Source organism: Eretmochelys imbricata, chromosome 4 (assembly GCF_965152235.1).
Source record: "Eretmochelys imbricata isolate rEreImb1 chromosome 4, rEreImb1.hap1, whole genome shotgun sequence".
Classification (NCBI taxonomy): domain Eukaryota; kingdom Metazoa; phylum Chordata; order Testudines; family Cheloniidae; genus Eretmochelys; species Eretmochelys imbricata.
Genome location: NC_135575.1, coordinates 100,470,769 through 100,594,035, shown reverse-complemented (window position 1 = coordinate 100,594,035; position 123,267 = coordinate 100,470,769). Strand labels below are relative to the sequence as shown.

The 123,267-nt window shown below is 42.6% G+C and overlaps 2 protein-coding genes across 8 annotated transcripts in view; both read left to right on the top strand.

The window, feature by feature from the left end:
• Window positions 1-2,534: 2,534 nt before the first annotated feature.
• N4BP2 (NEDD4 binding protein 2) lies at window positions 2,535-78,007 on the top strand. Of its 6 annotated transcripts, XM_077815728.1 has the most exons (19): window positions 2,535-2,777; window positions 12,814-12,966; window positions 32,889-32,926; window positions 33,014-33,243; window positions 37,288-38,560; window positions 40,768-40,892; window positions 42,062-42,150; window positions 46,446-46,522; window positions 47,951-48,106; window positions 51,662-54,054; window positions 55,936-56,021; window positions 57,080-57,125; window positions 58,231-58,451; window positions 60,093-60,211; window positions 62,073-62,211; window positions 64,414-64,602; window positions 68,904-69,072; window positions 71,062-71,185; window positions 74,461-78,007. In XM_077815728.1, the coding sequence occupies exons 4-19, from the start codon at window positions 33,015-33,017 to the stop codon at window positions 74,504-74,506; spliced, it is 5,481 nt and encodes a 1,826-aa protein (XP_077671854.1). In that variant the 5' UTR covers window positions 2,535-2,777; window positions 12,814-12,966; window positions 32,889-32,926; window position 33,014; the 3' UTR covers window positions 74,507-78,007. The 6 variants fall into 6 exon arrangements, with proteins under 6 accessions (XP_077671854.1, XP_077671850.1, XP_077671852.1 ...); XM_077815724.1 differs by having other exon boundaries at window positions 32,889-33,243; XM_077815725.1 differs by lacking the exon at window positions 2,535-2,777 and adding an exon at window positions 8,787-9,011 and having other exon boundaries at window positions 32,889-33,243.
• Window positions 78,008-104,327: 26,320 nt separating this feature from the next.
• RHOH (ras homolog family member H) overlaps window positions 104,328-123,267 on the top strand; it is a 20,564-nt gene continuing 1,624 nt past the window's right edge. Inside the window, exons 1-3 of one of the 2 annotated variants that reach the window (XM_077815722.1) lie at window positions 104,328-104,445; window positions 105,943-106,047; window positions 120,935-123,267. The exon at window positions 120,935-123,267 is cut by the window's right edge and continues 1,624 nt beyond it. In XM_077815722.1, the coding sequence (XP_077671848.1) occupies window positions 121,167-121,742 (576 nt within the window). In that variant the 5' untranslated portion in view covers window positions 104,328-104,445; window positions 105,943-106,047; window positions 120,935-121,166 and the 3' untranslated portion in view covers window positions 121,743-123,267. The remainder of the gene's footprint in view (window positions 104,446-105,942; window positions 106,048-120,934) is intronic. The other variant, XM_077815723.1, reaches the window with a different exon arrangement.

Here is a 123,267-nt window from a genome sequence, read left to right as displayed (position 1 = left end):
CATGGGGCAGCCCAGGGCACTGTGAGTGCACGGGAGGTTGGCAGTGGCCTACAACCCCCTCTGGTGCTAGGGGGTGGGGAGAGGGGTGGGCTGGAGGGGCTGGCAGGCTCCTTACCCAGCTCCGCGCAGCTCCCAGAAGCGGCTGGCATATCCCTGCGGCCCCGAGGTGGAGGCATGGCCAGGGGGACTCCGTGTGCTGTCCCTGCCCTGAGTGCTTGCTCCATGGCTCCCACTGGCCAGGAACTGCGGCCAATGGGAGCTGCGGGGGCGGCGCCTCTGGGCAGAGGCAGTGTATGGAGCTGGACTTGCTGGCCATTTCCAGGGAGCCCCCTCCCCCGAGGTAAGCGCTGCCCGAAGCCTTCACCTCCTCCCGCTCCCCAACCCCCTGCCTCAGCCCTGATCCCCCTCTCACACTCAAACTCCTGCTGCTGCTGGGGGTGGGGGGTGCAGTGACCCAAGACTGCCCCTGCAGCAGCTGGTGTGGCTGGCCCGGGGGCTGCCCGAACTGCTCAGGCAGCCCACAGGCCAGGCACTGCAGAAGTCACAGAGGTCCCGAAAAGTCACAGAATCTGTGACTTCCGAGACCTCCATGACAGACTCACGGCCTTAATTATACTGTACACATACCCTATAAAGGACTGTCTTCATTGAGCCCAACACAACAGGGCCCTAATTGTGAGTGGGAACTCAGGGCGCTGCAAAAATACAGATAACACTAATGTCGTTCATCTCCCTGCTAATGCTTGGTTGAATATTTGTACAGCATTTTAAAAATGTGAATTACTATTTAAGTTTGGGTTGCCACCTCTAAGGTACAAAAAACTGGGATACCCACAATGATCGAACCCATAAAACTGGACAGCTGGTAGTGTGCATTGAGCACCCTTACAGATTTTTGGGGATAGCTACCTCAAAAAAGGAACAGCTGGCAGTGTTTACTGAAAACCCTTATAGATTTCCTGAGACAGCTACCTCAGAAAAGGGACAGCTGGCAGTGTGTACTGAACACCCTTACAAAGAAAAAGAGTACTTGTGGCACCTTAGAGACTAACCAATTTATTTGAGCATGAGCTTTCGTGAGCTACAGCTCACTTCATCGGATGCAATTTTCATGCAGTTGATAGATTTCCACTCCATACAGCTAAATGCAGGGCCTTGCATAATGACAGGTTTCAGAGTAACAGCCGTGTTAGTCTGTATTCGCAAAAAGGAGAAAAAAAAAGAAAAGGATCACCCCTTTTTTGAGGTAGCTGTCCTGGGAAATCTTTGTAAGGGTTCAGAGTAACAGCCGTGTTAGTCTGTATTCGCAAAAAGAAAAGGAGTACTTGTGGAACCTTAGAGACTAACCAATTTATTTGAGCATAAGCTTTCATGAGCGACAGCTCACTTCATCGGATGCATACTGTGGAAAATACAGAAGATGTTTTTATACACACAAACCATGAAAAAATGGGTGTTTATCACTACAAAAAGTTTTCTCTCCCCCACCCTACTCTCCTGCTGGTAATAGTTTATCTAAAGTAATCACTCTCTTTACAATGTGTATGATAATCAAGGTGGGCCACTTCCAGCACAAATCCAGGTTTCCTTCCCCCCCCTACCCCAAAACAAACCCACTCTCCTCTTGGTAATAGCTTATCTAAAGTGATCACTCTCCTTACAATGTGCATGATAATCCAGGTGGGCCATTTCCAGCACAAATCCTGTTGTTTATGCATACTGTAATGTGTTACCGTTCCCACCCCCCTCCTAAATAAGTGCTACAGAACAATCAGGGAGACACAGAACCACAGACTCTTATGATTCTAAAGCCCAAGTCTGGGACCCCCAGATCAGCGATCATGGTGTTTCCTTCTGCCTCATTCTGTTCATGTTGCAGAAGGGTCTTTTGAGTCAGGACACTTCCCTCCAGTCTCACTACAACCCGGAAAAGGCCAGACAACTGCAAAGCTCCACCACGCTGGGGTCTGGACTCTGTGCGGCTGGCAGGGGGAGACTAAGCGAATGACAGTGAGGCTCAGACAGTCAGAGCCTGGCTGGGAAGGGGCTGGGCTCGTCCATCCCGCGGCCAGTACTCCCACGTCCCCACATACAAAGGCTCCAGCCTGGATCCTGCCTGTCTGTGGCAGGTACCGCCGCTTGCCCGGGTTCCCCCTGCGCTACGACTGAACCCCGTAGTTGCCAGGTGTCCAGTTTTCAACCAACACCCCCCAGTGGAAAAAGAACCCTCCCCAGGCGGGTGAAAATGAGCCAGTGAGCCAGGGTGGCGGACAGCGAGCGACAGAGGGAGGGGGAAGGTGGAGTGAGCGGGGCAAGGCTGGGGCAAAGGTGTTGGGTTTTCTTCAGTCAGATGAAGTGAGCTGTAGCTCACGAAAGCTCATGCTCAAATAAATTGGTTAGTCTCTAAGGTGCCACAAGTCCTCCTTTTCTTCAGTCAGAAAGTTGGCGACCCTGTGGCTTCCTCTCCGCAGACGAGCGGGGCGCGGGTTCTGCCGCCAGCGCCAGGCTGGGGCGGGGGGTTTCCTGGCGGGCGGCGCTGCTAGGCCAAGCCCCGGGGGGCGGGGGAGAAGAGTAGCGCGGAGCCTCCTCCTGGGCTGTTCTTCCCCGGCCGGGCGGAGAGCGGCACTGTGTCCCCGCGGCGCGGCGCACGCTCCGCCTGAGCCGGGGCCCTCTCACCCCCGCTCCTGCCGCCGCCGAGCAGCCTCCTCTGCCCGGGCACCTATTGGAAAACCCGGGAGGTGGGCGGGCGCACCGCGACGCGCCCGGAGCTGTGTGAGGTAAGGGCGGCCCCGGGGGGTCGCTGCAGGGAGCGCGGCGCGGGTTGGGTGAGGGGGCCGCGGCTGCCGGGGAGGAGCCTGCGGGTGGTTGTTCCTCTTGCTCCCAACAGGGGCGAGCTGCCTGGCTTCCGGGGCCGGCCGATCCGGGCTCTGCTGCAGAGCGAGGCCTTGTCCCACCCGCACTGGCCAGTGCGTCGCGGCCCCCGTCCCCTCCCACCGCTGCCGGCCGCCCCGCCTCATCCCCCGGCCATAGGGGCACTGGGAGCTGCCCTCGACCCGTCCTATGTCCTCCGCCTTCCAACACAAGGCTGCCCCGGGGGTTCTCCTCTGGCCCCTGCACATCACCCCTGTGGACTCACCAGCCTGCTGGGAGATGAGCCGCCTGCAGCTGGGGGTATCGCCCAGGCAGCGCTTCCTGTGTGGTGGGAGATTTCCCATCTTTTCGAGCCAGTATGGGAAATGCTGAGCGGAGTGGTGGAAGCGTGGCGGGGCTGCGTTGGCAGGACTTTGCAGGCTAATTGACTTAGGGCTTGACTACACTGGGAAATTGACTGGACTAGCTCTCTCCGAGCACTGTCGTGGAAGTTTTAGGGCATTTCCAAAGCAGAGTGATTATTCTGGAATAAAACAACTTGTAGCAGAGCAACTGCACCACCTGCGCTTTTAGTTGAAGCTAGCACTGTAGTGGTGCAGAAGGACCCTATGCAGGATACAAGTTCTTGGCTGTACACACAGGAAAGCTGCACAAAGAGTAGGACCCTCCTTAACTAGTTAGTAACTGCCTTGCTGCCACGCATGAATGATTTCCCATCAAAGGCTCTTTTGTCTTAATTCAGTAAAAGTTACTCTAGTTCAAAACTGTAACTGTATCCATGGGAGTTAAATTGATTTAGGGGCAGTGTGGACATATGCGTCCCACTCTAATGTAATGAAATCAGTGCAAGAAGGCCATAATCTTTCATTGCAAAAATGGCCTTCCTGTTTACCTTTCTACACTCACTTCCTTTGTGGTTAGGCAAACCAGAAATCAAATAACACTGGCAAGTGATAGGATTCCATTTGTGAACTTTCAAGCAAATCTAGATATTACAATAATGCTGGCAGTACTTTTGTGCCCTTCGAATCACTTTGATGTGTGGTCATGTGGTATATTACAAGTATGGAAGCCACTTGTAATACCAAAATTCCTGACAAGATTCACTCTCTTCTTGCTAATCTAGAAGTATGTGTAGATGCTATTGTTCCTCCAAACTTACATACTCTAAGTTACCTCACACTATAACAGCAGCCATGTCAGGATAGTGTATTACAGCTCATCTCCAAACACTTAGTTTGGCTATAGCAAGATTCAGATCTACTCAAATTCACCCCAAAATATAGATTTTTGTAAAAGATTCTGCACACGTGGAAATGTTTAATTAATTTGTTTTTAAATTTTACGGAGTATAAGAAATAGCTGTTTGCCGTGTTCTCAATTCAAAAAGTGAATGCGTGAGAACCTTAAAGCGAAACTAACAATGCACAGAATGATGCAATTTACTTTAAAATAAATTAGTATTTTTAGACATTTTTGTTTTTTAATAGTCTCGTGATTGTTTACAATGTGATTTTTATGTTTTGTCAATTTTAAACATAATTTTAATCTATACTTTAGACGTTGGTTATGGGAATAACCAGAGTGTAATCACGTGCTGTAACATGGCTGATGTTGGTAGAGATGTGATTTAAAATATTGGACAGGAATATTGCACTCTTGTTTTCAATACTCTTCATATTTTTCCCTTGACCCCTTCCTTTAAACAACTTTAAACTTGTTCTAACTAATGTAAACAACCTGAGTGCTAAGTTTTTAAACATTTACAGTTCCTCCTCTGTGATATATTTTTCAGCATGCTCATTAAGACTTGTGGTTGACTTGTGCCCCATTTGCTGAAGTCAGGGGTGGCAACTCTGCTAAAAATAAAACAAAAACCTAAATACAAATCCTACTGGGAGTTAGCCTCCAGTTAAACAAAATAGCAGTTGCGAAGAAGTCAGTTGGTTCCTTCTGCATATATTTCATCTCACTGACATGTTAATTTCAAGAGGGCTGTTTAAATAAAAGCATTATTTAACATGACAGTCTGAGGGTTTGTCTACACTACTGGCTGTAGCTGTGCTAGTGTAGTGTCATAGTGTAGATGTTTCCTACACAGATGGAAGGGGTTTTTCTGTCTCTGTAGGGAATACACCTCCCTGAATAGCAGTAGCTTGGTCAGTGGAAGCTTTCTTCCCTCAACTAGGGATGTAAATATTGTTTAAAAAATTAATCAGTTAAATGATTGAAATGATATCATTTAACTGATTAACCCATTAAAGGGAGAGGGGCTGGGGCTGATGCTTGGGTTGGTTGGCTGGCTGGGGAGCTGCTCCTGCCGGCCCGGGGCTGGGGATTAACGGTTAAACTGGTAAACTGGTAAAACTAATGCTTACCGGTTAAGCGTTTAGCTGTTTACTATTTTACATCCCTACAATCAGTTTACTCTTTTACATCCTTAGCCACATCTACACTGGGGGTTAGGTTGGCATACCTACATCATTCAGGGATGTGAATTTTTTCCACACCTGAGAAACAAACTCAGCTAGGAGCAAAGAACTTCTTAAAAACACTTACAGTATTCTTTATGGTCTTTCCCCCTTCTTTCTATGTTCTTCCCTCACAGAATGTATTTATTTTCCCAGGTTTTTTTTTGTTTGCTGGCCTCGTCAACACTTTCATTTTTGATAAAACTTTCTCATCGTGGCAGTAGTAGTGGTGCATTATAACCAATGGGCGCAATAATGGAAGCAGTAATGTAGGCTGGTGGCCAGTCTACACTAGTGTTGCAACTGCATTGGTGGAAGATTTTAACAAAAATACAAATGTAGGCAAGGCTTTAGGGCCCATCAACACCACATTTTAAACTGTCAGGGACCCAGTTACAACACAGTTCTGTTTTGTACTGTAGGTGGGATGTTAACTGTGTTACAAAATAGAACCATGTTGTAACTGAAACACTGGATAATGGTAATATATTAATAGGGTTTTGTGGCATTTGTAATTGTCTTGCAATTGGGCCTTATTTTCCTGGCCCTCTGCCCTTGGCTTCAGTTCACCTTAGTTTTCATGAGTTGATATATCCTCTATACCAAATCAAAATATATTTGATGAAAAGGGACCCGCTTAAAGGAACATCTGTGAATGGAATTAACCTGTTTAAAAATACAGTCCAAGAGGATTACTTTTATGTGGGAATTTAGTGCTAGTGAAAGCTGCTAAATAGTTAGCTCTGAGTCTTGTCTACACTGGGGAAGTGTTTGAAAGAATTCTCTATGGTTGAAGTCCTACTATAGAGAAGTCTTCAGCACTATGTTAGTTAATTCTCCTGAAACTGCGGAAGTGCTGACGTAGACCAGGCCATAGGGCTTAACTACACATGGAAGTGTTATTCCTGATGGCTTATCTGCACTTGAAACGCTACACCACTGCTGTAACACTTCACTGTAGATGCTACCCACAGTGATGGGAGGGGTTCTCCTGTTGGTGTAGGTAATCCACTTCCACAAGAGGCCGTAGCTAGGTCAATGGAAGAATTCGTCCTTTGACCTACTGCTGTTTACATGGGGGCCGGGGTAGATCAGTTGAACTGTGCCATTCAGGAATGTGGAATTTTCACACACCTGAGCTCTATAGCTGCGTCAACCTAACTTTAGTGTAGGCCAGGCCTGAAAAACTCCATGGGCTTGTCTGTATTGAGTCTTGGGGTACATCTACATTACGGAGACTATAGATCAGCCTAACTATGTTGGTGTAGCTGTGTTGGCATAACTCTATAGTGTAGATCTGCCTACACTGACTGAAAAGGGTATTTCCTTCAGTGTATTAATACTAAGGTGACTAGATGTCGTGATAATAGTGGGACTGTCCCGATAGTTAGGTGTTTGTCCCACATCCCGACCTATGTATGGTCGGGATGCCGTTTGCCATGGGGCTGGACTGGTCACCCTAGCTGGCTGACTCCCTACCTGGCTCTGTGCAGCTCCCGGGAAGCTGTGGGGGCAGGGCCTGCGGACACGAGAAACACACAGAGCCCCATGGCTGCTCCTGAGCCTAGGAACTAGAGGGACCTGCTGTCCGCTTCTGCCACCTGGACCCCGTCCCTGCCCCAGTCCTCAAGTGAGAAGGTGGGCAGAGAGGCTGGCTGGTGCAATGGGGCATGCATGGTATGGCCAGATGCACATTGGTCCACCTGGCCCTGTGCTGCCAGCATGCCCCTTCCTGTTGGGGGTGGGCCCATGCTGTGCCACACAGCTTCCCGACCCAGCGCCCCCTGGGCCAGCTATGCCCAGCTCCCCCCAAACCCTCCCACCACAAATGCACAGTGCCCTGCACATCACCACCCCTGCCCAGCGTCCAGCCCCCCACAGCCCCACCACAACTGCCCAGCAACCCATACAGAACCCCCCACTCCCTAGTTCCCCAATACATACAGATCTCCCCCTCCCCCACCACCAGTGCCGTTCCCCATAATCCCACCACCACAACAGTGCCCCGCACAGACCCCCACTGCCCAGCGCCCTGACACACACAACTCCCCCAGTGCCCCCCCAACAGGCCTCCCAGTGCCTAGCACCCCAAAGCACACAAACCTCCCCCAAAGCCCAGCACCCTCCACCCCCTCACAGCCCAGCAGTCCCTCAGAAACCTCCCAGACACTCACTCCCACATGCTCTGCCGACTCCCCTGGCTGCACTCACTGGCCCTGCTGAGAGGTGAGGTAACTGGCAGCTGGGCTGAGCCAGCAGCGCGACCCAGGCTGGAACTGGGATCATGCACCCCTGCCCCGTGGCTTCAGCCAGGGCTGGAGCCAGGGTCCTGTGCCCCTGCCCTTCGGATTGTGGCAGGGGCTGCAGCAGGGACTGTATGCCCCCTCACAGCTTCCTAGGGCTGTGTGCCCCTCTCCCTCATTGCTCTGGTCGGGGCTGTGCACTTGTGACTGGCCCCTCCCCGTCCCCCATGTGTCCTCATATTTTACGCTTGCAATCTTGTCACCCTAATTAATACCACCTCCCTGAATGACAGTAGCTATATAGACAGAAGCATTCTTCTGTCGACAAAGCTGTGTCTGCACTGGGGGTTAGATCAGCATAGCTGTGTCAGTCAAGGTTGTGTGTTTTTCACACCTCTGACTGACATAGCTTTGACAACCTAACTTCTAAGTTAGAGCAAGCCTTAGCATGCATCATGCTGGGGTGTGAATGTAAAATACACTAGTCTGCTGTGCACTTAAGGACATGGCTACACTTGTGAGTTAGAACACATTAAAGCAGCCCAGTGTGCTCTAACTCACGACCCGTCCACACTGGCAAGGCACGTAGAGCTCTCTGACTCCGCGGCTAGAGCACTCCTGGTACTCCACCTCGGTGAGTGGAATAACGTTTGATGGACCACCTCTGGAGCGCTGCGGCACCAGTGTGGACAGCCTGGTCTGTTAATGCGCTCTGATCGGCCTCCAGAAGTGTCCCACAATGCCTGTTCTAGCCTCTCTGATCATCAGTTTGAACTCTACTGCCCTGCCCTCAGGTGACCAACCGTCAGACCCGCCATTTAAATTCTCTGGGAATTTTGAAAAATCCCTTCCTGTTTGCTCAGCCAGGCGTGGAGTGCTCTCAGCAAATATTTCCAGGTGACCAGGCCTCCACACGCCAGGCGAGCCCCAGTATGGAGCAATGGCGAGGTGCTGGACCTCATCAGTGTTTGGGGGGAGGAAGCTGACCAGTCCCAGCTGCACTCCAGCTATAGGAATTACGATACCTTCGGGCAGATATCAAGGGACATGATGGAAAGAGGCCATGACTGGGACGCACTGCAGTGCAGGGTTAAAGTGAAGGAGCTGTGGAATGCCTACCGCAAAGCCTGCGAGGCAAACAGCCACTCCGGTGTTGCCCTTGCAACCTGCTGTTTCTACAAAGAGCTGGATGTAATACTTGCGGGCAACCCCACCTCTACTCAGAGTACCACCATGGACATTTCAAAGCCCAGTTCAACAAGGCAGGAGGAGGAGGAGCAAAACGGGAGCGAGGGTGCTAAGGCGGAGGAAGACACCCTGGAATCCCTAGATGCATACAGCCAAGAGCTTTTCTCAAGCCAGGAGGAAGGTAGCCTGTCGCGGCGGCCAGTGCTTGGGGAAGGATAAACACCAGAGGAGGTGCCCGGTAAGTGGCTTTTATTTTGGAAAGGAAATTGTTCAGTGCGGGCTCTTGGGGCGAGGAGGGTTAGGGCTGCATGCATGCCTAGATGCGGAATAGGGTGTTGATGTGCTCTCTCACATTGTGGTAGTCGGCCTCAGTGATCTCTTCAAAGGTCTCATCCAGAACTTGGGCAATGCGCTTGCTCAGGTTTCTCAGGAGAGCCACAGTGGTCCTTGTCCCAGTCAGGCTAACGTGTCCGTGCCACTGTGCCAGGAGGGGTGGAGGGACCATTGCTGCACATAGGCAAGCTGCATATGGGCGAGGGCGGAAGCTGCATTGTAATAGAAGACCCTCCCTTTTTTTGGCTTTGAAAACATTCTTTATTATTGCATAAAGTAAAAGATACCTTAGCCCAGGAAAGCGACAGGCACTGCAAGTCAGCGTAGCAACACAGATTCCTACTAACAGTGGAACCACTGCACTTCACTCCTGTGCAGGGAACCAGACGTTACTGCTGGCTTTCAGCCTCAGATTGCTCCCTCAAGGCATCCCTAATCGTTGTAGCCCCGCGCTGAGCTCCTCTGATAGCTCTCTCTCTGGCTGTTCAAATTCAGCCTCCAGGTGTTGAACCTCCAAGATCCATGCCTGAGTGAAGCTTTCACGCTTCCCTTCACAAATGTTATGGAGGGTACAGCATGCGGATATAACCTTGGGGATGCTGTCATCGGCCAGGTCCAGCTTCCCATACAGAGAACGTTAGCGGCCCTTTAAACGGCCAAAAGCACACTCCACAGTCATTCTGCACCGGCTCAGCCTGTTGTTGAACCACTCCTTGCTGCTGTCAAGGCTCCCTGTGTAGGGTTTCATGAGCCACGGCATTAAAGGATAAGCGGGGTCTCCAAGAATCACAATGGGCATTTCGACTTCCCCTACAGTGATCTTCTGGTCTGGGAAAAAAGTCACAGCTTGCAGCTTCCTGAACAGGCCAGTGTTCCGAAAGATGCGTGTGTCATGTACCTTTCCAGGCCAGCCTGTGTTAATGTTAATGAAACGCCCACGGTGATCCACAAGCTCCTGGAGAACCATAGAGAAATACCCCTTCTGATTAATGTACTCAGAGGCTAGGTGGGCTGGTGCCAGAATTGGAATATGTGTGCCATCTGTTGCCCCTCCGCAGTTAGGAAAACCCATTTGTGCAAAGCCAGCCACAATGTCATGAACATTACCCAGAGTCACGGTTCTTCTGGGCAGGATAGGATTAATGGCCCTGCAAACTTGCATCAACACGATTCCAACGGTCGACTTCCCTACTCCAAACTGGTTAACAACCGATCGGTAGCTGTCTGGAGTTGCCAGCTTCCAGACTGCAATAGCCACCCGCTTCTCCGCTGTCAGGGCAGCTCTCAATCTCGTGTCCTTGCGCCACAGGGTGGGGGCGAGCTCCTCACACAGTCTCATGAAAGTGGCTTTTCTCATCCAAAAGTTCTGCAGCCACTGCTCATCATCGCAGACTTGCATGACCATGTGATCCCACCACTCAGTGCTTGTTTGCCAAGCCCAAAAGCGGCGTTCCACAGTGGTGAGCATGTCTGTGAATGCCACAAGCAATCTTTTGTCGTATGCATTACCTTAGTGGATATCGTCAGAGTCCTCACTGTCAGTTTGGATCTTGAGGAGTAACTCGACCGCCAAATGTGACGTGCTGGCGAGACTTGTCAGCATATTTCTCAGCAGTTCGGGCTCCATTCCCACAGACCAAAAGGGAAGACAGAGCGCACAGCACAGAAAACCTTGAAAGATGGTGCCAAATGTGCACGGAAGCAGAGGGGTTGCTGGGATGCGAACCGATGCATTACTGGGCGTTGGGACAGGACCCAGAATGCCCGCACCCTCTGCCCCCTTCCCACAAGCCACAGCGCCAGAATGGGAAGAAGTGCTCTGTGGGATAGCTGCCCATAATGCACCGCTCCCAATGCCGCTGCAAGTGCTGCAAATGTGGCCACGCCAGTGTGCTTGCAGCTGTCATTGTGGACAGACTGCAGCGCTTTCCTTACTGTACTCTCCGAAGGCTGGTTTAACTCAAAGCACTCTACATCTGCAAGTGTAGCCATGCACTAAGTCACCATGTGGACCCTGCTACAGTGCACTAAAAGTTCCATGTAGATAAGCCCTATCTGTGGACAGTCCTATTCCAGAATAAGAGTGCCTTGTTCCTGTTAATTTAACCCGCTTTCAAAATGCATTAATTTAAATAGGAACCAAGGCACTCTTTTTCTGGAATAAGAGTGTCAACACATGGAGTTATTCTGGAATAGTTGTTGCTGAATAACTGTATGTGTAGACAAGCCCTTACTTGCTTGTTTAGCACTTACCCTATTAGAAAGTTTTGACAAAACAAATTGTAAAACATGGTTGACTGAGCTGGCTGCACCAGGATGTTAAGGTCTTTTAAGGTCACTAGTCTTCAGTGATTTTACTTTATTTTCTACCACAGTGAAGCATCTGTGACAGTTCGTTTCACAAACATATATTTGGGTTAGAAAGTGGGATCATCAAATTTAAGTGCTAAAAGAAAAAAACTCGGGATTTTGTCCATAAGCCATACTCCAACCTCTTCATCCTGTTCTGGACACAACCTATGATTTTTATATTTGGGATGAATCTTGTTGGCTAAAATAGTAGAAATATTTCAGAAATCTTCCAGATGCTACTTTGAAACTACGTTTTCAATAAGATTGGGATGGTAATGTCAGGAGCTTGTAATCTGTCAAGTCGTTCATCACTTTTGTAAATTATTTCCTCTTTGTTAAGGACGGTGTTCTGTAAAATATGCTCTGTGTTTTGATCAAAGTTCTCCTTATGCTTAAAAAAAATTCCAACATACTTTGGTGCAGATGTGTAGACAATCTTCTTAAGAGTTCCATGAAGTGTCTTTAGGAAATTGGGGCGTCAGTCCTCCTTTTTGAACCAACCAACCATAACAGTGGTTGTGGAAGAATGTTTAAACTTCCACAATGTGCTTTAGTCCATAGTTGTGGTCCACTAATTTAACAAGATTGAAAACGCCATATAGCACCAGTGTAAACATGATTTAACACCTTTAGCTCAGTCTAGGAGGTCCAATTTTAGCATTAGGCCAAAATGTCTCTATTAGTGTTAAATGGGGTTTTCAGTGAGTTAAGTTAGCTATATTGAGCTAATTTAACTCAATTGAAAACCTCACTTAACACTAATGTAGACATATTAGGGCTGTTGAGCTAACTTGCCTGAAAAAAGCACTATTTTCCTCATCTAGACAAAGCCTAAAAAAGCTTGATCGCTCTGGCTGCAAGGGATGTATTCTGATTTCTGTGTGCCACAGTTTTCCTGTGTGCCACAGTTTTCCTGTGTGCTTAACTCCCCACATCGTGAGCTGAATCTTTTCCTGACTGTCTCAGGTGTAGTGGAGAATTCTTTCATGACAGCATAAGAACTACTATGAGGACATAAGAACCAAATGAAAAAATGTATTTCTAGTTTGAACTCTATTCTGTTTTTCCAGTTATGGTTGGTGAGTTATGGCTATGTCTGATGCAATTCAGTTTTTTCTAAATTAGTAACTAGAGAACTTTGATTTCGACTAAGGATATCTTTGTCCTTTAGAAAAGTGAGTTAAATCTGACTGAGCTCATTGCACATGTGCCAGGGTAATTGTCATTAAATGTTAGAATATGTGGCTGTAAAATAAATTATATTATCCGGACTTTAAATTTGCTCCATGTTATTAGGTTGTTTAAAAATTATGTACGATATTTTATTTCGTATTTGATGATTTCTTTTTATAAAGAAAGTGCACCCGCACCAACTGATGCCTGATTCGTACGTTCAACAATATGGTTTCCTGACAACAAGAAAGCAGCATACCAGATATCTACAAACTCTTTGATGAATGTAAACATCGGTGCTGGTTTCTGCAAGATGTGAAGGGACTCACTGCTAGGTAACCTAATACGATGCATCCGATGAAGTGAGCTGTAGCTCACGAAAGCTTATGCTCAAATAAGTTTGTTAGTCTCTAAGGTGCCACAAGTACTCCTTTTCTTTTTGCTAATATGGTATAGTCAACAAAGCTCAAAAGGTAAGTTCCTTTAGAATTATTATTTTACTTTGAAGGACATAAATCCACACCGTGTAGAGTTCAAGGAGTTTATTACGTACAGCGCTGACGGAGTGTCACCTTGCTTATTAGGCTCAGAGACACTGTCAATCAATTGATTACAATGGAATATATGGATTTCCCATGGATGGGGAAAGTGGCTGGATAGGCATTCCCACACCCCCGGATAGGTTTAGCTGCAAGACATGATAGCACAGTAGCCAATGGTCAAAATGTTACATAATGTCTCCGCCCATGGTCTCAAGTTGACAAATTAACATTTAGCATTTAATTAGTACTTTATTAAATGTATTAGTATAAAATATACGTTGAATTCTGATTTGGGGTCCATAGGAATGAAGTAGCTCCTTTGGTTGTCCAACAGATACATATCTAGGGGTAAAAGCAAAGAAACAGTGAAAGTATATGGCAATAAAGATTGTCTTTCAAGTTGCTTATTTATGTTTTAAGGCAGGCATTGGTCCCTGGGAAAGGGAGGTGGGAGGAGGTCATATATTATACTGGCATGCTTGAACCTTTCATAAACTCAAGGTTGGTTGTGTGGGAAGAACATCTCCCTACAGAAGAAACTAACACAACAGAAACAGGGCTTCTTTGATCTATTTGCAACTTTGAATAAGACGCAATTATTGCCGCCAACATCTGGCGTTTTGCTGACCAGGCATATCTTAGCAAAAGCAAGGTTATCTTTGGTTATTCTGCTTTCTCTTAGCTAATCCCTATTTGCTAGGCCTCTGACCTCTTGACCAAACTCTGGACTTTTTCTCAGTCTGTAGAGACTCTATAGTCTTTCACAACAACAACAAAAAAGGAACACTGAAATGTTTTGAGGTTTGAAAAATAGAATGTCAAATAGAAATATTGATTCTTTTAAATCTAGTTACTTAAATATCCTCTCTCAAATTTCTCTGAGCAATTTAAAATTAACATAGCAGTCAGATCACCCAAGATTGTATGATAAAAGCTAGGCCGTTTTAAGGGTTATACATGAGCTGGAGGCCTCCACGATAAAAACATGTAAGTGTTTTTTCCCCACTTGTCTTAAGGTCTGTCTTTTTGTTTTTTTCTTGGACTGTTCTGTGCCCCACAGTATTTGTTTGCTCAATACCTACCAATTGTTTAGATGCAAATTCCCACCGCCAATTATTCTTGGGGGGTTGGTTTTTTTTTGACCAATCACGCTTGTTTTGGGTGGGTTTATTGACAACTGTTGGTCCACTTTTTTGTATGAAACATAAAACCAAATTTGGGACCACTTCTACTCATTAATCTCATGCAAAGCTCAAAAACTTACCTGACATGACTAAGTACTAAGACAACTAATGGCTTTGAAAAATTACCTCTACTTGCATTCCCCCCTTGATGCAGTGCCCCCTGTGAATTAAAGATTGCAACTTTCTAATTGCACAAAACTGAACACCCTTGCCCTGCCCCTTTTCTGAGGCTCCACCCCACTCACTCCCTCCCTTGCTCACTCTCCCTTGCTCACTCTCCCTCACCCTCACTCATTCGCTTGTTTTCACTGGGTTGAGAAGGCTCTAACCGTCAGTAGCCAGAACTTTTATTGATTTGGGGGACAATTGGAACATTGAAAGAGGAGAAAAAGGAGACACACTGAGCCACTGTCCTCTGTTAATGCGATCAATTAACATTGGCAGCATAACAACACACCTGCTCATCCTCCCAGTGGAGTGTAATATGCTGACACCTGAATGGCAAATGAGAAATAATTGCTTTCGGTCCTGGGAGCTGTGGTTAGAATACTCAGCCATCAGGGCATAGCCAACCGGAGAGGCAAGAGAAGGCTTCATTCTTTCCTTCCTTCGTCTTTCCTAATGTCCTGTTGTGACAGTCTGTACCCCTATATTTATTCTTTTACAGGATTATAATAAGTTTTGTACAAAGTATGCCTTGTGAGGTGTCATTTGAAAACTCATAATCTGGTGAATATTATTGTCTTTTTAAAATATGTGTGGCAACACTGTGTGTAATGTTGTCAGATTTTATTGCATGATGTTACTGAAGTATGTTGTAATTTTGGGGTGTGCCCACAGACCAATTAGTCAGAGACAGAAAGGCTAGCCAACACCCCAGCCAGGTTTCAGGGAGATCAACTGGTTAAATGGCCATTCTTTAGCAGGAGAAAGGGTGTGAGTGAGAAAATCTACATCTTGAACAAAGGAACAGTTTAAAGTTCCCTCCAAATAGATTTTCTGTCACTCATGGCTCAGCTGGAAACAGGTTTTGTGAAACAGCTGGAGATGCTTCTAGCACAAAAGATTGGATTATAGGAGAGGACAATGCCTTGGGCACACCTCCCTTTCTTTCTGTTCATGGTGTCAACAACTCCTGAAGTACGGGAGAGGGGGAGTCCTGTCTGAAGAGGCGTTCAGCCAGTAAAAGATTGCGAAAAAGCATGTGGTGAGAAAAACCTTTGCTTTTAATTCACTTAGCTTGCTAAATTAGGCCTGTCTACATTGCAACTTTACAGTGCTGCAACTTTCTCACTCAGGGGTGTGAACCCTCCTCACACCCAGAGCGCTGCAAGTTTCAGCACTGTCAAGTAGGCAGTGCACCCAGCGCTGGGGGCTACTTCCTTCGTGGAGGTGGGTTTGTTTTTTTTTATCATGCTGGGAGAGCTCTCTCCTAGCACTGGTGCCACAACTACCCAGCAACATTACAGTGCTGCCGCAGCAACCCTTTAACATTGCTAGTGAAGACATACCCTTAGATGGTAGCTGTGTTTTACCTTTTATTTCCTTTGTAACCTCATTACTTTTAGGCTTGGTGTACACTGGCAAGTTTTTTTTGCTGAAAGTCAGCTTTTGGTGATGAAACAGCAGGGGTGTCCACACTGACAAGCCACTTTTTGCACCAAAACTCCTCAGTTGCAGCGCTGTAATAAAACCACCGCAACAAAACTGATAAGGCTTTTTGCGCTGAGGCTGCCCGTGTGAATGCCTTGATTGCTTTTATCGCTGTAATTGGTCTCATCCAGAAGTGTCCCACAATGCCTGGAGCGACCACTCTGCTCGTTGTTTTGAACTCAGCAACTCTGCAGGCATGCACCCCTCCCCTTTCAAAGCTCTGTTCTGACAGCTGGCATGTTGTGCTGCTCTGCTCCGCTCCGGGACACAAAGCAAATTGTTAATGTGGAATGCCCCTGCTGTCATCCACAATACGAACAGAGGCAGGCAGGCAGGGGTGGATATGTGTGTATGACAGCGAGAGAGACTCTGTGCTGTGCAGAGCCAGAGAGGAAGGCGGGAGATGAGGTCGGGGTCTCCGCCTTCCTCGTCTCAGGACTGGTTCTCCTGAGGACCTCGTCTCGGGAATTCCTGCGGCTATCTGAATTCACGAGACAGCATGCCGACGCATTCTCCCCCAACACACACTGTCTGTTTCCCCCCTCCCCCTCCATACACAGGCTCCCTGTCTCACACACTCCCCTCCACACTTCAGTAGAAAAGCAACTGGCAATGGGATTGAGAAATCTGCATCATGTGATGCTGTACCCGCCCCATGAGGCATTGCAAACCCTTCCCAAAGCACCCTGTGGCCAGTTGCATAGTGGGATAGCTACAACAGTTCACTTCTCTCTTGGTCGTGGCAAGAGCTGCTAGTGTGAGTGTGTCCCAGCGATACAAGGAGCTAGTGTGGACACACAACAGCGCTTTTAATTAAAGTTCTTTAATAAAAGTGCTATAACTTTTGGCGCAAAACTTGTAAGTGTAGACATACCCTTAGTCACTTAAAATCTTTCTTTGTGTAGTTAATAAACTTATTTTATTGTTTTATGTAACCAGTGTGTTTGGATTAAAGTGTGTGGGAAACTACAAGGCTTGTGCGGGTAATTTCCATTGATGAAATGATGGACTTTATATGAGCTTGCGTGGTCTAGTAGGGTGCTGGGCAGTACAAGATGCCTATTTCTGGGGGAAAGTCTGGGTTGGAGAGTTTGCTGGTGTTCTCCTGTGGTGTAATTCATGAGCGGCTGGTTATAGCACTCATTCTGTTACATGCTAGAGACTGTGTGTGAGTAGACCAGGAGTGGTTGTTCCCAGAGTGGAGCACTGTAAGAAGCACCCCAGGTTGGAGAACTGAGAGGACACAGCAGTTCAGTGGTCCAGATTGTACCCTGGGGAATGTCACACCTGCTTCCTCAAAGTCTGCTCCAGTGAGGCAGAAAGGTCACCAGTCATCCACCCCTCTCTTCCAGTCTGGGGGAAAGAAAGGTACTTTGGGGATTGGAAGGGAGAAGAGACCAACAGAACCCTTGGCATGGTGAGAAGAATGGGGGGCCCTGATTGGGGTGAGAGGGGAAGGGAAAGGAACAGAGCTGCTGGGATAGTGGGGAGAATGGGGCACCCTGCTGGGGCATGGGGCTGCACATACAATCCCTGTCAGGAGATTGGGGAGCGTTGCTAGGAGTCCCTGACATAGAGATGGATTGGAGGCTGGCACACAGAGTGCTTGTAGGGTGAAATGGAGGACTGCAAGGAGCTCCTGGTGTGTGCAATAAGCTTGGCCTACAGAACCTAAAAAGCATGCATCCCCCTTGTTTTTTAAAGAATACATCACTTGCAAAATGAAATTGGTTAAATTAAATAATTTTTAGGCAGCATCTGATGTTCTGGGGAGCAAGTGGTGGAGCTGTCTCGGTAGCAATGCTTCCTAAATATTTTGTGGTATTTCTTTTAAATTTTCAAAATCAGTATCATTTAAAAAAAAAAAAGCTGTAAAGTAACTTAATATGCGGTGTGAAGAGAAAAGAAGAGTAGTAGTCCTTTTTCATTGTTATTCTTTTATATAGGGCATATCAGTATGGATTTAACAGTTTTAACCTCAGTTTTATATACTACTTTAACAAAGAAATAGCAGTAATTGAGATGAGAGGGAAAGAGAATGAGCTAACTTTTCTTATATTAGCACAATCAACATACAAAAAATGTATTTGTATACAGATAATTTAGATCTGTGACAACGGTGGTTTGGATCAAAGCAGAACCTGAAATATTCAATGGAGGGTATCCAAGTCTGTTTGTATACCCCCCAATTAAAAAAGGTGTAATAAATAGTGGGAGTGGCAAAAATTTTCTTCCGCCTCCTTTATTTGCTTTTGCCATTACTGTCATTATTACTAGAGACCTGAATCATAGCATTACCAAAGCTCCAAACAAGAGACAGCACGTTGTTATGCTGTTCCTGGAGAAGGCTAGGAAGCAGATTTCAGAATAACAGCCGTGTTAGTCTGTATTCGCAAAAAGAAAAGGAGTACTTGTGGCACCTTAGAGACTAACCAATTTATTTGAGCATAAGCTTTTGTGAGCTACAGCTCACTTCATCGGATGCATATTGTGGAAAGTGTAGAAGATCTTTTTATACACACAAAGCATGAAAAAATACCTCCGTCCACCCCACTCTCCTGCTGGTAATAGATAAGCAGGAGAGTGGGGTGGGGGGAGGAATTTTTCATGCTTTGTGTGTATAAAAAGATCTTCTACACTTTCCAAAGTATGCATCCGATGAAGTGATAAGCTATTACCAGAAGGAGAGTGGGGTGTGGGGAGGTATTTTTTCATGCTTTGTGTGTATAAAAAGATCTTCTACACTTTCCACAGTATGCATCCGATGAAGTGAGCTGTAGCTCACGAAAGCTTATGCTCAAATAAATTGGTTAGTCTCTACGTGCCACAAGTACTCCTTTTCTTTTTAGGAAGCAGATTGTGATTCAGGCAGTTGCAGCCAGCTTCTCAATCTGCCCTTTTCCAAAGTCTCCTTCCCCTGGTGTTGCTATAATAATCACTGCAATGCAGCGCTCACCACTCCTTTCCGATTCGGAGGCAGATAGGCCTATGTATAAAAACTGAATGACACAGTTGCGATTTTTAGAAGGAAAAGACTTTCTTGCTCAACCAAGTTAGTCTAACCTTTCAGCCAGATTTTGTGTGTGCAAGTCAAACTGTTGAGTACCACAATATGAAAGAGGAAATTATAAGCATATGTCTGTAGAAGAGGAACTATTCTATCTACATGGCTGAGAGAATGTCTGATTGGTATTTTTGTATTTTTTTGTTTCAAATATTTTATTAGCCTTGCATTTAAAAAAAATAATGTTGACCTTTGACTTTTGTAGGTTTTGTTGAGATAATGTCTGTAAACTGACCCATGACCTGAAGAGTGTCAAAATATGTATAGACCTGCTGACTAGATATATTTTTGGATCTGTGGGATTTCGGAGCCCAAAATTACTGGAATGGGGAGTTGGGGTTTTTGTTTTTGTTTTGTTTACTTAAATGTGACCCCTGACATCACCCAAAGGGGTAGGATTAGACTTGAGGAGTATCTCATTCTGAATTCATCTAAGAATTTTAAAGGAGGAGGAATCAGGTAAGCCACCATCCTAAAAAAGTGAAGGAAAGAAGAAGCCTTAGCTTTTGGCTAATGGCTTGTTGACCTTTGCTTTTTTGGTTTGCTTGCCTGCAATGGCTGCTCACCTCTGGCCATGTGTTACTTCCATGTCTGACAAAGAGGTCTGTACTTCCTCCATTTTCCCAGCTGGCCACTGAGGTAGGAGTCCAGTAGCGTGCAATGTCAAAATCTACGATCAAGGAAATCCCAGCTGATGGCGGGGAGTGGGTGGGGTGCATAGAACCATAACATTTATTTGAGAATGGCACCTATACAGCAGTTCCTAAACAGCTGTGCTGTCTAAAAACTCACATTCATAAATATAATGAGTTAGGAGTTGTATGTTTAATCCTGAGAGGTCATGTTAATTTCATTTTGTGGGGAGAATGGAGGGAGAGAAACAGGCTATTCCCTAACCACCAATAATTTGGGTAGATGGCCTTAATTGGCATCAGTCTCGATTAGCTTTATTCTCAGAAGGTTTTGACCCTCCATGTATCAAATCAGTTTGGCCGGAATATAAATATGCCAGTTATCATTGTGATTCATAGTTAAGGTTGGAAGGATTAGATTTTATTGATACATGCTGATTTCACCGTACACTCACAAATCTTTGAAAAAATATTTCTACCAATGATAATTGAAATTTACAGACTGGCAAAATAAGAAACTTCTTGAGAACTTATTAGAGTTTGATTTAAGGCAATTTACTTCGTATATGTTAACATATGATATTGACAATTTGTGTTTTAATGGCTATAAAGCTTTAACTTTTGTACTCTCCACATCTGTTGTCATTAAATAATTATTCTCACACACACACTCACACACACACACACCCCAACCAATTTCCCACAACTGAAAATTTAACTGTCCCTTTTTTTAGGGCTGGCATTAAATTAAAAAATTGTCTTCAATGTCTTTCACCAAATTAAAGTCCTTTCATCTGTTGTTTGGATAACTGTGGATTTTTTGATCAATTTCATTGCAGTCTTGAATCATTTTGATCTAAATTTGAAAGATTCCAGTGTCTCTGGGGAGTAATTTATATAACACATTGTAGCTAGCATGAAACAATTTAGTAAGTTGCAGGGTATGGGGGATGTCTGTGAAAGGGAGAGGTTTTGGCTGCATCCTAACTTGAACATCAGTCAAGGTCTCAGCAAATTGTGTTACATCTACATGTGGTAAGTCAGAAAGCTGGATTGACTCTGTGTCCTGTTTCTCATTCTCCAGTTTCTTGACAGATGGCAGATACTTATGTTCAGTCCATCAAGAAATTAGAAAAAGACGTCATTCATCAAACTTGGGAAAAATTCAAGTACCTTCTATCTCCAGTGTGCCCACCAATACCCTGAGTAAGGCAGATATTTTGATACCCATACCTTTATCCACTCACAAAATACTACCAATTTTTCACTATAATTCTTGAGACAGATGTCTCCTGTAGAAATTTCTAGAAATATCAGAGTGAAGGCTATTGCCAAGTATCAAACACATACTCAGAAAATATGAGCCCTGCACATGTCTATAGCATACTACACTTTTGTTATTAAACACAAAATCATTTATATTCTGCATAAATCATGAGTCTAAAATTAAGAGGCAAATGCATACTACTGATAGGACAAAGGGGTTACTCACTTTCAGGTGCACGTCTTGAACCTTTGTAAAGAAACAGTCACCAGATATTCATTTGCTGAATAATTTAAATCTCTTTTTGATGAATTAATGTGTCACGCTGTCTTGCAGTGGCTCATGAACATGAGTACCAACCTTAGGGCAGACTGTTAGGAACCAGGGCACAAGCCCAAATTGGCTGTGATTTCTATACTTCGAAGTCAAGTGAAATCTCCTCAGGTACTATAATAGACTTAACATGGAGTCACAGACAGTTCCCTGGGGTATTCTGATCTGTTTTCCCACACAGTTAAGTCTACCTTTATGATAGATGGTCCCTTACACCAAGGATCACAGCAATATTCAGATTACTCTCAGGACCAGTTACCTACCCCAGGTCAGTTGCACTTTAGATCTCACACCAAAGACAATGCTTGTAGCCAATCCTATAATAAACTATCTAAAGATTTATTGAGAAGGGAAATGAGTTATTTGTAAAGTTAAAGCAGGTAAACATATATACACAAATGAGTTACAATCTTAAGGATAAAAAGGTAATAGAAAGTTCTGTAATAAGCAAGCTCTATATGTCCTTTAGGGCTAACCCAGGCTAAACAGCTAGGTATCGCTTGCTTATGCTAAGGGCATGGCTACACTGGAAACTTCAAAGCGCTGTCGCGGGAGTGCTCCTGTGGCAGCGCTTTGAAGTGCGAGTGTGGTCGCGCGTGAGCGCTGGGAGAGAGCCCTCCCAGCGCTCCTGGTAATCCACCTCCATGAGGGGATTAGCTCCGAGGACTGGGAGCACGGCTCCCAGCGCTCGGAGCCTGTTTACGCTAGCGCTTTAAAGCGCTCTGACTTGCTGCGCTCACGGGGGTGATTTTTCACACCCCTGAGCCAGCAAGTTAGAGCGCTATAAAATGTAAGTGTAGCCAAGCCCTTAGAAAACTTTACCCTCCTTCCCCCCTCACTCCAAGCAGCACAGAGATGCAGTTCGTTCTTGTTAGGGATATTTATTCTCTTCTCCTCTTCTGCTTAGAGCTGCAAACTCAGCTGATGGGTGGAGGGATAGCTCAGTGGTTTGAGCACTGGCCTGCTAAACCCAAGGTTGTGAGTTCAATCCTTGAGGGGGCCATTTAGGGATCTGGGGCAAAAATTGGGGATCAGTCCTGCTTTGAGCAGGGGGTTGGACTAGATGACCTCCTGAGGTCCCTTCCAACCCTGATATTCTGTGATTCTATGAATTCACTTACAAGACCCATCTTCATGGAGGAGGGAGAGTAAATAGTAAGTCTTTTGTCCTCTTTAATGTTCCATGCTAGTCCATCTGGTGTTGATGAGCCTTCCTTGTAAGGCAGGAACACCCTCTGTTAGAGATCAGCATTTCACATGAGTTCATGTCTCTCTCCTGTCTGGTGATTTACACAGTTGCAGAGGCTTACAGTGCAAACACTCAAATACTACTTTACAATAAAGGATACAAATATTATAAGTGAGGGCATGGCTACACTTGCAGTCTTCGGAGAGCGCAGTAGGGAAAGCGCTGCAGTCTGTCCACACTGACAGCTTCAAGCGCACTGGCATGGCCACATTTGCTGCACTTGCAGCAGCATTGGGAGTGGTGCATTATGGGCAGCTATCCCAGCATGCAAGTGACTGCAACGTGCTTTTCAAATGGGGGTGGGGTGGGGTGGAGTGTGACAGGGAGTGTGTTGTGTGTATGTGGGGGGAGAGCATGTCAGCATGCTGTCTTGTAAGTTCAGACAACAGCTGACCTCCCCCTTCCCCCCCCCCCCCACAGCATTCCACACTAATGGTTGCTTTGTCTTGGAGCAGATAAGCAGCGGGCTGTCAGAAATGGAGCTTTCAAAGGGCATATCCGCATTCCTGCAGTGATTCAAAAACAATGACAAGAGTGGTCACTTGACTTAAGGGGATTATGGGAGATTTCCGGAGGCTGATCAGAACGCAGTAATGCAACACCTCGTTCACACTGACGCCGCGGTGCTCCAGTGGGGGTGCAGCAAACGTTATTCCACTCTCCAAGGTGGAGTAGCAGCAGTGCTGTAGCCGTGGAGTCAGAGCGCTTTACATGCCTTGTCAGTGTGGACGGGTAGTGAGCTAGTGCGCCTGAGGCTCCTTTATTGCGCTGTAACTCGCAAGTGTAGCCAAGCCCTGAGATTAATGCATGCAGCAACTCACAAGCATTCAGTAAAGTCTGATACTAACCACATTCTTATCATTCTAATACCTATTTTAACAATATTAACATAGAGGTGAGCCAAACTGATCAGCTGTGTATTTATCAGTATTCAGTTGAGGCATGGGGGAGGACATTGGCATGAGGTGGACCCTGGTCTGCCAGTGTCATGTAGTGGACAAAGAACATAATTTCCAATTGCACTTCAATATACAGACCTGAAGGACAGCCTCAATTGTAGGTTCCAGGTAACATAACATGAATCAATTTGTATTTAGAGCCCTGTACTGAACTTTGGATGGGAGTTCTTTCACCTAGATTAAGATGGAGCAATAGCAGCATGCTGATGTAAATGTAGCGAAGGCTAGAGCTATGTTGAACATGCGGAAATGGATTTCTAATTAGTTAGCCAGAGGCTGTAATATGCTCCATAGTTCATGGTGTAATTCTACAACTCTGTTGTACACATATCCAGTTAGAGTAAGCAGCTGTTTCATTTCAGCATTGATAAAGAACTGTGCGCCTCTGGCACAGTCTCAGCTTCACTGTTTTCACACATATCTCTTCCCTGATAACTGCTTCAAGGACACACATTTCTTGGAATTAAATATTCATCCACAAGATGATTCAAGTACACAAGAGAGTGGATGTGCAGAGTCCACTTTTCTGAAAATTGCTTTCTTAATAACTCTTCTATTCACCAAATCAGCTTATTAAGAAATGGCATTTTCTGCAAACCAAGATGGTTTTTCAAATCACAGTACTTAAGCAGTTATCCTTAGCCTGGATTCTCCAGTGTGGATGAGAGTAAAGAGAGGCAGCTGCTGGGAGCCGGTTGCAGCTCTGTGATCTTCTGCTACTTCCCACTCCAAAGCAAGTTAGAACAGCAGGGCTGATGTGAAGTCCCACGAAAGCTTATGCCCAAATAAATTTGTTAGGCCATGTCTACACTATGAAAGTACTCTGATTTTACAGAAGTCGATTTTTGGGAACAGATTATATAAAGTCGAGTGCATGCGTCCACACTAAGCACATTAATTCGGCGTCCACAGTACCATGGCAAGCATCGACATTCCGAACGGTGCACTGTGGGTAGTTATCCCACAGTTCCTGCAGTCCCCGCTGCCTACTGGAATTCTGGGCTGAGCTCCCAATACCTGACTGGGCCAAAAATTTGTCACGGGTGGTTATGGATAAATGTCATCAGTCAACCCTCCCTCCCTCCATGAAAGCAACAGCAGACAATCATTTTGCGCCCTTTTGCCTGGATTGCCTGAGCAGATGCCATAGCACAGCAAGCATGGAGCCCATTCAGTTCACCGCAGCAGTTATGACCATTGTAAACACCTCGCGCATTATCGTGCAGTTTATGCAGAGCAAGCACCTGAAAAACCAGGCGAGGAGGCGACGGAAGCATGGTGATGGGGACATGAACACAGATTTCTCTAAAACTGTGGTCCCCAGCAATTTGGAGATCATGGTGTTACTGGGGCAGGCTCATGCCGTGGAACGCCGATTCTGGGCCTGGGAAACAAGCACAGAATGGTGAGACCGCATAGTGTTGCAGGTTTGGGATGATTCCCAGTGGCTGTGAAACTTTCGCATGTATAAGGGCACTTCCATGGAACTTTGTGACTTGCTTTCCCCTGCCCTGAAGCGCAAGAATACCAAAATGAGAGCAGCCCTCACAGTTCACAAGCAAGTGGCAATAGCCCTGTGGAAGCTTGCAAGGCCAGACAGCTACCAGTCAGTCAGTAATCAAGTTGGAGTGGGCAAATCCACTGTGGGGGTTGCTGTGATGCAAGTAGTCAACACAATCATTGAGCCGCTGCTATCAAAGGTAGTGACTCTGGGAAATATACAAATCATACTAGATACCTTTGCTGCAATGGGATTCCCTAACTGTGGTAGGGCTATAGACGGAACTCATATCCTTATCTTGGGACCGGACCACCAGGGCAGCCAGTACATAAACGGCAAGGGGTACTTTTCAATGGTGCTGCAAGCACTGGTGGATCACAAGGAACGTTTCACCAACATCAACGTGGGACAGCCGGGAAAGGTTCATGACGCTCGCGTCTTCAGGAATTCTGGTCTGTTTAAACGGCTGCAGGAAGGGATTTACTTCCCAGACCAGAAAATAACTGTTGGGGATGTTGAAATGCCTATAGTTACCTTTGAGGACCCAGCCTACCCCTTAATGCCCTGGCTCATGAAGCCGTACACAGGCACCCTGGACAGTACTAAGAAGCTGTTCAACTATAGGCTGAGCAAGTGCAGAATGGTGGTAGAGTGTGCATTTGGACGTTGAAAGGGTTGCTGGCGCAGTTTATTGACTCGCTCAGACCTCAGCGAAACCAGTATTCCCATTGTTATTGCGGCTTGCTGTGTACTCCACAATCTCTGTGAGAGTAAGGGGGAGACATTTATGTCGGGGTGGAAGGTTGATGCAAATTGCCTGGCCGCTGAATATGTGCAGCCAGACACCAGGGCGGTTAGAAGAGCACTGCAGGAAGCGCTGCGCATCAGAGAAGCTTTGAAAACCAGTTTCATGACTGGCCAGGGTACTGCGTGACACTTCCGTTTGTTCCTCCCCCTTCCTCCTTGATGAAAATCCGCCCCCTTGGTTGCCTCTAAATTCCCTGTAAACCACCCGCCCTCCCCCCTTCGATCACAGCTTGCTTGCAAAGGAAATAAAGTCACTATCATTTAAAAAACATGTATTCTTTATTAATTGATTATAAAAATAGGGAGATAACTCACAAGGTAGCCTGGGTGGGGAGTTGGGAGCAGGGTAGGAGGGAAGGAAAAGGCCACTTTAAAACTTGTTGAATGACAGCCTTCTGTTGCTTGGGCTGTCCACTGGGGTGGAGTGGTTGGGTGCCCGGAGCCTCCCCGCCCCCGTGTTCTTGGGCGTCTGGGTGAGGAGGCTATAACTTGGGGAGGAGGGAGGGCAGTTAAACAGGGGCTACAGCAGCAGTCTGTGATCCTGCTGCCATTCATGAACATCCACCAGACGCCGGAGCATGTCCGTTTGATCCTGCAGTAGCCCCAGCGTTGTCTCATGCCTCCTCTGATCTTCCTGCCGCCACCTCTCCTCACGTTCATCGGCCACTTTCCTGTACTCCGCTATTGTGTCCTTCCACACAGCTCTGTCAGTGCCGGACGACTGCATGAGCTCAGAGAACATGTCATCGCACGTGCTTTTTTTTTTTGCTGCCTTATCTGAGACAGCCTTTGGGACTGAGGAGGGAGGCTTGAAACATTTGCAGCTCCTGGAAGAAAAAAAGGGAGTGAAGTACTTAAAAAGATACATTTTACAGAACAATGGCTAGACTCTTTCACGGTGAACAGCACTATTCACATTACATAGCACGTGTGATTTTGGTACGAGGTCGCATTTTGCATCTTACATTGAGTGCCTGCGGCTTTGGTGTTAGAGATCACACACGCAGGGCCGGGCAACGGAATTCGGCTTGCAGGCTGCCACGGTAAGCCATAGTCTTTCGGCTTCTGCAACCTTCATAACAGCATTACCCTCCGCTCCCATACCAAGCAAAGCACGTTGAGTTGGCCATTTAGTGCTGCAGTTTTCCTATTAACGTGCAGCAGCAGAAACCAAACTAACCCCCCCATCCAGTTCTCTGGGATGATTGCTTTACCCCTCCCCCCACCGCGTGGCTGGTATCAGGGAAGATCCCTGCTAGCCAAAGGCGAACAGCTCAGCGCCAATGCCCCCCTTTCCCCCCACAACCGCGTGGCTAACTGCGGGGAGGATTTCTTTTCAGACACAGGCAGACAGCCCAGTAGGAATGGCCACATCTGAATGTCCCTTTAATTAAATTCCCTTATTTCAACCAGGTTACCATGAACAATATCACTCTCCTGAGGAAAACACAGAGATAAAGAACTGATGTTGCTTGATTGCCAGCAAACACTGAGACCATACGCTGCCAAGCTTTGTCATGCAATGATACCATATTACTTGCTACGAGCATGGCGTGGTAAAGTGTGCTACCATGAATAAGGCTGCTCTCCCCAGAAACGTTCTGCAAAGGCTTTTAGCGTACCTCCAGGAGAGCTTCATGGAGATGTCCCTGGAGGATTTCCGCTCCATCCCCAGACACGTTAACAGACTTTTCCAGTAGCTGTACTGGCCACGAATGCATCCCAAGTCCTCAGGGCTACTTAATCATTAAAAAATGCTTGCTTTTATAACATGTATTATATTTAAAAAGGTACACTCACCAGAGGTCCCTTCTCCAGCTTCGTTGAGTTGGAAGGGTATTTCAATCAGGGTGATAAAAAGATCCTGGCTGTAGGGGAGAACGGTGTGCTGTGTGCTCTCCTCAAGCTCATCCTCCTCCTCCTCATCTTCCCCATCCGCAAAATCCTCAGGCATGGCGGAGAGTACCCCATCATCGGAGTCCACGGACAGGGGTGGGTTAGTGGTGGCGCCTCCCCCCCCAGAATTGCATGCAGCTCAGCGTAGAGTGGCATGTCTGGGGCTCTGTCCCGGAGCGTCCATTTGATTCTTTGGTTTTCTGGTACACTTGTCTGAGCTCCTTAAGTTTCACGCGGCACTGTGTCTCTGCTGTAGTGTCTGTCCCTCATGGCCTTGGAGATTTTTTGAAATGTTTTGGCATTTCGTGTTTTGGAACGTAGTTCTGATAGCACGGATTCCTCTCCCCATACAGCAATCAGATCCAGTACCTCCCGTTCGGTCCATGCTGCAGCTCTTTTTCGATTTTGGACTGCATGGTCACCTATGCTGATGAGCTCGCCTAGCCAAACAGGAAATGAGATTCAAAAGTTCCCAGGGCTTTTCCTGTACACCTGGCCAGTGCATCCGAGTTCAGAGTGCTGTCCAGAGCGGTCACAATGGTGCACTGGGCGATGGCTCCCGGAGGCCAATACCTTCGAATTGCGTCCACGCTAACCCTAATTTGAAACGTGATATCGATTTCAGCACTAATCCCCTCGTTGGGGAGGAGTACAGAAATCGGTTTTAAGAGCCCTTTATGTCGAAAAAAATGGCTTTGTTGTGTGGACGGGTGCAGGGTTAATTCAATTTAACGCTGCTAAATCCAACTTAAACTCATAGTGTAGACGAGGCCTTAGCCTCTAAGGTGCCACAAGTACTCCTCTTTTTTTTTTTTTGCTGATACAGACTAACACGGCTATCACTCTGAGACCTTACCCCAGTTGAAGATGAGTCATAGGGGAGCTGTGATCCATCATGTCTCTCCACCAGAACACTCCTCCTTTCTCTTACACTGGTGGAGGAGGAGCAGCTGGCACAAGAGGAGTTTCCACTGATAGAGAATCTCCTACAGAAGGGAAGTTCTCCAATAGCTATTCCTGGCTGTTCAAGCAGCACACAGCACTCTTAGCGGACTAGAGATGCCAACCCTACCGCTATTTGCAACTTGCAGCTTTTGGGGTTATTCTTAGACTGTAAAAGAGCTACTGGATATAACAAAATATGAACTGCAAGAAAAAGCAGAGGTGTGTTTCAGAGTTCCAAACTGGGTTAGTATAAGCAGAGGGTGGCATAAAAATGCAGCAGATAATATGCTCAATTTGTGCTACTAGAAACCATGTTCTAAGCACAATGCACCACGCTAAGAGTGCACGCTTTTCTAAAGCTGGAACTGCGTTTAAGCTGAATTTATGCATTGTTTCATTAATTCTGTTCCTGGCTCTGTGGTATCAGGGCCTAAATTTGTTGTTTCTTCTTTAAATACTCCATTTTCAAATGATATGCAACCTTTGTGTGCAACTCTGCTTTTTCAGTTACCTCTTGTTTTGGTGATTGATACACACATTAATATTTGCCTAGGCTGACTTCACCTGTTTCAATTACCACAGTATTCAACATAAATAAAATGCTTTTAAGTACGTCTTCTTAAATATAGGACCTGTTAGTGACTGGATCTTGCAAGGGCACTTGGTGGAGTGGAAAAGAGAAATCACCTTCTCTCCAGATACAGTTACAGTGTCTGAGCTCTCCTGTGTACAGGGACTGCTTTCTGTGCAGAGGTTGAAATCACACCAAAAGGGGCAGAGAGGAGTTTCTGACAGGCAGTACTTCTCCTCCACAGCTGGTCAGCAGCGCTGGCCAGGTACAGAGGGAAGCACACTCCACCATCCTAAGGATGGATGTACAGAATGCACTCTCCCTGGATGCCAGGGGCCAGCCCCCCCTTCTGTGGGGGGGGGGGGGGCTGCGCAGGACTCCACAATATCTAGGGATGGCTCTGACTGCACCCCACCACCAGGGCAGGGTTTTCCTTATCACACACAACTAAACTCAGAATGATTAGACATTAGAGATGCCACTTTTAAAGTATTTGTGAAGAACCTGTAGGAATTTGATGCTAGGCAGTTGTATGTTTTGCATAGACTTCTGAGTATCATTAATGAGTAATTCTGGATATATTTTTAAAATATTGCCTCTAATGTTGATGGGAGGGTGGGTGGGTTGTATGTATATGATTGATATCATCAGCTTAGCTCATTTCAAAACTTTCTTTCCTAAGTAGAAGTACAGTAACTCCTCACTTAAAGTTGTCCTGGTTAACGTTGTTACGTTGCTGATCAATTAGGGAACATGCTCATTTAAAGTTGCACAATTCTCCCTTATAACGTTGTTTGGAAGCCGCCTGCTTTGTCCACTGCTTGCAGGAAGAGCAGCCCGTTGGAGCTAGCTGGTGGGGGCTTGGAACCAGGGTGGACCGGCAGCCCCCCTACCAGCTCCCCTGAGTTCCCTGTGCGGCAGCTGCCCAGCAGGCTATCAGTTGCCAGGCAGTTTAACTGTCCCTCCCCACACACCATGTGCTGCTCCTGCCCTCTGCCTTGGAGTTGCTCCTGGGAGCCTCGTGCTTGGTGTGCAAGGAGGGCAGGGAACGGGAGGGGCTAATGTCAGGGGTCCCGTCCCCCCCTCCAGGTCCGGCTCTAGGCACCAGCAAAACAAGCAGGTGCTTGGGGCGGCACATTTCTAGGGGCGGCATTCCGGCACCGGCCATGCTGCCCCTAGAAATGTGCCCCTGCCACCCCAGCTCGCCTCCGCCTGCTCCCCTGAGCGCACCGCTGGCACTCTGCTTCTCTCTCCTCCCTCCCAGCCTGTTCGTGCAGCAAGCCTGGGAGGGAGGGAGGAGAAGCCGAGCAGCAGCGCACTCGTGGGAGGTGGTGGTGCGGAGGCGAGCTGGGGCGGGGAGTGGTTCCTCTACCCCCCCCAGTACTTCCTGCGCTCCCCCCCACCCTCGCTCACCTCTGCTACGCCTGCTTCTCTGAACGCATTGCCTCTCCCTCACCTGAGAGGGAGGGGGAGAAGCGGAGCAGCGGCATGTTCAGGGGAGCAGGTGGAGCGGAGGTGAGCTAGGGTGAGGGGTTGGGGAGGGAGCCGCAGGAAGCAATGGGGACGGGGGAAATGCAGCATGCCCAGGGGAGGAGGCGGGGCCAGGGATTTGGGGAAGGGGTTGGGAAGGGGCGGAGTTGGGGCAGGGATGGGGGGCATGAAAAAAAAGCGAGGGCAGCCAAAATTTTTTTTTGCTTGGGGCAGCAAAAATCCTAGAGCTGGCCCTGCCCCCCACTTCTCCACAGAGCTAGCGCTGGGGGCAAGGGGGGAAGAACGACACAACAGGGCTCAGGACGGAGGGAGCTTGCTTGCAGCAGCTGCTGTCTCAACTTGCTGATCTACTTAAAAAGATTAGGGTGGGGTGAGTGTACTTAAAGGGGCAATGCACGTGTTGCTCTCTCTCTCTCTCACACGCACACACTCACACATGGTATATGTCTCTGTCTCTCTCTGCCATGCTGTCCTCCCCTCCCTCCATTCATGCTGCCTTGTAGAGTGTGAGGCTACATTAACAACAATGAGTTAACCCTTGAGGGCTCAGCCAATTGCTAGTTCATGATTTAGCAGTAAAGCATTCCCTGGGAAAATATCCCACCCTCTTCCACCCTCTGACTTCACCACCTCAATCAAGCTTAACAATCATCATTGCTGTGTATAATATTAAATTGTTAAAAACTTATACTGTGTATTTGTGTGTGTATATATATAATATATAGTCTTTTGTCTGGCAAAAAGAATTCTCCTGGAACCTAACCCTCTTCCCCCCCATTTACATTAATTCTTATGGGGAAATTGGATTCGCTTAACATCGTTTTGCTTAAAGTAGCATTTTCAGGAACATAACTACAACGTTAAGGGAGGAGTTACTGTGGTTTACTTTCAAATGTTTATTTTTCATTGGTGATACTACATTCTGATTCAATGTTGTAGCCAACATGGAAGATATGAAATCATTTGAAAATATAGCTCCCATTTATTACAAAATTATTATGCATATTGGAAGAAATACTTAATACATAAGTGAATTTTCCTTTGAAAGCTAAGTGTGTTCTGGTTGGGGCACCAGCTATAGGAGAACTGTAAGATACTTCTGAAGGCGACTGTTAGATCGTTCACAGAGTTACCTCTTCCATCTCCCTCAGGGTTTCTCAGGCCCATAACCCTGACATCTAGGGAAAAATATGTAAACCACATATGTTTCCAGTTTTATTAACTAAACTAAATAAATAAGCAAAAGTGTAAACAAGTCAGATTAGAATAAAGTGGATTAATATAAAATTAATCTAATTATCAGGTTAACTAAACCATATCAAATAGAAAATTTAGTAACTGCCTGTACATAGTTCTTTGTAAAGTTGTTAAACTGAATTTATAGTGTTTTCTGCTGCTATCAGTTTGAACACACAACAACAAAACTTTGAAGTTCTGCATTATAAAGAAAAAGCAGACTCACTGTATACATATACTGGCTATAGATATAGAAAACTAATTGCTTTCCATGTTGGCTTGGTGTAATAATTAGTGTGTACCCAAAGTGCTATTTCATTTTGCTAGCTGAAAGGCAAAGAATTTTTTTTTTTAAAAAGGGCTTCTGCGCTTTTTCACTTCATGCTGTATAAGCACCTGAAAGGCTTTTTACAAGACTTCTTTCTGCCTTTTTTTTTTATCTTTAGAAATATCAGGAATGTTAAGTTTAGTCTTTCCTGATTTTACTGGAAGACCTCTGGAAGATCTTGGAGATGTTTATTGTGATCTCTAACACCTTAATAGTGGGAGTGAGGGTGCTATATCTTTAACAAAGGCTACATTTCCCCCAAAAAATGATTGGTCATAGAAATTTAATGTGTTAACAAAAAAAGGGTTTAAAACTGATTATATAGTCCTTCCCCTTTCACTTGCTTTACTTTCACTTTCTTGGCTCTTGTAATATCATTTCACTAGTTCTTCTGTATAAACAGGACCTGAATGTCTAGTATAAAAATTTTAAAAAATAAAAATAGAAGTTCTTCCTTTCCATCCCCTGAAAAAAAAAGCAAAGCACTCCCCCCCCTCAAAAAAATAAAATAAAAAGCTTTCAGACCTTTAAATAGCTAAGAGTTAATGCAGTGGAAATTCAGTTGCCTATTTTTAAGCATTTCTCCATTCTCTTCTTTCTAGGTCTGCTATTGGTAATGGGACCATCGGAGGTATGAAAGGTATCTTGCCTTCTTTTTTCTGAACTTGACAAAATTAACGTCATGTGGACAAAATAAAACAGAACGGAAACTTGTTCTGAATAACAGAATGCCAAAGAAAAGGAAAAATCCAGGTGTGAGTCCCTCCAGGAAGATCATGGATTCAGAGAGAATGACTGCTTCTGGTGAAGGACTGGTACCACCTCCAGGAGATGTGTCGGTGTCACGAGCAATTTACAGTGTCAATAAGGAAGAGCTCTTCAACAATATGTCAGAAATGTTTTCTGGCCTGGATCCTAGTGTAGTTTATATGGTGCTGTCTGAATGTGATTTTAAAGGTAAATAAAATGTTTATTATGTTAACAGTTGGATTTCATAGGGAAATTCTGTTCTCAGATAGGCAGTGCAGCTCCCATGGACTTCAGCAGTATTTTAAGAGGTCAGAATTTAACTTTTAATGAATACATGAGTGTGATGGGGGTGTTCACCACACATTAGCCCTGGAGGGGTTAATATAGGCAAGAGGCCAATTAGCCATTGGCTGCTCCTGAAGAGGAGCTAGGATGTGATGAGGTTCAACTGGGGATGAAGCTTACCTGGACAGAAGCAGGTGGGGCTTTTGTAAAGCCAGGAAGCTGGTAACAGATTGCAGTGAGGAAGCCTACAATCATGTTCTCTGATACAAGGGAGCAGAGTAGGAGCCTGTACTAGGAGTGCACTGGGGTTTTGGGTTTTGCGTTTTTGTTTGTACCACAGTGGAGGAGGTGGTGAGAGCTCTGGTGTAAGCGACAGCAGCTCAGTAGGAGGCAACCCAGGCTCAGGCGATGGCGCAACAGTAGTCCATGAGGCTACAGCAGGAAACCAACCAATTATTAATGGGCCAGGCGACCCAAGATCAAGTCCTCCTGCAGGAGATAGTGGACCAGCTGAAGATCCTTACCACCCAGGCCCGGGGGTCTGACAGGACGCGAACCCTGAGGGCCACCGGTTGTCTGCCAAAGATGATGGCAGAGTATGACATAGAGGCATATCTCCTCTTATTTGAAAGGACTGCCTAGCGTGAGGCGTGGCCCCAGGAGCAGAGGGCCAGCATTCTCACCCCTTTTTTGTGTGGAGAGGCCCAGAAGGCCTACTTTGATCTGCCCACCAAGGATGCCACTGCCTATTCCCGGCTGAGGGCAGAGATCCTAATACGATCAGGGGTGACGGCAGCAGTATGGGCCCATAGGGTCCAGGAGTGGAAATACAGGGAGAACAAACCTCTGAGGTCCCAACTATTCGATCTCATACACCTTCCTCGGAAGTGGTTATGGCCTGAAGCATGCAGCCTGGAGGAGATTTTGGAGACTTTGGTCATGGACCATTACATGCAGGGACTGCCGCCAGATCTCCGCAGATGGGTATGCCAGAATGATCCGTCCACCTACGACGAAATGATCACATTGGTGGAAAGACGGATGACAGCCAGGGAATTGACCCAACTACCCAAGGAAGGCCCCTCAGGAAGCAAACACTCGACCCCAACCCTGGAGGGTCAGGCGGCCAAACCTCCAGGGAGTCCTAAGTGGAAGAAGAGGAAGACTGAAAACCAGCCAGGAACCCAGAAGGAAGGGAAAGGCCTGGGGGGGGACCCTGGGACTAAACCCCCTAACCCACGTGATAGGGGAGTGACTAGAAGCAATTATAAGTGTTACGGGTGCGGGGAGTTGGGGCACATAATGGCCCAATGCCCCAATGTTGTAGAGTCCATGCAGTGTAACCTGTGGGACGGGGCAGACCCATGCAGCCTACTCAATATTGTAGGGGTCGCAGTCACCCCACATAAATATACAAGGCAGGTAAAGTTGAATGTGGTAGAAACCATGGCACTCGTAGACTTGGGGAGTGCTATCACCCTAGTATCGGGTAAATTAGTGAAGCGCAGCCAGTTAATACAAGCTAAGCATATGGGGGTAACCTGTGTCCATGGGACCGTTACTTACTACCCCATCATACCAGTGAAAATTGAAATTCAGGGAAATGTCACCGGGGTGAAAGCAGGGGTAGTCCCAAACCTCCCATACCCCGTGCTCATAGGTAGAGATTTCTCCGGGTTTGGAAACTTGCTCCCACTGGAGGGATTGGAGGGAGGGGAGCTCCCCGAACTTCGGGAGGCTTCCACGGCAGAATGTCACCTCCCATTTTTTGCAGAAATGTCCCAGGAACTATTCCCTGTCCCGGGGAAAGGCAGGACAAGGGAGCAGAGTAGGAGCCTGTATTAGGAGTGTAGGAAACATTCCAGGGAAGGAGCAGTAAGGGCTGAGAGAATAGACCTGAACTGCTGGTTCAAGGGTCCTTGGATTGGAATCCAGTGCAGAGAGCGGGCCTGGATTCCCCTACAAGCCACTGTGGGAGTGGCACAGTCAGTGCAATGGCTATGAAGACTGCCTGAGACTGTGTGGAGAGATACTGGTGAGACCTTGGAAAGGGAGGACAATTGTGACTTGGCCGGAGGGCTAAGCAATGAAGGAGGTGAACTGCAGCTCCTGACCAGTGAGAGAGGGGCCACAGAGCGAGTGACTGTGGCAATAGGCTGAGCAACTGCCGGATGGGGCATGGACGGTGATGAGCTAATTCCCCAGATGAGCCACAAGGAGACTCCACCGAGTGGCGAGTAGCAAACACCCCGTTACAATGAGTCATAATACTTAGGAATTTTATAGCACTTCCCATTAGTGACCAGATAGCAAGTGTGAAAAATTAGGACAATTGGGGGTAGGTAATAGGCGCATATATTACACAACGCCCGGAATATCGGGATTCTCCCTATAAAATTGGGACATCTGGTCCCCCTACTTCCCATGTCAGATTCTCAGATTCATAACGTTTTTGTGATGTTGGTAAGTAGTAATATGTTTTACTTAATGAAGTTAGGTGGCTTGCTGTAAGCCATACAGCAACACAGTGATTGGGAAGAGAACACTGCTTTCCTGACTGACATTTCTGAGCTTTAACCACTACATAAGACTGTCCCACATTCTGTATGGGTGTATGTTACATATCAATTTCTTGTGATTTTACTAGGAATACCCACCAAGGGAATTGTCATTTGCCATAATTTTGTTAGATATGTAAAATGTAACAGTTGCATGTTTTATTCAAAAGAATCTATCCACAAAGATAATCCTTTAAAAATAAAAACCAATAACACCCATCCCACCGCAGGACACTTGTGTGAATAACTGGAGGAAGCATGCTTCATAAACAATATGTTAGCAAAGAAACTGGATTTTAGACCAATTATTTGAAGTATTGAAGATTTCCCTTTGCTTGTCTTTAAGTCTGCTCTGTTTGTGCGTGTGTGTGAGAGTACGTGTGCATGTGTGGGTTTTTTTTAAAACAACTCCAGTATCTTTCCTGTCCTTCAATATACTCCTTGTTGTGTTTCTCTATACACATTTTGGCTGGATGTGCTTTTCAGATAGGCCTGCCCAAGTACTCTGAGAGAGCAAATAAGATGGAAGGGGGAGAGAAGATTGTTCACAAGAAAAAGTCTGTTTCTCTTCTCAGATTCATTGTGTCATCTTTGGCATGGAGGGGTGGTTTTTGACTATATTTTGTTATCTTCCTCCTGTGAACAGATTCAAAAAGGGAAACTTATCACTATCACTTTTTTATGGAGTGATAGTTGTGTAATAAACAAGGAGGAAAGGCTAGTCAGATTCTCTAAATTAAAGAGAAGATCTACCTAGCTGTGCTGAAAGAGCTGGACTTTAGGAACCCCCCCCCCCCTTTTTTTTTTTTAGTGTGCAATTTCTTTCTACATAGTTCTTTGGAATAAACTGGTAAGTTCCATCTTATTTGAGTCATCTGAAGACTCCCGTGCCCCCTTCCCCTGCTTTTTTTTGTCATTAATGCTTTTAACTAGCCCTGACTATAACAAAGAAAGGTTTCTGTGCCTGTCTTTTTTTAATTTGTACTGCTACAATTCTCCTTTTAGTGATTATTTCAATTTATTTAACCCTATTTCTCCTGTGTAGTACAGACTAGAAACAAGTATTCCAGTTAATCAATCTGTGTAATCTTTTCCTTTGTACCCAGAGTTAAACTTAGCTTCACAGTTTATTTACTTTTTTGCATATTATGGTGGTGTATTGCAGTGTGTGCAGATTCAGTCGGGTCTTGTCCCAGGTGAGCAACATTTGTTGTAAAGGTAGGAGGAAAATATGTTAGCAAATGAATCGGTAAATTTTCTGTTTACTATCTCTGAAATTCAGGGTTTGTTATAAATAATATTTCTTGAATTATAGATTGTAAAAAGTTATTTAAATTGGATTAAAATTAGGCTGGATTGCTTACCATGATCATTTTCTTTGATTTATTTTCTTTATCTTATTTAACAGTTGAAAATGCTATGGATTGTCTGCTAGAACTTTCCACAGCTGCTAAGGGAGTAGCATCTTCAAGAGTCTCAGGTTTTGATTCAATAGCATCATCTCTGTCTCTCGTTAACCAGCAAAGCTCTGTTTCAAATGAAATAGTGGGCGAAAGTTGTGCAAAAGAAGATATTGTGAACTTTAAAGAAGAATCAGTAAAGATCCCATCACCTGATATTCAGCTGACTGAAGAGCTAGATTCCTTGATACAAACTGCTTTTGAGAAATACAGTCTGAGAGACAAATTGTATGATTCCACAAATGACAAAATCACAGGAAAGCAGCCTATGACATCTGACCAGAGTAATTCTAATGGCATTAATGAATTTCCTGAGAGTGAAAAATCCAGTTTAGGGTTTAATGTACTGTTTTCTCTGCAGCAAGCAGAGACCGAGAATGAGAAATTTGAAAACTTCTCATCTATGTTAATCTCAGAGGGTCGCAAATCTTCTCAGCCAGCTGTAAGTAAATCTAGCATTCAGACAAAGGATAGTTCATTAGTTGACATGGACATTTTTGCACAAGTATCAGTAAGCTCTAGTCTGCCAGAAATTGATACTGACAATGCTCCAGAAGTCATTAAACCAGCAAACTTGGAAGTGGCTTGTAGAAATCGTAATCAATCACAGAATATTGTTTCAGACCATGGAAGTTTGTTTGATGCGTCTAGTCATTTTTTCCAGGGATTTGTAGAAGCTGGTACAACAGCTAGTGGAAATTCCAGCTCAAAATACCTTGAACAACAGGAAGGTGTAATGGCTGTGTGTAGTGGCCAAAAAAGCATTTCTCTCCCTGAAGTGTCTGAATCTCTTGAAGGATCCAGTTTCAAATTGCCACAGCTTGTAGATGTTCAGCAGAGAAGGAATTTACATTTTTCTCCACCACCACAGCAATCTCCACAGCCTCCTTGGAATCCAGTGGCTCCTGTGTTTTATCCATCAAGTGGAAGTCACAGCTTTGTAACTCCAGTAGCTATCAGTCCGGGACAATGGAGACCTCTTGCAGACTACAGGACGCATGGCAAAGGAATGCCTTTTCCTCCTCCAGTGGTTTCACATGTCTGGGATAGCAACGCTTCTCCGAAGGTATGGGGAAATCAAGATGGAATCCAAAAAATGAACCTCTCTCAAGTACACCAACCACCCGTTTGTCCAGTGATGAGGAAAAAGACACATCTTGTAGGTCAAGTACTTGTTCTTCTCAGAGGGGTTCCAGGATCAGGAAAGTCTTTTTTGGCAAGGTAGAACATTCATATTATGTATTTATAAGAGAAATCACTTAACACAGTGGTCCCCAAACTGAGGTGGGTGGAGGAATGTTTGGTGGGGGCTTGGTGGGTCCCAGGCCAGCCCTCACAGGGGGTGTGGAGGGAGCGCCACCGATCCCCGCTCTGCCCCCTAGCTCCACTCTGGCCCCAGCCACAGGTCTGGCCTTGGTCATCGGCTGCAGCTCCCAGCCATGGACCTGCTCTCAGTTGCAGCCCCTGGCTCGCAGCCCCGACCGGAGCCCTGTGCCCTGCTCCCAGTTAAGGCCCCAGCTGCAGCGCTGGTCCCACTCCTGACCACGACCCCCAGCTCTGACTGTGTCCTGGCGCTGTCTCCCGACCGTGGCTCCCAGAGTGGCACAGACAAAAAAGTTTGGGAACTACTGACTTAGCAGTATTATTGTAGGATTTATTAACAAGAGAAAGCAACAACAAAAAATAGTTTTCTGGTGTTTGCAAATGGCCTCATTTAAGCCCCAATTCATCATAATGTCCACACTGCACTCAGACATAGTGGACACTGGTAACTGCAGGGAGCTGGGCCAGTTGCATCTCCCTGATCCTTGGCCAGCTGTTGCTGGTGGAGGTTAGAACAATTGGGGGGCTACTCTAATGTCTGTCACTGGTGCGAACTCCATAATGGAGCTTATGCGAGCAGAGGATCAGGTTTAATACAGCTCAGCTCCACCTTGCCCCTCCTGTCCCTGCGCCACTTCTGAGATGCCCCAACCTCCACATGGCATCAAGGATGGGTTTAGCTGGGAATATGTCAGGTCTGACAGGTTTATAATTGTTGACATTCCCCCTGGCAGAATTCTGCGGAAATCTCTGGCCTGTTTAAGTTCACTTTAAACCAAATGAGTAGTGCATAGTGAACTTGAGAATCCAGCCCTTTGTTTTCTGGGGAACTCCCAGAAAGCTTTTTGATAGTTAGACTTTTAATATACATATAGTAATCAATTTTAGACTTCTGTAGATATGTCATACTGCTAGTTATGCAAATAAAACTTTGTGTGGGACTGTTGATGCAGAAGCATATCATTATATACAGATATTTATTTTTCTGTTAGGTTCTATTATTAGGTATTTTTTGAAATTATATTTTTCCCCTTGCGTTTTTTCTGTCAAGTTAGTCTTTAATTTCTTTTCTCTTATTCTGTAGTATGAATTCTTGAAGTGTCTTTCACACTCTTCTTAGATATGTTTTTACTCCAAACTATTATCAATTTCTTTCAATTACTGTAACTGTCCGCTTCCATTAAAAATATTTGAGGGTCCTGTCATCCCCAGCACAATAGTCTCGTGCACAGAATACTTGGGATACATGAGCTGCATGCTCAGTCTTCCAGCAGGGCATGGGGTTCCGCCCCTCCACTGCTGCCTAGAAGGAATAGGGGCATTCTGCTTCCAAAACCTCTGAGTTCCTAGGGTTTGCAGAAGTATTGGACGATCAACATGGAGGCTTTTTCTTTCTCTACCCCATCCTATTCTTCCCTCCAAAACCTCCCCTCTGCTCCTCAGCAGAAGGAACTGGAGGAGCCACATAGCTAGGGTGTTTCCCAGCAGCTGCTTTCATAGAGACCAAATGCCTATAACCTCCCCATTAGAGGGTGACAGTTGTATTGTCACCTACCCTCTTCCTGGGGCTGAACCTTCCTTCAGATGCATTTGCTCCCTGTGCCCCTGGGAATGAATCAAGAAGTGTGTGCAGGAGTCAGTAAACCTGTCACTGAGACACATCTACTACTGGTTTGGAGGGTGTACGCCAGGTTTGTGGGTGTCCACAGGTGGATAAACCATGTATAGCACTCTGCACATGGCACAAAGAAATTTTGAAGGTGCCTAAAGCACACTCTCTTTTTCACAGAAAGTGCTAGAGGATCTTTAATATCCATTAAGAGAAGACAAAACTTCAGTTTGAAAGGTCTTGTTCAAAAAATCTGTACACAGTAGACTCCATGAATCTTAATTTTTCTGCAGTGGAAGAAAGTAAGGTTGAGGCAACCCTACTTGCTAGGAATGAAAACTGGTTTTTAGAACCTGAGGTTTAGATCACTAAGCCATTCTCTGTTGTATATCTAATGTAAATCCAAAAGGAGTTAATATTTGGTTCACATATATTGTTGATAAAAGGAGACAAAAATTGGGAAAATGTATTGTTTTGTCTTTGTGATATTTCACAGGACTTTGCTTGAGGATAACCCAAGTGGAATCATTCTTAGTACTGATGATTACTTTTACAAAAACGGACAATATCAATATGATGCAAATTGCTTAGGAGAAGCACATGAGTGGAACAGGAAACGAGGTAAGAACTGTATAGGGGATTAGCTCAACTGCTTTGCGGATTGCTTAAAACTATTATAAAAGCAGGCTTTCCTGTAGTTGTACCACGGGATGAGCTTTAATCCCCTTTTAGAGGTATACATTTTAAATAATATTGACAAAAATAGGATCCTAGACTCCAGAATGGCCTATCTAATGTGCTGTTTGCTAACAAATGTCCAATTCAGCACTGAAGGATTATTTTCTCCTGGAATTATATCAGGGTATATATGTTGCATTAGGTTCTACTTATTGAGTGGTAATCTGTGCTAGCTCTCAGGAGGATTCCTTCCAAGATTAAGATCAATAATCATTATTTGCACTCAGATGCTATCCATGACAGTGGATGTGTTACACATATGGCATCTATCCAGATCTTTTCCCTGCCTTTGAACTAATGTTCCTTATAGAGCACTACATTGACAAAAATTAGGAAACAACCAAAAATAGAGGAAACCAGTAAACAGCGATTTTCACCAACAAAAGATTTTTTTCTGTTTCTCCTGCTGAAACTCTTCACTAAGCAATTATTTTCAAGCTTTTATGTGCTAAATTTTAAATATGATATTTTTGCAGGCGTGTTCTAAACCTATTAAAAAAATGGGTTTATAGGAAAAGTACACACTTAACAGCAACTCTGGTTGTGCAGGCTACTTTAATACTGCCTTCTGTTGTTTTTTTTTAAAGCAACTGATAAACATTTTGTTATTGTGTGTAAAAACTACACAATTTTTTTTTATTTTTCATATTTTATACAGTTTACAGAGTGGACTTTTCTTAAGACTGTTATAAGGCCAAGAATTTTGTATGCAACAAAGAAGTCCACTTGAAGGTGATCATGTAGTTTTTAGTATAATTTACTGATTAGTCATATTGGTGTATTATATATCTGCATTTCCATTTCTTTATTATCATACTTATATTATTTCAATGTGTGCAATACAACGTAATTGCAGGTTTTTATATTTGGAGGGTGGTGAATTTAAATAAAATATGTGCTTGAGTGGCAGAGAAATCAGACTCCAAAAATAGTTATTTTGGCAACTGGTTAAACATGGTGTCTTTTAAAAGATTAAAATTAACATTAGATGTCGATTTTTATTATCAAGAAATTAACCACACCTCGCTCTTCTATATGCGTTTGTGTTTCAGCTAAAGAAGCCTTTGAAAAGAGAATCTCTCCTATAATAATAGACAACACAAACGTACAGGCATGGGAGATGAAGCCTTATGTTGCTTTGGTTAGTATGATGATTTGAGCAATGTGCAAAGAGATTGGTAACTGACCTGAGAACATTTTAAAGAGCGGTTATGGGGCTCAGTCCAGCTTCTGTTTGAGTTCAACAGGAGTTGGATCAAGCACACAATTAAAAAAAAGTGTAAAAACGGTACCATGTCATTAAATATTCTGCTTTGTGTAGGTCTGAGTGTTTTATCTGCTTATTTTACTGACAAATTCAAGTGTTTTGTACCCCAGAGCAAATACACATTTTGAAGAGTAAGCTGGATTCTGTTCTTCCTTATGCATAATCAATAACACTGTTAGCTAGTTTTTCTTACTGCTCAGATTAGCTGAGTACCAACAATGGGGTTGGTGATGCTCTACAGAAAGCCAAGAATACAGTCCCTGCCTCATCCTAATTTTGACATCCAGTGTAATTCAGTGACACAAGCACCAAATGATAGATGGAGGCCTAACTTTCTTTTATTTGCTGGACTACTGTTGATAAGTTTCACATAAGAAGTGTGTCTTAAATACTGATTTGAAGATCAAATTGTCCTGTAGTGTTATATTTTATTTAGCTGAAATATTTGAAAATAAATATACTCTACAACTGGAAATCCCACTAAAGTGTTTAAGTAGCAATATTACAGGGTTTTATTAGGATACAGGTGAGCCTATTTGTAAAGCTTTTCATATCTTCTATAAGCAGTTATGAAATACTGTTAGCTCAGTTGAAGGCAGGCTAGATGAATCAATTTGTATTGAGTATATGACTCATATTTAGTTAGTCAAAATAATGCTGCTGTAATGTTTGTTAGTGATACATTTTTTTTGTAATATTGTCTTTTCTTCATCTTCTGATCATTTCGCTCCCAATTCTGTGAGGCCCTTAGTGCGAGTAATGCCTATTGGAATACATCCTCGGCTGGTATAAGTTGTCATAGCTCCATTGTGGAGCTTTGACAACAGATGTCATCTGAAGATCTGTTCCATTGACTTCAGTGCAAGTTGAGGAATCTCGGCCCTTTGAAGCAATGGTATCTTAAGGCTTGTCTGCACTTAAAATGCTACAGCTGCAGCCACACCACTGTAGCGCTTCAGTGTAGACACCACCTATCCTGATGGGAGGGATACTCCCACTGGTGTGGGTAATCCACCTTCCTGAGAGGCATCACTAGATTCACGGAAGAATTCTTCTGTTGACCTAGTGCTGTTTACATGGAGACTTAGGTTGGCTTAACTACACTGGTTAGAGCTGTGGATGTTTCCTGAGCAGTGTAATTATGCTGACCTAATTTGCTAGTGTAGACCGGGCCTTAGGAATGGCAGAAATTCACAGTACTCTTCTGGTCCTTCTATATTTGGAGCCCAATTCTGAATGCTTAGGTCAATAATTTCAAACCGGTATGCATTTTTAGGCTTTTAACAAAAAGTGGTCTTTTTTTTTTTTTAAAGGGTGCTATGCATGTGGAACACGCTGTGACGGGTTGGGTCACAGAAACTCCCTCAAGACTGTCACTAGATGTGCTGGGATACCACTGAGAACAAACCCCCCTGCCAGAAGAGGCTTCCCTCCACTCCTGTCTTGCTGAGTTAGACACTTCAGTCAGCTTCAGCACAGACCCAGAGGTTGGGCCACACCTCTTTGCAGTTCACTGAAATTGAGATCCACTCAGCTCAGGGGCTTCTTAGTTAACAGGGACTTTCCCAGCACCCAGTATTCAGTCTTTCTGGGAGCCTAAACCCCAAATAAATCCGTTTTACTCTGTATAAAGCTTATACAGGGTAAACTCATAAATTGTCTGCCCTCTCTAACACTGATAGAGAGATATGCACAGCTGTTTGCTCCTCCGGGTATTAATTACTTACTCTGGATTAGTTAATAAGCAAAAGTGATTTTATTAAGTATAAAAACTAGGATTTAAGTGGTTCCAAGTAATGACAGACGGAACAAAGTAAGTCACCAAGCAAAATAAAACAAAACACGCAAGTCTAAGCGTAATACAGTAGGACACTGAATACAAGTAAATCTCACCTTCAGAGATGTTCCAGTGAGCTTCTTTCACAGACTAGACTCCTTCCTAGTCTGGGCCCAATCCTTTTCAGACCAATGTTGTGGCTTATGGCGTGGGCCCAGCAATCACTCACACCCCTGTAGTTACAATCCTTTGTTCCAGTTTCTTTCTGGAATCTCTTTGGGGTGGAGAGGTTATCTCTTGAGCCATTTGAAGATCAAATGGAGAGGCTTCCAGGGCCTTTTATATTCTCTCTCGGGGGTGGAAACCCCTTCGTTTTTCTGTTCAAAATCACAGCTAGAAGATGGAGTTTGTAGCCACCTGGGCAAGTCACATGTCCATAAATGATTCAGCTTTTTGAAGGCTGATGCCATTGTTAACATGTTAGTTTGAATGTTCCCAGGAAAGCTCAAATCTGGATTGGCGTCTCCCGAAGTCCATTGTCCGTTAAGTGTTTCTTGATTGGGCACTTACTCAGAATAGTCCTTTCTCAAGAAGCTGACCAAGTGCTTCACTGAAGCTACTTAGAATCAAACACATTGAGATACAAGTACATAGCCAATATTCATAACTTCCAATACAAAAATGATACACACATACAGACAGCATAATCATAACTAGCAAATTACAACCTTTCCATAGATACCTTACTTGACCTCCTTTGTACAAGATTTGATTCAACTATAGGACCTTGGTTGCAACAGTGATCTATATGGTCACAGTTCATGTCAATAACATCACACATGCATTTTACTTCTTAGATTTTATTTAATTTTTAAAGTAACTTAACTTACTGAACCATTTTACAGGATCCAGTACTAGAGCTGGTCAGGAATTTTCAAACCAAACATTTTCTGGGGAGGTTTCTCAGATCCAGGATAGATATTCTGATTAAAACTTTCTTATTTTCCATTGTCCATTCATCACTATGTTTGGTAAGATACTTTATATTTAAAAGGTACTTTCAAATCCTTATATTAAGGAAGCTCACTTATGCTTGTTAAAAAGAATACCAAGGACTGGAAATGGTCTCTTTGTTTGGATCTCCCACTTGTGATATGGCATTGAAGCCTAGTTTTAAAAGTCGTCCATGTCAGTATTGCGAACAAACCAAACCAAACCCTCAAATTAGAACTAATTGTCAACTTTGTTGGCAGCCTCAGCCAAGAGTCTGAGAGTTGAATTGGGATGAGGATTGATCTACTTTCTTACCCCAAGAGGTTTTCATCCTAGTCTGGGTTTAGGCACATCAGTGGGAAAGTGTTAGAATCTTCTGCTGCCACTTCCTGTATTATAACTGGTTTTGTTGATAAATAGAGGACTTAACTCAGCAGTACTGTCAGGTTGGTACTTTTCAGCACAGTAAATTAACTTAAAAAATAAAAATAGGTCTCCTCGGGATTTAATGCCCTTGTAGATATGAAAGCACTTCTTTGCTCAAAAGATATTAACACAGGATTGAAGTGGTTAGTAAAAAATATTCTACCTTAGCTGCATAGAATCATAGAAATGTTGAGCTGGAAGGGACCTTTAGAGGTCATCAAGTCCAGCCCTCAGCATGTGTGATGGACAGGTGAAAGGTGGGACTTGTTCAATATTTAGATTATTTTTATGAATGGGGTCTAATTTTATACCCGGTCATAGCTACAGTGTTAATTGTGGAAGGTTTTAAAAAGGTACTTTTGAGTGCCATCAGTTCATGGCTATCTTCTTGGTAGTGTTGCATACTTCATGAAAGTATAAGGAAAATACTTTAAGTTCTGTTTCCAGGAAAGTGCTTTGGTGTGTCTCCAGGACAATAGGAATGGTCCTGAAGATAGGAATGGGGGACAATCGTCTCCTAAGTGATTTCTCTTGGCTAGATTTAAAGCAGATTTGTTTTTGCCTTGAGAAGATACCACATAGTATTCTAGAAGGAGAAAGAGCTCCATGCTTGCAGCTAACGGAAATAAGAAAAGGTTGAAAAAAGGGAAAGAAATGGTTCTTAAAATAGTGAGATTTTTCAGAATGTTGCTTGGACAAAACTAAATTAGCTCTGTCACGTAGAGACTGTGGTTGAGATGTGAGATACATTTCATTAATTTTAAAGGAAGATATGTATCTAAGTAACCTAGACTGCTTTGAAAAATCCCTATCTGTGTAACCATAAATGAAGGCTGATACATGGTTAGTGTATTTTTGGAGTGTTTAACTTGTTTTGTAAAATGGGAACCTGATATGTGTCTGTCTTGTACATTGTGTGCTCTTTCATGGAAATATGACATCACTGATGTATTTTGTATTTATTTTTATTCAGTCTCAGCAGTACAAATACAAAGTTATGTTCCGAGAGCCTGATACTTGGTGGAAGTTTAAACCAAAAGAGCTTGAAAGGTAAAAATATTGTAGAAGATATTGAAGTAAGCTGCTTCATCTTTCATTTATCCTCTTTAAAATAACTTTTTTTTACCTTGACAATGGCCATTGAGGCTCCAAAACATCAGTAAGCCCCTTGTTAACAATTAAATAAACACCTGATTAACTTTTTATTTTAACTGTTCTGCTTACAACTTTATTATGTCTGTGTCGGGTTTGAGAAATTCCTTTAATCATTTTGTTTATTTTTGTATCCAGTTTCAAAATAAATTAGCTTGCAGCCAGAAAGGCATCTTTGTCATTTATATGACACTTTAAATCTTCAAAAAGAAAAGGAGTACTTGTGGCACCTTAGAGACTAACACATTTATTTGAGCATAAGCTTTCGTGAGCTGGAAGTGAGCTGTAGCTCACGAAAGCTTATGCTCAAATAAATTGGTTAGTCTCTAAGGTGCCACAAGTACTCCTTGTCTTTTTGTGAATACAGACTAGCATGGCTGCTACTCTGAAACCTTTAAATCTTCAGAAAGCTGTGCAAATGTATATTCATCCCTAAAATATCTCTTGGAAATCCAGGCACAATGATAGATCCAGTAGGACCCCTGGAAAGCATCCAGGGTTTGTCTCATCATATTGGGTCTGTCCTTGCATTGAGGTGATCTATTCCGCTGTTGGCTGTCCTGATTCCAAGTGTCCCTCCTACCTTATGCACTAGAGTAGCAGTCACTTCTTCATGTGAGCAGAACAAGCTCCTGGAGACAAGCTCTGTTGAACCACCAGTGGAAGCTTGGTTACAACTTTTCCTAGGCATTACCATCTGGGTTGAACACATAGCTAATGCAGCTCTCAGATGGTGGGTGCTTATGGGGATCCTTCTGGAACAGCTGTGAGTTGATTTCCTTCCATGGAGTGGTGGGTACCACCATTTCTTGCTGCTAGGACTTACTTGGGGTTTTCTCCCCTCCCCTCAACCCCTTTTCCCCTCTGCTTGCCACACTGGCCAGGATTTACATACCCTAGCTCAGGCCACTGCCAAGCAAATTGTTTTCTGAGACGTAACAAAGTCAGTGCAAAATCCTACTCAGAGGGATAAGATACACTGACAAATGGCTAGAAGCGGGGAGATCAGAGTAGGCAAATATGTTTTCTTCCCACTCTGAGAAGTTCTCAACTGAGTATAGCTTACAGGAAAAGGACTGAGTGCCAGAATCTCCTTTATGCAGTTTGTCTCCCTGCCTGCCTAACAGAAGGTGAAACACCCAGCATCTGGTTTACAACATCCCAGAGAGCAGTTTAAGAAAAAAATATTTTAGCCTAATTCTTAGGTTTAATATTAAGCAAAACTAGAAATATAACAGCATAAAGAGAAATGATTCCATCTTTCAATCTACTTTGTTTGAGTATTAAAATCTGGAATGTTACTTTTTTTTATCTTTTAATCTCTAGGCGAAACATTCATGGTGTATCTAAAGAAAAGATCAAAAGAATGTTGGAGCGATATGAACGTTGCCTTACTGTTAACTCAATCTTGAATTCTACTGTCCCAGACAAATCAGAAAATGCTGATTGGAATGAAGATCTTTGTCAGGGGGAAGGTTACGGGTAAGACGTACTTGCTCTATATGCCTAAATAAAAAACTTTGTTACACAATTCCAATCTTAACTTTTTTTTTTAACAGTGAAGGCTGGCTAACTCCTCATAACCCAGAACTGTTCAAACCCCCAACCCAAAAAAACCCCAGTTTAATAAAAATTTAGTGTTTTTTTATATTTACAAGGTTAAGAATTTTATACGTGAACAGTTAAGGGAATCAGCTGTTTCTCCATTTCTATATGATATACTATTAGTCCACTAGATTATTGCTGTCCACCAACCTTAACTTTTTCCTCTTGTTTTCTTCTGTACTGGAAATATACTACTGGGTGTACAGTATAGATTTTTATATACTAACTATTAAATGTGTACTAAAGTTTTTAAAAGGAGTATAGTCCTATATATATGTAAATACCCTAGGTCTGCATTTTGTACTTATAGAGTGGGGTGTTGGTGGAGTAAATGATTTTTATGGCTAGGATTGGAGTGATTGATCTGTTTGTTATTATGGAATATATTTATTATATTGAGGGTTATATGAGTATATGTATACTGAGAGTATATTCCCAACCATATTTTGTAAGCAGTTAGCATCTGTGGCCTTCTGTAGTGGATAATGTAGAATGTGTTTATAGTATCTTGGAAATGGATCCCTTAAATAGAATAATAGAACTGTAGTGTTGGAAGGGTCTTTGACAAGTCATCTACTCCAGCCCCCTATGCTGAGGTAGGACAAAGTAAACATAGACCATCCCTGACAGGTGTTTGTCCAACCTCTTCTTAAAAACCTCTAGTGATGGGGAATCCACAACCTCCCTTGGAGGCCTATTGCAGATCTTAACTACCCTTCTAGTGAGAAAGTTTTCCCTAATATTTAACCTGAATCTACCTTGCTGCAGATTAAGCCTATTACTTCTTGTCCCTCCTTCAGTGGGCATAGAGAACAATTGATCATTGTTCTCTTTGTAACAGACTGTAACACATTGGAAGACTGTTATCCGGTCACCTTCAGTCATCTTTTGTCAAGAATAAACATGCCCAGTTTTTTTTAACCTTTCCTCATAAATCAGGTTTTCTAAACTTTTTATCGCTTTTGTTGTTGTCTTCTGGACTCTCTCTAATTTGTCCACATCTTTCCTTAAAGTGTGGGGCCCAGAATTGGACATAGTACTCAGCTATGGCCTCATGAGTGCCGAATAGAGCAGGACAATTACCTCCTGTGTCTTACGTACGACACTCCTGTTAATACACCCCAAAATGATATTAGCCTTTTTTGAAACTGCATTACATCATTGACTCATATTCAGTTTATAATCCTTTATAACCCCCAGATCCTTTTTAGCAGTACTACTGCCTAGGCAGTTATTCCCCAATTTATAGTTTTGCATTTGATTTTTCCTCCTTAAGTGTACTACTTTGTACTTATCTTTATTGAATTACATCTTGTTGAATTCAGAACAATTCTTAATTTTGTCAAGGTCATTTTGAATCATAGTTCTGTCCTCCAAAGTACTTGTATCCCCTCCCAGCTTGGTATCATCAGCTAATTTTATAAGCATATCCTCTACTCTGTCATCCAAATCATTAATGAAATGTGGAATAGTACTAGACCCAGGACTGACCTTTGCAGGATCCCACTACGTATGTCCTCCCGTTTTAACAACAAACTGTTGTGACGAGGTTGGGCCAGATGGCTACAGGAGAGTGATAGAAGACAGATATATTAGCCCCAGATTAAGCAGGTACCTTTTCTCTGAGTAAGGGTGGTTCCAGAACAATTAGGAATTTGCTGGAACCAGTTAAGGCAGGCAGGCTAATTAGGACACCTGGAGCCAATTAAGAAGCTGCTAGAATCCATTAAGACAGGCAGGCTAATCAGGGTACCTGATTTAAAATGGACCTCACTTCAGTGAGTGAGGGGCGTGCAAGGAGCTGAGAGTTAGAGGGCATGCTGCTGGAGAACTAAGGCGTACAAATGCTATCTGGCATCAGGAGGAAGGTCCTGTGGTGAGGATACAGAAGGTGTTGGGAGGAGGTCATGGGGTAGTAGCCCAGGGAGTTGTAGCTGTCACACAGGTGTTACACGAAACACTGTGGACAGCTGTGATCCACAGGGCCCTGGGCTGGAACCTGAAGTAGAGGGTGGGCCCGGGTTCCTCCTATCCCCCCAACTCCCTACTGGATACAGGAGGAGTTGACCTGGACTGTGGGTCCCACCAGTGGGGAAGGTCCCTGGCCAGTCCCCCGACCCACTAGGGTGGATCAGCAGAGACTGTGGGGATTGTTCTCCTTCCTTTTCCCCATGCTGGCCAGTGATGAGGTTAGCTGAGTGAATGGCAGGTTTGAGCCACTAGCAAAAGTGGCCAAACTGAGGGCTGCCGTGAATCTCTGAGGTGAGCAAAACATCCAGTAAGCGCAGGACCCACCAAAGCAGAGGAGGAACTTTGTCACAGTATCTACTCTTTGAGACAGGCTTTCACCGAATTATGCATCCACCTTATAGTAATTCCATCTAGACCGCATTTCTCTAGTTTGCTTATGAGCAGGGATCCTAGAAATCCGTTTGCCATGGAAAAATTCAGAATTTGCATTTTTATACAGAATCTTTATTTTTTCACAAAATGTAAAAACTAAAATCATATACAATAGAACTCTGTTTATCCGAGCCTCCACTATCTGTCTCTCTGTATTAACTAAACTAGGATTTGACAGCCTGAGCCCCAGGCAGTGAGAGCCCTGTCTGTCAACCCTGCCGCTCTCTGGATTATCCGAATTTTTGATTATCCAATCTTTAGCCTGTTCTTTCCCTGTTTTGACTTGCATTCCTTTCACCTTGTTAACATTAATTGTGTTGAGTGATAATAAACGGGATTTCATTTTAATCTAGTTATTTATTATTTTGACTTTTTGCGTACATTTCTGTACAAATTAGGGGGTACTGTTAAAGTCGGGTGGGCTGTGAAAATTAAATGGAATTACAATGGATTTTAAAACATCATATGGCAATGGGGACCTGGCTAAAACCCTTACCTGTTAATTTCTAGAGTTTTTATTGAACATCTGAGTTTGGGAAAGCTATGAAACTCATGATATTTGAACATAGTCACCATATCTGTTGCAAAGGTGGGAATATTATCCAGGCTAGTGCTCCTGTTGGAAACTGCAGGTTGGGGTAGAGGGAGATAGACTAATGGAAAGAGAAAAATGTAATCCCTATTTGGAATCAAGGAGGGGCCCTTATCAAGTAAAAATCTGTGCTGTTTTTTTTTTATTCGTGGGGAGTGTTCAGATTTGAGCTAGTTCTTTTTAACCTGTTTTCCTCTCCCTAGATTTCATGGGTTGGGAGCATGTGAACATTTTATATATCTCTCAGGTCAATGATTGTATAGTATCCAAAACTAAAATATGGGATCCTGGTTTAAAGAGCTTATGAGCTTTAATTTAAATTTATTTAGTACCCAATCCAGAATAGAGGTTTGTAGGGAAGTGGGGTTAGCTTGTTAGTTTTTTTTTTTCTTTTAAGTTTTCTTTAAATGTCTTCTGTTTAATTATTTGTCTTACAGGCAAAAAGAGGTACATGCTTACGTGAAAGAAGAGAGACTTTTTGCTTCAGCTTTGAAGCTTCCTGAATTAGCTAAAGAGGAGAAACATGCATCTGCTATATCTTCAGCACTAGAAAATAATAATTTAGGTGATAAATATTTTCGAAAAGAAGAGGAGGAAATTGAAAATAATTTAAGAGAACACGTTTCTGAGAATAGCATTATTCAAGGTGGTGTGGATATTAGTTTATCAGATTATGAAGAAAAGGAAGTGCCTTTGGGGGAAAAAGCTGTAAAGAGAGAAGAAATACATAGAATTACTGAAACAGAAACTAGTAAAACTGATGAGGTGAAATCTGAAGAAACCACACACTTGCATATCTGTTCTTGTGAACATATTCAAGAACATAGTGACAAGATTGTGGAAGTTCAAACTGAAAAAGATCAGTACAATGAAATTGCAGTAGAACCAGTATTAACACGTGAAAGGAACATTATGAAACAAAATGATTCATCTTTGGATGTATCAGTGAGGCCAGAATTATTAAACTTTCTGGGTGACTGGCCTGTAGAACAAACAATCGGGCAGAGAACCAAAAGAACTAGAAGAATAGACAAATCTTCTATGAAGAGTGATAAAGAGGATAAAGCAACCAGCCAGCATCTTCTTGATTCACACAAGGCACAAGTGGACCTGGCAGATATTCAGCAGGAAGTACTACCTGGTGAAAAAAGACAGGGGGAAGAAAATTTAGCCTCTGACTCTTTTTGTGTTCTTGGTGCAGATACAGTTACCCCAGAATTGCAAATGGTGGGAGACTGGCCTGCTATGAGCTCTTTACGGCAGAGGCAACATAGATCAAGGAGAATATCAAAGAGAAGCCTAAGTGAATCTGATGAAGCTGGAAATAATAAATGTGATATACACAAAAATGTTCTTGACACAGTGGATGTGCTTCATGGAACATCTGTGAGCACTGAAGAGCTACAGGAGACAGAGAAATCAAATTTTCAAGAACCTGAAAGAGTAGCTAGTGAAAGTATCAGTGAGAAAAAGCCCAAACAAAATAAAAGAACACGGAAGCATCATAAATTAGCCCTCACATTTACCAACAGCAGTGTGGCCCTCTCCAAACCAGAAGAACAGTTGTCTACACTTAATTTGCTGGAAGAGAAACCTAAAAAACACATATGTAAACAACCAAGCAGGTATTCACAGACTGAGCCACAGGATTTCGCGCTCTTATGGAGATTAGAAAAGAAAATTATTACTTCTGAGAATATTATTTCCGAGAATACCAAAGTATTACATGGCAGATTAGAAGCGTTCAGACCAAAAGACATGGATGCTGCTTCAAGTTCTCAAGAAAAAATCCCCTATAGAGTTATGTATGATAAAAGCACGTATGTAGAAGAAAGTGAACTTATCAGTATTGATGAATCTGAAAATCTGAATGTTCTTTGTAAGCTGTTTGGGTCCTTTTCATTTGATGCATTGAAGGATTTATATGAAAGATGTAACAAGGACATTGTCTGGGCCACAGGCCTGCTATTGGATTCTGATGAAAAGTTGTGTAAAGGCGAAGACATTGAATGCTTGCAGGAGGCAGGAACTGAGCTAGGTACCCCAGACCTTGAATTCAAGGCAAATACAAACTATAGAGAGAATCTTAAAAATTCTGAACAAACCAGCCAAATAATTATGACTGATGATATCACTCAACTTTCAGAAAACAATTTATCAGTGTGTTATGCAGAGAGTGAAACTACAGACATACTTGAGACAGATGCTAAAATATCTGACTCACTAACAAGACTTCCACCGAGTGCTTCCATAAAACTCAAAAATACCAATGATATTGCTCCCAGAACTCAGGCACAAGATACAGGAACAGATATCATTGAGCAATCTGTTTCAGACACACAGAAAATAAACTCAAAGGTGATGAGCCTTGTTAATGAAACAGAAGAAAAACCAGTAGTGTCTCAGTTTGATGTGGACTTATGTCTACCTGTGACTTTCCCTAAGGAGTTTAACACTGCTCCAATCATTTTGAAACCCAAATTAAATAAGGAGATAGACAATAAACTTTCAGAAACATATCAAGAGAGTTCCAAAGTAAATAATATGATTCTTCCGTTACTGCAAATGGATCAAGCACCTTTGAAGAGCTATGCAAGTGATGAAGAAGAACTGGAAACCTGTAAAGAAACTCAGGGGAATCCTATGATATCAATTGGAGGTGATAGGGAAGAAAGCAAACCTTCTAATATGGATGAAGATAGAACCAAGTTATTGAACCCTAGTTCATTATCCTCAGGATCCATAAATATAAATTGCCTAGAATTGGCATTACCTCCTGAACTAGCCCTTCAGCTGAAAGAAATATTTGGGCCAGTTGGCATTGACTCAGGTAAGGACATGAAAAATTATTAATACAAATACATATGTAATGTAGTTCTTTTTTTTAAAACTATTTTAATTTATTTATTTATGCTTACTTTTGAATTCCTCATGATATTGTGGTGCTATTCAAAGGCTCTTGTTCATTTAAAAACTGAACTGAACCAGAACATTACATAAAATATAGCAGCAAAGATAGCTATCATTCCTTTTAAATTTTTTGTCTCTGCCCACATATATATTTGAAGAGTATCACAAGAAAATATTTCCACTTGTCTGGCTTGGAGCAGAACCTACTTTCTGTTTCCCCAGGATGGAGAGGTAGATAATGATGAGGAAAAATTTTGATTGGTTGGGAAAAGGAAGAGAGAGAGAGAACCTTTGACAGGACAAGTAAATGGGGAAGGGAGATGCCAAATTAGAAATGAAAGAAAGTTAGAGAGAGAGAAAATAATATAAAACATTTTTTTAAGTGAAAAATTAGTCTGAGACAAAACGTGCATTGAAAACACCTGAAGATGCATCAAGATCTAGAATTAAAAGGGGAGAGATCAAGAGAAAATGGAAAGAAAGAAAGAAAAAACAAAGTAATCATCAAACACACAAAGTCCACTGGGGACTGTTGTGCCGGCCAGAGTGACCATGGTTGGTGGTATCACATCAGGCGTTGTTTAGTGAAGTTCTCAGATCTGGCTCAATCCTGCAAATCACAAATCTCTAGGGTGGTCTCGCAAGTAGGGTCAGAGCCTTCATCCCGTCGTGGGATCATGGAGAGTTTGAGAACATGTATATATCCTGGCAACATGGCTGAAGAGCATGCAGCACCACTTTTGAATGTAATCGGGGGTTGAAGAAAAGTCAGATCTTTATGAGACTCTGACATTTGGCACAATATCAAACCATTTTTTATGCTCAGGATTTGGTGCTGACTGTGCAAATGGAATGCCTCTAGCCACTCCAGGTCTGCCTGTAAGAGGGTCCAGGTTTCTGACCCGGATAGCAATACGGTAGTACACAGGTTTGATTGATCTTGAACTTGGTTTGAAAAAACAAAACAAGGTTTAGTAATCTTTGAAATGATTTTTCATAAAGTTTAGAAACTTTGATATAACATTTTGAATCTATAATTTATTGATGTGTTTGGCTGTGAGCAAAAAAAAAAAAAAGAATTTTTCTTGGGTTGGGGTAAAAAGGGGGAGCGCAGTGTTACTATTTCTCAGACCTGTCCCCTTTCTTTGCATGCTCTAAATCACCCTCCTTTTCTTTTTGAGAAACTGACAGGTGTACTAGTATCACGTAGGTGTGCCGGGGAAAGATTACATTATGCTGCTACCATAGTCACTCTTGCTGTCTGATTAGTGTAGAAAGGTTTCTTGGCTTTTATGCTTCCTAGGGAGGATGCTTCTCTAAATTGGGTGTGATGCAGGGAACAATGAGGACACTAATGCCTGATGTATTCTTCAGGGATGATTATCCAAGGAGAGAGATTAAATAAGGGAAAAATACAGCATCACAATTGGTCACAAGGTTCAGAGTTAACTGCAAAGACATTAAATTCTAGGTTGGACTTATAAAAGAAGAATATGCATTAAAAATTATAAGGGTATAAAAGAGCCAGTCGTTCCAATAGTCAGGTTTAAACAAGATGCGATTAATATTAACTTGCCCTCTCCCGCCCCTTCCAGATTGTGTTGGTTTATGAATCCTGTTGGGTGAGGGCTCAGAACTCAGTGTCTTTATTTAACTTGGCAGTCACTGCAGTTTTCGGGCATGACATTTTTATGCAAAATTTCCTAAATGTAAATTAATTAGTGCTAAGCCACAGTGCTATGCTTGATAGGATTAATTTTTGTACAGTGCTTTAATGAGTATATTTTCTTTCTTCCATAAGGATCACTAACTGTTGAGGATTATGTGGTTCATATAGATCTGAATCTGGCCAAAGTGATTCATGAGAAATGGAAAGAATCTATTATGGTTGGTAGGCTTCTTTCTTATAAGAAGTTACACTTGGGCTTTGTCAATCTATTTGTTTCTCTTTCTTCATTTGTTTAAATATTTATATAAGGTATTTTATATATTTACTGTAACAGTGAGAGTATTAGCTATACTTTATAAAATACATAGGGTAAGTGGACATGTAGCACAGAGGAAATAATTATTGTAGTTATATAGTGTCACCTGCCCCTGCAACAAATAAAACCTAAAGGCAATATAATACCAGTGTCTTAAAATACAACATAAAAACAAACTATGGAGTATAATTTCAAAATGAGCATCAGTGCCCCACTGCTTCTAAAATACATTTTTGGAGGGAAGGAGAGGAAGAGGAAATCTTTGACATTTTTCAGATTTTGGGGGGGATAAGATGAGAAGGATTTCAGAGAAGAATAAATTTCACACCGTAAGGCATACCATTAGCAAAAATTAGATTAATGATGGGGGAAAAAAATCATAACATACACATTCTCACAAAAAGATCAGTTAATGTCCAATCTATTATTATGTATTGCCCATTGTTTAAACATGAATTTTAAAACCATCCACCAACAATCACATTTCACCTTAAAAAGCCTTGATTTTATTCTTTAAGAGGAAGTCTCAGTGCACATTACCTATTATGTACAGAAAACAAATATATTTATATTAACTAATTGAGAAAGGTTCTCTTTCTAAGAGTCTCATGTCATCATGAATTCAGCCAGAGTAAGAAGAAAAACTGCTTCAAACTGCATCTTATTTTTTGGTACAATCTTCTCTTGGTTTGTCTAATCCTTAATTTAATTATAAGATCTGATTTGATATCTTACCACTACTTCGATCTGTCACTTGAAAAATAGTATTATTTTCAAAACTTTACCTCTTAATGTATTTCTTATCTTAGATATATACACATTTTTTCCAGATAAAAAGTTTAAAAATTGTAATGGAATTTAAAACCTGTTTACCTGAAAAGTAACATCTGTTGAGTTAACATCAGGGGGAAACCTATATCTGTGGTTCACTAATGTGATTTTTTTAATATTTGTAATTAGAAGAGACAAAGGAAAGAAGAGGAATATTATAAGCTGCTTATGCAAGGTACAGTGTACTGTTCCCTTAAATTACTGTAATAACGCTTAGTTTTCGAAAACTAAAACTAGTAAGGTTAAAAAATTGCAAATTGTTGAAAATCAACTGCTTCATTTGTTAAGCTCAGCTTGCATTTAGTGGACTTGATGTGCTACTCACCATTATCGTACAACCCTAGCAGTGGTAATAAAAATAAACAAACCACTGACTTATAACAATAGCATTAAAGCACTCTGAGGATTGGCTTTACTCATGTCTACCTGGGATCAAAATGCATAGGGTGAGATTGTGACTGCGACTGTATGGATGTTCAAGGGCCTGATATAGTCTCCATGGGTAGAAGAGGCACTGATCCAGGCTAGTGCTACAAGTGGGGCTACCCTTCTGCAAGAAGAAAGTGGGAGGGGCCATGGCCTTAGTGAGCATCCCATCCTTTCACCTTGGTCACCAGAACTGGCCCAGCATGGAGGTAATGCATGTGACCCTTGTTCAAGTGGTGATGGATCTGCTAATCAAGCATTCAGTCCCTCAGCTCCCTATGAGGAATCCTTCCTCTGCAGCAAACACCCTCTCTACTCACCCACAACCTGGGCTGTGACTTCAAGCTGCAATCTGGTCCTTTTGACTAAAAAAGAGTTTTTGCCTATTAGCTAAACTGTGCCATTAACATCGCAAGAGAAACACATGACCGAATAGTTAAATATCTGTTCATAAGTTGTGGATGCAATATATATATACACACACAAAGGTAACTGTGAATATAAAAAATCCCACACGTGGTCATATGCAGTTATTTATTTGCAGGTGTAAGTTAGGTTCCAGCATTTAAAAATTCCACCTGGATTGTTTCTTTTTTATTAGTTAGAAGAAAAATGAAGCTTGATAAACTTTGCAGGGGAGAGGGTGAGGAGGAAGATTGAAGCAATGTAATGTTATTTTTGCTAAAAATATAAGTTGCTTAAATAAAATTAGATTATTAATAAATAAATTAATGAAAATGTAGTAAGGTGAAATGTATTTTAATTATTTCTGGCTTTGCTTTAATTAAATGTATTGACTTTTTCATTTTGTCACCTTGAGATTTTTGTTGCTTTTGTACTGTTTGACCAATTAGATCTGGATGACTCCGACACAGTCTTATCTCAGAGCACAGACAGTAAACTTCAGAGGAAGAAAATGGCCTGGCCCTCTCGATCATCAACAGAGACACACAGCGAAAATCTAGCAACATCAGAAATTTTCCCTTTTATGGATCACTGGAATGCACAGACTCAAAGAGTATCACTCAGAAAAATAATGTCTGAAGAAATAGCCTTACAGGAGAAACAGGACCTGGTATGAATATTGCCACTTTTTATGATGTCTAAGTTGTATCACACTGATTTTTCCCCCCCGCACAGTTTGGTATGGTTAGAAGCCATATTTTGCTTCTATAGTTGCCTGTCTTTGTACAGGCTGACTAGTGCTGAGTTTCTGAGATGGATGTTAACTAATTTTATTAATTGTTTTTTGATAGCTAGAGTTTACTTAAGATGCTAGATAAAAGCCAGCTGATGTTTCTTTTTAAAATAAATCTGTCATTTGAAAGTTTAATATCTTAATTGTTTCACAAACAGATCATGCTATATCTTGGTGTACAGGTTAGCGTTTGCATTTGGCTGAGCTGCATTTTTGGTTGTTTACTTTTAGAAATGTGTTTATCAAATTGGCTTCATGCATTCTTTGTGAGACAGCCATGCAAAAATTTGTAATTAGCACCATGCTATGCTTGTTCAAAAAGAGATTTAATTGCTTGTGATACTTTTTAAAAAAACCCACAACATTCCAGACAGCTGACACATTTAAAGGATATTTAAGATGTAATTCTCTCTCAATTTGGCACACACTTATTATTTCCTAAAGTTTTGTTCTTTTCCATTTTCTTAGTTTCCATTTAGTTTTCCCCTGTTTTCAATTTGAATGATCTAACTAACTGCACTACTCTCCTTTCATGGATGCAATGACAGACTAGTGCAATTATGTCTTTCTTTGTAATTCTGTTGCCCTGTAAGTAGTTGTCCTAAAAATAAAATGTCCCTATTTCTGTTGACATTGACGTTCAAATACTATAAGCCTGTATTTCTGAAGCAGAGTGTTGTGGGTTCTTTTCCTTACGCTTATATGTGGCTTACTGATAACTATGGTGTCCAAAGATTGATTTCAGCTTGGTGTAATCTGGCTCAGTTTTGTTTTGATCACTTCTTTTATATGAGCACTGCAATTTTCAGTTTTATAATTAAAGACCTGTCATATCATGTCCTCTAGGTCAGTGTTTCTCAACCTTTTTGATACCAGGGACTGGCTTGCTGCCTTCCCAAACTATGTCAGGGAGATCTGAGGGACTGGTACTGGTCCACAGGCCAGTCATTGAGAAACACTGCTTTAGGTGACTTCTGAAATTTGAATGCATAATACATCGAAACAACCGATACCTGCCTCAAAACAAAACCAATATTTCCCATCGTCAATAAAACCACCATAGCTCAACCCCAAACACTCAGTATGCTCCTTGCCCAATTGCCTGAGGGGAAAAAAGATGGGCTTTACAGCATGCCTGGAATGTTCAGGAATTTGGACTTTTATAGACCAACAGTGTAGTAAATTCCAAAATTTAAGGTCCCTCTTGAAAAATACCGTGCCATCTGCCTTCTCTCAGTTTAAATTGAGAGAACTCTAGCTTAGTCACTTCCAATGATTGCAGACTGTGGCAATACAGTATCACACAGCATGATATGCCTGTCCCAGCTTTCTGTGCACCAGATGAGTGTGTGTGGCTGATCCTTATATGTAATTAAAATCTTTAGCATGATAGATGCCTAGGTAGTGAATAAATTTTTTTGGTCATAACAAATTAGTTACATTATTGGATCAGTTTTATTAATGTAGATTCCTCTAATGATGATTTTACCGTTCCACTTACTTTACTTTCTGGATTAGAAACATGTTCCTTCCACGGCTAGAAAAGACTGCGCTGCCAGGTTGAAGGAGAAGCAACTCTTTGAGATGTTCCCAACCATAAACCAAAACTTCTTAATGGACATCTTCAAAGACAACAAGTGAGAGATCTTTAAATATTTCCTTTGTAAAATGCTGCATAGTAATAACATACAGTACATGGTTATTCTGTCACAATTAAGTGCCCAAAAAGTTAATACTTTGCTAAAGAATGGTTCTATCCAAAATAACAAAAGTTTAGCTTTAATTAAAGGCCAAACTTCGTGGTCCTTAACAGCAGATTTTTTTTTTCAAATTTATACATGTTTTCACTTGTTTTAGTCTTGTTTTACTACTTTGAGAAGACTCTTCTCTCATTCCCTCACTTTCCCTCTACAACCTTCCTTGGATGATGTTGACTGACTGGAGCCACTTTCTATCAGTGGTTCTGCTAACTCAAGGAGCAGCCATCCTAAGAATTGACTTGGAGATATTGGCAAGTAATGGGAATAGTATGGTCAGTGAGAGTGGCACGCAGCCAGAGGGAAAATCTACCGTGGCCTAACATTTGCTGCTAATTCTCTACTCCTTACCACAGCATCTATGAAGCAGGCCGTGGCAGAGTCATCTCTCCTTCCATCCATTCTTGCATCTGATTCTTTTCAGCTTCTTATCCTTGATGTCCAGCTACCACTTGAGACTCAAGATTGTGAAAACTGAGGTCCATCTTTCTTCCTAAAACTTCCCTTCTCCTTCTCTTGCTATCACCCTTGACCATTCCTACTATCTTCCTCTTCACACGGGTTGCTTGCTTCCTGCACATTCTCCCTACACATCTAGGCTGTCATCAAAGCTTGCAAGTTATTTCTCTACAGCATTTCTAAAATTTGTCCTTTTCTCCATCTCAGCAGTTCAAGCACTTGTCCATACCTTGGTCATCATTCACTTTTACTGCTGCAGCCACCTCCTCTCTCTCACCTCTCTGTAACTTTCTTCAGTCCATCTAAAGTGCTGCTGCTAAAATAGCCTTTCTCATCCACTGCTCAGGCCATTTCACAGGCCTCTCTGAATACATTCACTGGTTTCCATTAACCTTTTACATTAAGTTTAGGGATCCTGTCCTCCCTTTCAAGCCCACACAATTCCACTTTTGTGGTATCTTTGTTTTCATTTCTTTCTTTCCTCACAAGTTTCCCTCCTAACTCCTTCCTTGGTATCTTTGCCTTTGTGGCTTCTTCACAACACCTCATTGATTTAAAACAGTCTCCCTCTTATCAGCCTATTGAGCAAAATGAAAATGAGAAGGACTACCAAAGTTGTGATAGTAAGAACAGGATTAATTTCTTCCATAAATCTATACAGCAAAGGCTGATTGAAAATAAGACTAAGTATTACATAGTTTGCTTAATGTTCAAAGGTACAATGTCAATATATTCTTCATGATTTTTTAAAGTCACTTTTCTTACTGTTGGTTATAAATTCCCAGAAGCTTGAAAATGAAATCTGTTTTCTTCTCACAATTATTTCCTCAGCCACACTTACGCACATGATTGTTGTTGTAGTGTAGGTTGTGAGTGCTGGACTATTGTCTATGATTATTTTTTTCTTAATGAGCACTTCTGTTTAAAATGCACACAAAGAATACCATGAACCTTTGCAAACAGAAATAAAGTTCAGTTTTGATTCTACAAATTTTAGCAGTGTCTGTCCCTTTTAATTACTGGTGGTCAAATGGCACTGGGTACATCTGTTAGCACCAAGGCAAGTATAAGTGCAATGAATATCTGAGTCTGGTGATGTATTACAAGGAACTTTGCTGAACTACTGAGTAGAAAAATGACAACTCCAGTACCGTTATGATAGCATTTACTCCCGTAGCTATATGAAGGTCTACTGTACATATTTTAACAAATGCAGCTGCTGTTAATATGCATTGGGACAATATATATGCAAAGTTATTGATATTTTATTGACTCTCTACAGCTACTCCTTAGAACAGACCGAGCAATTTCTGAACTGTGTCCTGGAGGCAGACCTTGTAAAAACGGTTGTAGCTCAAGAGATTGCTCAGCAAAGTGAGTCTCTCCCTTCCTGCAGTGCTATAAAGAACCGAGAGAAAAAGGTACAAGCCAATTTTTTTCATAATTACAAATATATATACTGAAGTCCTGTCATCAGTGTTAAAGTACACATTTTGCTGCAACATTTGTGGTTTGTATTTTTGTCACAGTGAATGTGAATATTTTTGACATTAGCTTCTTCCTCGAATGTGAAGCACTGATTAAAGAACACTCAGTTCTACTGAGATTTTTAGAAGGGCAGTACTAACCTGTCTTTATTATCTAACAAGCTTGAACCATAAAGTGCTATTATTCTGAAGTTTAGCAGTTTTGGTGTTTTGCCTAATTTTCTCAGCCACATATGCACACTCCCTTCCTTCATGGAGTGAATATTGAGATTGGGCAGGGAAAAGGGGCGCTTAGAACATTCCAATCGATCGGAAAAATCAATCAGAAAAATCCAGTCTAGAATTGGAAAGTTTGCACTTGATCAGCTGCCCTCCTCCACCTTCCCAAGGGGTATTTATTTTAAGGATCTATTTCTATAAATAAGGAAATATTTAAAAGGCCTTTTTGGAAATTACCAAGGCACCATCCTTCAGTTTAACTGAAAGCAGGGACTGCTATTTCCTCAACTGATGTCATTAGCTCCACCATCCTCTTAGAGATAGAATCATAGCACTGGAAGGGACCTCGAGAGGTCATCTAGTCCAGTCCCCTGCACCCGTGGCAGGACTAATTATCTAGACCATTCCTAACAGGTGTTTATCTAATCTGCTGTTAAAAATCTCCAATTTTCACAACCTCCCTAGGCAATTTATTCCAGTGCTTAACCACCCTGACAGTTTGGAAGTTTTTCCTAATGTCCAACCTAAACCTCCTTTGCTGCAGTTTAAGCCCGTTGCTTCTTGTCCTATCCTCAGAGATTAAGAAAAACAATGTTTTTTCCTCCTCCTTGTAACAACCTTGTACATACTTGAAAACTGTTCTCATGTCCCCCCTCAGTCTTCTCTTTTCCAGACTAAACAAGTCCAATTTTTTCAATCTTCCCTCATAGGTCATGTTTTCTAGACCTTTAATCGTTTTTGTTCCTCTTCTCTGGACTCTCTCCAATTTGTCTGGACACAATACTTCAGTTGAGGCCTAATCAGAGTGGAGTAGAGCGGAAGAATTACTTCTCGTGTCTTGCTTACAATACTCCTGCTAATACATCCCAGACTGATGTTTGCTTTTTTTGCAACAGTGTTACACTGTTGACTCATATTTAGTTTGTGGTCCACTATGACCCCCAGATCTCTTTCCGCAGTACTCCTTCCTAGGCAGTCATTTCCCATTTTGTACATGTGCAACTGATTGTTCCTTCCTAAATGTAGTACTTTGCATTTGTCCTTATTGAATTTGCTTACTTGTGCTTGTACAGTTTCTTAGTACACCTTTACTCTGATATAACGCGGTCCGCAGGAGCCAAAAAATCATACCACGTTATATGTGAAACTGCGTTATATCGAACTAGCTTTGGCCCCCCTGCTCCTTGTCCCCTGACCGCCCCCTCCAGAGTGCAGGGAGGTTGGGGAAAGGATGCCCCCTGCACTCACCGGCGGTGGGAAGCGGAGCGCCGTGGCTGGGAGCTGGCGGAGTGCAGTGGTCTGGGGCCGGGCTGCTCCGATTCCGCCGCTGCCTGTGAGTGCTGGGGGGATCCCTTCCCCCAAGCCCCCCTCCCCTGAGCGACACGGCTGGAAGTGGAGCGGGCTGCTCCCAGTCCCCCCGCTAATCACCCCGGCCACTCTGGGCCTGTGGGGCCCCCCAAAATGCCCCCCCTACAGCTCCTGCCTCCCAGACCTTGGGGGGAGGGGCAGGGGGAGGCCTGCTTTACCGCATTGTATGCGAACACATGTTATATCGGGTCGCGTTATATCGGGGTAGAGGTGTAATAAAAAAGGAAATTGAACACGTACTCCTGTATATACGCATTAGCCTGACAAACAGAGACTACAAACATGGGGGATATTTTCACTTGTCACAGATCTGTCAGTAAAACATTACAGTTTTGCTTGTAATGTGTTAATATTTTCTCTCAAGTTTGTTTTCCTGCAATAAGTTTGTATTTGCTATACTGCAATGAATAAATATCACATAGCCCATGTTTCAGACACAAGTAATCTCACTTAGGGGTTGATACTGCTCTAGTGAGATCAATGGGAGCTTTGCAGTGGACTTCAATGGAATTTGGACCAGGCCTTTACTGCAAATGTTACCTGTCGCAGGCAAAAAAATCCAAGGAGGCTGAAGATGTTCTGAATGAGATGGTGTTCCAAGACATTGAGTACCCTGGGTATGATGACTTCAGAGCAGAGGCTTTTCTTCACCAGCAAAAGAAACAGGAATGCTTAAAAAAAGCAGAGGAGGCCTATCGCATGGGTATGAAGCCTGTGGCAACATTTTATGCACAACAGGTAAAAAGAAAAAAGTGCGTTGTGTTTTGATTTGAGGATGTACTAAGTACCCAGTTGAATGTGATTTGAACATGAATTCACCAACTGCACGTTTTGGATTTGCTTTATTATTAAACCTTCCAAAATATGCAAATCTTGGGAAGTCCCCCAACTATCACAGGTGCATTCATTGGTTAGAAAGTAGATTGTAGTTTTGCACTGCTCTGAAGGCTTTTGTAAAACCAATATTTATATAATGCAAATTTCTATTGAAAGTTTTAAAACTTTGAAATACTCATCACATCTTTACTATACAGTGATATAGAATTGTTACTATAAAATAATTTTTCTAGGGCTGTCGAGTTTTCTCAATTAACTCATGCGATTAACTAAAAAAATTAATTGTGATTAATTGCACTGTTAAACAATAGAATACCAATTGAAATGTATTAAATATTTTGCATGTTTTTCTACATTTTCAAATATATCTATTTCAGTTACAACACAGAATACCAAATGTACAGTGCTCATTTCAAGGTTCCTTCCCCACTCTGAACTCTAGGGTACAGATGTGGGGACCTGCATGAAAACCCCCTAAGCTTATTTTTACCAGCTTAGGTTAAAACTTCCCCAAGGTACAAGCTATTTTACCTTTTGCCCTTGGACTTTACTGCTGCCACCACCAAGCGTCTTACAAATATATAACCGGGAAAGAGCCCGCTTGGAAACATCTTTCCCCCCAAAATCCTCCCAAACCCTACACCCACTTTCCTGGGGAAGGCTTGATAAAAATCCTCACCAATTTGCATCAGTGAACACAGACCCAAACCCTTGGATCTTAAGAACAATGAAAAAGCAATCAGGTTCTTAAAAGAAGAATTTTAATTGAAGAAAAAGAGTAAAAGAATCACCTCTGTAAAATCAGGATGGTAAATACCTTACAGGATAATCAGATTCAAAACATAGAGAATCCATCTAGGCAAAACCTTAAGTTACAAAAAGACACAAAAACAGGAATATACATTCCATTCAGCACAGCTTATTTTATCAGCCATTTAAACAAAACAGAATCTAACGCATATCTAGCTAGATTACTTACTTAGTTCTAAGACTCCATTCCTGTTCTGTCCCCAGCAAAAGCATCACACAGACAGAGAGAACCTTTGTTTCTCCCCCCACTCCAGCTTTGAAAGTATCTTTTCTCCTCATTGGTCATTTTGGTCAGGTGCCAGCAAGGTTATCCTAGCTTCTTAACCCTTTACAGGTGAAAGGGTTTTTCCTCTGGCCAGGAGGGATTTTGAAGGTGTTTACCCTTCCTTTTATATTTATGACAGCTCACTTTATATTATTTTGGTTATATGAATCTTTAGCACATCTGACATGTAAATATCTTGCGACACTGGCTACAACGGTGCCATGCAAATGCCTGTTCTCACTTTCAGGTGACATTGTCATTAAGAAGTGGGCAGCATTATCTCTCATAAATGTAAACAAACTTGTTTGAAGTAGGACTGAGTGGACTTGTAGGCGCCAAAGTTTCACATTGTTTTGTTTCTGAGTGCAGTTATGTAACAAAACATTTGTAAGTTGCACTTTCATGATAAAGCGATTGCATTACAGTTCTTGTATGAGGTGAATTGAAAAATACTATTTATTTTGTTTATCATTTTTACAGTGCAAATAGTTGTAATAAAAATAAATATAAAGTGAGCACTGTCACTTTGTATTCTGTGTTGTAGTTGAAATTGATATATTTGAAAACGTAGAAAATATCAAAAAATATTTAAATAAATGGTATTTGATTATTGTTTAACAGCATGATTAATCACGATTATTTTTTTAATTGCTTGACAGCTCTACATTTTTCTAATAGAATATTTAATATTTTATACATATTGTGTGGAATTTTAATACCCATTACTCATATTGGTGAGTTGAGAAATTTTATTAAAATATTTAGTATCTGATTCTTTTTTTAAAAAGTGGCTTTGTTATATTTCTAATCTAGATATTGTTATGGCTTGTTCAGGAAGATTCTAAATAGTGGTTTCTGCATGATTATTGGACAGAAATATAATTTCAACTACTATCCTGCCTCTTCATCATGGACACAAATTATAAGTGAAATTTATAAATAATTTATTATAAAATTGCAAAATAATTTATTATAGGGCTTTTAGGGAAAAGCTAACTGTTACCTTCACTCTTGTGAAATACTTGCCTCTTGTGTTTAATTTTTTCTTTGTACTTTCAATTTGAGGCAAAAATTGTAAAAACTAGATTTTGTTTGTGAGCCTGAGTTTGAGAGTTGAATGTTATTGGTGTTTGCCTGTGCTTGCAGCCCCCTGCAAGTGAGGATTGCAGGGCTGGTATCTCTGAATCTGCCACTAATACTGGTCAGCCACTAGAGAAACTTTAAGACAAAATGTCACCTGCAATCTCTTCTTCTGCTTATTGCACCATCAGGCCAATATCCTAAGAGTATTTCCACAGTTCCTAAAACTGTACCTACAGACACCTTCAAGGTCACTCTTTGGTGCTACACTCCCTATAGTGGTGGTATCTGAGGGTTTTAGATGAAGTGATTGCACTAACAAAACAGAAGTAAATTTATAGCAGTTACAGGAAATACTCAAGATATCATGAATCAGAAATGTGGGACAACTGTAAACCAAGAGCCCAATCTTGCAGACACAATACCAGCTGTATTGCTTAGTGAGTAGTAAGTGTCTATGGCAGAGGTGGGCAAACTACGGCACGTGGACCACATCCGGCCCACAGGATCCTCCTGCCCGGCTCCTGAGCCCCTGGCCCGGGAGGCTCGCCCTGGGCCCTCCCCTGCTGTTCCCCCTCCCCCGCAACCTCAGCTCACAGCACCGCCGGCGTAATGCTCTGGGCGGCGGGGCTGTGAGCTCTCGGGGCAGTGGAGCTGCAGAGCCCGGCCTGACCCGGTGCTCTGTGCTGTGCGGCGGCATGGCTGTAGCACCGCCAGCCACCGGTGCTCCGGGCAGGGAGCAGGGGGGTTGGATAGAGGGCAGGAGAATTCGAGGGGGTGGTCAGGGGCCAGGGATGTGGATAGGGGTCGGGGCGGTCAGAGGGCAGGAAATAGGGGGGTTGAATGGAGGCAGGGGTCCCGGGAGGGCAATCAAGAATGAGAGGAGGGTTTGGATGGGGCAGTGGGGAGTAGTCAGGGGCAAGGGTTCCGGGAGCGGTCAGGGGACAGGGAGCAGGGGGTGGTGGATGGGGCAGGAGTCCCAGGGGGGCCGTCAGGCGGCGAGAAGGAGGGGGGGTCGGATAGGGGTCGAGGGCTGGGCCACACCTGGCTGTTTGGGGAGGCATAGCCTCCCCTAACTGGCGCTTCATACAATTTTTGAAGCCCGATGTGGCCCTCAGGCCTAAAGGTTTGCCTGCTCCTCGTCTATGGGATTGGGCTCTTAGTTTGGGGTTGTTCCAGATTCCTGGTCCATGATAGACTCTCATAACTCAGGCTACTCATTGCAGAAATCACTGCATAGGTAATACATGTTTGTAAGTCTGCACTTGGGTCTGTAGTTTAATATCTCCTTTGCAAACCTCTTTTTATTTAAAACATCTTTCTAATTTTTTTTAAAGATTGTTTCTGTTCAGCTGCTCCCTTCTGTATTGACAGTTCCAGTGCTTGTTCTTTGTCTCTTCACCCTCTTCTCCTTAGCAGGCTGCACTATTCCCCTGATAGAGGTGCTGCCTCCATCATGGAAGATTTTTCATAAAGTAAACCAGGAGATTTGGCAGCTATGGAGGAAATGTTCACAACTGCATGGCTAGTCTGATCTGAATGAATACATTCTGTAGACTCAGACTAGATTTAAAGTATTTGAGAGGCTTGTTCTGGCCTGTGGGCCAATTGTTTGAGACTTCTGATTTAATGAATGTACAGCTAATATTTTCAAAAAGTACAATACCATTGTTAGGATAGAATATTAACTAAAGTTAAAATTCAACAGTGAATGGGATTTATGTTAGTGTTCATGTAGACATCTTATACTGTTTATTTCTTTCTCTCTGGCTTTCCTTCGTTTTCTTGTCTGTCTTGCATTCTGATCTCTTCTCTGTGCAAGCTTTGACCAGTGTCCCATGAACGAGTTTGATTAAATCAGCACATGACTCCCTCTAAATAGGTTTTAGTGACACACTTGCAGAATTTCAGTTGTGATTATAGTTCACAGTTTGATGCAATGAAATTTAAAAACACCCTGCTTGTGCTGTCATCTTGAATCCTGCTAACCAGTATGGAGCTTAGATTAAGTCTTAAAATTTAACAGTTGATGTGTTTATGAATAAAGGGTCGCCTTCATGAGCAGAAGATGAAAGAAGCAAACCATGATGCTGCTGTGCAAATCTTTGAGAAAGTAAATGCATCCCTGCTGCCTGAGAATGTTTTGGATCTGCATGGTCTTCATGTAGATGAAGCCATTAATCACTTGTCCAGAGTACTACAGGAGAAAAGCCACGGTAGGAATAAACTAATAATCCACACACACAGTTCTCTTTTTGACACTACGCTCAGGAGGCCAAAGTAGAAAGAATACATTTTATAAACAGGGAAATATAAGGGGTATGAATGTCACTCCATCCCCACTCCCTCCATTGCTTTCTCTCCCCCACCCTCACTCACTTTTAGCGGGCTGGGTCAGGGGGTTGGGGTGCAGGAGGGGGTGAGGGCTCTAGGCTGGGGCCAAGGGGTTTGGAGCGTGGGAGTGGGGCTCCGGTCTGAGCCTGGGGCAGAGGGTTGGGGTGCAGGAGGGGGTGCGGGATGCAAACTCCAGGAGGGGGCTCAAGGCTGGGGGTTGGGGTGGGGGAGGGGTGCAGGCTCCCACTGGATAGTTCCTGGGCAGCAGCGCAGGGGGGCTAAGGCAGGCTCCCTGCCTGCCACTGCCCCACGCCGCTCCTGGAAGTGGTCAGCTTGCTCCTGCAGCCCTTAGCAGGGGGCACATGGCTCCGGGTGCTGGCCCTCCCTGCAGGCACTGCCCCTGCTGCTCCCATTGGGCACAGTTCCCCGTTCCTGGACTATGGGAGCTGCGGGGACGGTGCTTGCAGGCAGGAGCAGTGCGCGAAGACCCGTGGCATACCTCCCCACCCCCAGGGGCCGCAGGGGTTTGCTGGCCACTTCTGGGAGTGGCACGGGGCCAGGGCAGGCAGGGAGCCTGCCTTAGCCCCACTATGCTGCCGGACTTTTAGCGGCTAGAGATCACGATCGACTGTCAGAGGCTCCAGGATCGACCAGTTGATCGCAGTCTACCACTTGGTGACCACTGCTATAAACCTGAACCCCTGCTTACTAACATACTGTATATTTTCCCATTAATCCATAGAGTTTTAATTTCCCTCAGCTCAATACTTATTGTCAGCAGCTCTGGAATGCTGGTAGAGTCGTCCTTGCTCAGTAGCCGCCTAACTCTGAAATATTTATTTATTTGTTTCAGTTTACATAAAAAGAGACCCATCCTAGACTCTAGGTGCTTTGAAAGTTGCCAAAGATCACAGATAATACGAAAAAGAAGTAGATAAAGGGGAGGAGCAAGATTAGGATAGCTCCTATACAAAGTGCCAATCTGTAAGTGTTCCCTTCAGTTTAAAGAAAGAAAGAAAGAGAAAAAGTTAGCACCTCCAATTATTTAGTTATAAAATCCAGATTAATTCAACTCTTCCTTCCCCTCCCCCAGTAGTCCCCATCCAGAGGATATAGTAATAGTAGATTACTGGCACCTTTTCTAGAGGCAGAAGATTTGTGACTACTAGCGAAGGCCTAGAGAAAAGCCCAAATATGAGCCCATACTGATGTATTGAAATGCTATATTGATCCTTAGGATGTTCCCAAGAACCTACTCCAATGTTTGAGAAATTACTACCTTGCTAGTCTGATTTTGATTCAGAGGTTAAAAATTAATGTACAGTTTCATGTTTCTGTCTCGTCCTATCTGTGTGTGTCTTGTGAAAATTATTTCAGTTAAAAAATTTCCTCGTGCAAAACTGATATGATTTGTTTAGATTTAAGAATTTTGCTTCATGTTCATGATGAGTTTGTTCTTGTAAACATGTTCTGTACTGAAAGATCTGTTTTTTACTGTGCTCTTTTACTATCTTATGTTCTAACTGGCTGTAAATTCCAAGTACAGGTCTGACATGAATAATGAATGATGTTGCTATAAAATCATGAGGTTTCAGTGACAGAGCACAATGTGTAGGTTTCAAGATATAGTCCAGATTTGAACAGTTCATTCAGACATTTTTCTTAAACTCTAAAGGCAAATTGAATTTACTTCTTATGCCAGAGGAAAAATGGATGGTAATGATGCATACTTCACAGTTAAAGCTAATGTAGGAAAACAGAATTATAAATCACTGTGGTGAAAATTTTCAGATGTACGGATAAAAAGTTCTGTTAAATGCTGAGTCTTTTCAGAGAGAACATTTTAACCGTTACAATTCCTCCTGTAACAGAGTACAAGCAGACTGGTGGTAAACCATATCTGTGTGTGATCACGGGAAGAGGAAACCATAGCCAGGGAGGAGTTGCTCGTATCAAACCAGCAGCCACTAAATACCTCACAAGCCACAACTTCAGGTGAGCTTAGATTTCTGTTACTGATATTTTGAAACAACATTCAGCTAATTAAACACTGAAATGTGTTTTAGAAAACTATACAATTTGTAAAATAATTAAGGCAGATCAACTATCCTAATAGTTAAGGTTGCCAGGCATCCGGTTTTTGACTGGAACGCCCAGTCAAAAAGGGACTCTGGCGACTCCGATCAGCACTGCAGACCAGGCTGCTAAAAGTCTGGTCGGCTGCAGCAGCCAGCTCTTTGTGGTTTCTGGAAGTGGCTGGCATGTCCCTCCGGATCTTAGGCGCAGGGGCAGTCAAGGGGCTCTGCACACTGCACCCGCCCCCTACAGCTCCCATTGGCCGGGAACCATGGCACCAGAACCCTCTGGCTGTCACTGTGCCTAGGAGCCAGAGGGATATGCCTGCCGCTACCGGGAGTCTCCTGCACTAAGCAGCGCCCAGAGCCTGCACCCCAAACTCCCTCCGCACCCTAACCCTGAGCTCCCTTCCTCTCCCAAACTGTTTCCCAGAGCCTGTACCCCCTCCCACACCCCAACCTCCCGCGCCAGCCCTGAGCCCTCTGCAACATCCAAACTCCCTCCCAGAGCCTGAACCCCTCCCGCACTTGGCCCCACCCCAGAGCCCCTTCCTGCATCCCAGACCCCTCATCCCTGGCCCTATCCCAGAGCCCGCACCCCAAGCTGGAGCCCTCACCCCCTGCACCCCAATCCCCTGCCCCAGCCCGGAGCCCCCTCCCACACCCTGAACCCCTAATTTCTGGCCCCACCTCGGAGCCTACACTCCCAGCCCAGAGCCCATACCCCCTCCTACTCTCCATCCCCCTGCCTCACCCGGAACCCCCTCCCATACTCCGAACCCCTTGGCCCCATCTCCAAGCCCGGAGGCTCCTGAACCCCAAACTCTCATTCCCGGCACCACCCCAGAGCCCACACCCCCAGCGAGAGCCCTCAACCCCTCCTGCACCCCTGCCCCAGCCCAGTGAAAATGAGTGAATGAGCAAGTGTGGGAGAGCACGAGTGATGGGGGGAGGGAGGATGGAGTGAATGGGGGCAGGGCATCGGGAAAGGCAGGGTCTCAGGGCAGGGGGCAGGGCAAGGGTGTTTGGTTTTCTGCAATCAGAAAGTTGGCAACCCTATAATAGTTCCAGTGGAGATAAAATTTCATGACATAAAACTGTCCCATAAGGGAAGTTCGATACAGTTTTCTTCTGTCCACATTTACTTTGGAAGGTAGATGACAACATTAGATGAGTTTGTTTTTGTGTACATAATTGAGTTACTGTCAAGATTACGCCAAAGACCCCTTTTAGTCCCTCACAAGTACATCCCTCAGGTGACAAGCCTGGCTTCCTGCATCTTACCCTGGGAGGAACCCCCTAGTCCATCCACTCTTAGGCTGGATGTCTGGGCTGCAGCCCCAGTCCCCAGCCAAGTTAACAACGCAAGTTCAACTGGCATCTGTAAGAGTTTCCCTTTTGGAGTCTGTGACAGCTTACATTTGCATTTGCAGTGGCACAGAACCAGCATCTTCGAAACAATGTATTCATTTCCAAACAATACAAAGCATATGGTGCAAAGAGTAAAAATAATGAGGCCTATACATGTGGATATTACTTAGACCTTTTAAAGTTTTCCCCTCAGCCCAGCTGATTCTGTCTTTTGAGTTGGGAGAAGCAGACTGCACTTCCGGAGTTTTTACCTCCCTCCTTCTATGTGAGTTTGCTTGCCTGTGAGCTTTTCACTGACACACACTGGGAGCCTTTCTCAGATCACCCAACCCTTCCTCCTTTTTTCTAGGATCTTGAGGTTTTAGATCTCCTTTGATCCAAGGTTTAGGCTTCTGAAGAGTAAACCATTCTAACCTGGATGGAGCCAGACTGGTAGTTTCTTCTCTATTAATGGCTCAGCCATTGTTATCTTGGCTGCTTTGAAGGTGTGTTCCTGAGGCGGTTTTATCTTTGATATCGTTATCTTTGCTATTGTTAACTCATAGCAAGTAACCCATCATAATCAACCACACAGAAGCCTGCACGTATTCGTAAAAAATACAGATATTTCCCAGTTTGTCACTATTACCCATTTCCAATCAGTATTACCAGTCCGTGAAGGGAAGCAAATACTTAGAAACATATTAAAATTAAGATTTGTATTAAGAATGTATACACGCATGCCAAACATTTCATATGCTTACCCATACTTTTAAAATCTATAAGCTTTTTTTTTCCAGAATACTCTTAAACTATCATTGAATCCGAGAAATAAGATAGAGAACATACCTATTAGTTCATCCAGCAAATTGACAGGGCAGTATTATTCCCTGTTGTGCTTTGTTTAGTTCTTTGACCAGTCATTAGAGATGTCTGCACCGAGGTGATAGAGGAGCACTCACATTGAGAGGGTGCAGGATTTTTACCACCTTGTCTTTAACTTTGTGATCTGTTTGCCAGGTGGTTAAAAAGCTCATTGAAAATCTGTTTGTCTTATTTTTTCTTAGGTGTACTACCTTGCTTTTTACTAAAATGAATCTAATTTTTTATTTTATGACCGTGTTTCTGATCTCTTTAGGTCCCTTTTTATTTCTTTGTCCTAACAATCCTCCAATTCTGAATAATCTGTAAAGTTCGTTAAACATCTTCATTAATGATGATCTCTAAAAAGGATGAAGTACAATCAGTTTAACATCAACACTGCAGTGCCACCCTAGACACCTCTCTCTGATAAATGACAATGTCTAAAATCAATCCAAGTTTGTCTACCAAAATTTGTACTTTATAAATTCATGCCGCGGAGTTTGGTCAACACTACACACTTCTGAAAAATCCTACCATCAATATTGTGTGATCTTTCTTTTTCCCACCCTTAATGTTGGTTTCATTATCCTATTAGGAGTTGAAGTTAGATTTACAGGATGGCAGTTACTGGAATCCTCTTCTTTCACTTTCTGAAGATGAGTACCACATTTGCTTTTCTTCAGAAGACTAGGGGAGAGTGGGAAAGATAAAAGCATAGTAGATATAAGGAGGAGGATTGGACAATCTTTTTTCTCTCTCCCGTTCCAGTTGCCAAAACCCTCCTGTTCACAGCTCTCTTACCATACCAAAACCATCCCATGTAAAATCTTCCACTCTCTATATAGAGGATGTCCTGATTTCTTCACTTTGGAAATCTTGTCACCCTACTCCTGGATGACAACCTTATTCACTTTCTAGGACTAGGAAATATGGGGCTGGCATAATATAAGTTTTGAATCTTAATTTCTTCTCGTTTAACAGGTTCACAGAAATAAAACCAGGCTGCCTGAAAATCATGCTGAAGTAAAAGGATGTGAAGAAGGGGGGTGTGAAACTAGAAATTTTAAACACTGTCAGTAATTATAACTTAATGTACTTCAAAAACAGTATTTTATTAGAAATGTCTTCAACTTATTTTATAGCAGTTAGTTTTGTCAGCATGTGTTTCCAACAAAATGGTAAGAGTGAAGTGTATTTTTTCGTAACTCCAAAGGGAAGACCCTTTTACAGAGATTACAGTATGAGAAGTACAGACCTACAGTACTGCTAAACAATGTGAGAAGTATAGATCTACAATACTGCTGAGCAATAGATGAGGATTTAAAGAGAAATTAGGGTCCCATTTTCAAACACTGCTTCCTTCTCAGTGCAGACAGAGCCTAAGATTATCTCTGGCCCAATACATTTTAATAGTTGTGGATTTTGTAACTTTAAAATATACACAGTAAAAGTTAACTTGTTTAAAGATAATTATTGTGTATTTTAGAATTTTGAGTTGAGATTTTCAAAGGAGCAAGGTATCCAACCCTCATGGAAATTTTAAACCCAAGGCAGGTGGGTGCCTAACACTCAAAGGCTCTTTTTGAAAATCTGAGCCATGATCTTTAAGTGTTGGTTTCTTGAAAATATGGGCCAGTTCTGCTGTCCTTATTCATACACAACTCTTCTTGAAGTCAATAGGAGTTGTGTGTTATAAGGAGTCTAGATTGGAACCTAAAGTCTGTTAGGAAATTTTATTAATGCACCTTAATTCTTTAAGGAGAAAAACATAACCCCATAGTCTCATCTCTGCCTACATTTTATCTGTGTATAATAAAATAAATAAATCAAGGAGAAAAATTGGTACTTCTCCAGTAGTAAATATTATGTTTTAACTGCATGGCATTTCAAGCACATTTTCTAGTAGGAAAACAGATTATAGTAGTATAGTGGTAATTGCTCAACTGGAAAGATCAGATTAGAGGAAGAATTCCTTTGACATTAGCGGTTCTTCAGGATCCAGAAAATGTGCTTATAATGCTTTTGCCCCTGCCCCCCCCATACTTAGAAGATATTTTTCAGTAAACTGAGTGTGTATTTTAAGAACAAAATGGAACATCTTAAAATATGCTTTTATTATAGTATGTAACAGCCTTGAAAATTGAGAGGCATAAATTTCCTTTAATATAATAGTTTTTAAAGCTTTGCTATGAAACATTTTCATAACAATTGAGTTATGTACTGGAAATAATGTTGTTAGGTGAATGTGAGGTATTTTTCATATTCTTAAGTTATTATGTCAGTAAATTTGGGAGGGGGGGATTTCAAAACAGTACCCTTTGTGCTCACACACAGTTGTACACACACAAATATTAGGATTTACACGCACCACCCCATTTGTATGTGCCATTGAGGCCTTGGGGGTCAGGCAGGCTTGTATTCCTAGCCTGGGATGCCTCCAGTGCCGCAGTGTCCAGGCTGTTATGTTTAGCATGCTAGCTTGAGCTGAGCTAGCATGAGTCTGTCTACCCATGCTAGGAATCATGCCTCCCAGCTACAGAGTAGACATAGTCTGTAATAACTGTCTTTTGGTTTGTGGGTACTTATGTACACTGTTTGTCTCTCCACTTTAGGTCTCTGTCCTGTTCCTGTAGGCAAAGTGTTCAAATATAAAGGAACCCTGCTCTTCAAGTCCTTAAGAGCAGAGTTCTTTTTATGCTTCTGGACTGTGCACTAGTGGCCTGAATGTGATAATAGGCAGTAGTGTCATACCATAAGATAAATAGATCCTTCTCCATGGAAATCAATGGCCAAACTTCCATTGATTTCAGTGGTGTATGATCAAACCCTAAGGTACCAATTAAGCAATGCATTTTAAACATGTGCTTAAGTCTCATTAAAGCAATGGGACTTAAGTATTCTGCTTTGCTGAATAGTGACCTAAAAAGGAGGAGAAAACCAGAGTGGAAGAGGAGTGGTGGATATACAAAAAACCTCCTCTCTATCTTGGATTATTTGCCTAGTTGTCCAGAAGAAACATTGAAACTTTTTTTCATTTTATAGCCTTTGTTTTAGGAGCCCAATAATTTATTTTATAATGGGAAGAACTGTTTTAAATAACTGTATTTTACAATATTTTGAAGTAGGTAAAATTTTTGGGACTTCCAGCCTTTACGGTGTCCTTTTAAGAAGAAACCAGTGACATAATTTTTACTATGAAAATTTCAAACCTTAAAGTATTACCACCAGCACTCTGAAAGAACATAGACTGTTAAAATAAATGTGCACCAGTTTCTTCTTTTCCTTTTATTTAACAGGACACTGTAGAGGTTAGTAGGCCATGACTCCTTTCTTTTAAAAGTACTTGTTCATAAAGTTCACTCAATTTGTTAAATTAAAAAAATGCTTCCAAACTTTTTCCTAAAGAAAAGTTAATGTCAGCAGCTTAGTATTCATGAGCAAACCTCAATAACAGACCAGTATATGCACATGCAATGAAAGAAACATGATTCTGTAAAGGAACAGATTTGTTTAAAAAAAATTAAAGATCATCTTTCAGATTTCCAGGGATTATATAAATAGTAAGGCAAAACTGATTTTTAAAATACTTATAAAAATACTTTGATGGTCCTTTTTACAAATGCTTTTGTTTTTCTTTTATAGTTTGTGGTTCAATTTCTTTTAAACTTTAAATATTTTTCTAGACTTAGTTAGGGCATCTTAAACACAGTCATAGTGGTACATTTTTGAGATTAAGAAGTTGGAAACCTTTGTCATTCAGGAGTCCTCATTCTTACAGTTTTATAGATGCCCCATACTAGCTAGTAAGGAGACCATTTTAATAATCCATACATTGTATATAAGTGATATTCATTGCATGCCCTACAGAACGTGTATTCTAATTCAGTTTTACTGTGAAGAGATGGAATTTAACCACCTTGACATCCAACGTGTTCATCAAACATGTGCAGAACATGTGTGGATAAGAGAATAATCCCAGTGTTGGTATTATTAAACCAATGTTGTTGTAAATGTGCTGAGGTGCATTAGACATAGAATTTACATGACCAGTGCTTCTATCTTTAAACATAATTCACGTTTCAAGAATGGTAATTAGCCCTCTTCACAGAATTTGAAGAGAGGATGGAGTAGAACACACTGAAAAAGAAGAGAACTTTGACTTTTCACAGTTCTGTGGCAGCAAGGTTATTTTTCTTTAAAAAGAAAAAGATCTTGCTATCTCAACTAATGAGCAAGCTCTGATGAGAATTAAATGACTGATACCCATGAAAGTGCACGTAATAAAAGTACAGGGTTGCAGCTATCAGTTGTAAAAGTTATTAGGACATGTATAATAGAGGATATACACTTCTATTTTTTAAATTAGAATATGAAAAAAAGAATTTTATTTGTATAAAGTTGTACATTTACTGTTAACTATCATGCTCATTTTTACCGGAATACAGTTTTGTAATTTGCATTTAGGGTTTCTTATGTCAAAATGAATTTGCAAATGAAATCTAGATTAATAAAGGAATTTTACCACAAACATGATCTTCAGTCTTTCCTTCAAAGACTAACATTGTCAACCTTTGAAATAAAATAAAATGTAGTTGTGGAGTTTTGTAAGAAAGCTTGTCTTGACTTCAGGAAAGAAACAATCTTCTGGGATACAAAGTAACAGATTTGTGGTCTAATTTTCAGTGATGTGAATGGAAAGTGAGTGCTCAGCATTTCTGAAAATCAGGTAAGTAGTTCAGTATTCCTTTGTTTTTTTCAGTAGCTGAAAGGAAGCCAAATAATACTAGATCCTTCTGTGTTCTGCACAGGTGAACTAGAGAGAGTGTCACAATAAAATGCCCCCTCCCGCATGGGGTCCCCTGGGTAAGCACCAGCGTTGTATATTGCTAACGCCTTTATATGCATTGGGAAGTATCTTGGGAAGGGTTGAAGGTGTGAGTGTGGAATGGAAGATTCCTTTGCAGGTTACAAGAGGCCGAAGGGAGAAAGGAATGGGTTAACTCAGCGATCCAGCAAGGCCCAAAGATAAGGAATGAAACTGTAGCTCAAGGCCAGCGCTCACAAACAAGCTCTCTGCTGCCAAACAGCCAGAAGCCTGTATCTCAAACCCCAGCCAGCTGTGAGAAAGGAGAACTGAGCCAGACAGAACTGAAGGGGTTGCAAAACCAGTAAGATTGCGAAGGCCAGTGAGTTGAAAAACAACAGTCTCGCAAACCTGAAACCGGTGTGTTTTGGGGAAACTAAGAAAGCCGCGGAAGACCAGCTCGGACTGGTACCAAGAGCACAGGGGGCGAAGGTCCTTGGACGAAAATGTCCCTGGAAGAACCCAGGGCTTAAAACCCTCCCGAGAGCTGAAGCAAGTCAGAGATTTACAGCGGGCCCTAGATGATCTGTGCACAGGGCAGAACTCTCGTCTACCCTTCCCCCGCTCTTCTTCTTACGTTACACCCAGGCTTGGCCAGCCTTGGGTTGTGCATGTGTAAGTATGAAAGTGGGTTAGGCCTCAGGCACTAACGCTTTCTTCCTCCCTCCCTCTGAGTGACATGGGGTGTGCCCAGCACTCATCGTTATTTGGTTAATAAAGATTTAAACTTAGTCACTTGGTGTGCTCCTTCATCTTCTCCCCTAAAGATCCTGCAGCCTCAGCCTGATTACCTGAAGCCCCAGGCATACTGATAACATAAATCTGTCACAAGAGAAAGGTAGAAGGGAGCCATTTCTCACCCACCCCCAGTGCACCTCTGCAGCCGCAGGGTAAGATAGATTCCAATCTTGTGTCAAGAGAGCGCTAGGAACTGAGAGTCCAGCTGCCATACTTACAGCCACTTTACAAACTCCAGGGGGCAAAGAGATGCAGCTGGTGGCATGTGTGTATGCTAATGCTAGGGTGAAGTACATGCTGAGGTTGGCACTGTTCCCTTGGCCTGGCCTGAGCCATCCTGTTCTGTACAGGCAAGTTCGCTCTGGTAACTAATGGGTGACATGCTATGCTTCATCCTTATAAATATTTAGCTCCAGCAGTTGAGGACAAGAATTAGTCCTTATCACCCAGAGGAGAAAGAAGAGTATCAAGAGCCTGAGTAATCCCTGAGAGGTTTTATTGATTCATCTTCACCTGTAGTCAGTAGAAGGTCACTCAGTACCTTACAAGACCTGACCCTAAGTCTACATTGATCAGGAGACTTCAATAGGTAAGGAGGCAGCCTATCAAGTTTGGAATCCTAAATTAAAGCACAGGGCCACTCTCTTCCTGTGGCTGAAAAGGTGATAGCAAAGCTAATGAAATTTTTATTTTCATTGCTGTGCATGGAGTTTCTTACTTCTAGTGCACCTATATGTGCGTACATACACACACACACAGCCCATCCCCAACACTAAGAGAACATTATTAAGGTTGCAAAGTCAAGCACTCAGATGTTAGGAAATGCCAGAATTAAGGTTGCCAGTGTAACCTTAATTCATCTTCCTTCTGTGCATTCTGATAGTCTTTAATTACATGGTCACATACTGTTTTTTCCACAGGACCCCTGCCTCATTCAGTGCACAAGACGGATGGTGCTCACTGAATGAGCAGCTATTCAATATTTAGTTTTCTCATTGTTCAATGTGGTGCCCCAGCTCTTATTTAGAGCACATGAGTCAAACCCTGATCTGAATACAGAATTATTAATTTCCTCATGGGCTTTTCTCTGTCCCTTGTCACTATAGTATGAGTGCTTCGCAAGTGTTAATGAAGGTATTTTTGCACCACCGCTGTGAGATGGAGTGGTAATTCCCATTTTACAGATGGGGAACTGAGGCACAAAGAGATGAAGGTCAAAAGTATTCACTAATTTTGGATGCCCAGTTTGAGATGCCTGACATGATTTTTCAGAGTCCTTAGCATTATTCAGTACTAAATGTGTTTGAAGCACAGCTCCCAGGCACTTCAGATCTAACTGTGAGCACTTAGCACTTCTGCAAATCAGACCCAACAGTCTCCATGTCAGGCACCCAGAAAATGAACGCAGAAGTAGTCGCTACCTGTAAAAAGTTCGTTTTAAGTGACTTGTCTAGCATCATATAGTAGAACTCTGTGGCGGCAGCAGGATAGAATCCAGTTCTCCAGGGAAGCATTCACTTACCTTAACCATGCCTGTCTCCTCATGGCTATCTAGCCATCAGCTCACACACAACTTGTCTGAACCAGAACTCCTAATCTTTCCCCCACAAGTCCTCCTCCTACCTCCTTTCTCAATTACTATGTAAAACACGGCCATCCTGCCTGACAGTCCCATAATCTGGGCATCATTTGATCAGAGACCTCTGTCTAGGTCCTCATATCCAGGCTATATTTAAAATTTCATGCAGATTTTTCTTCTACATAACATCTCTTAAGATATGGCTTCTCCTATCCGTTCACACAGCTAAAACTTGTGTCCAGGCTCTCATCTCGCATCTCAGTTACTGCAACATCCTTCTCTCTGGCCCTGACAAATTAAGTCTTGCACCAGTCATAGCCATTCAGAATGCTGCTGCAAAGATATTTTTTCTAGCCTGTCGCTTTGACCATGTCACCCCCCTCTGAATCCCTTTGCTGGTGCCCCCTTCTCTGTCACATCACATGTTAGTTGTTTCCCTTTCAAGGTCCTTCATGGCCTATCCCCATCCTACCTATAATTCACTATCATAATGTCAATTCCTGCCTCCAATCAGCCCATGATGCCAGCCTCCATTGCCCACATGTTAAATTTTCTAACAAGCACATTCATACTTTCTCCCATGCTGCCCTTCATGTTTGGGAGGAACTCCCTGTGAACATCTACAAAGCTACCTCCTTCAAATCCCTCTTTAAAACTCCCCTTTGCCACGATGCCTACAAAAACATGACAATGGTTAGGCCTTGCCTATAATACCAGTTCTTGCACTACCCTCACCGCTGGTTTCTCAGTGCCTTCCAGTGGTGCATGAAGCAGTGTTACTCATGTATCGCATGTGGTTCATTATCTCTCGTCCTCTCTCCGGGGGGAGAATGTTGTGTGCAGTGTAGTGATTTGTTTTGATAGGATAGGGTTTTTCAGGAGGGAGGTTGTTATCAATATGTACATGCTGTTTCGTGATTATGTTGGAGATGGCACATCAAAGAAGTGCACCTTGCGCTTGGAAAGGAAGATTGTGATGTCCTTAGCTCTTGAGTGAGTTTGTTCCACTGTCTTGGACCTGCACAGATGATTAACCTGCAATGAAGGATAGCAGTACATGTACATATTGACTGTCTTTTTCTTCTGTGTATGCGCAGCCCTTAGCAAAATGAAGTCCTTGTCCATGGCTGAGGCTCCTAGGGGCTATGATATTACAAATAATAATAATAGGGCCAGAGTACATCGCCACAGTACATTGTTGGAATGGCGGGGAAGGGTGGGTCAGCGGTTAGGGCACTGGCTTAGGACATGGGAGTCCTGGTTCAGTTCACTGCACCACGACGGGCAAGTCACCAAGCCTCTCTGTGCTTCAGTTCCCAATCTGTAAAATGGGGATAATACACAGGGATGTCATGAGATCTACTGATGAAAAGTAGAAATAGGCATTATTATTAAAATACTCAATTTGCAGTTAAATTATTGAAATTTGTATTCATAGGAAAATATTTTAAAAGGTTCATTTATTTTCAATTGTCATTTTATTGTGATGGCTGCGTGTACCACACACACACACCTCTCAGTCCACCCCTTTTAAAAGGGTGTCGGCACTTGAAGTTCTATACATGCTACTCTGTATGAAGAGGAGAGTCTTGTATTCCATGTTGGACGCTTTATAAATTAATTTAAAACTGCTTCTTTAATTGAAATAATTTAATGCAGCAACTCTTTTACAGTCTTGACCATCTTTCTCCTCTGGACCTTTCTATTGCTATCAGTAATCACTGCACTGCCAAAAGCCTGTCATACCAAAAGAAAGTCTTTGGCAGAACCAGAATCCTGGCTCAGAAGGCAGATGAACAGAGAAAAATGGACAAGGAATGTTGGTCAGTAGAGAGCTACTGCCCTCAGGATTCTATAAACTAAGAAAGCTGGTCTCCGAGACACCTTGACTTTTCTACCCTACCATAGATCTGGTTTATCTGATCCTGCCATGTATAAATAGGGGAGGAGGTAAGAAACTCTGCTCATCTCTGCCTAAATTGGAAATGGGATACTATCTCAGTTGTCTCTACCAAATCTAGCTTTCCTAGGACATAGACTGTGCCCTCAAACCAGACTCCCCCACCTAGATGAGCAACTTTGAGAACTGAGGATTTATTGAATTAAACATGAATAATACAAATGGGTCAGCATTTTTTGTTACTTATTTTTATGTTAACTTCAGATAATGTAGCTCCCATATTTTTTCTATGATATAGATGTTTGTCTTGACAACATTATTTTAACTGTAGAAGTTGAAAGGGGGATTGGAAGTCTTGGCAGCTTGTTCAGGAAAAATGGGAGCTTTGGTACCAAGTTATGTAGCAGGCACATTCAGTGGCTTTGAAATCACAAAAAATGCAGAACATTGCTTATAACAAAGAATTTGGCAAAACAGCAGTGTGTCTTTACCACCACTAGAGGTCACAGTTGATATAACACAAGGTCTGGCCCTTAGGATTTTTTTTTTAAAGTTGTTGTTATTTATACCGTTAAAAGACAGAGAAAAGATCCACCATATTGCTCCGTACCCCGTCCCGCTTCCCTACCCTCCCAGGTTGTTTTGTTACCTTTTTCATTGTGTTAGGTCTAAAATTAGATTGCAAGTTCCTTTGGGGCAGGGACTGTTTGCTTATTTATACTCCAAGCTGCCTGGCACACTTTTGGGCACAGCAAAATACTAGAAAAAGTGTATAAAATATTAAACAGATTTACAATATCACCCGTCACATTAAAATCAGCAGATTGATGTAGCCTTTTGGCTTTGTGGTAAGCTTTTGGATGTGAGGTTTCTTTTTTCTTTTTTGATTTCTACAATGTTGAAAGCAAATGGAGTCAGCCTTAGCATTTTTGCACAGGCCCAAGAAACAATTCCACCACTGATGCACTTCTACGCACAGCATTGGCCTACAGAATTTGGGAGTATGAGTAAAATGAATCTTTTGGATACACCCCAAACTTAAGTCTAATGGTCTAATGTTGGCAGCTGGGTGATCCAGATTCTAATGCTCGCTCTGCCACAAAATGTGTGTAGGCCCTGGGGCAAGACACACTCTGTGCCTTAATTCCCCATCTGTAAAATGAGGATAATAATACTTCCTCCTAACCTTTGTCTGTCTGGTCTTTTCAGATCCTCTCTGCTCCTCCGTGTTTATCATCTTCCTCTATGCATTTGTATAGCACTTGCAACAATGGGGCCCCATTATTGGCTGGGGCCTGTAGGTACTATTGAATAACAATAACATTAAGTGTGTATGTATGGTAGAGGCAGAATTTTTATCTCCTCCTGCCCTAGCCCATTACTTCCTAGTAGGATAGTGGAGTCCAGCTGCTTGGTCTTTTTATCCCTAGTGATCAGTTGTGCTTGGGATATGGCTACTTTTAAAACGCTATTGGGGCACAGCTGCAGCAGTGCAACTGTGCTGCTGTAGAGATTCAGTGTACACACGTACTACAGCGATGGGATGGGTTCTTTCTTGTAGTTAATCCACCTCCTGAGGCTGTAGCTAGATGGATGGAAGCGCTGTCTACGCCGGGGGGGAAATCAGCATAGCTACATCTCTTGGGGTGTGGACGTAGTTATGCTGATGTAAGTTTTCAGTGTAGACCAATCCTGTTTGCATTTACAACTTATATCATCATAGCTATGTCAGTCAGGCGTGCGGGGACAAAATCCCCAGTGTAGTCGCGGCTGTGCTGATAGAAGACCGCTTCTGTCAGCACAGCTAATGTCATTCGAGGTGGTGTTCCTACACTGACCAAAAAACCCCACCTTCTGTTGGTGTGTAGGCCGTGTCTACACTAGGGGGCTACGCCAGCACAGGCTTTTTAGTGCCGATATAGCTTTTGTTTACGAGGAAAAGGGCAAGAAAAGATGTTTAAACAAAAACGGAGTGTCTTCCTTACATATCTGGTTCCCCCAGATAAGGGGCTCTTGTGACTTTGGGCTTTGTCAGAGCCAAAGACCTGCTCTGTGGTGAGTGTTTTTTTAATACACAAATCTCTCGCTCTCTATAAGTTTAGTATATTACTAGGGTTTTTTTTAAAGTCCTCAACTGGCATTCCAGAATAAGATTACAAGCAGTACACGCTCTCTTTTGACCCTTATCCTCATATTAATTATTCTCTACTGATTTTACACTGTTATTCTCCACTTACTATATATCTTGCCTGTTGTATGTGAGTGCGTGGGAGGGGCTGGAGTTGAGTTGCCCATTATGAAAGGGTTGTGGTTTTCTTGGGCGCGGTAGTGCAGTTTTTGTATTTGTATTAGTCACTGGAGGAGACAGGAAAGGCAGGCGGTTGGGTATCGGAGGCTCTTGGGGTCAGTGGATTGTATGTATGTGTGTTCTGATCATGAGAGCCTGTAAAAGAGAAAGTATTTTCCTAGAGAAAGGATGATGGTGGCTCAAGAGCAGGTCCCATTTCCTTTCAGCTACCCCAACTCCTGTGAGCAGGGTGGATCAGAAACTGTTCTGAAGCTACAAAATAGCCACAGCGCTTGCTAATGCAGCCAATAGCAACCTGCATTTTAATCCGCTGCTGAAGTACATCCCACGGTGAGTTAAATTTCACAGTCATCTGTACTTGAATTGTGGGCAAAAAGCTGGTGGACTCCCCCATTACGTCACACGTTCACTCTCCACAACCCTTCTCCCCTAATAAAACCCTCAGAACCAAACCCCAAAGTTATGCCGTCTCTTTTCCCTACCAAAATAAGGGTTGGGGTTAAGTTTTTCACAGTTCTCTTTCAGCATTTTTCTTTTCTTATTTCCCTCTCCACTTCCCCTACCCCCCAACCTGCAGCAATGAGAAAGGGAAAAGCTGCACAACCATCTCTGCCAGCCCAATAATTCTAGTGTTAAGAATGTGGAAAGTTGACCCTTCATGGAAGTTATAGAATAGTTTTCACAGCAGATGGGACTATCATAAAGAAAATAATCAGAAATTCCTCCTTCGCCCTACCATAGCCCAGGGTTGTTTACATGTTCACTACACATGTGATGTGATATAATAATACCAAGCTCCGAAATAGTGCTTTTCAGCAGTAGATCTCAAAGCGCTTTGGTCTTTAATGTATTTATTCTCACTACACCCCTGTGAGATAGGAATGGGGAATTGAGCTACAGAGACATTATGACTTGCCTAAATTGAAGAGGAAAAATATCACTTTCCTGTCGCTTATGAAATAGAAATGTTAGCATATGCTTTGAAATAAATAAATAAACGGCATAATGTGTCAAGCCAGATGCTGCCCTGCTTTTGGACAGATTTGTGCTGCTTTAAGTCTGGCTGATCCAACTGCAGGAGGAAGGCCCCAGTGCAAGGCGACAGTCAGGCGGTGTAGGGCCCCACAGTTCTTATGCCACCCACTTGCTTTCCAACTGGGCAGGGCAGATGATGCGGCTATGGGCACCTGTTGTGCTCTGGTGATCTCATATACAAATAAACAAATTAGCTGAAATGGTGACTTGGGGCTGTAAATAGCTCTAAATAGCCAAGACTGACAGAGGGTGGGGGAAATTAAGTGTTTTCACTGTTTTACAGAGTCTCAAAGAGATCAAGTCTCACACACACGCACAGTAACACATGAATGCATATATGGGAATTAGTACATCTTTACACACACCGTTTTAACTTTGAAGAGGCGAATTTATCTTGTTTATAAAGGTTTTATTTTTTTTATGGTAGAACATCAGTGGAAATAATATTTAAACTGGGAAGGGGGGAATTAAGTAACTGTAAATGTAACAGCTGAACAGAATTCCAAGTTGAAACCATTTAAAAGAAATGAGAAGTAGAATTTCACAGTACCACAGAGGAAGGCTTGTAGAAAATAGCTTCGTCCAAGCTGCACATGCCACTACTTCTTTATTGTCGTCATGATGGGAATTCCTGTGGAAAGTTATCACATTTTTTTCTGCCCGCCAAAATGTCAAAAGCAAAAGGTGTAAATATTAGACTGGGCGCACAGCATAGACTACATACAAACAGTCCTCAGTATTTGATTTGATTTGATTTATTAGTAACCAATAAGTAGGAGAAACTATTTAAAAGTGGTAAGGAAACAATTCAACACTTCTCATATTAAAAAGCAGATTATAGAGCAGATGTGGGCAAACTATGGCCCGCGGGACCCTCCTGCCTGGCCCCTGAGCTCCTGGCCCGGGAGGCTCACCCCCCCGGCCCCTCCCCCGCAGTACCCCCTCTCCCGCAGCCTCAGCTCACTGTGCCGCCAGCACAATGTTCTGGGCAACGGGGCTTTGAGCTCTTGCTGGGCAGCACAGCTGCAGAGCCGCAGCCTGACCCGGGGCTCTGTGCTGCGCGGTGACGTGGCTGGCTCCAGCTGGGCGGCACAGCTGCCTGGCCTGGTGCTCTGGGTGGTGCGGCTGCAGCACCGCCAGCCACCAGTGCTCCAGACAACGCGGTAAGGGGGCAGGGAGCAGGGTAGGCTTGGAGAGAGGGCAGGGGAGTTTGGGGTGGTGGTCAGGGGGCGGGGGTGTGGATGGGGGGTGGGGTGGTCAGAGGGCAGGAAAACAGGGGGGTTGAATTGGGCAGGGGTCCTGGGGGGGCAGTCAGGAAGGAGAGGGGGGTTGGATGGGGCGGCGGGGGGCAGTCAGGGGCAGGGGTTCCGGGGGCGGTCAGGGGACAGGGAAAAGGGGTGGTTGAATGGGGCAGGGGTTCGAGGGGGGCAGTCAGGAATGAGAGGAGGGGTTGGATGGGGCGGTGGGGGGCAGTCGGGGCGGGGGGTCCGGGGGCGGTCAGGGGACAGGGAGGGATGCAGGGGGCAGGGGTCCATCAGGGGACAGGGAATGGGGAGGGTTGGATGGGGCAGGAGTCCCGGGGGGGCTGTCGGGGGCAAGAAGCAGGGGGGGTCAGATGGGGGTGGGGGTGGGGGCTGGGCCACGCCTGGCTGTTTGGGGAAGCACAGCCTCCCTTAACCGGCCCTCCATAAAATTTTGGAAACCTGATGTGGCCCTCAGGCCAAAAAGTTTGCCCACCCCTGTTATAGAGGGTTTAAAAAGTAGGGAAACATTCACTTTTCTGAGGTTATCTATAGTACAAATTACACACAAAATCTACATTAAAAAATCAATTATTAAGAATATTGCACTGTCAAGCACTCAGAAATTAGGAAATGCCAGAATTAAAGTTGCCTGTGCAACTTTAATTTAACCCCCTTGTGTGTGTGCATTATGACCTAGTGCAGTTACACAATCCTACCTTTTTCCCCCAGCTTTCCTACCTCATTCAGTGCACAGGATGGACAGTGCTCACTGTCACTGGTAACTGCACCTGTATTTCCTCTCTGTCATCCCTCTAGGCCACCCCTGTAAGGTTTCTGGTTTCCAGTCATCACCTCTCTTGGGCAGAGACCTATGTCTCTCTCCCTCCTGACCAGGATTTTAAGGCTGCACCGTTCCATGCCTTAAACTGTGAGATCCCCAACAAACCAAACTGCCTAAAGTTCAGCACTTGTGCTTTGTTTTCTCTCCAGTGGCTATGAACAGTTGTACTGCCAGCACTTCCAAGTTACCACACAGTTCTTTCTAAGCAAGTACCTTTTATTCTGAAGGTGAAATCATTACAGAGAAAACACGTAGAAAACAATAGATGTTTCTATATACATGCTAAAAGCTTACCAGAGGTCACCCATCAGTCTTGTGAGGCCCTAGTGGGCCAAAGTCTTTCCAACCCTTCTGCAACGTTTGAGGCCTTTGTACAGAAGGTCCTGTTTATTCATCCTGATCAGAAAAAAGACTCTGACTGAGTCAGTTTAACTGCAGTCTTTTCATGCCCAAACCCCTCGCTTTGTCTGTTGCTGTATGGAAAATACAGTCTGAACCAGTACATGCAAGCCTCTTCAGGACTTGTTCCTCTCTGGAGGTGTTTAAAATCTAAGTGATTCACCTTAATCACCCTGTGACAGGGTGTATAAACCCCTCACTGGACAGGAGGAGATTAAGGATGCTCGGGTTGGAGACAGGGTTTAAAAGCCAGCCATGTAGCTCAGTCGGGGACTGGCAAGCCAGGGAGGAGGACATGCCCTGAGAGCTCTAAGGGAGGACTGGAGCTGAGTCTGTGGGTGAGCAGAGGAGCCATCAGCATCAAGTGGTTAGGATGAGGCCTGGAAGCCCAGAAGGTGATGTTCCCCAGAGATGGGCATTGCCTGGATGGTCTACGGATTGGGTCAGAATACAGTGGAGTGGGAGGGCCCTGGTTCCAGTACCCCAGCTGCTTGTAGCCACTATGCGGGACAGCCACTGTATGAACTGTGTCCACTAGACAGGAGCGCCATCCTGAAGACTGTAAGTAGTAGGAGGGACTACCAGCACCTGAACTCTACTAACTAGGCAGGGAGCTGTGCCCCTCCCCTCTGCTTATACACCCCCACTGTTTCTGGTTCCTGATGGAGCTGTGGTAACCCTCCACCACTGAGTAGAACACAATTTTACATGCAATTCCAGGTCCACAGCAATAATACAATATGGGCTCCCAAAGATACTGTATGTGTTTGCAGTATCAGTTATACTCACTTAATGAGCAGCTGTCCAATACTTTGTTTTCTCCTCATTGTCCAGTGTGTAACCCCAGGCTTTATTTACTGCACACTGTTCACACCCTGCTATGAAGACAGAATTAATTTCCTTGTGGTTCTCTCTTTGGCATTCATCATTACAGTATCTTAGGGCTTCACAAATGTTCATTAATTTATTTTTGCAAAACCTTCATGATGAGGTGATGTTATCCCCATTTTACAACTGGCAAACTGAGGCACAGAGAAATTAAGGTAAAAAAATCACTAATATTGGATGCCCAATTTGGGATTTAGGCCGTGATATTTTGTTACATGGCACTTTATATATTCAGAGCACAGCTCCTGTTGACCTCAGTTGCAGCTCTGGGTACTCAGCAATCAGTGACCCAGAAAATGAGGAACACAGTGACTATGTGTGAAAAGTTTAGTTTAAGTCTTACCCAGCGTCACACAAGAGCTCTATGGTACAGTCACAAATAGAATCTAATTCTCCAGGGCACCAGATTTAACAGTGCGACCATCCTTTCTTTTTCTGCCATTCTCTGCCTCAGACACTATATACTTTCCAACTTCTGCAACAAAGGAGGCCGAGGTCACTACACTCTCTAGAGCAGGCGCAGCCGGTGCACTGAAGGAGACAGGGGTCTTAGTGGGGGGAGGGGGAATGTGATCATGTATTAAAGATTGTATCTTAATGCATACACACATGGGGATGAATTAAGATTGCACAGACAACCTTAATTCTGGTATTTCCTAACTTTTGAGTGCTTAGCTTTGCAACCTTAATAATGTTCTTTTAACATAGTTTTTGGTGTGTAATTTCCTAGATTAAAAACAAACACCAAACTAAACTGACTGTCTCTCTCCCTTGCAGTTGCCAACCCCTCCTTCCCCACATTGCTGGTCTTCATTGGCTAGCAGTCCTAGGGCTGTTCTACACTGGGAACTTACACCGGCATAGCTACAGGGTGTGAAAAATCAAAACCTCTGAAAGACGTAGCTATAATGACCTAAACCCTGCTGTAGACAGTGCTAGGTTGATGAAAGAACTCTCCCGTTGACTTAGCTGCTTCCTGGGGAGGTGGATTACTTATGATGACTGGAGAACCCCGCCCTATGGGCATAGGTAGGGTCTACACTGAAGTGCTACCGCAGCTCAGCTGTAGCTGTGCCACTGTATCGTTTAAGTGCAGACATAGTCCTAGTCTCCTTCCCTGGGTTCTTTGTCTAATCTCAGTGCCTCCTCCACCCCCATCTCCTTGCCCAATCTCTTCATCCGGCCAGTCCCCGTTCTCCCCCTCCACACAGCTTCTTGTCAAAGATGTCTCCCCTCACCCCCACCTTCTTTCCCCCACCACACTGTTTCCCAGTCACAATCTCCTTGTCCTGTCAGTTTCAGTCTCCCCCTCCCCCAGCTCCTAAGCTAGTGTCAGTTTACTGTCCCCAACCACTGACTCCCCCATTTCCCTTTCCAGCTCCCAGACCTAGTCTTCTTGCATGGGCAATCCTAATCCCCATCCCTGTCTCCCAGTCCTAGTCTCTTTCCTCGTGTTGCTGCCAGTTTTCAATTCCAGTTTCCACCTCCAGGCTCTTTGTCCCAATCTATTGCTCAAGCCCTCCCTCCAAGCATCCTAGGTTTGGCTCTTGTCCCCTGTGCATTTGAATCAGATGGCATCCTTCTCCACTCTGCCTTCGTGCCAACAGAGGGGAGAGGGGGAGGAGGTCACTGAGAGCACAGGAGAAACAGGCTCCCGGTCCTCAGTTCCAGTGCCCAGCCCCACTCTGGCCCAGAGCACCTGGAAGCAGCAATTACAGGGAAAATCCGGTTTCACTCCAGTAGCCCTGGGCTGGAAGGAGCATTCTCAGTTGCTCTGTGGGGAAGGTACATGTGAAGTCTGAATACTAAGAGCGATGAGGGGCTGGAGCATGCTCAGTGAGGATTGAATCTCTGGCGATTTTAGCTGTTAAGACTTAGCAAGTCTTTACTGAGCATGTGTAAACTGTGATATTTCAAAGGCTTATAACTTAGGTGGATTTTCACAGGAATAGCAAAAGGCATATCCCTGACACAAAGCCCACCCCCTGTCTCAAATTTCAGGTCCCTGCTCACAATCATGGGGCTGCTAGAGCTTTCCAAATAAAAGGTTACAAGAATATTTTTAACATCGAAAAACAATGTATTTTCCCCTTGCTTTATTTTTCAAAACGGCTGAACTGTTTTGTCTGAATTTTTTCAGAAAAAAGTCAGCCCAAAGCAGACATCTGGCATGGGAAATTTCAAGCTGAATGGATAAAGCCTGGCAAAGGACGAAGCAACTAAAAACATGATCTTGTCATGGGAATTGTCATGCAACCTAAATAATAGGGAGCGCGGCCAGTTCCACCTGTAATGTGCAACAGTTTAGCTTACAGAGTAGTTATAGAACTCTTTGGATTCACTTAGGGCACATCTTCACTGGCTGCCACGGCAGCGCTTTAACGTGGCTTGTGTAGTCGTGGCACAACGCTGGGAGAGCAGCAGCGCATTAATGTTGCCAGTGAAGATGTGCCCTAAATGAATCCCAAGAGTTCTATAACTACTCTGTAAGCTAAACTGTTGCACGTTAGCGGTGGAGCTGGTAGTGCTCCCTATTACTTAGGTTGCATGACAAGATCAAAATTTTGCTTCATGAAAAAGGGGACTCAGCCAGGCTTCGTTGAAAAGGCTGAAGAGAACACTGGGTGAGATAAAACTTCTATAGACGAGAGAGTAACTCGTTAGTTAAGTTTAATCTCTAGACAGCATGTTATGATTTTATTTTACCTAAGAAAGTGGGTGAGCTCCAGAGCTTGAGCTGCAACTTCAAAACACTGTCTGCCCAGCTATTTTTGGTGAGGTAGCACAAGCTCCATGAGCCCAAGTCTGTTGACCCAGGCCGGGAGGCTCGATTCCCTGAGCTGTGCAGGCAATCTCTTGTGTCTCTGTGTTTCAGTTCTTCATCTGTAAAATGGGGATACACAGGAACACAGGAGTGTTGTGAGGATAAACGTGTTAGAGATTGTGAGATATTCAGATACTGCAGTAACGGACACCAAGTATTTACCCAAGATATATAGATCAAGCATGATGACTTCAATGGGATTACTCATGGTAAAAGAACGACACCGGGGCTGCGGGGGGAGGCATTTTCATGAGCAGGCCCTACTACAGTAAACTACTTATGACAGTGTCTGTATTAGGCCTGGTAGTATATTGTTGATTGGTGCCTAAGGGCTTGTCTACACTGGCACTTTACAGCGCTGCAACTTTCTCACTCAGAAACAGCCTCCTGAGCACAGCAAGTTTCAGCGCTGTAAAGCACCAGTGTTGACAGTGCCCAGCTCTGGGAGCCGCGCTCCGAGAGCTGGTAGCGCTTCCCTTTGTGGAGGTGGTTTTTTTAGAGTGCTGGGAGAGCCTGGCTGAGTCCCCTTTTTCATGAAGCAAAATCATTGTCCTTTTGCTTCGTCTGCAAAGATGCCAGAGTGTCTTTTTTGTCTCCCAAATATAGTGAAGCAAACATTCAAAGTGCACCCCATGATAAGGTTCTCTCCCCACCTGTGTTTTTCTTACTATTAAACCCTTTTTTGAAGTTCATTCTTACAGTCCTTCATTTGCATTTGGTTTAGACTTGTGGTAGGAGACCCATTGTAAATGAGACAATACTCCATTTACAAGAAAACGGGTAGATGAATAAACATCTCTTGTCTGAGAAAGAACCTCTTTTTCATCTTTGTTGGTGACCAGCCCCTAGACACTTACTTTAAGAACATATTTTCAGGATATATACATAACTCCTTACATAGCAGCTGTACATACATTTCACAATGATATTAATGATCAGTGTGTCAGCAGCTCTCACATGACATTCTTTATTGCTCCAGAACTTACACACCAGAATCCAGAGTTTTTGCAACCCCTTTGCCAACTGGCATTAAGAGGTTCTTGGCTCACGTACCCCAAGAGACTTGTCCAAGGTCACACAAAAATCCTGTAGTAGAGCCCAGAACTGAATAGTAGTCTACCATATTTGAGACTAGCAACCTACCACAGAGTCTTCCTTCCTTCCTTCCTTGTTAATGTTAAGAATATAGTATGTAAATCAATTATATATAGAATTGAGCACAACTTTTGTTTTATTATTGATTAAAGTTTTTACAAAGTGTCCAGACAGTTAGTCATGAGTGTTATATAAACAACTTAAAAATAAAATTAGTTTGTACAATGTTAAGACATCCTAGGATATGAGATGGGCTTGCAGGCATCAATGTAAACAGATGTCTTAATGGAGATTCCTCCCCCAAATCATTTAAAAGTAGTTCACTTTACTTTCTGAGCATGTGTGTATACTACTGAGGAGGAAACAACAGCGTTTTCTATCACTTTGAGCTGCCCAAAGCATAGCTAAGAGAAGCTGAGAACAAAAAGGAAATCAGACAGTGGTTATATGAAAGAAAATTCTGGGCTTGATCTCACAATCCATACTGACATGAGTAGTCCTTACACAAGTAGCAACATGGTGCGTCTCAGTGTTATAGTATGGACACTATTTGAATGAGTAAGGATTGCAAGTTCAAGCCCAATGACTTTATCATAGAAACTGTTAAAAGAGCAACATAAACTTGTATGTAAGTCAGGGTGCATCATACATTAGTGACCAAAAACCTGAGTAATGTTATATTATGTAACTTGACATAAACTGAGTTCACCTGAATGTTCCTATTTAGTTTCTGAATCATTGTTAACTGATTTTCAATGCAAAACCAAAATGCAGTCCTCTGCACCTCCCCCACCAGCCTTCCACAAGTAATAGGTGGTTTCTGCAAAGCCCCGGAATTGTGACTCATACCGAATTTCAAAAAAAGGAGAACCAATATATTTTGTTGTGTGCTAGTGTTAAGAGTACTGTTTTACAGCCAGATGTTCCCCGCCATGGCATGGCACAGAAAGGAAAAAAGGAGCAGAAAAACATCAAGAAAGCCAAACAGAGAAGTCCTGAGACTCAAGGAAGGGAGAAGTGACAGCTATGCTGTGTGATTCTGCTCTTGCTCATGAGCTTGTGGGTTCTCTTGTAATTTAAACGGGTTGGCCATAAATAGAAAGAGCCATGGAGCAGTTGTTGCCTACAGCATGCTTCCCTAAGAAAGGTCTCAAACTTTTTTTAAAAAAAGTAAGAGAAGAAAGAAAAGGAGTACTTGTGGCACCTTAGAGACTAACCAATTTATTTGAGCATGAGCTTTCGTGAGCTACAGCTCACTTCATCGGATGCATACCGTGGAAACTGCAGCAGACTTTATATATACACAGAGAATATGAAACAATACCTCCTCCCACCCCACTGTCCTGCTGGTAATAGCTTATCTAAAGTAATCATCAGGTTAGGCCATTTCCAGCACAAATCCAGGTTTTCTCACCCTCCACCCCCCCACACAAATTCACTCTCCTGCTGGTGATAGCCCATCCAAAGTGACAACTCTTTACACAATGTGCATGATAATCAAGTTAGGCCATTTCCTGCACAAATCCAGGTTCTCTCACTCCCTCACCCCCATCCAAAAACCCACCCCCATACACACACAAACTCACTCTCCTGCTGGTAATAGCTCATCCAAACTGACCACTCTCCAAGTTTAAATCCAAGTTAAACCAGAACATCTGGGGGGGGGGGTAGGAAAAAACAAGAGGAAATAGGCTACCTTGCATAATGACTTAGCCACTCCCAGTCTCTATTTAAGCCTAAATTAATAGTATCCAATTTGCAAATGAATTCCAATTCAGCAGTTTCTCGCTGGAGTCTGGATTTGAAGTTTTTTTGTTTTAAGATAGCGACCTTCATGTCTGTGATTGCGTGACCAGAGAGATTGAAGTGTTCTCCGACTGGTTTATGAATGTTATAATTCTTGACATCTGATTTGTGTCCATTTATTCTTTTACGTAGAGACTGTCCAGTTTGACCAATGTACATGGCAGAGGGGCATTGCTGGCACATGATGGCATAAATCACATTGGTGGATGTGCAGGTGAACGAGCCTCTGATAGTGTGGCTGATGTTATTAGGCCCTGTGATGGTGTCCCCTGAATAGATATGTGGGCACAATTGGCAACGGGCTTTGTTGCAAGGATAAGCTCCTGGGTTAGTGGTTCTGTTGTGTGGTATGTGGTTGTTGGTGAGTATTTGCTTCAGGTTGCGGGGCTGTCTGTAGGCAAGGACTGGCCTGTCTCCCAAGATTTGTGAGAGTGTTGGGTCATCCTTTAGGATAGGTTGTAGATCCTTAATAATGCGTTGGAGGGGTTTTAGTTGGGGGCTGAAGGTGACGGCTAGTGGCGTTCTGTTATTTTCTTTGTTAGGCCTGTCCTGTAGTAGGTAACTTCTGGGAACTCTTCTGGCTCTATCAATCTGTTTCTTTACTTCCGCAGGTGGGTATTGTAGTTGTAAGAAAGCTTGACAGAGATCTTGTAGGTGTTTGTCTCTGTCTGAGGGGTTGGAGCAAATGCGGTTGTATCGCAGAGCTTGGCTGTAGACGATGGATCGTGTGGTGTGGTCAGGGTGAAAGCTGGAGGCATGCAGGTAGGAATAGCGGTCAGTAGGTTTCCGGTATAGGGTGGTGTTTATGTGACCATTGTTTATTAGCACTGTAGTGTGCAGGAAGTGGATCTCTTGTGTGGACTGGACCAGGCTGAGGTTGGTGGTAGGATGGAAATTGTTGAAATCATGGTGGAATTCCTCAAGGGCTTCTTTTCCATGGGTCCAGATGATGAAGATGTCATCAATATAGCGCAAGTAGAGTAGGGGCTTTAGGGGACGAGAGCTGAGGAAGCGTTGTTCTAAATCAGCCATAAAAATGTTGGCATACTGTGGGGCCATGCGGGTACCCATAGCAGTGCCGCTGATCTGAAGGTATACATTGTCCCCAAATGTGAAATAGTTATGGGTAAGGACAAAGTCACAAAGTTCAGCCACCAGGTTAGCCGTGACATTATCGGGGATAGTGTTCCTGATGGCTTGTAGTCCATCTTTGTGTGGAATGTTGGTGTAGAGGGCTTCTACATCCATAGTGGCCAGGATGGTGTTATCAGGAAGATCACCGATGGATTGAAGTTTCCTCAGGAAGTCAGTCGTGTCTCGAAGGTAGCTGGGAGTGCTGGTAGCGTAGGGCCTGAGGAGGGAGTCTACATAGCCAGACAATCCTGCTGTCAGGGTGCCAATGCCTGAAATGATGGGGCGCCCAGGAGTTCCAGGTTTATGGATCTTGGGTAGTAGATAGAATATCCCAGGTCGGGGTTCCAGGGGTGTGTCTGTGCGGATTTGATCTTGTGCTTTTTCAGGAAGTTTCTTGAGCAAATGCTGTAGTTGCTTTTGGTAACTCTCAGTGGGATCATAGGGTAATGGCTTGTAGAATATGTGTATATATAAAGTCTGCTGCAGTTTCCACGGTATGCATCTGATGAAGTGAGCTGTAGCTCACGAAAGCTCATGCTCAAATAAATTGGTTAGTCTCTAAGGTGCCACAAGTACTCCTTTTGTTTTTGCGAATACAGACTAACACAGCTGTTACTCTGAAACCTAAGAGAAGAAAAATATCTTCTACCCAAATCTTCCTAGAAACCTCTAGGTTGAGATTGTTCTAGGAAGAACAGGGAATTTTGCAATTTAAAAGTGGAGGGAATGGATGGAAATCAAGATAAATTAAAACCAATTTCTTACTCCCAGGCCTGCTTTTCCACAGAATTCAGTTTAGATTAAAGTTGTTTATGAAATATTTAGCAGATGGCTGTGTTATTTCAACCAAAATGCAAACAGTTTACCAGATGGTCTTCACATCTGGGTTAATCAGTAATAAAAAAAAACCAAGAAAAACATTTGCATTTCTAGGCAACTATTTTGTCTGTAACTCCTAAAAATGGATGGTGATCACCTCAGATGTTTAAATCAATAGCAGTTGAGTATTGTATTTGCTATCCCTGATCCAGACAAACCACTGAGTTCCGGGGGAAATAGCCCAAGACATCTTAGTGTATTATAATAGAAAGAGACTGATTTTCTCTTTATGATAAAGTGCTAATAATCTTTACAGAAACTTTTAGCCTGGGTGCACAAACTAGTCTTGGGAAACATAAGCCTGATAAAGTGGGTATAAGAATTAAGAACTAAGACAGTTTATTTGTAATCAAGTGACTCAAGCACTCTTATCTAAATCAATGATGTGCTGAACCCCTTTGTCAAAAAAATTGATAGGAAGATCAGGGTGATTTTCCTGTCTTCCAGAGTGACATCCTTTCTAGATTCTAAATCATCCCTTCCAGAGGTGACATCCTGAAAGCCCGCAAAAGTTCTTTTGAAGATCAATTTGTTTCCATTGAAATGGACCAGGTGGCACCAAATGTTAGATGTGTCCTAAAAATTCCCTGGTGAGGCTATTTCTGGGCCCACTACAGAGTCATCACCCTCACTCCCTTTTCAGATTATACAACAATGTACTGTCCTAAACTCTGTTATTTGCTGACTCTGTAATTTTCAGAACAGAGTATTCCAGCAAATGACCTTTGTTTGTCAAATGATGTTCCCTTCTTTCTTAAGCATGATTATCAGAATGGATTTTAATGTAAATGGGAAAAATAGATTCCCAAGTCCTTCATGCCTCGACTCTGAAAGAACACTCAATACTTTTGTGTGGTTATCTCAGCAGGCTTAAAACTTGTCTACACAGGAAAGAGTTTTTTTCGGTATATCTTTAGATATTTTTGGCAGAAACTGCCTTGCGTCCACACGCAAATGACCTTTTGTTTTTTTCACTTTATCTTGTATCTTATTGTGCTATAATGAATCCTCTTTGGAAATGACATAACGATTTTAGAATGAGTTACACCACTATAAGGTTTGTGTGGATGCATCCCTGTGACAGAGTGCTGGGCAACAGCAGCTGAGCCAGCACTCTGATCACTGCAGCTCCAATTAAACAGTGCAGAACAGACCTTGTTAAGAATAGCTGTGCCTAATTGGTGGGTGGAGAAGAGCTGGAAGGCTAATTAAGCCATTAGACAGAGGATACAAAAAGGCACAGGAAGGAAGTGTGGGGGGGGAAGAGATGGGGCAGAGGGAGAAGGGTGAAAGAGAGATTGTGATTGCTCTTCCCTGCTTGCCTCAGGAGCTGAGGGTCCCCTAAGACTGTAGGAGTGAGGCTGTACAGTGTACAAGGGTGGTGGGAACTAACATTGTAAATAAACTGCACCAAGTGTTTTACCAGCATAAAGGTCTCTGAGCTGCTTGTGGACTTGAACAGAGGCAGGAGTGAGTGGGCCCTGCCACAATCCCCATTTTGAATTATTAACAATATTGTTTCAGGCAGTCCTCCCATTGATGCAATGCAGTATGCGATAGGATATCTGGATTGCCTTGTCTGTTTACATGCATGCTTTCCCCTGCTCTAGGAGCATCTTCCGTTTAAATGCAGGCATACCCCCAAGCATATCTGTTTGCAACTCCCGCTCATGGCAAGTTCACAGTCCCGGAGTCTAGTACAGCCCTGTGTAACAAGGCGATCTGCTCCTTCCATGATTGGGGGTGGGGGACAGGGAGCAGCTGACCTATACTCCAGAGAGAAGCCCAGAGGCAGGTGCTGGCAATCAGCTGACCCATGCTGAACAGCACTTCATACCTGGCCCATGCTCTCAGTTGGAGGTATAAAGGAGGACTCAGCTCCATAGGGGGTGGGGAATCAGGAGAGAGTAAGGCGCGTACTCTCCTGTAACCAGAGCAAGAGGCAGCAGCCAGGAGGCCTCTGTGGCTCCCGCTAGGGTTGGAGAAGGCCCTGCCCAGTAGCTGCCAGAGGGCCCAGTCTGAAAACTTTAAACCAGATTGTTGTTTGTGTCACTTTTTGCACATTTTTCTTTGTTTCTTTGTAAAGATAATAAACAGAGCCCTGAAGAAAGAGACAGAAACTAATCTGGGCATGGCTGACTATTGGTCCCCATCTGATGATTAGGACTACCCGGTACACCACCATGCCCTGTGCTTCTGGTTGGTCTTGTCAGAGACCCTGGACTTCCTTGCCTTCAGGAGCAAACAAATACTAGAGAAATTATAGGTTGCTGTGGAAGGAATCTCGGGAATTTGACACTAAGTCCTAAAATTTCAGCAGGTTCTGCTAGGTATCCCACAATCCACCATGAACAACAACTCATAATGCATAGAGCCTAGCAGCAAAAGATTGCCCCCGGGGATAACTACTGTACACTTATTTTAAAAAGCACAGTGCTGTGTGAGGCAGAAGGGAAGTAGTTTAAGCAATTTTAGACAAAGCACAGTGAACACACTCTTTTGGTTTAGTTATATGGGTATAATTATAGCAAAACAAGTATGCTGAAAAAAATTTCCTGTGTGGTCAAGGCCTGAGACTCCATCTGGACATACAAAAAGGGTGTGTTTTTAACTCATGTTAGCTCATATTAGCTTAACACAACTGAGATGCCCTCTTAATTCTAATTAAGGGCTTTTCTACACACAAATATTGTATTGCTTCAACTAAACCAATATAAATAAAGCAGTACGCCAAGCCCCCTTCAGTATGAACACAGTTATACTTGAAGGCACCTTTACACCGATATAACTGTGTTCACACAAAGGGTTGTACTGATATAATTATTTAGGTAGAAAATCACACCCTGAGTTAGATCAGTAAAACAAACAAACAAACAAATGTGTAGACCACGCCTAAGATGTAGGCTATCATGTTTCAAGCCGTTTTGTCTGGTCATGTTGTAGCCTAAAAGGGAGCTGAGGCAACAACACAGACAGACAGCTAACATGGGTTCAAATATGTTAACCTGAGGCTTTGTCTACATGAGAAAGTGTGGTGTATTGAACTTTGTGTTAAAATGATAAACTATCACTTTAAATTCTCATGGGTTTTCTTGGTCTTGCTTGCAGGCGAGGGGCTCTATAGGGAAATGTATGATCTGGGTCATTCAGCAGCCATCCTAGAGGAAGGTGGGCTGAGCTATAACTCTTTGCCTTAAAAAGCAGCCTGCTTTCTTTCTCTCTGTTTTACTCTCACTATTTAGCTTTGGAAGAGATTTAAGCTAAAACAAAAAAACCCAATTCATATCAGAATCAGTGTGTCTACAAAGAGCACAAGTCCATAGGGCCAGACGTGCTGCATCCAAGAGTGCTAAAGGAGTTGGTGGATGTGATTGCAGAGCTATTGGCCATTATCTTTGAAAACTCATGGCGATTGGGGGAGGTCCCGGACAACTGGAAAAAGGCTAATGTAGTGCCCATCTTTAAAAAAGGGAAGAAGGAGGATCTGGGGAACTACAGGCCAGTCAGCCTCACCTCAGTCCCTGGAAAAATCATGGAGCAGGTCCTCAAGGAATCAATTCTGAAGCACTTAGAGGAGAGGAAAGTGATCAGGAACAGTCAGCATGGATTCACCAGGGCAAGTCATGCCTGACTAATCTAATTGCCTTCTATGATGAGATAACTGGCTCTATGGATGAGGGGAAAGCAGTGGACGTGCTATTCCTTGACTTTAGCAAAGCTTTCGATACAGTCTCCCACAGTATTCTTGCCAGCAAGTTAAAGAAGTATGGGCTGGATGAATGGACTATAAGGTGGATAGAAAGCTGGCTCAACAGGTAGCGATCAATCAGTCCATGTCTAGTTGGCAGCTGGTATCAAGCGGAGTGCCCCAAGGGCCGGTCCTGGGGCTGGTTTTGTTCAATAGCTTCATTAATGATCTGGAGGATGGCGTGGACTGCACCCTCAGCAAGTTTGCAGATGACGCTAAACTGGGAGGAGCGGTAGATACACTGGAGAGTAGGGATAGTACACAGAGGGGACCTAGACACATTAGAGGGTTGGGCCAAAAGATATCTGATGAGGTTCAGCAAGGACAAGTACAGAGTCCTGCACTTAGGATGGAAGAATGGAAGAATCCCATGCACCACTACAGACTAGGGGCCGAATGGCTAGGCAGCAGTACTGCAGAAAAGGACCTAGGGGTTATAGTGGATGAGAAGCTGGATGTGAGTCAACAGTGTGCTCTTGTTGCCAAGAAGGCTAACAGCATTTTGGGCTGTATAAGTAGGGGTATTGCCAGCAGATCGAGGGACGTGATTGTTCCCCACTATTCGACATTGGTGAGACCTCATCTGGAGTACTGTGTACAATTTTAGGACCCACACTACAAGAAGGATGTGGAAAAATTGGAAAGCGTCCAGCAGAGGGCAACAAAAATGATTAGGGGACTGGAACACATGACTTATGAGGAGAGGCTGAGGGAACTGGGATTGTTTCGTCTGCAGAAGAGAAGAATGAGGGGGGATTTGATAGCTGCTTTCAGCTATCTGAAAGGGGGTTCCAAAGAGGATGGATCTAGATTGTTCTCAGTGGTAGCAGATGGCAGAACAAGGAGTAATGGTCTCAAGTTGCAATGGGGGAAGTTTAGGTTGGATATTAGGAAAAACTTTTTCACTAGGAGGGTGGTGAAGGACTGGAATGCATTACCTAGGGAGGTGTGGAATCTCCTTCCTTTGAGGTTTTTAAGGTCAGGCTTGACAAAGCCCTAGCTGAGATTATTTAGTTTGGGTTGGTCCTGCCTTGAGCAGGGAGTTGGACTAAATGACCTCCTGAAGTCCCTTCCAACCCTGATATTCTATGATTCTATGATTATTTGCATGTTAAGGTTCTAGATTATAAGAAATTAAAGTAATGTTACATTTCAACCTTCCAGAAAGAGTATTTTATGTTTTTATCTAACTTCCTTATTTGTATGCTGTTGTAACCCACACACCTCCTGGGTATGGGGTTCTGTCCCATCTAGTGGCACTGAAACCACTTAGAGAGAGAGAGATTAATGAGTCTGCTCTACAGCCTTAGCTAAGATCCATGTGGCTTTTAGCTCATGCAGTAGAGGCTCATTCATTTAGCTCCAGAGGTCCCAGGTTCAATCCCGCATGCTGCTGATGGGGGTCTGTTGGCATTACACTATGAATATAACAGAAAGTTTTACTATTTATCCAATACAGTTGTATCGGGTAACCCACGTTGTAGACACACTGATTCTGATATGAATTGGTTTTTTTTTTGTTTTTGCTTAAATCCCTTCCTAAGCAAAATAAGCTAAATTGAAAAGGCCCTATTATACCAGAATAAGGGCTTGTCTGCACTACAGTGGTTGAGCTACAGCCCTGTAGCTATGCCACTGTAGTGACATAGCATAGATGCTTCCTACAGTGACAGAAGGGATTTTTTCCATCAGTGTAGATAATCCACCTCTCCAAGTGGCAATAGATATGACTGAAGCATTCTTCTATTGTGGTAGCTGTGTCTACATGGGGAGTTAGGTTGGCGTAGCTACCGTGCTCAGGGTTTTTTTCTGTGGCCATGACAGCCTCCTGGGCAGAGATGGGGGAGGGGGGAAAGCAGCGGCCCCTCCCTGCAGCACCCAGGCACTCCGGGGGGAGGGCTTCAGTCCTCCACTCCCCCCCCAGCCTGGCTTCAGCCATGAGATTCCAGGGGTGGGCTTCAGCCCCCCCGACCCGGATTCAATCAGAGACTCTGATGGCAGGCTTCAGCCCCCCCCAACCCCCCGCCCCGACTTCAGCCACAGCACTGGGGGGGGTGGCTTCAGCCCCCCGTCTTCTGATCCAGCTGGAGGCTCTGGCAGTGGGCTTTACTCTCCCCCCTCCCTGGCTTCAGCCAGAGGCTCTGGAAGCAGGCTTCAGCTCCCACCCCCATTCAGCCACAGGGTACTGATGGCAGGTTTTGGGCTTCAGCTCCTCAGGGTGGTGGGACTCTGGGCTCCAGCCGTGGGGCTCCAGCTCAGGACTTCAGCCCAGGGCGGTCAAGCTTCAGCAGGGCCAACCTTACAGCGTGCTATGGTCAAGAGGCAAGGAAAGGGGTGAGCCTGGGGTGTGAGACTGCGGAAGGGAGTTCAGGGCAATTGGGGGAGGAAGCAGTGGAATCTCGGGAGTCTGGGGGGACCATGAGGAGTTTTTTGGTTTAGCTGATATTGGGGTGATGTGGTGGGATCTGTGGGGGGTTAAGGGAGGCAGCAGGGGCTGGGGGGAATCCGTGAGGGGCTGGGGGAGGCAGCGGAAGCTAGGGGCACCAAAATGCAACTGTACATAATTTTTATTATTGAGTCTGCACAAAAACCCCTACATAAAAACATAAAGAAATTACAACGGTTTGGACATGTGTATGTGCATATTTATTTGTGTTCCTAAGATTAATTAAGTATTTTAGCAAAACTTGTCAGAGCGACCACCAGGAAGAGTTGGTGGCCACTCTCTTGAGGCCACCAAAATTTGTTGTGAGAACCCGTTTTAGGGTATACCAAAAAACCTTTCCCATGTAGACAAGGCCTGAGTCTTAAAGGGGCTTTTCAATCATGTTAAGCTAACTCAACTGAACTAACACAACTGAAAAATGGACTCTTTTAACCTGTCAAGACAGAGCCTAAGGGAAAGAAAGCAGCACATCGTTCAGCTAAATCAGTCCCTCTTTCCCTTTTGTGATTTAGGCCTTGACTCAGGGTTGCATTGATTTGTCTAAAGGAGTGTTTTTAAACACAATTTAATTAGATATGACAAAAACAAGTGTGGAAATTCATCAGTCAATGTAGCTTAATTCATTTCCTAACTGAATTAAGCCAAATCCCTATAAAACAAGGTTTAAATCAATTTAAGAGTGTCTACACTGTTTTGCACCTGTTCGATTTACAATTGCACTTTTTAGGGCTGGTCTACTCACAGACTGGAACCAAAATGTTCAATGGCGTGAATTAAAATCAATATAGCTATTTCGACCCAAGTCTGTGAGTAAATAAATTATTTGTTAAACCGATGGAAGATTGAATTATAGACCAGACTCGTGGGCAGTTGTTGAACTGCTCTTCCTTTAACTGGTTGCTGGTGAGCGGGCTGTGGTGTCCCCATGTTAATAGCAGCAGCAACAGAATGGAGGTGGCTGTGGAAACAGCAAGCTGCAGAGAAATCTTTATGCATCAGGGCCTTGCTGTGCCCCCTCCCCCTCTCTGAGTAGGTTTTACATGTACGTTCTGGAGTCATCACAGAGAGAATAGGACACACAAACCCACAGCAAAACCCACACAGGCAGAGCTGAGAACTCTTCAGGAAGCTGACTTGAACTAAACCACTCGCTTATTTTTCATCACAGTATGTCTGTCTCTGCTGCCCCATCACCAGATGAACTAAACTCAGTCTCTTACACCGGGCTTATTTGGAAGGTATGTAATTCTCTTTTCTTTTTTCCTCTCCTCTCCCCAACCCCTTTTACGAAAAAAGAAAATTTACTGTTAATCCAGCAAGAAAAATTCTATTGGAAAAACAAAAACCATAGAGCTCCAGTTTTCTTCTTTACCCTCCACTTGCACAAGAGTACTTGACTTCCGTAACATTTATTTTCAAGAGCCATGTTCAACATCCTGTGTCTAGTGAATTTTTGCCCCCTCCCCCCAAGTGTCTTAATATAAATATTTATATTTTAAATAGGGTGACCAGATGTCCCGATTTTATAGGGACAGTCCTGATATTTGGAGCTTTTTCTTACATAGGCAACTATTACCCCCCCCCACCCCATGTCCCAATTTTTCACACTTGTTATCTGGTCACCCTAATTTTAAATCAAGATTAGTGTTTTTAGCTGTCACCATTGTCTCATCTTACAAAACTTGATTTGAAAACTACAAATACTTTCAATTTTTATACAAAATAGAACATTCCTTATTGTGATATCATATTAAAAGACAACCTAGTCCCCCTTGTGTACTTCCCTTGGATTTTTTATTATATTTTATTCTTATTTTCTACTTCAGCATAAAAAGAACACGCTGCTGTCCCTGGATTTTTGATTGTGTTTTAAGGGTTTTTTTGGTACTTCAGCCTAAAATGACCCATTATAAAGGGAGGACGTAAGTGAGGTTGAACGTACCAGTAACTTTATATATTAATCGATTTACGTAAAAATATAGAAAATAAAAAAATCTAAAAATCCTGGGTCTGATTCTGATCTAATTGACAGTAGTGTAGATCATGAATAACTCTACTGAAGTCAATGGAGTTATACATGCGTAAACCTGGTGCAAATGAAAGGAGGATCCCATCCTTTGTTTGCGAAATAAACTGTCACTGAGGGGAAAATTTATTGTTTTATTTTCATAATATACATTTAGAATGAGAATTGTTTCATAATAATTTTTTCAAAGAGGTGAAATGTTAATGTTTTATTAACTGAAGTTAGTATTAAAAGGTTTTTAATTTGCTAATTTCTTCAGCTCCATTCCTAGTTTCAGTTGAACCCTGGTCCAGCTAGGATCCTAATGATTTTTCACCTCTTTGTGTTGAGAATGAAATCCTTAACTTGCCTTCTAAATGGCCACAAACACAATTCTCCTCTTCCTTCTCAATGCTACTTTTCTATTGAACAAGTACGTTATTTTCACGACACATGGTCTGGTTACATATGCAGTGGTATATACATATAGACCTAGATATACACATGCATTTCAAGCTTCTGTTTTCAGAGGCTGCTCCTCCAAATGTATAAGCTATTCAATTATGGTCACCTTGCCAATGAAAGGTAGCTAATGTAAGAAGTGGATAAGGACAGAGTCTAAGGGTGCTAGATCACATAATATCCATCAGACACAGCCAGGTCTAGATTTCTCTCAGGTATCCGTAAAAATCTGAATGTAATTCTTAATTTTCCTATCCTCCTCTTTCAGTGCTATTTCCATTAGTACATGGCATAGGAATGTGGGTGTGACCATCTGGAAGAGGCCGTCTTTAACACAAATTTGTCTTAAGGAAAATATTTTCAGAGCGGAAAGGTAGGATAAAAAAGGCTAGACGATCCTTGCTGGACTGATCTGCCTGCTTTTTGCTGTACCTAGTGTATGCCTGACTTCTACTGCTGCAGAAATAAGGTGGAACTTGCATTAGATTGTGTAGTAGTTTACATTTATAAAAAATCTAAAAGAATTTTTATACAAATAAATTAATCTAACTTTTGATGTTACCATAAATGTGAAAGTGATTTAAAAATGTGATTGAATCTCATCCATCAAAGAATGTCTTAAATATGTGTCACATAATTTAATCCAATTTCATTAAAGAGGCAGGGACTTGGCATATATCTACTGTTTAGACTTTGGGCAGAATTAAAGTTATAGGAAGGCTTACGTGAGTTTACTTCCTACAGCAAGAAATACCCATGGAAGGAGGAACTGGCTGAATTTACTTTAGGGTTTTACACTCACTAGAATAGAAGCTGTACAATGGGAAAATTAGACATTTATGTGTTTATATCTTTTATGTATTTATAAATGACCTCCACCCATTGTCTAAGCCTCTGAGCTCATTAACCATTAAATTGTAAAATATGGGCCTGAGTCTCATTTACACTAAGACCAGTTTACGCTGTCTGTTAATACCAAGTTGCCTTAAATTTGGTATAAGTGTAATTTATGCCCATTTTAAGGCTTCTTCACCCTGTACACTATAAAGTGGCCATAGTATAAATGAGAATCAGGCTTCAAACATTTAACTTTTTTCTGCCAATGATTAGCTGCATCAGAGGACATGCCTCACATGTCCATCTGCCAGAGTAAGAGCATAAATTTAAGTCTACGTCCCCAGCCACTGGACCTGGTCTACATTTAAAAATTAGATTGACTTAGCTACATCGCTCAGGGCTGTGAAAAATTTTGCACCCTGAACACCATAGTTAGATTGATCTAACCCCCAGTGTGGACGTGGGTAGGTCAACTGAAGAGTTCTTTCATAGATCTGGCAACCATCTCTCATAGAGATGGCTTAACTATATCAATGGAAAACCCCCTGCCGTCGATGTAGGAAGCATCTACACTACAGCAGCACCTCTGCAGTGCTTGGCTGTGCTGCTGTAGCAGCTATAGTGTAGACATGACCTTCCCAGAGACATTCTTAAGGGTCTGACCAACCTTATCAGGAAAATCATGAGTAGAGAGATGGGTTTTACACTATGTGCTGAAGTTCAACAAATTCTGGCTCTGTTAGACCAATGTGGGAAGTGAGTTCTAGGGTAAAATGCCCTCCAATGAAAACACCCTTGAAGCAGCCCGCAGTTACAGAAACCTCAAGAGAGCATCAACTGATCTCAGCTATCACAGTGGTGGACAGCAGAGAGTCAATCTCTTGGGTAGATAGGACTAAACCATAGACCTTTAAAGGCCTAAATGAACATTTTGCTTTACACCCCGAAGCAAACCGGAAACCAATAGAACTAGAGATGTAATGAGCTCCCTGTGACCAATCTTGCAAAGCAAGAGATCTGCTATATCTGCACTAGTGGAACCTTCTGACTGGTCTTTCCAGGTAGCCCCATGTATAGTGTACAATATAGTAACCAATATAAAGGTCACAAAGGCATGTGGAGATCAAGACATTAGCCTGTCTCTCACTTCATGGATCTAGAGCTGGCTGTAATTTTTCATTGACAATGTGGTTAGCTGAAAAATGGCCTTTGAAAAAGAAATATTTCTTTTGTTGCAAAAAGTTCATGGTTTTTTTATAGTTAAAAATAATGAAAACATTATGTAAAAAGTTGTTGCAATTTTTTGTTTACCATTAAATGAAAACCTTCAATAACCTTTTCAGTAATGTTTTTGTTTAAAAAGAATTTGTGGAAAAAGGAATGAAAATCATGAACAATTTCTAATACACTAAAAATGAGTCTGTTTCAAACACTTACGAATGAAAATAACTTTGACTTTTCAGAGTTTTTTACAAAAGTAAGTTTTTAATTTTTTGATTAGCTCCAGCTGGATCTTTTAAACAGTGATTCTCAAACATCACGATGCCATGACCCCATAAAAATATCAGAAAATAGTTTTGGGATCCTTCTCCCACCTAGCCATAAAGAAAGGGAGAGTGGCTATTACCCTGTCAAACTCACCACTGAGAACACATTTTAAAATATTGTGCCGATACCTCTATGTATTGGAAACATACAACAAATTTGAGGCCCATGACTTGCCATCACCCCTTCCACATAAAATTAAACATATTTTCATATATATTTAGCATAATTTAATTGTGCTTAATTTCTAATGTTCACTGAAAAACCAACAGACAAATGAGCTCTGATCTGTGTTGAGAGGAGAATAATATGGAGCCAAAGGCTCTGGTTATGCAGCTGCTAAGTATGAACAATGGGAACCACTTGTACAAAGCAGCTGCCTAATCAGGTCTAAAATGTATCTCTCACCAGAGAAAGGAAGGGCAATTGAGAGATTCTGCTCTCAGTTATATCAGAATACCCCTATTGATATTAATGTTACTGCACCAATAGAACTAAGAGCAGAATTTCACCAAAGATTTTATCTGTTTGTATGTCCAAAAGAAAAAAGGGATAACCAGTGGCATAAATTATCACAGATTAGGTTACCTTTCCTAATTACCTATGTCTTAATATATATAGGCAAACATACCTTTTGCGCAAAGGACCCTATTTTGCCCTCTGATACTTCTGTCCAACCCCCACAGGAGTCAATGGCAGTTGTAAATTCATATGTGATGAGAGTGGAATTGAACTCAAGAAACATATTTTTATCCACATGGGTCAGTAAAATAGGCAGATCAAACATTTAAAAATGTTAAAAACCAAAACTGATGCTGTTGTTGGTTTTGGGGGTTTCCCAAAGGGGCACCACTGATGACACACTGTGTGGGAAAGACCCGACATAGATGGGAAGAGAAAGAACACCTTCTCTTCCAGCAGAAGCCAGAATTAATATTGTGGTTAATGGTAATGCGTGATACTGTTTTCAATACACACGTTTGCAAGGTTGAAAATTAATCTAAAATAGGTGAAATTCACCCAATTTGAGCTAGTGGTAACATTTGTTGATTTTTTCACGTCTCACAAGTGATATTGATTTGATTTTGAAGGTTACCCCTGTCTACTTAAAATAAGGCTGATTCTCTTCATGCAACCAGGGCCGTAGTTAGTTAAAGGTTTTTTTTTCTTGTCTTTCATATCCATGGGCTTTGAAAAGTCCTGAAATCTTTCACTTTAATAAGAAAGGCAAATGTTTTCCCTTCTGATGAAAGTCAGTTTGGGGATAAGCAGAAATATGGATAAATTGCACTTTGTATTTTTCCATTTACAATGGTTATGCTTAAAAAGTTGTCAAAAACTGGAAAAGCTTTAAGTGTGGCCATTATATCAAATTACTTCCAACAGTGTATGGTATACTGAATAATTTATACCGTCTTCTTTTAATCACATTCATATTTTTGATTTCCTCTTTTTACAAAGGCGTGTTATAAAATAAATTAAACAAAAGCTTTTCAAGATGGGATGTTTCATTATTATCAAACTAAAACCAGATTTGAAAATTCACTTATGTTTCAATAAGGCTTTAATGCTGAATGGGAGAATGTTATAAAACTTCCAGATGGGCTTGGACCAAGCCCCCTGAGTCAAATAAACCAAATTTTGCAAATGTTGGTATACAAGTCCAAAATGTGGCATTCAGCCATATTGCCAATAAAAATGTCTCTTTTTCATATAAATGGCTGATTTCATGCAAAATGTGCTAAGACTTTGCCAGTAAAGAAAAACTTTAAAAAGTTCCTGACCACCCTCAGAGAACAGAAATACTTTGCCAAAGTCTACCCCGGCCTGGTAATATGTATTATCTATTCACTCGATGAAAAAAGACATTCCAGCTGTAAGAATCTAAAATGAGGTCCGACAAAACTGTATTGCGGGATGAGAAAAGAAGGAGTATCTATTTTTGGAAGTGGAGAGAAGTTGGAAAATCCACTCTTGAGGTTTTTTTTTTTCTTCTGAAACTATTCCATATGGTCCAATGCTGCTTGTAATATTACACATTTTATATAAAAGTGATAGGATGTTAAGGTTGCACAGAAATCAGAGAAAGCTAATAAAGCAGGCGTTCTCAGGCCAGATTCCAAAAAGACTTACACCATGGTTTGTACAGCATATCCATCAATGTATATCTGACCCTCTGTGTACAACAGGTGCTACTTCAAAAATAAATTAAATAAATACAAGCATGACAGCTTGTTAAGGCTGGGGCATTCCCTTTATTTATTTTTTTTGGTCATAACTGCAGCCCTGACCCTGAAATAAGATCCGTGTTCACGGGTTCCTGCACCCAGTTGGAGAGTCATTGACTTCATTGTGACTCCGTGTGAGTAGGAAAGATGACTTCAGTGACATTTATACATACTTTTGTATTTAATTTCTTTTGTTAAAATAAAGCATTCCTAGGGAAGCTATGAATGTGAGAAAGGAGCCTTTCCAGTGTATTCCATAAATATGCTTTTATACCAATTTTACAACTGCACAGTATAAAGTATATGAAGACTGGATTTTCGAATAGACCTTGCAAGGTAGCCACATATAAATTAAATACAAAAAAGTAGAAAACAAATTAAAGGGTTAAATAGGTTAAACCATCAAATGCAGGAATAATTATTATAACCTTCCATCCACAAAGTGCTTTATAAAGTGATTTGCTAACTAGGTACAGACATATTGCCACACAAAACCTGTAATTGATAGTTAGGTTCAAAAGGGGGATACCACTTACTACAGCTAACATCTAAGTAAAGATTTTATACCTTCCTACCATACACACAGGACAGAAACTGTGGACATTGGCAATTCTGGAAATACACGGTTAAAGTATGTAGTCAGTTCCTTACTACCTTGACATAATGAATCATTCATCATTCACCACCCCACCCAAATTTCTACGAGCTCACTCAATTTTACCTTTGCCCTGTTAAAAATCAACACATAACTTCAGACATGAAATAGAGGAAAATATTTTTTCTCTAACTAATAAATGTTCACCATAATGTAGCAATAACACAATATCCTGAATTGTTCGCTATGAAATACAACATACGTTATTTCAGAGTGGTAGCCATGTTAGTCTGTATCAGCAAAAACAACGAGGAGTCCTTGTGGTACCTTAGAGACTAACAAAAGTTATTCGTTACACAAAACAGTTACAAATTCAACATAGCATATCTTATACCCACATCCCCATACTTGAAACAACAGCACCAAAACCAACCAAAAACACACTATGTGTGTTTTAGTATACATGAATTTATAGATTCATTATTGAGTTGTTAATGTTTTTTAAATATATGCTGATTGATTTGTGCATACATCTATATAGCTACCCAGGCTGGCAAATAGTGCCATATTCAGAATAAAGGTATATATTCATTTTATACACAAATTTGTATCCATTTTGTGTGCATAAGGGATGGACACTTACGTACATTGTACTTCCTAATGGGTGTTAATCACTCTTTAGATATCCAGTAAATTATTAAAAATTCAAACAAAAACAGTGAAAGGCATCAGACTTTGTGATAAGTCCCATCTGTAGAGAAATCAATACCTGAAATTCAGTAAAACAAAAAACGATAGAAGGATTTTAAAGAGTTAAACCGCTAAAAATGTTTTTACCAAATATTATATAAATATTTACATAATATATATGTTACCATAGATATGTCTTTTATCTATGATTTACCTCATACTTCAAGAAAAAAGTTCTGTGTTTAAAGTAGGATGTGTTGTCATGAGAAATTTGAAGTGGTTTGGGGCCCAGTGATGCAAACCCTTATACATGTGAATAACTTCACACACAAGCAGTGCAATTGAAGTCAATGAGACTATTTGCATGCCTAAATGGTTACAAGATCGGACCTTTGGTTTGATTATACTGAAGTTAGGCATGGCCTTAGGACTGGAACCTAGCTCATTTTTAATTATGAAAAGATGTCTCTTCATAATATGTACATATAATAGGAACATAATGTGAGTGTGTTTATATAAGTTTAAGTATGTTGTGTGTGTGTGCATATCTATACCTAGATGCACACACAGAAGTAGCTGTATTTCACTGATGGATACACATACACTAATACGGGCCACTAAGTATCTTAGATAGATAAATATGGGTGTATGTGTGTAGAATACCACCCCCCCAATATGTATATGCATATCCACCCCTGAAATACAGCCACATCTGATGTAAAACTTGTGAATTGTTTAACAGCAAGAACAAAAGGGTGTTATAGCTGAGGATGGGAAACAAAGGCTATTTTATCCAATATACAGTGTACCAGAACAATTTTACATGGCACAACGGACGAAGTTCACTGTTATTCAGGTAACCAGTAAAAGGCGTGAGCATCACTCGCTTAGGGCATGAAACAATGTTCCCTTTCCATTGACTTCAAAGGATGTTGGATCAGGGACTTGTATTGCCCCCCGTAAAGGGTGAATTTCACCTCCAAGAATTAACCTCATATGAATTTGGGCAGCACACAAGGGTTAGTGTTGAAAATCATTTACCGTTGAGTCTTGGGCACCCAAATAATGAGTTATCTGACATTTCGTACCATATGCCATACCTAAGCACAATGAGAATGAGGTAGTTTAAGGATCCACCTGATCCATGCCTTGATTATCAGAGGTACTCAGCACTCATAGTTCCCATTGGCTTCAATAGTTCAGGAACCCTAAATATCAGCCCTTAACTCAGACTTTTTTGACCTTTTAAGGTTGTTTTAATTCATGGGTATGCATGTTTAATTTTCATGATGTGGTTGTATCAAAAGTGTGATCAGACACAAATAATCATGGTATGCGGCTTCATCTTTTATTTTTACTCCTTAATACTGCTGGGCCATATCATGCTACCCTCTTTGAAGTAGAAATCTCTATTCTCAGCAATGGGGATTTCAATCTCAAAACTGAGGGCATGAAAAAGCCTATTTAATAATAACATAGTTACAAATGTCTGAAAATTTGGCCTTTCCCCCTTGTTTTTAGTTTCAAGCTTTACATCTTCTGAAGAAGCATTTTAGGAATTCAAAATGTTCATGCTTTGGCTCGTCTCAGACGTGAATATTTTTAGGGAAGTTTAACACCAAGACGTTTGACTGTTTCTGAGTTGCATGAAGGTGATGAAAAGACAGCTTTCTATTTTTTAAAAAAGAAACAAGTCTTTACCTCCCATTTTTCTTATTTAAAAAACTGAAAATCTTTGTTAAATTTCACAGGTTTGAATTGGGACTAGTGTCTTTCTCTTGTCTGAAGAAATGTAGTTTTGAGACGAAGTTCTCAAGGTTTGAAAGTAAAGATTTAACACATGTGGTTTGTTATCCTAACTTCAGAAAGACATGGAAGGTGTATTTTCCCATTTATTTATTTAAATGTATAATAACTGTATAAAGAGTGCTCATCACAACCTCTGAGCACTTTTAAAAATGCTTAAAACTACAATTAATCATAAACTATCAATTGATCATAATTCTGGCAATTATGCACTAACAACACTACACCAGCAGTAACATAAATATAACAGACATTTAAAAAACCTTACCAATTAAATTAGCATAGTCTGCCAACCTCACCCTTCTCCCTGCTCCCGCTCAGTCAGGAAGAAAGAGGGACCTTGTAGCCTGCCCTGCAGATTAACAAATTGAACAAAGGCTGTTATGGACCAAGTGAGAGAAGAGAGTTGGAAAGGGGCCTAATGGAAAACACTCAGGCAGTATCCCCTTCACCTCCACCTTCTCTTTCGTACCAATGGTGCCATAGCTCAAATGCTTCCACAGACTGCAACTGTGGTGCTGTTTTATGAGGAAAGAGATTGTCTTATGTCTACACTACAGCTGGAAGATGTGGTTCCCAGCGTAGGTAAACAGCGTCACGCTAGCTCAGCTCAAACTAGCACCATAAATAGCAGAGTGGACGTTGCGGCACTGGCGGCATCTTGGGCTAGCCACCTGAGCTCGGACTTAGGAAGTTGGGCGGGCTTGGACTGGGGTGGCTAGGTAAGCCGCCACCAGCACCGGAGAGTCCACACTGCTATTTTAGGTGATAGCTCAAGCTGAGCTACTGTGAGTCTGTTTACCTGTGCTGGAAATTACGCTTGCCAGCTGCAGTGTAGATAGGTAAGTCATTTAGGGTTTTACAGGTCAAAAGCAACATCTTAAAATCAAATTACAAACTAATAGGTAGTTAGTGCAGATAATAGAGCATTGGATGAACACAGTGATACTCAGACTTCAGGAGTCAAATTAATGATCAACATTAGTGATCAAATTAGTGATCAACATTACCCAAAAGAGTATAGTAGTGAATGTATTGTTTAATTTACTATAGTACTGTATATTCATATTTAAACAGTATGACAGGGGAAATATGTAGTTTATATATATATATCAGCAAAATGACTGACCAAGTATTATTATTTTATCAACTACAATTGGTTACTAACATAATAAAAGCACCCTGATTGGTTAATAACTTAGATTGGTTAATAATTAAATCACACAGTGGTTTAATATCATGTGTTGCAAAGAGCCGCAGGAGGCACATTAAAGAGCCACTTGAGGCTCGTGAACCTCAGTCTGAGTATCACTAGTTTAACATTTTCATGAAAAGAAACCCTCCCTACCAAGTGGGGTCCTGGATTCTTCACCAGTTGCAATTTTGAGATGGATTTAAGATGTAGCCCATACATTGCAGTACTCTAACGTTGGGGTGACAGAGGCATGGATGGCAGTTGCATAAGTCTGTATCTGAAAGAAACAGGCACTACCTGATTCAAACTGTAGGAGCTACTTGTCCTTCTAATACCAGCTGGGAGTCTAACCAGATTCCTCAGACTATGAACCTGATCTACAAATGGCAGACCCACATTCTCAATCAAAGGAGCCAGTATTATTTCTGCCATACCTTCTGGTTGCTTCCCCCAACCAATCAGCATTCACTTCTCAGCCAGCTAGCCCTCATCCATTACCCAGTCTCCTCCAGACACTTAGTACTGCAGTCCACAGTTCTGGCTGTATCAGTAGTGATGGAGATATATAGCTGTATGTGATAAGCAGACATTTCCACTGCTATGCTATTTCCTCACTAGTCCTCTTAAGAGCCTCAGATATGTGTAAAACAAGAGGGGTTACAGATATAGTTATACATATGGCAATAAATTCCAGTTGCAGGAGCAGTTGCAGGATAACGATGATAATACTTAGCATATGCATTGTATTTAATCTTCAAAACACTTTGGCTGGCCAACCAGACTAGCATGTGTTAAAGGCCTTGTCTACACTATTCTTTGTACACATGTTAACTAATCCAAATCCTAGTCTAGAGAAGGCTGGAATCATTTTCAAAGTACCCCGAAGACATTCTGTGCCAAAATATGAAAAATTATCCACCAAAAAATTAAAAATTCTGTGCATAATATTTTAAAATTCTGCAAAATTCTGCAAATTTTATTTGTCAAATAAATGTGGAGGCTCCAGCATGGCATTGGGGCACACAGGCCACTGGCTGCACAGAGGTGGAGATCTGTGCAGCTCCCCACCTGGGAAACAGACTCAGGGGTGAGGCTGTACCCAACCCTGACACAGTGCAAGGAGTGCGGGGGAGTGAGGCTCAGCGAGAAGGTCTGGGTATGAGGGGGTCTGGATGCATGGTGGTTGGGTGGATGGGGAAGCAGCTCCCACTGACTAACCCTAAGCTCCCACTGAAGCTGAGGAGCGATGGGGGCAGGAAGCAGGGAGAAGGGGGATTTGCAGAGCTTCCTGCAGTTGGGGAAGAAATATCGGGGTGGGTCTGACCCGGCCCTGGATGCTGTGCAGGGGAAGAGGAAGTTCTGTTCTCCCCAGCCCAGCCAAAACTAGCAGCTGAGCCTGCTACAGGATAGGAGCTACCAGAAGGATCTTTCCCAGTCTTGCCCCCTGCCCCACAGTGATTTACCTCTCTGCCGGCTGCCCTGGGCACCTGAAACATACTGGTGGAGAGGTTACAAGGCCACTCTTGTGGCTTCCCTTTGCTTCCCTATCAAAAAGTCATTTTTCTGCGGGGAAGCAAAGAAATCCGCAGGGGACATATATTCTGCACATTTGCAGTGGTGCAGAATTTCCTCCAGGAGTATCAAAGATAGGATTAGAATGTAGGAGTTCCTGATGTATCTTTCTGAGCTCAGGGATGTGTTTTCATATAGATGTTTGACCACACTGGATGACATTTTATGCTTTAAACTAGAAGCCAGCATTATTTCTAGTGAAACTGAAAAACAGTCTCATTTAGTTCAGCAGATAAACCTGCCTCATTAAGCTATAAATGTTCCTGAATCAATTGTGTTTGGAATGGTTTCCGCACAAGTAAAGCTAGTTCTTCATGTGATGTATACTCACTCAGGCCCTGATCCTGCAATGAGCGCTGTGTCATGAGGCCACTGCTCCCATGTGGAGTCCACTGCAGGATCAGGGCCCTGGTTACTTTCCTGTACTACTCACAAACCACATCAGGCTTTGCAGTGTTTAAGTATTTTTCCAAGAAGTCACTTATGCATTAGTCTTTCTACTTATTTTTTAGGTAACCATTACAGATTATAAACTGTTCCTTATATATGGTAAAATTAATCATTAGAGGGCCTGATCCTGCAACCACACAAACAAATCCTGTGCCTTTACTTGCATCATGTACTGACTACTGATGTGAACAAAGGTACTCCAATGCATGTGTACAGGATGAGGCCCAGGGCAGCTGCTGTTGCTACAGAAGGGTGGTGTGTCCTAGATACCATCAATCGGATATGGTTTGATTGTGTCAAACAGCCTCAGTCTCCCATTGAGTGTGATGGAGGCACAGTGTGCCAGCTGGAGCTCTAGGAGGCACTGTGCATGGAGCAACCAGACTCTGGAACTCCTGGGAGCATGGATACTGCACTATTCCTGGAGAAGGAGCAACATCTGCTCTGCTCTGTGCCCAGCTAGCTGCACTGCTCCGTGTGCAGAGGTGTAACCTACTCTCCTTAGCGTTGCCAGAGTTTACATACAGTCCTGGAAGTCTCTGAGCTCAGAGATTCTCATGTGATTAACCCTCTCATGGGTGGTGCATGTAAGGAGCAGTTTCTTGTGCCTTCTCCCTACAATGTGCATGAATTCAGGTACAGGACACTAACTGGCCTTTAGTTCAGTAGATGATATGAATCAGTTGTGGTATCAGTGCATATCAGTGATAGACATGGGGCGGGGGGGAATGGGAACAGGAGGAAGCAAAATCCTGGCTCCATTGAAATTAATGGGAATTTTGCCATCAACTTCACTGGATCCAGGATTCTGTAGGTTTCCATTATAGCCTATTGCAATCAATCCTTGCTTGCTTGTTTTTTTAATATTTCTTTAATTTAAAGTTTTTCTCCAATATTTTACTGTTGTGGGTGGAGGGGAGAGGGAATTTTTCAAAAGCTCAAAGTGCATTTAGGCACCCAGCTCCTCTTGAAAGACAATGCAAAGGGAGTGTCTATCTATTCGGGCCTGGGGAAATCTCCCTCGTGATATTTTAAATTTTTACTCACTTTTTGTCTTTTTCTTTAAAATTATATGCAAAACTCTGCTACGTCTGCATTAAGGTTGAACACACAGAAGTTAGGAAATTCAGAGTTAAATTTCCCTTAGCAACCTTAACTCTACCCCTGTCAGCAGGAATTTCTAATAGGATCTTTTATTTGGTGATCACACAGAACTGGGCAATGTGATATATTATTTAGCACATTCTGTAATATAGTGCAGTGGAAAGAATCTGCAATATTTTTTTCTAGCCTTGCAGGTGCTTATGCAGTGTGTTGTGTTGCCACTTTTCCTCTTAAACCAAGGTTTAGTACTGCCCCTCCAACAGGACTCTTTATAGGACATCAAGTATATATTCTTCATTTTGGTTTAAACTGACTATTTTTGTATAGCTTTAGCTTTACTTGTGTAGTGTTTTCTTCACTGCTTACACTGAATTTTAATACTCTTTCTACAGTAAGACTTTGTCAGGGAGATGAATTGTGCATTCTTGATGTATGCTTAAATTGCATCTTTTCTTGTAAACTTTCATGGATGTTCGTGGAATTTTGCAATGCTGCACATATGTTGTGCGATCATGTCATTTAAGACCTTACTGTTTTGCACAGATAGTTGGCAATTACAGTGAAAGTTGTGTGAGAATTTTACATCTGACATTTTTGGCTTTTGTGTAATTAAAATTCCAAATCTAATAGGCATTTATGTAGTGTGTATAATATATGGTACAGTGAAAACTGCAGCCGATAGCTAAAATAAATCCAGATCTAGATCAGGATAGAGGTTCCTGGGCCCTTGGACACACCCACGCAAGAGGAATAAAAAAAATGGCCACAGCTGGGTACCTTTTGATTTTATTTATCTATGGATTGTAGTTTGACCCCCTTTACTTTAAAAACAGCCGTATGCTTTTCTGATGGGACTTATCAGTACTGTATGTGTCAGTACTAGTCAGTGTGTGTCAGGAATAGAACATTTAATAGCAGACTCATTAGTCTGTTTTTACTATATTAGCCATCATTCTATTTTATTTTCAAAATATCCAAAGTAATAGAATCAGATTAAGGGCAAATTGTATGCCACCCCTATGTGTCTGTCGGTCTCACTTTTTAGTTTAGAGAAAACCAAAAAGCATCTTGAATTAGTAACTTCTATTTTTTCCCCCTCAAATAAAAATAAAAATAACCAGACTAATAGGATTGAAAATGAATTAAAGAAATTTGTGCTGTGGAGAGGAGTTTTTTTATGCTGAATTTTAATAGGGGAGCAAATGGTTATATCTGAGTTATAAGCCACTGGAATACAGGGCTTTATCATGGTAATATTGACACAATTTTCCAGTATAGCAGCACTCCAATAAACATGGTTAAATAATTGGACAGCACATCCAGTGTGTGCTTTTCAAGTCTTATATTTATATTTTTTTAAAATCTAGTTTGATTTATTTGGAATTCTCTTCTCTGAGTGAAGTCTATCCCATGAGGGGGCTAAACTTTTACAGGTTACTTCTCACAGTTTTAAAAGTAAATTATACACCAGACACTCAGTGGTATCAAACAAACGTGAGGGGATTTGTTCATTCATGGTCTTGTTCATTTCCTGATACACAGGAGGGCACCTGGGTGTGATTCAGTCTTTATCAGAATTCTCAGAATCCACCATGTACGGGCTGGAAACGGACATTGTGTTTGCAAACCAAGAAATACCGCCTGTTGCAATGACTCTCTTCTAAATACCAGTAACAAGAAATCAGTATGAAAATTTGCCAATGAGGGTTTGAAGAAGCATTTATAAAATAAAATACTCCCTTGAGTACAAGTCAGATTGCTTGTATGTTTATTTTCTTTCGGTTGGCTCATGTGGCAGAATACATGAAAGGTGCCCATGCTGCAGGCAATCCCACAGGAGGGTGGATGCTGCCTGATTATAAAATAGAAGCAGGGAATTGCACTATCAATGCTAGTTAAATGCACTGCAAGTCCAACTGATGCTTTTTTTTTTCCCCTTTGTGAAATCAGTTGAAGCACTAAATATACTATAAATGTATAGCTAGGAGAGCAGAATGCTGAGATAGTTGAAACTAGAGTTGGCTATTGTAAACTACAGAGCATTCTTCTGCCCTTTACTGTGTGGTGATAATTTTTGTCTGTACAAATAAACTCCAGAAGTGTCTCCCCTCTTAACAAAAGAAGGGGATGAATGGAAATCAATTATTTAAATGAAAAATACACATTAGAGGGACACTGTTAATTTAACAATTAAACTCATATTTTTAGCTACTATTATTATTCAGAACATCTAAGACTAGAAAGAGAAGAAGGGAAAGTTATTTTTTTTAGTTTTTCAGTTACTGAATTTGAAAACATTTAGTGTATAGTCAGTTTCACTGTTTCCTCTGTACAATCAGACAGTTAGTTTCCCTGTGTTGTTTGTGTGAATCTTTCGCAGAGCAATTGGGGAAGAGAGAAACATTTACAACAATAGGAAAATGTGATTGTAAAACCTTAAATACTGGCAAGGGTCTCAAGAGCAGGTGTAATGCCAGAAACTACTTTAACTCAGTTTTAAAAACTAACTAAAAAAACAGGCCAGAAGAGCAAACCAAATAAATATATTCTCCTTCCCAGTGGTTATATTTTGTTAACAGTTTGCAATCAATTCAAAATTTAAAGAGATTTGCAACAAAGAGATTTTAAGCCTTCCCCCTCACCCCCAGTAGTTACTGCACCATTTGTAAAACTAGAAGGGTTCATGTCACACCAGATTTATATCTAAAGGCTTTCCCTCCGCTTCATTGTCATCTGAGAGGTTGCATATTGTCTTTGATTGTTGAATTACTTAAATAATCAAATCAATTAGTGCGTACATTTTTTCATGTGCTGCATTTGAAGAGCATTGCTGGAGAGGGTGTGTAAATTTTCAAAAGTGCCTAAAAAGCCTAATTTGCATGTTCAAAAGTGAATTAGATGCTTGGAGCCTCAGTCTCATTGAAAGTCAGTGGGACTTAGGTTCCTAAATTACTTAGGTATTTTTGAAAATCTTACCCCATTTGCTGAGTGAGAAACCTGAGTGGTATCTAATAAAACAAATGGTTGCACTAGAGAGAGATGGATTATTGCCCTAAAAAGATTTTTTTTTACATCAATTGGTGCTACTTGTGTGGCTTGAGGGAATGACATTAATACCTGCATTAGAACACTGTTTGGAACTGCCCAAATAGATGTCCAGAGAAATTTACAATAAATGATGCACTGGATTATAACAAAGATGGTTTATGAATGTTACATTTTATTTTTTCTCTTTCAGGAAGCTCGTTTTACTCACTGAAGCATTTGACTGATAGCATCACACAGTTGTGTGGGAGAGAAGGGGATTTTGTACTCAAGTGAAACTCTCGGGTCTTGAGAAGTTAAAGAATCTGGATGAATTCCTACTGAATGGAGATTATTTCAAAAGGTCCCTGAGAACTCTCTTTCTCTCTCTACGGCTCCTGCTCTTCCTGAGTTGAAACGGGTGTTTTGAGGTGGAATTTGAGAAAATGCTGGATTCAATCAAGTGCGTGCTGGTGGGAGATACCGCCGTGGGGAAAACATCACTCTTGGTACGTTTCACCTCTGAGACTTTTCCTGATACCTACAAGCCCACAGTGTATGAAAACACAGGGGTGGATGTCTTCATGGATGGTGTGCAGATTAGCCTAGGCCTTTGGGACACAGCAGGCAGTGATGCCTTCAAGGGCATCCGCCCCATCTCATACCAACAGGCTGACGTGGTGTTAATGTGCTACTCAGTGGCCAACCACAACTCCTTTTTAAACCTGAGGAATAAATGGATTGGTGAGATCAGAAGCCATTTGCCCCGAATCCCCGTTTTAGTGGTGGCCACTCAGACTGACCAGCGGGAAGCAGGACCCCATCATTTGTCCTGCATCAGCTCAGTTGATGGGAAGCGGTTGGCCCGGGAGGTCCGAGCTAAAGGCTACTTGGAGTGCTCTGCTCTCAGCAACAGGGGAGTGCAACAGGTATTTGAGTATGCAGTCCGGACTGCAGTCAATCAAGCCCGAAAACAGAAGAGGAGGAAACTCTTCTCCGTCAATGAGTGCAGGATCTTTTGAAGTCGCTTTATTACTCTATTAGCTGCATTACTTCTTCCCTTGCACAGAAGTACATCAGCATAGAAAATGGAAGGTGAGCCAAGAAAGGACCTCTGGTAGGATCACCATGCTAGAGTTCCTTATGGGCCAGATGTACTTGCTACCTGACTTGGCTTTTCCCTTTCCATGAATAATGCACATGAAAAGTGCAGCTAACTTTTCTTTCTCCACAAAACTGTAAATGGGCTATTTTCCTCTCGGCTGTCTGGTCACAGAGGACTGGAGTGAGCCTGAACTGGAGACTTATGGATAATATCTATGTTCTTTAATTTTTCATTTCTGTTGTTGGTTCATTTGTTCTCACTTATTTAATGATAGAAGGCCTCTGCTTTGCCTGAAATCCCTGCTGACATAACTTCCCATGCTGAGTTTTTGACTCTAAGAACTTTGTATATATAATCTGATTATTGTATATTTAATTTAAAAAGACAGTTGTACATTTTGTTTTAAACTCCTCTAATATAGTTTGTTTTCTCTAGCTAACCACAAATGCAGACTGTCATATCTGTGAAATAGCCTCCTAGGACCAAACCCTTGCAGTTCTTATTGAGGTAAAACCCCCAATGGAGTGGTAGCAGTGGGAGTGACAGCTGGAATACAGGGGATCATTAGTGGAACAGAATCTTTCACCTTTGCTGGTCCAATTCCAGCTTGGTCTGGAAGTGACCAAAAATTATTGTTAGTTGATCTGTGTCTTACATAATATTTATTTTATGGTCTCAGCCCAGTTCCCAGCAGATCGGTGACTACATCAGAAAACATGCCATACTTTGGCATTTGGTGACTGTCTCAGCAAAGAGGCCAAAGACTGAATGGGCCAGAGGAGACTGATGTGCTCCCTCATCTTTAGAGGTGCTGGCTCCCAGATAAAACTTTTAGGCTCCGGGATGGGACAGTGCAGGGGGGCTCTCACTGTCATGCAACGTGCTGCCCCTGTTCTGTAGGCAGAAAATTTCAGTCTCCAGGGATGACAGACATTTTTCATGAGCACTAAAATTCTCTCTCACACTTTTTTTTTAATGAACATTTTTCTGAACAGAGGTTTTGTTGAAACCAATAATCTAACATACTAAGGGTAATCAAATACATGGTGACGTTGAATAGATATAAATTGAATCAGCAGCAAACAATCTCTGGACCTGGGGTGCCAAGCGTAATTACTTTGGATTTTTACAAGATATAATTCAATATCCTTTACTTACCGGAGGAAACTAACAATATTTAGGGTCAAATCCTTGGGGCCAGGTTATTCCCCAGCACAGAAAACCTGTATATGGGTTTGCATGGGATAACTCTATTGGGGGTGAGGGTGGGCTTTGACCCCCTTTCAGGATGGCAGTAGTTCAACACACACAACCTGTGGATTCTCTGAGGTATGCACTGGTCTCAGTGGAAATCAGGGCCTTTTGTGCTGCCACACCCATGCAACTCTTGCCCCATACAAGGGTGCTGGAACAATTTGTATAGCAAGGGTGCTGAGAGTCAT

What these genes read in the sequence shown, in the direction of transcription:
- N4BP2 (XM_077815726.1), top strand. Translation starts at nt 33,015, where the DNA reads ATGCCAAAGAAAAGGAAAAATCCAGGTGTGAGTCCCTCCAGGAAGATC. An exon ending in GCCAGTTGGCATTGACTCAG is followed by an intron (nt 54,055 to 55,935) that starts GTAAGGACATGA and finishes TTCTTCCATAAG; the next exon opens with GATCACTAACTGTTGAGGAT. An exon ending in TAAAGAACCGAGAGAAAAAG is followed by an intron (nt 62,212 to 64,413) that starts GTACAAGCCAAT and finishes TACCTGTCGCAG; the next exon opens with GCAAAAAAATCCAAGGAGGC.